A 144179-nucleotide genomic window follows, 5' to 3' on the forward strand; every position below is an offset into this window, starting at 1 on the left:
TTTGACAAGGTTTCAAACTTGTGTCTGAGTACACGTATATTTTTTCTTTCAAATTCTAAGATGCTATGTAGTTGTGTTGAACACTATTTTGTTATCTTACAAATTTTTGTCTATTGTCACTATATATGAAATTTCAAAATAGTTATATTTATGTTTTTTAGAATGAAATATTAGATTCAAAGAAGACGAAGAAGTGAGAGAAAAATATCCTGAAGAAACGAAAGATGTTCAACTTTTCTTTTATTTATTTGAGTAAGATGAGGAGAAATAAATAATATTGTTATTTATCATGGCATCCTTAACCATATAAGTTAATACACTTAAAAAGGATAATAATATATTTTCAATTTTATTCAACAAATATCATTCCATCTCTATTTTCTTCTCTCAAAATTTATTTGGAAGAAAAATGTTAGATGACATCCTCCCCTTTCTTTTTCTTTTTCATTAACAAAGCTTCTGTCAGAACCTTTCCAAATTTTTTTTTTTATTTTTTATTTACTCACAGTAATAAGTAGATTAAGGGCGACATTCCAACGCACACCTCCACGTTTACATTCAAGACACACATGGCATCTCATACACGTGTCACAACTTCGTTTACATTAAGGGCACACATAGCATTACATACACACGAGTTACATTGTGTATTTTAATCTTTATTTTCTTTTCACACTTTTCACAAAACTATATATAGTCACATTAGTGAAAAAAAATCCTAATTTATAAATAATACCTTGAAGTATATTTTGTGCATGATACTTTTTGAATTATCACATTTTATTATATAATGTCTTAATGTCTAAACTATTTTTCATTAAATGATTACCTTTATTATTGAATTTTATTTAATCTATTTTTCTTATTAGAATAAATTATGAAAAAAAAAAATCATACTAATTTGATAACATATTCTCCATTAAATTTGTTTATATTTACTTTTAATTTTTTAGTTTAAATACAAATTTTAAGTAGAAAATTTTAAAATAATTTAAGTAATTTCTTAAATTTTAAAGAATATATTGTATTTCTTTTCCTAGTCGGGACTCACACACACTGTGTTGTATTAAAATGAAGGTATTTTTTATTTTAGTAATTTATTAATTTTTCATGAATATATTGTATGAAAAATAAAGTATTTTTTAACGAAAAAAAGTTTAAACTAGAATATTAAGTTTTATTATATATAGTTAAATTTTAATAATAAGTTAATCATTTAGAGAATGGTAGTTACAAATATTATTATTTTTTTCATTCTTATGATAAGTTGACACTAATAATAAAATTAAGGTAAATGGTATATATAATATTTAAATAAATAAATAATAAAAATAATTTAATAAGAAATGACAAATTTTAATGAGAAAGGGTAAAATAGTATTTTGTGATGAATTTATCCTTAATTGCATTAAATGAATAGTTTGGGTGAGCAATTTATAATTCAAAGGGATTATTTACAGAAGAGCAATAATCCAAAGGAGTGTTTTTTTTTTTATATTTTATTTATTTATTTTTTCTTTACCCTAGTATTTATTTTACAATTTTTTTTTGCACTCTATTAACGACTAAATTTTTTCACTTTATTTTATTTTTAGGGTAAAGCACCCTCAAATCCCTCAGATTTACAACTTTCATACTCTAATTAAATTATCAAGTGAGCCTATATATGACAAGTTTCGCTAATTTGAGAAGAGGCACAATCCACTTGTGTGGCGATGATTAAGTAGACACTGCATGGTGTGCATATGATATAAGTGAAAAGTTAGATTATTGAGACAAACAAAGAATTATATAATAATGAGATTTGTAGGTATTTGACAACAGAAAGTGGTACATGGATATACAGAAAGTGGTATTTATATACCTAAAAATAGTGTCTCTGTAAAAGTAAAAGTAAACAGTTTTTTTTCATATATTTATTTATTTTTTAAGTTATGAAACTTTAACTCTATTAAATAATAAATATACGTCATTAACACTATTTATATATAATAATCCCATATATATAAATATGTGTGTGGAGAGCATACAAGTAGAGAGTTTCATTTGTAACTATCATGGTAAAAGTAATCAGCGAGTGTGGTTTCCAAGCTGGGTACTGGAGGTTGTAGAGATGGTTAGGCATTATGTTTCTAAGTAACTTGCGTTTGTGTTTTACCACGTTGCTGTTTGTTTCTTCTTGCTTTGTGTTTTACTTGTTTGTTTCTTGTTTGCTTAATTTGACGACGAAAAAAAATAAAAACCTTCACCAGCATTATGTATTTTATTTTATCTTTTTATTTCCATCCACAGTCTGGCATTTGAGAATTTTCGGATATATTACAACTCAAATTCTTAATTTGTTTGGTAAGTTTCGCGTCTAGTTGTAGGCCAACTCAAATTCTTAATGGACATGGTAAGCCCGCACATCTTGAATGTTTCACTAAAGTTAGCGCCAAAACTTCTAAAGTTAGCGCCAAAAATTGTGTTTTGTGAAAATATTTCTACCTAGTTTTTAATCAACACTCTTATTCCAGATTCGAGACACGATTTTGGATAATACCAAACTCACAACCTTATGAGATTCTTATTGCAAACTCCTCCCGCACAGTCGGACTTCTCAAAATCTTTAATGCACGTATCAAATATTTTTCTAAAATGACATAGTTGGTACACTCCTCGGCAGCTGCCCAAGTAATGTGCTTGTAAAATATTAGTACTTTAGGAATATTATCTATTGACATAATCAGCAACCCGAGCCGGTAGACCCGTGTTTGAGTCTCTATTCTGTTTTTTTTTTTTTTTTTGTTGTCAATAAGAAAATCAATTAACAAAATGAAACCAGAAAGAAAAACATCAGTCTTTTTCACCCAAACCAGCACAAAATTACTTGAAAAATATTATTTTCATTTTGAAACAATTTTATTATTTCTCTCAAATTTCATGCAACATAAAAAATATAGATCAGCATGATTCAAAAATATATTTTTGATATGTATGGCAACATAGATCAAGATTAATTATACAAAAATTTCTTAACATAAAGGTCAAAATAATCACCATGATTCAAAAATATGTCTTCATCGAACATAGATCAAGATCAATTCTACAGAATTTTCTTAACTTGTGGCCCAAAATATTTTGCAATATAAATATTAATTTGATAACAAATAATTAGATTTGAAATGCATAAATTTATTTCGAAACCCAAATTTATTACCTTTGCTTATCCAAACTATAAAAAATTCCAAATTTACACATAAAATAAATTGTAACAATACTGAAGTCTAGAGAGATACTTTATAATCTTCCCCCAATGTGTGAGTCCTCGTGAGTCATAACACAAATAGTACGGCCATTTAAACCTATTATGTAAGTTTGCAAATTTAGTTTTTGTTCAATGGGACAGAAGGAAGAGGTGAGGAAAGAAAATAAAAAGGAAGGAATAAATTTTCTTTGTTTGACAGAGATAATACTAAGAAAAAAAGGATGATAGGAGAGATATGTCATTTATTTTTTTTTACAAAATTTTATCCTTCCAAAAGTAGACCAATGAGAGGAGGAAGAAAAGTGGACTCTTATAGAATTTTTAAATTAAATACTTTCTTAAATTACACAAGTTTTAAATTATAATATTATCCTCTATAAATTATAATATTATAGATATTATTAGACATAACAGTAAAAACAATTTAAAATTTTATGTTTCCTTCTCTCATAACTAATATTTTTATCTAACGGAACAAAAAGAAACAAAAGATACAATCTCTTGCCAAATCTCTACCGGGATCCATCTCCTCCATCCAAATTTTTTTTCCCCCAAGAGTGTCTCTCATCCTTCATCTGCACAATATGGATTCGGCTTGGAAAATTGCCTTATAATTATTTAAAGAAAAAAAGAAAAAAAAACGAAAAGAAAAGTCGGCTACTTAAACCGTATATCAAAAAGAAAAATACAGTTTCACATACGGTCCCTTGTGTTTTTGTTTTTGTTATTTTTTGTGTTCTCACTTTCGTTAATAAATACGGAAAGGGGCAAAGAACGGAAAAATGAGAAATGAACACGAAGGTTTCGTCTTGCAGACCAAGAACAACTAAGAACGATATATAGAGAGAACATACATAATATACCATATACACATACACACACATATATATAGAGAGAGTTTATCAGAGAGATTCGTCTCCGGTTATTCTTTCTCACGGTGTTCATCGATCTGCGTGCTTCTTCGAGTCCATCTCTTACGTTGTTCGATCCGAAAGCTCTCAAGATTCGCTTGTCGATCCATCGACTCAGCTCTTTGGTTTCGTCGTAAGTTATCTTCCATCTCTTTCTCGTTGGATTCATGCACTAGGGTTTCAATTTCAACGCCTTTTTCTTTTATGATTTTTTCAATTCAAGGTTTAGAGCTTATGCGTGCGTGTTTGTTTTTGAAACCCTACATTGTTAAGGTGACGAATTAGTGTATAATTGGTTTCTTCTTATGTGTTTTTGGTTCATATTAGCGCGTCGGGCTGCTGTGAAGATTGATAGCGCTGAAGGAATTGCAGTATGAGCATCGATAGCCCCGGTGAAGGGGAGAATTAGGGTTCGCTTGGTTTTTCGGGCACTGATTGGACTTCCATGGGCGATGGCGGCATTGCATGTGTGTCTTTACAGCCTATTATGGAACGCTTTTCGATTTCCGAGACTTTTTGCGGAGGCAACAATGGTAAGTTCACTTCTAAGGCGCTCAAGTTTGCAGAGCGAAAGATGAAGATGAAGGTGAAAAGAGAGGAGCTTGTGAAGAAAACAGAGTTAGGAAAGAGCGAATTGGGTTCTGAAAGAGGGAAAAATAGTAGTAGAAAAGTTGACAATGGTGAAGTATTTGTAGATAAGGAGCAGAAAGAGGAAGTAGAAGAAGGTGAATTGGGTTCATTGAAGTGGCCAAAAGGGGAGGTGGAGAATGGGGAGTTCATTCCTGAAAAGCCACAAAAATTCAAAATTAAGAGCGAAATTGAGAAGGGAGAATTTGTAGTTGAGAACTGGAGGAAAGGGGAAGTAGAGAAGGGGGAATTTCTTCATGGGAAGTGGCGAAAAGGGGATGTAGATAGAGGGGACTTCAGTTCTGGGAGGTCTCGGGGTGATGATGTTCCAGAGAAGTTTAGAAGACGGGAGCCAGAAAGGGAGGAAATTGGCTCGTGGAGAGGCTCCAAAGATGACGTGGAGAAAGGAGAGTTTATTCCAGAAAGATGGCATAAAAGTGAAATGGTGAAGGATGAGTATAGGTACGCAAAGATGCGCCGTGATGATTCAGCTAAGGACAAGGGTTGGAAATGTGATCGCGAGTGGACACCGCCTTCTGCGAAATATTCAGCTGAAAAAGAATTGAATAGAAGCGGGAGTCAGCATGTGAAAAGGTCTTCCAGGTGGGAAACTGGCCAAGAGAGAAACCCAAGGATAAGTTCAAAAATTGTAGAAGAAGAAGGTTCCCTGAAGATTGAACACAGCAATGGTAGAAATCATGGGAGAGAATACTCATCTGGAAACCGATTGAAGCGGCATTGTAATGACTCGGATAGCAGTGAGTGGAAACACCATGGAGAGTACAGTGATTATACAAGCATAAAAAGCATTAGGATTTCTGATGGGGGCAATCGTTCTGCATGCGCAGAGCAGTATTCACGATGTTCTGTTGAGAGGTCATATAAAAATTCTTCTTCATCCAGGAATATTTCCTCTGACAAGTACTCTTCTAGGCATTATGAATCTTCTTCCTCTTCCAGAATAGTTTATGACAAGCATGGTAGGAGCCCACGCCATCCTGAACGGTCCCCACGTGACCGGGCCCGCTATCTTGATTACCGGGATCGTAGTCCAATCGGCCGTGAAAGGTCACCATATGAACGGGCTCATCACTATGATCGTAGAAACCGGAGCCCTAGTAATTCAGGACGGTCCCCACAAGATCGAGTACGATACCTTGATCGTAGGGAGCGGACTCCAAACTTATTGGACCGGTCCCCACATGATCGGAGTAGGCCCAATAATTACCGGGAAGCAAGTCGAAGAACTGGAGCAAGCGAAATGCGATACTCTCATTATGCGAATAAAGGAAAAGAAGAGAAGCTCAATCAGAAGGATCCTTTTGGAAGAGATTCACATTTCTCAGCTAAAGAATCTCAGGATAGAAGTAATTTGCATAATGATGACGGTTCCACTGAGAAAACTGCCAACCCGCTGTCTCAAGAGCAAGAGCAGACTCAGAGTCCAAGTGTGACTTGTAAAGAATCTCCTCAGGTTAATGGAACTATTGAAGAGCTTCCTTCTATGGAAGAAGACATGGATATATGTGACACACCGCCACATGTCCCAATTGTGGCAGATACAACAACTGGGAAATGGTTCTACCTTGATCATTTTGGTGTGGAACGTGGGCCTTCCAAATTGTGTGACCTTAAGAAACTTGTGGAAGAAGGCTTTATTGTGTCTGATCATTTGATTAAACACTTAGACAGTGACAGGTGGGTAGCTGTTGAAAATGCGGTTTCCCCTATGGTGGCAATGAATTTTCCGTCCATTGCATCAGACATTGTTACTCAGCTCGTAAACCCTCCTGAGGCCCCTGGTAATGTATTGGCAGATGTTGGAGATGCTGTGCAGTCTTGTAATCAGCTAGCTGATGACACACCAGCCAGTTTGCCGGAGGCAATGTTCTGCCCTGATGACAGTTTAGTTGCATCAGAGAATTTAGAAGATCTCCATATTGATGAAAGAGTTGGAGCATTTTTGGAGGGTGTCACTGTTGTTCCTGGCAGGGAACTAGAGACAGTAGGGGGTAACTATTTGTTCTTTTAGCTTTCTTCTGCTTTTCCTTAAATTTTGTGTATTGTTCAATTAGTTCATTAGATGTTCCTCATCTTTTAGTAGATAGCTTATTATGTTTTTCCTGCCTCTTGAATTCGATTGTTCTGCAGAAGTTCTGCGTATGACGTTTGAGCATGAAGAGTGGGAGAGATGGGGAAACTTCGAAGGTAGTCTTTTTCTTTTCTTTTCTTCAATTTTTTTTTTTCCTTTATTTTTTAAGCTTCTTTGTGGTAACATCTCTCTTTGAAGGAGGTGCCACATATTGGTGACCTGGCACTATTTTGCTTTTAGCATACAATTTATGTGATATTATCAGCACAAAATGAAAGAAGAACCAATATAGCATCAAGCACACACACAAAAGATATAATGACATCTTGTTTTTGACAACCCTGCTGTTAACATAATTAATTTCGAAATTATAAACCTTATATCATAGAATATGAAATCCGATTAAAACATTTTATTACTGTTCAGCATTGTTGAACTTATTCTTATAGATTTACAGTTAAATCTTTATTTATTTATTTTTGTTATAAGTTTATGTATAAGATATGTCCTGACGCATGCATGTTATTATACCTCATGACAAAGAATTTATTTTGGATGCACCAGATTTCACTTGGCATCGATCTTGCACTGGGGAACAGTATGACCAAGGAACAGTTGAGGGCTTGCTGAGGTGCACTGAACTTGCCTTAAAAGAAGTTACAGAATCAAGGTCAAGCGCAGCTTTTGACAAGGAAAATGCTTTTGCATGTGACGACACCGGCGACTGGTTCTCTGGCCGACTGTCATGCAAGGGTGGGGATTGGAAGAGAAATGATGAAGCTGCCCAAGATAGATCCTGGAAAAAGAAATTTGTCCTCAATGATGGATACCCACTGTGTCAGATGCCAAAGTCTGGTTATGAGGACCCTCGGTGGCCTAGAAAAGATGAACTGTATTATCCTTCTCAGAGTAGAAGGCTTGATCTTCCACCTTGGGCCTTTTCCTTGCCAGACGAGTGGAATGATTGTAATGGTGTCAGCAGATTGAGTCAAACTAAACCTATTGTGGTAAGGGGAGTGAGAGGAACCATGCTCCCAGTGGTCAGGATAAATTCGTGTGTTGTCAAGGACCATGGATCATTTGTCTCTGAATCCCGCACGAAAATCAGAGGAAAAGAAAGATATTCTTCAAGGTCCACTCGGGCACACTCTGCAACTGGTGATGTGAAGAGATCATTGGAAGAAGGCGTTTCTCGTCCTAATGTCATTCAGGACCAAGACTCACAAGGCTCTTGGAACAGTATCACATCTATTGGTGCCCCAAAAGACCGTCTTTGCACAGCAGGTGACTTACAATTACACTTGGGTGACTGGTATTACCTTGATGGTGCTGGGCATGAACGAGGGCCTGCGTCATTTTCAGAGCTGCAAGTTTTGGTAGATCAAGGAATCATCCAGAAGAATAGCAGTGCTTTCAGAAAAATTGATAAAGTTTGGGTTCCGGTTACCTCTGCAGCAGAGGCTTCAGAGACTGCTCACAGTATCAAACACGAGACAAATGCAACATCCAGTGATAGTTCTGGAGCTTCTCTTTTAAATTCACAGAGTGCTGTGTTTAATAGAAGCAGCAAAGCTTTTATTTCATTCCATAGCTTGCATCCACAGTTCGTTGGTTATACTCGAGGGAAGCTTCATGAGTTGGTCATGAAATCATATAAGAGCCGGGAGTTCGCAGCAGCTATAAATGAGGTCTTAGATCCATGGATTACTGCTAAACAGCCAAAAAAGGAGATGGAAAAACACCTGTATAACCCAGCTGTTGGTAATAAATTCCAAAAATCAGGTATGTGTAAATCCTATGGAATTTGCAGAGGACTGATTTTGTGTTAAGCAACTAAAGTATAATTTTTCAGGATGATTTATTAGAGATTCCTTCCACCATTCTTGAAATTATGTGTGTTTATCATATTGCCCCCCTGATGTATCACTAAATACCCTTAACTGACCAAGTAAAATCAACTGAGGCCATAATGTTACAAGTTTTTAACAGCAAACCAATATGATGGATTTGTCCGTGTACTGGAAAAGAGAAAAGGTGTAAAACATAAAATAATGAAAAGACAGGAAAGTTAAAGTAAAATAGTTTCATATGAATTTATTATTTAAGAAAAGGTTGATGTCTACTTTGGACGTTTCAGTTTATAGATCATAACAATGTGTATTGTTTCACCCATAGCCCAAAATCCCCTGGGGGTGGGGGAAGTCTATGATGATGACATTCTGACTGGGTGATCGCACCCATCTAATATATATACATTTATTCATCTTAATCTTTAGGACATTTTGATCAACAAAAAGGGCATTATGATGTCACCATTACATTTTTAAATTGCAAATCGACGCCAACAGTGCCTTTTGACCTCAGATTCAATATGCTGGAGAAGGGTAGTCCGTGTCCCCATTAGCGGATCACCGTTCGAGATTCCCATTGACAAAAAATTAGTATGGTGTGGTTGTATGAAAGAAAGTATACTTCAAAGGGTTTTGTGAATGTATAAACCAACCCCCCCTCCTCCTCTCTTCTTATAACTTCTTAGCTCTAGTTTGAGAACCTTGCAGTGCAGTTCCTGCAAGTCATAATTGTGCATCAATTATTGCATGATTCATCTGGTTGTGAGGGTTTCTCCTGTTTGGAGCCTCTTTTTTTTTTTTTTTTTTTTTTTTTCTTAGATGGTACTCACACACACACATGCCTCCACTGAGGCTTGAACCCCTGACCTCCCTTTGGAAAGTAGGGGCTTGGTACCGCTAGGCCACTGGCCTGTTGGTAGAGCCTTGTTATGTTTAGATCCCAGTTTCCTTATTTTTACTTTTTGCATGGTACTCATCTGAGTTCTTATTTGTGTAAATACTAAAATCACAAGTGATGAATTGTGAATCGACACAGATCAATTTCGTGCTGGCAAAAGAGCAAGGTTGCTGGTTGATGGAAGTGAAGAAGAGTACGAAATGGAGGAAGAAATACCAACTGTTCATAAGGTTGAATGCACGTTTGATGATTTGCTTGGTAATGCTACTTTTAATGAAGAAGAAAATGCCGGTTCTGAAATTGAGACGGGGAGCTGGGGTCTACTCAATGGTTGTGTGCTGGCACGAGTCTTCCATATCCTTAGTGCTGATGTGAAATCTCTTGTTATTGCTGCTTTAACTTGTAAGCACTGGAGATCTGTTGTCAAATTCTACAAGGACATCTCCAGACAGGTTGACTTGTCAGCAGTTACCACTTATTGCACCGATTTCACAATCCGTGATATCATGGTAGATTTTCCTGTCTTGGTGGTGAGGGTAACATACAGAAAGTTTTTATTCTTTTCAGGTTTAATGTATATTTTTTTGCTTGCAGAGTGGTTACAACAAAGAAAAGATTACTTCCTTTGTTCTACTTGGTTGCACCAATGTTAGTTCCAGCATTCTTGAAGAAATTCTCCACTCGTTCACTTGCTTATCATACATAGATATCAGAGGTTGCAACCAATTCGAGGAGTTGGTAAATAGATTTCCAAATATTAATTGGATCAAGTCCCGGGGTTCACATTCAAAAATAAAGAGTCTTAAACACATAAATGAGAAAAGTTCATCAGTCTTTAGAACTCATAACGGTCTGGATTCTCCAATGGAAGATTCCAGTGGACTGAGAGATTATTTTGAAAGTTTGGACAGGAGAGACTCGGTAAACCAGTTCTTCCGCCAGAACTTGTACAAGCGTTCAAAACTTTTTGATGCCAGAAGGTCCTCGTCCATCTTTTCTAGGGGTGCCCATTTGAGGCGTTTGGCCATCAAGAAATCCGAAAATGGCTATAAGAGGGTGAAGGAATTTCTTGCTTTGAGTCTGAAGGACATCATGAAGGAGAATACCTTTGATTTCTTTGTGCCCAAGGTAGTACCATGATTTGTTTCATTTGATACGTCTTATGGTATAGTCTCCTTAGAGCTGATATTCTTGTTTTCTTCTTGTTGATCAGGTTGCCGAAATTGAGGATAGGATGAAGAATGGTTATTATGCTGGCCACGGCTTGAGTTCCGTCAAGGACGATATAAGTCGAATGTGCAGGGATGCAATAAAGTATGCTTTTCTGCCCTTTCTACTTTTGTTTTCTTTTTATGGCTGTGTCTGGGGATATGGCTAGTAATTTTATGAATGACACCAAATGTTTGAAGTATGAAATTTATAGAGCTTTCAATGAGAAGGGATAAACCCTACACTAGTTTCTGATTAAGTTGTGATCTGAGTGCCCTTCGTGACATATTCCAATGATGAACTTAAAGTTGTTAGCAAATTCATTTTAGATTTACTATGTATAAACACCCAGGTTTGAGAATTCTGTAGGGTTCTCATACCTCAGCCTCTTGTGTATGTTTGTGTGTTATTGGATTGTGGACTACTCAATTGAATGGTTTCTTGTTATTTTTTGTGCAAAGTTTAAAAACATTGATTTCTCCACAACGGATGTTTCATGTTACCTTAACTCTTTTTATTTAACTAAACCCTGTAATATGTGGTAGTCAATATTGATTGTCTGTTTCCTTCCCCCACTATATACTGTGGTCCTTATTTCTTAATATCGTGCACGTGATGATGTCTTGCACCTTTTGTGAATGCAGAGTGAAAAATCGTGCTGACGCTAGAGACATGAATCGCATTATTACATTATTTATCCAGCTTGCCACGCGTCTGGAGGGGAGTTCTAAGCCTTCTCATGAGACATATGAGACAATGAAGACTTGGAAAGACGATTCATCTGCAGGATTCTTCTCAGCTACCTCAAAATATAAGAAAATCAATAAAGTGACTGAAAGGAAACACATGTATAGGAGTAATGGAACCTCCTTCGTTAATGGTGGTTCTGATTATGGAGAGTATGCATCTGATCGAGAAATTAAAAGGCGATTATCCAGGCTGAATAAAAAAAGTATGGATTCAGGAAGTGAGACGTCAGATGACCTAGACCGGTCGTCTGAAGAAACAAGGACTGATAGTGAGAGTACTGTCTCAGATACAGAAAGTGACTCTGATTTCCGCTCAGAAGGTGGAACTGGTGTATCAAGAGGAGATGCATACTTCACAGCAGATGATGGGTTTGATTCTCTGACAGATGACCGTGAATGGGGTGCTCGAATGACAAAATCTAGCCTTGTTCCTCCTGTAACTAGGAAATATGAAGTCATTGATCAGTATGTTATTGTAGCAGATGAGGAGGAAGTGCAAAGGAAGATGCAAGTGTCATTACCTGAGGATTATGATGAGAAGCTAAATTCTCAGAAAAGCGGCACTGAGGAGTCTGACATGGAAATTCCAGAAGTTAAGGACTATAAACCTCGAAAACAGCTTGGAGATGAGGTGGTAGAACAAGAAGTTTACGGAATAGATCCGTACACTCATAATCTTTTACTCGATTCCATGCCTGAGGATTGGCCTCTAGTGGATAAGCATTTGTTTATTGAAGATGTCCTCCTCCGTACTTTGAATAAGCATGTCAGGCACTTCACAGGCACTGGAAACACTCCTATGATGCATCTTTTGAAGCCTGTTATAGAAGAAATCCTGGAAACTGCGGAGGAAGACCACGAAACACGAACTGTACAACTATGCCTATGTATCCTGAAGGCAATTGATAGTCGTCCCGAGGACAATTATGTTGCTTATAGAAAGGTATGCGCACACTATTGTTTAATTTTATTAACTTAATACATTATTCTTTCTTTATTTTTTACTTTGACAATTTTGATTCTAATCTTTTTATTTTTATGCGAAATCGTATTGGGATGCGTTCATCAGGGACTTGGTGTTGTTTGCAACAAAGAAGGTGGTTTTGGCGAAGAGGATTTTGTTGTAGAGTTTCTGGGAGAGGTATGGACGCGATAACTTGTCATGGGAATTACTCTTGCTCCAAGTTTTATTTTCTTGATTAGTGTGCCTTCTTAATTTTTTTCTGCAAAGTTATTTAATTTTTGTTGCATAACTAAATGTCTTGCTATTTTGACCTTGATAACATGAGCATGACATTCTTTAGAAATAGCACATATGTCAGCGTAACCCAGAAAATGAAATATTGTAGTAGTTTTTACTAACAAATCGGGAATTTTATGATGTTTGACTTTTATTCATTATTTGGGTATTTAATTATATATAAAATTGTGTATACTTTATTTACATGTGTGTGTGCGCGCTTTTATGCATCTTTGGTGGAGCTTGATCCATGGTATTCTGTGGTGTTATGCAACGAGGATCTATATCTTTGGTCAAGCTTGGTTTGATATGTTTGATAGAAAAAGAAATTATTTTTTTGGAGCAATCAGGGAATGCATGGTAATGGTGTGTATTTGGTGGAGCTTGATCCTTAGTATCTTGTAGTGTTATGCAATGAGGACCTATAGCTTTGGTCAAACTTGTTTTGTTATGTTTGATAGAAAGAAAAAAAATTATAAAGTTTTTGGAGTAATCAGGGAATGCACGGTGATATTAAAACATATACTGATATTACTAAGCAACACCAACTTTTGTCCTATCAAGAATAGTGTCAGGAGATGTTTTGACCTAGAATATATCTTCTCTAAGAACTTTCCACTTTGCAATAGAAAAAAGAATTTTGACAGAGAGAAGGGGGAAAAAAAAAGGAAACCTGGGGAGAAGTTTGGCATAATTGAGGAATTACTCCCTCTAGTTTGCCTTTAATGTTTCCTATGTCAGTATCATTTCCAAACTTGGTAAGTCTTCTTGGATGTGGAGTTCTTGTCCATCATTTTTTTGTGTTAAGATTTTCAGTTTCTTCTGGATACATTTATTTGTTGTCACTGAAAGGTGATTTTGCCGTCTCCTGCTGCCTGCTTAAATTGGTTGTAACTTTTTCTATGTGACAATGAGCACTTTATTAATATCATGCATGTAGTTTGGGAATTCTATGCCTTTTTTTATTTGAAGCTAGTCTAACTGAAATTTTCATATATTTAACCTTACCATGAACAAGAGATTAAGTTATGGCAATTTAATTCAATCTGTGATGAAATCATTTTCATCTTTTATATCATATTTTTATTAAAAAATCTAGATTGGATTGCATCAACTTATCGTGCTGCTGGTCTGCTTGCTTTAGAGGAGAATTATCTTTTATGATGCTGTAACTTCTCTTGAAGTTGTTTTTTTTCCTCCTCTTCTGATTACTACAGGTTTATCCTGCCTGGAAATGGTTTGAGAAACAAGATGGGATTCGTTCCATGCAAAAAAACAATAAAGATCCTGCACCGGAGTTCTACAACATATATCTTGAGAGGCCAAAGGTGCCCTTTGCTCAAACTAAGTTTATATCATATGGTTGTGATGTCCATTTGTTTCTCCTTAATTCTTAAACATTTTCACCTGATCATGTGGTTGTCCGGCAGGGTGATGCTGATGGGTATGATTTGGTGGTTGTTGATGCAATGCACAAGGCAAACTATGCAAGTCGAATTTGTCACTCATGTCGACCTAATTGTGAAGCAAAGTAAGTTTTTTACTTCTCGTAATTATTTATACTGGTGTTTTTTTTATTTTTTTTTATTTTTTCCCTGTGAGGAAGCAATTGATGTGTGTTTCTCCATGAATATATATAGAAATTGGTTGTTACAGACATTAGAAAGTTTTCTTAAGAGAGTTCAAATATAGTCTTGAGAATAAAATATTCCACTTGGCATATCATCGGACTTCATTTATGTATTTATTTTTGTTCAACCAAACTTGAATTTATGATTTTCATTGCTTTATATGTTGATATTGTTAAATGAAATTAATCCATCTCCTTTTTAAGTATGATTCTAAAACTATCATGTCAGGATAATCTAAATGGTAGAAATTTTGATCTTCTTAAGGTTCCAATTCTGGTTCGTGTTGATTTCAGTTATGTGGCTTCAGGCTTTTGAGTTCTGATTTGAAATACTATGGAAAAGAAAAGAAAAATTAAGTGTGCAATATCTAAGATAATATTTTCCTTGTTGATTTAACTCTTGTTTATAGTTTGAATCGTTTTGATGGGAATGACTAGAGAATATGCATAACTGAATTGAGGATGCTAAGATGAGCTAGTGGCACCAGTAGTAGTGAATATCAAGTGATGCTTCATAATAAGTTGGAGGTGGCACCAAATAAATACGAGTTACCTATAGGAAGACGAACTATTGTATCGGTCAGAGTAATTTCAATTGAGCTGAAGGTGTCAAAATGACTGAAGGATGGCTAAAAGAACATTGTGTCTGATCAAAGTATTATTTCCAGGGATTTAACAGATGTGGCTTTAATAGAGCTAAATGTCAGGGAAGTATTCATGTACGATTAATACTTGGGGAATAAAATGTAATACTAAAAAGATTTCTCATCTTATGTAACAGATTTTGTTGAAGTCATTGAAAATGAATCTCTCTCCATGAGATAATTGTTGTTTGATTGAGTTACATCATCAGCTTCTGCTTAGTTGCAGTTATTTTTGTAGCAACACATTTTTGTCATGCTAATACCGTATTTCCCCACCTTTCATGAAAGCAGAGTTACTGCTGTTGATGGCAAGTACCAGATTGGAATCTATACTGTGCGCCCGATTGGATATGGTGAAGAGGTTACCTTTGATTATAATTCCGTTACGGAGGTGCGCATCTTCAGCCTGTCAAGCCTCCTTTATGACTTAGGAAAATTTATTAATCTTTAATAGTTATTATTAATATAATAATTAGTCTTGATGTTGATGTCTCCCAACTATGCTGCAGAGTAAGGAAGAATACGAAGCTTCTGTTTGTTTGTGTGGCAGCCAAGTTTGCCGTGGGAGCTATTTGAATCTGACTGGTGAAGGTGCTTTCCAGAAGGTACAGACTGGAATGCAATTTTTGTTTATCTTTTTAAAAATCCAATGAAAAAAATTGAACCAGTTTCTCAGCTGCTGATACCTACACTGTGCCCCCATCCATTCCTCTCCAATCTTAACACCCCCCTCACCCCCAACCCAAAAAGGAGGAAGAAAGGACTCTGAAAGTTTTGGGCTGTCTAGGAAGTTTGGGCCTGACATGCCTGGTATATCAGCCCCGCCTGATTAGTATTCTGCCTGGTCTGATAATAAAATTTTAATGTTTTTTTGGTGGGGTCATTACATCAAAAGGCAATTGATTTTGAATTGTCTTTCTTTTCCTTGAATTTCAAGTCACTACATTATATGTTACCTGGACTATATTGTCTTCTAGGTACTGAAGGATCGCCATGGGATACTGGATCGACATCACTTGATGCTAGAGGCTTGTGAATTGAATTCAGTTTTGGAAGAAGATTATATTGATTTGGGCAAGGCTGGTCTTGGACGTTGTTTGCTAGGGGGGTTACCTGATTGGCTAATTGCGTACTCTGCGCGTCTGGTATGTTTCTTTGCTGTGTTCACACTTCACTTATGGGATTAAACTTTTTAGGATTGTTTCCTGACTTGAATTTGGATGAAGGTGAGGTTCATCAATTTTGAAAGAACTAAACTTCCTGAGGAGATTTTAAAGCATAATTTGGAAGAAAAGAGAAAATTCTTTGCAGATATATGCCTGGAGGTTGAGAAAAGTGATGCTGAGGTCCAGGTGAATATTGTTGACTGCAACCTAGCCCTTCTCACTCTCTCTCTCTCTCTCTCTCTCACACACACACACACACACACACACACAGCATGTTGTGTCAGCATGGGCTTATTTGTGTAGGTATGGTTGCAGTTACATTTCGGGTACTCAATGCTTTTTCTTTTTTCATGAGACAGGCTGAGGGTGTCTACAACCAAAGACTTCAGAATTTGGCTCTTACCCTTGACAAGGTAGCTACGGATCTTGTTTTGTGAAGGAATTTTTTATCTGTCATTTATTTTCTTAAGGAAGTGTTTATGCTACTTTATAATATCCTCAATCTCAATGTGGCTTAACTAAGCATAATAAAGGTGCATGCAACACAATTTATCTAGGATGAGGCTTTCTGTAGAAATTCCCTGAATCAGAAAGTTCCTTACCAAGGTAGAATAAATTTAGAGGATTTGGGATGACTCGAGTCTGCATTCTAATACAAAGATTTTTTATTTATTTTTGCACAATATGATATTGTTGTGAAGTATTGGTACTCAGGTTCCTGACTTCTACCATAAGAGAACAGCAGTATTTGTTGCTCAATATTACTGACTTTTGAATGCTTTTTACAGGTAAGATATGTTATGAGATGTGTGTTTGGTGACCCAAAGAAAGCTCCACCTCCATTGGAGAGGCTTAGTCCTGAAGCAGCAGTCTCCTTTCTCTGGAAAGGAGAGGGATCGCTTGTTGAGGACCTTCTTCAGTGCATGGCTCCTCATATGGAAGATAGCATGCTAAACGACCTCAAGTCCAAGATTCATGCTCATGATCCATCTGGTTCTGATGATATCCTAAAAAAGCTTCGGGAATCTTTAATATGGTCAGTATCATTGAACCCTCTTGTTCATTAGCTGCATGTCAACCAGGTAGAACATGCTATTATGACACAAATTGTTCTTTCTTGTTTCAGGTTGAGAGATGAGGTCCGGAATCTTCAGTGTACATATAAGAGTCGGCATGATGCCGCTGCTGACTTGATTCACATTTATGCTCACACAAAGTGCTTCTATAGAGTGCGGGTGAGTTACTGTTCTCATTCTAACTTACTAAAATTAAGAGGAAATCAGTTGTGAGGTTGTGTTACCCTTATTTTGCGTTAATTTTATTTTTTACATTCAGGAATACGAGAGGGTAACTTCATCACCTGTCTACATCAGTCCACTCGACCTGGGCCCCAAGTATACCGATAATATGGGGTCAGGTTTCCAGGAGTATTGCAAGACATATGGTGAAAATTATTGTCTAGGGCAGCTGATTTATTGGCATAACCAGGCAAATGCTGAGCCGGATTGTAGCCTATCTAGAGCAAGCAGGGGTTGCTTGTCATTGCCCGATATTGGTTCCTTCTATGCCAAGGTCCAAAAACCATCACGGCAGCGTGTTTATGGGCCTAGGACTGTGAAATTTATGCTGGCAAGAATGGTAAGCCCCCCACCCCCTCCCGCGGCACTTTCTAATTGCTTTATTATTTATTTATTCTTTGGGAATTACACTATCAAACTTCATCCTCATCTTACTCCAACTCAAGGTTATCATTTGTAGGCAAGTATCCTTTGGGCATCAAACTTTGCTCTTCTTTAGGAGAAGTTGCGCCTCTATTATTTGTCGAGTTTGAGCATATAGATGATTTCCTCTTCCAAATCCCCTGTTTTGTTCTGTTTACATTTTGTTCTCTCCTGTATAGATATTAGATCCAATGATTCACTTATGTTATTACACGTTAAATTGTACTACAGAAAAGCATAGTGACTTTGATTTCATGACTAGCTTATTATGGTTCAAATAAAAACCTTTTGGGTAAAAATATGTCTTCTCAACTCTCCCAAACCTTACCAAAGGGGCTCTAGCCAATGGTATAACCTCCCCATCCTCAAAGAGGTGGAGAGGGGTTCGAGCCTGGACGTGGCAAAAGTGTGTGTACTTACCTGACCCCTCCCCGAAAAAAACTCTCCCAAACCTTGTATCATAGATATCTTCCTGAATATAGCACACAGGCTCCCTGTAAATGAGATCTTGGATGAGGGTAGGTGGTTGTATTAAAATTGCTTAATATGAACGCAAACTATTTATCATTTTATCTGAACTGAAGAGTCCCCCAAGAAACCCAGCCCATGTAGTAAACGAACAGCCTGAACCCGACTTGCCAGTGATTATATTGATTATTGCAAATTATTTATGAAATCAGAATGCACTTGAAGTAATTGGTGTGACAAACAGTGACATTTTTGTTTAAGGATTGTAAGGGGGGTGAACTTTTTTTGTTCAAATAAGAGATTTTGCTGTTTAAAGTGTCAAGAGAGCTTGTATGGCAGATTTTCTAATTTTTGCACTGTGGAAAAGTTGTTATAGGACGACAATGAAGGCATTAGCAACTGTTTGGTGAGTTTAGGGTTCATTCCATGCTGTTAACTGGAAAATGAAATTGACGGTCTTAGGGTACCTCTGGTGATAGCACATGATCAGATCTCATCAGTACTTAACCACCATTACCTTGTTCTTTCATAATTATCTTGTTGATTGCTTGTATATTTAATCATTGGTTTGCGTATTTGGTATGACATACTTTGCTCCACTCTGTTATTTCATCAGGAGAAGCAGCCCCAGAGACCCTGGCCCAAGGACCGGATATGGTCATTCAAGAGTTCTCCAAAAGTTTTTGGCAGTCCAATGCTAGATGCCGTTTTGCGTGATTCTCCACTGGACAAAGAATTGGTACATTGGTTGAAGCACAGACCTTCTATTTTTCAGGCCATGTGGGATCGGTGAAATTTCTAAAGTTCAGGCTTAGGCTTCTTTAGGCTTCAAGGAAGCAGCTGGGGAATTATTAGCCAACCTGTAATTGTCTCGGAATGATCTCTCAAGTTTAGGTTTAGCTGCCCTCATTTGATGTGGGAGCTTGTGATCATTTCGAAGCAACATTCTTTATGCTGCTTTTCTTCATTCTTGTGTACAGTTTTTGGGTCCTAAATTTTGTAATTTGTAATTCATTATTCGCAGTGGGTCATTGTTCATTTTGGTCTTTCATTTTAAGTTAAAAGGTGGAAGGGGGAAATATATATATATATATATATATATATATATATATATATATATATATATATATATTTGTAGGCATTCGACCCTTTCTTTCTGTTTCCACAATTCTGTTGCATCCTCTTTTTTTTTTTTTTTTCTGTTATTATTATTATTTTTTAATTATCTGCTGTGGGATTCCAAGGAACAACACAATGGTGTGACCCCGCGCCCCGCCCGGCCCGGCCGATTTCTGAATGTCTTTTTTAGTCTTAGGTTTAACTGTCATCCTTTACTATTCAGTCATGTTTACATTCTATGTATTATGTTTTAGTTTTATTAATTCTTAGCCCTTTTGCTTTTAGTCTTTCTCCATATTTTTTATTATGTTAAGATTTCTTTTAAAAATATGTAACAAAATTGAACACTTCTCTTATGCCATGCTTGGTAAGAAGGAAAGCAGTGGGGTGAATTAAATTGTTAATTTTTTCTATTCTTATTCATCCAACCCAACAAAAAAGAGAGACTTATAATCAGAGTCATTCTTTCTTCTCTCCTTTCTATTCAAATTTAGGGTGTCTGTATAGGATTCTTGCTGGATAGGCAGATAAGACCCGATTTAATATTACAGTTGGGACATGTCGGCAGGGTACGGTTTGCGGGAATGGAATTTGCTGTATTGATCAATTTTTTTTTTTATTTTTTTTCATAATTTATTGATTAATTAGAAAAACAATATAAAATTTAAGGAAAAAAAAAAAATATCTATCTCTAAATTCCAAATTAATGATATGGATAAAATGGCAAAAAAATATAAGTATTATATATAAGTATGATATATAATAATATATATATGTATATATTATATTATTAACCTTGACGTATTCAAACTGTACTTGTATCTTATTAATTTTTTTTAAAATTTTTTTGAACTTGTCCGTTTTGTGTTACAAACATCTTTTATTATATATATATATATATATATATATTTATTTATTTATTTGATCTGAATGATATATTTTGTTGTTATTTCATCTAATATTATCGTAATCAGATATGAACTTGTCACTAATTTTTGATGTAATCGTACCTTTATAAAAGAATTTACTAATTTGTTCACTTGACATGATGTCTAGCCAGTAGACCACTTGGCATATCCTGAATAAGATTTTTAAAATGAGTGTGACTTGTTTTCTTTAAGAAGGTCATCAAATTATGCCATGGAATTCTATCATATGCTTTCCTTGGTATATATGGCTATCATAATAGATCTATCTGCCATAAATATTAACTGATTATATATTATGGTTTCTTTAATCTTTCTTACAGTATCTTTTTCTATAGTTTCATTGCGTGGCTTATTATTTTAATTTTATAAATTGGCAGTGCTTCTTCTCCCAACTTCTATATGAAAAAAAATAAAAATTGTTGGTTGGTCAAGTAATCGTTAAAAAATTTAAGTTAGTGATCAATTATTTGAACTCTTTTTTTTGGACTTCACATGTCCAAAATATAGTCTACCAAACACTTACGTTTCTTTTGACATGATAGAAGAAGGGTGGAGGAAGATATGAATGAAATAATAAAATTTATTTCGTTTGGAGAGAGAATGTAAGGACAGCAGAGAAAAGATGATGGATTGAACAGAAAACACTAAAGGAAAAAAGATAAGAATATTATAAAAACATTTAGACTATAAAACTTTTCTTATAATTAGTTATATCTAAACAAACAAAATAAAAGATTATTTCATTTTGTTGTTTTTTACTCAACCAGACAAAAAGAGAGAACGGTATAATATCTTTTTTTAAAATGTCCTATTCATTGATTGTTCTGTTTCTTCAATTTTCATCATTCCTACTAAACAGAGCTTTAATGTAGTGGAAAATTTAAGAAAATATTGAAAGAGTGAAGGAATATTAATTATAATGAAGTAGTTACGTGTTGGAGCTTTGCTCATGTGAATGGTTAGTAGATGCGTGACACTTTTTTTATAACAGCGAGGGTATTATATAAGTACATGGATTGAAATGTGATTGGTTTTTTTGAGACCTAAATTCTTGAACGGATAAGATATATATTGAATTGAATCCGATCTAAAATTAACTGGTTGGAGTATGAAAACGTTGGTGACAGTAAATTTATTTCAAGTTCTTAAGAAAAGTCAAAAAAGAAGGTCCTTTATTTCCTCCACCGATTCATCTTTTGTCCTAAATAGATACCCTACTTAGCTGGTTTATACCCTTCTTTCCTCTTTCCTTCTTACTTACCCCCATTAAAGGAATCCAAACAGTAGCAAAAAGGAGATAAAAGGAGACACTAAAGCAAAAATAAAGTAAGCACTGTTATTCACAAAAGAAACTTTTCTTTACCACATCTAATCACATCTACATCTTTTATTAATACATAAATACTCTCTACTCTTTATATTTATGTTCCTTTTGTTCACTATCACATTCTCCTCCCCATCTCATCTGAATATTATCACACACACACACACACACACACACACACACACACAATATATAGTACTCCAAAACCCATTAAAATTTCTTTCTCCTTCTTGAGAGGCTTCTTCAAGATCTTAATTGATCTGTATATTCTCAAAAATGGGAAGAGTGATTGGTGTTGGTGTGTGTCTTTTGATCGTGGCCATGGACATAGCAGCAGGGATTATGGGCATCAAAGCTGAAGCTGCTCAAAACCAGGTGTTTGTTTGTGTGTGTGTGTGTGTGTGTTTAATTGATCTCCTACTTAAATGGAGAAACTTCACATGAACACATGGTTTTAATTTCTTTTGTAACATTTTTTTTTTTTTTTGGTTTAATGGACAGGAAAAGCACTTAAGGCTATGGTTGTTTGAATGTAAAGAGCCAAGCCACAAAGCCTTCATGCTAGGGTTAGTTGCAGCCGCTCTTCTTGGTCTGGCACACATTCTTGCCAATTTGCTTGGTGGCTGCAACATTTGTACTCAAGATGACCTTCAAAAAGCATCCCCAAACAGGCAACTATCAGTGGCATGCCTCATTTTTACATGGTATGAACAGTCTCTCTCTCTCTTAAACTGAGTCAATTCGGAAATGAACTTGACTCGATAATTATATATAATTTAAAAAAATATATATAGGACAATGCTTTTTAGATTTAATAATCTATTTTAATTAAAGTTCGACCTTCTTTAATTTTCACTATAGGATTTTTGTAACGGGTAGATCCTTATCCATTTATTCAAAAACTCAAACTGTTAGATAGTATTGTATACATATTTATTTATCCCCAATTATTTTTTTATTCTAATCTGATGTGAAATAAATGACCCTTGTTATAATTTCTTCCACCCGAATTTACGCAACGCTCTCGTTACAGTTGTATCACCCTGCCAATTCGGAGTGAAGATTCGGTCACCTTCTGGGCCGGACGCTTGGCGTGACACCGAATCATGGGCTAAATTTGATTATAATACCAACTATAACGAATATGCATTTACCTATTTATTCAAAAATTTAAATATTAAATAATATTATATATCTATTTATTTATATTCAATCATTTTTTTATTTGAATCTTCAGCTATGAATGACCCTTATTACAATTCTCCATTACACTACCATCTGCGGATCGTCATCCTTTACACTAATATCTTCGATATCCTAAATATCTGATAGAATTCTACATATGTCTATTGACATGAGTTGTGATTGATCAGGATTATATTGGCCGGTGGATTGGGCATGCTGGTGATTGGAACCCTTTCAAACAACAAGTCAAGGACATCATGTGGTTTCACACACCATCATTTTCTGTCAATTGGAGGGATATTGTGCTTTGTCCATGCCCTGTTTTCTGTTGCTTATTACGTTTGTGCCACTGCCTCTCAGTGAAGCTGCGCGGCAAAGCATGAAAGTCGTCGTCATCTTTAATTTGCTTTACTCACCGCCCATCACTTTCAAGCACGATGACTTTTGTTGCATACTTTGTATCCAATAGTCAAATGACTGAATCACCCTAGACAATGTGTGGCCTCGTGTAGGAGATATTGCAAATATTTCTTCTTAAAGTTCGGTAATTATATTAGTGCTAATCATACACGTTTTTGCATCATTTATGATTGATTCATTTGTCTGTAATGGGTGGTGACAATTAGTGAGGCAAATAATATTTTTTGTCACGCAAATTGATGTACCGACATCCTCACATTAATTAAGTAACACGCATTCCAAACCGTCAGTGCTATGTTTAATGACAAGTTTATTATATATTTTGTGGGAGACTTATACTATTCGTTTGAATACACCGAAAAGAAAAGAAAAGAAAAGAAAGAATTAGGGGAGAGAAAAAAAAAAAAATAATTATAATTTATATTCATATTTAGATAAATAGAAAAGAAAATATAATATTCTTATTTGGATAAAACACACGAGAGAAAAAAAAAAACAAAACAGAGAGAAATAAAAAAAGAATAATAATCAAGTTACTGTATTATCCTTTTGTATCTAATTTAAATAAAATAGCTTATTTTCAAAACTTGAATTACTTGTAATTTGGAAAGCTTGAATTACTCTTTTGAATTACTTGTATTATATAAAATCCATATAATTTATTGGCCTTTCATTCCGAAAGTGTTCATTTCAACTTCAAACTGAACGAATTTTGTGTGTTCAAATATTAACAACTCAGTCTGTAAATGACGGTGAGCTTCATCTTGCAATTTCTCCATATAATGTAGGGTTTGTTTTTATAATTCATTATTAATTTTGTTGTATGGTCGGCTATAAATGTTTACATTCGCATTCATCTTAGGAGTCTTTATCCTCAAAAACACATTCTTATGTAAGACATGCTGAACCTGTGCTTTTGAAAATTGTGGTAATATTTATATTCCACTTGGTTATTACCATTTTAGTTAACATTCGGAATTTGATATATAGGCCAACAGCCTACTACTAAAAGCTTTTGCATAATCATTTGGGTGAAAGATTTTATATGCTGAATTTGAGAGGGTAGCACATGCTAGGAAAATCTGTTGTTAGTTTTGGCACTTAATAAACCTCTTTTGTAGTGAGAGGTAATTAACAAGATTATAGTTTCCATTGCTAAATATGCTTTGGAACTTTCAGAAACCATATGTAATCTTATAGAAATCAGAGGCAATTTGCACCCAGATTATGACAAATATAGAATACTTACTATGGAATGATTAAAAGTCAATAATATCTATTTAAATTCAAAGAATATACTCAACACAACCAAAGCAATTAGTAACATTAGAGATTTCTTGAGGTCTATACGCCAATAGTTTGGGTAATAGATGTCATCTACTAACAGTTTAGTAGTAGATGGAAACAATTTTGAACTCTCTCTTACAAAAGCAGCAAATTTTATTTTTCTTCTTGCTTTTTTTGTTTGTTTTGCTTTTGCTTATGTTTATGTTTTTCTGCAGAGACACACAGTGAGAGAGAGAGAGATCAACAAACCAAGTGGTGGTAAGAATGAGTCATGGTTAAAACCTTGATTTCTGGTAAGCCAAAGAAGCGACCGACGCGAGAGAAGAGAAATCGGAGAAGCGAACAACGCGAGAGGAGGAGTATAGAAGCGACGAATCTGATTTGCCCTAATATTGTTGACCTAGGACTTGAATGTAATATAAATTTTGTGTATAGAATTTTGAAGGCTAATTTTGTCTTTAATGAAAAATTTACTTAAGTTGTTTCCTTTCGCTTCAAATCTTGTCAAAATGGGAGGGATTTAGTTGGAGGGATTTGGAGGGATAGGCTATCCCTCCAAATCCTTTCTTTTTTGTTCTATTCTCTTCATCCAAACACACTTACCCTATCCTTACCCTTTTTTTTTTTTTTCAAATCCCTCAATCCAAACGAAGCCATAGTGAAAAGTTTACTAAGGCCTTCAAGACGAACCAACAAATTGTATCATTTGTAATATGATTTATTATTGTTTGTGAGGGAATTTTTTTTTTTTTTTTCTTTTATTATTGATAAGAAATTCACACAATTATTTTGTTTCCTAATAAATTTGAACTCTCACTGTCTACTTTTTATATACAACTAGAACACAAAATCATTAGTTACAGTATTTGTGAGAATTCTAATCTAAACATCTAGAATAATAACATTGAAGCCTATACTTCGCATATGTTAGTCATAATAAATCACAAATGTCTAATATTAGTTAGTATGAAAAATTATTTTGATATTATCAGATGAGATGTCTAGGTTAGATTATATAGGTTGATTTGATGATTAGGTTAGATGAGATTATTACGTTTGTGCCACTAAGTGAAGCTCCTGCTAAGCATGAAAATCATCATCTTTAATTTGCTTTCCTCACCCCAAACACTTTCAAGCACGATGACTTTAGTTGCAAACTTTTTGTAACCACTGGTCAAATGTCTGAATCACCCTCGACAATGTATGGCCTTGTGCAGGAGATATTACAAATATTTCTTCTTAAGTTCAGTAATTATATTAGTGCTAATCATACGCCTTTTTGCATCATTTGTGATTGATCCATTTGACTGTAATGGGTGGTGACAATTAGTGAGGCAAACAATATTTTTTGTCACGCAAATTGATGTACCGACATCCCCACATTGGTAACACGCATTCCAAACCGTATGTGCTATGTTTAATGACAAGTTTATTATATATTTTGTGTGAGACTTATAGTGAAAAGATTATTGTGGCCCGTTTGGAAAGTGTTGTATTTTAGTCTAAAATAAAACAAGTATTTTGTAATATAGTATTCTGAAATGAAAACAAAACATGCTTGGTGATGAAGATTTGTGATGAGAATTTTGGAACAGAAACATGGTAGAATATGTTTGACAAGGTATTTCGTTTAAAGAAATATAAAAACAAAATATGTTTGGCAGAGTGAAAGTGTAACCAAAATCAATGAAACAAAAATATGAAATATATATGTTTGGTAAAGAGTGTTTTTAAATAATGTTTTCGTCAATACATTATTTATAACTTTATTAAATATAAAGTAAAATTTAATTATTGTATAATTTTAGTATACAATTGATATAACTTTTAATATATATATTGTTAAAAGTTTATCTTAGTTTATTATAAAAACCAATAAAATATATTCTAAATTATAAAACCTATGAATGCTGCATATTGTTTTGACAGTTGTCGAACACATTGTTTCAATATTGAACTGAAATAAACTTTCAACATATTACACATTACATAAGTTTGAAGGTATTACAGACATGAGTTTTATAAATATTACATTATTTGTCAACAGGTATAAAAAAAGTTCATGAAGTAAAATTGAAATAATATATTACATCATTTATCAACAGTCATAATAACCAACAACAACAACATGGGTAATAACATAAATAATATAGTTATAGTATGACAACAACAATAATCATAGATAACGTAGTTTTGCCGATTTTGTTGAGCTTGCATAATAATAACTACATCTTCCAACAATTGCTCCACATGACTACCCACTTGCAGACGTTGGTGGATGTCATCCAACCATATAAATGCACGAGCATGTGACTAAAATATCAAAGACTTGTATATTATTATAATGTCCCTGTGACAATAAGATGTACATATAAAAAATTATTAATGCAAAGAAAATTATATACCCCCAAGCTGGACATCTATAGAATGAATGTCCATAATTCTTTGAAGTTTCAGCCGTATAAAGATTCATTCGACCCCTTCCACATGCACAAGGTGGCCCGTCACCCTATATCTCATACATGATTGCATATACAAGTTATTACATTTATCCAAATCATAAAAAAAGTGCAAAATATAGTTACCACAACTTATTATATTTATCGAAATCGTAAAAAAGAGTTAAAATAAAGTAGTTAGTATAGTTATCCAAATCCTAACAAATAGTTAAAATAAAGTAGTTATTACAGTTATACAAATAGTAACAAATAATTATAATAAAGTAGTTATTACAGTTTGGACTAAATGCAATTTCAAGGGTGCTGAATTGTATTCCATATATTATTAGCAATATGATCACGTAAAATATCCATTGGTCATGAGCGAGACTGCGACACATTAGCCTGAACATCATCATTATCATTTTATATTTCATCTATCATCGCCTCCATAGTTGCATCATCAAATATTGCATCTACATGCGTCTCCTTTCTTATAAAGTTGTGAAGTGTGCAACAGGTTAAAACAATAGCAACCTGAGGTTCAAACTTATATGGGGCATTTGCTTCAAGATGGGGAATCTCATCTTAAGCATCCCAAAACAACGTTCAATGATATTTCGCAAAACGAGTGCCTGTGATTGTATATTTCCTCTTTACCTTGGGGTCGCCAAGAAGCTCTACAATACTCTTAGAAGTGGTACTGTTGACTCCTGAAGGGAGCCAAGAAACTCGGTTGATTAGCATACTCGGAGTCCACCAAATAATATTTTCCTACCTTTTTAAAAACTTTAAACAATTGTACCATGCTATTTAGTGTGAGACTCATAGTGAAAAACTTACTAAGGCCTTCAAGACCAACCAAAAAATTGTATCATTTGTAATATGATTGATTATTATTTGTGAGGAAAATTTTTATTTTTATTTTGTTATTGATAAGAAATTTACACACTTTTTTTTTCTTTTAAGAAATTTGAACTCTCATTATCCACTTTAAGAAGTAGAAAAAAATCACTAAAACACAAAACCATTAGTTACAGTATTTGTGAGAATTCGAATTTAAAATATCTAAAATAATAACATCGAAGCTTATATTTCGCATATGTTAGCCATAATTAATCACAAATGTCTAATATTAGTTAGTATGAATATTGTGTGATAAATTATTTTGATATTATCAGATGAGATATATAGGTTAGATTAGATAGGTTGATTTGATGATTTCCGAAAAAAAGACATTGAAGGCTTGAAAGTGCCCAACCCATCCCTAAAATGGGTGGTGAAAGATGATCAATGGCTTAATAATTTTTGACTAGTGTTATAATTGGAGTCTTGTTCTACATTAAATTTGAATAGGGTGGCAATTAGTTATACCCGAATTGAGTATTCGTACTTTTTAATAACTTAAACTTTTAGATTCGACGGCAAAATACATGATTCATTACAATTGGTTCACGATTTGAACAAGCCATCTATGTAGAGTCTTAGACAAGGCGGAGGCATAGTTCAATTTAAGGGATAATATATATATATTGCAGAACAATATACTAAATCAATTAGTAATATAAGAAATATAAATACTTGACTAATACAAGAACTAAAATATTGTTTAGTAAAAGAAAATTATAATAGATAATTTTACAAATTAAAAATTTTAGGGGGGCATTATATAATTTTTTTTTTTTTTTTAAATGTAAAAATAAAATAAAAAATTACCATATTTTATACTATGTGGGAATGCCAGCCCTGGGCACACATTGGCTCCGCCCTAATTGTAGAGTCTTCTACACATTTATGTGAATATTAGTGAACTTGTAGAAAGTTTATAAATTAAAGAATATTTTAGGAAAGGAAAGAGTTATGTAGTGATGGTATACATCTAAATAGTTAGATTAAAAGTCTTTGAAATTAATTTTTAGCCATTAATTGTAATATATTCTAGCTGTCTATTAGGAGAGCTCATGTCTATATAATCTTATTGACTATGGATATAGAAGTGAGAGTGAAGCCATGTACCAAATCACAAGAAATTTTGACTACCATCAAATTAATTGTTAAGTTGTGGTTAAAGAAGAACCAAATCAAAATGCATAATATGTACATATGCACATGATTCAAACATACAACTAAACCATAACAAATTGCATCTCTGCAACAAATCATTCCTCGGATAACAGTAATGAATGATAGTGTGAGATTGAGATTGTTTTCTTGCTGTATTTGTTGTTTTATTTTTTGTTTTTGTTTTGTTGGCCTGGGTATGCCCCCTTGGGCCTTTGTATACTGTACAGTTTTTTTCCATCTTTCTCGCCCAAGAAAAAAAAAAATTGTATTTCTGTTAAAGTAAAACTAACAGAGTATTCACTATAATCATTAAGCAAACACAATATTACCTAAGAATCGAATTATTGTAACCAAAACTGTGCACTTCCACAAAACCAAAAGCTGTCTATAATTCACCAAATATGCACAATCCATTAATTTGCTAACAACCTCAACCAAAATCCTATCTTTATAAGACTTCATTTCAGCCAACACTATTTTAATCTGTTCCGTAATCAACTCAACACATTTTAGGTATAATTCGATTTCATCAACCTGCAAATTGCTCCACTTCTCCTCCTGACAATGAAGAATACAACCCGTTTCCATACTGCAGTGACTCATTCAATCTCGGATACATCAACAAAAAATCGCCTTTGTCGAATTTTACAGTGCAAGTTCATGTTTTTCTTCTTTCACCAAACTCAAGGAGTTATTAATTGTACTGCTCTTTGTTGATTTCCTATTGAAACTTTTAGCATTGTCATCCAACCCTTTATTAGCTACACCACCCCCTTATCGTCTTTACCAGATTCTTGCATTTCTCTGCATTGGTCCCGTACTTATTCTTCAACCTTTTGATCTTATCTGTCAATTGGTTCTTCCAAACATCAACATGAAGAGACTTACCCATATCACTATATAGGTCAACCCCTTTCCTCCATTTGTACTCAACCATTCCCTTCAATATTGAAAATTCATCATCCTCACTACTCCACAACCTACTAAAAAGAGATTTCCTCTCTTCCATACCACCATTCTTCTTACTGCATGTAGCCATCCAGGTTTTGCAACTGAAGGTCGTGATCTCTTTCATCGAATGGGAGATCATAGGATCGAACCTAAAGCTTGAACACTACGGCTGCTGGATTGATCTGCTTGGCCGAGCAGGACAATTGCATCAAGCTCAAACTGCTGATAACTGCTGGGGGTTATGCTATTATGTCGAATATCCATGCCGATGTGGGAATGTGGGAGGATGTGCTGAGGATACGAAAATTGATGAGAAAAAAATATTGGAGGAAACTGGAATAAGTGTGATTGAGGTAGATGGAAGCATTGAGGAATTCATTAGTGGTAAAGACGCTCATAATGAAGATAAATGCTCATAATGAAGGTAAATGTTTGCAGAGTAGGCTTTCAGAAGGATGAATGAGTCAATGGGTTAATTGAGTATTTATCATCAATTGATTTTATCCAGATTTCCAGAGCCACAATATATATATATATATATATATATATATATATATATATATATTTGGGACGTCCTGGAATGGAGAAGCATATGACCCTCGCAGAGATGAAAGTTCTGAACTTGGTCGGTCCCCTAAGGTCGACATCTACTGGTTCCTATTTAATTGCATGACACGCTGAAGATGAATCTTCAGTATTTTTTCAGGGTAAATAAGCTTTAGTAGAGAAAAGATTATAACAGGGCAAACAAGCTAGAAATCAGCAACCAACAAACAAGAAGTAACTTAACAAGCCAACAAGCAACAAAACAACCAGTAGCACCAAACAAGGAGCAAGACCTGGCAGCAACAACCACATCCACTGAAGCCAAACAGCATTACAGAATGCAACTAAAAGTAATTCAAAGCCATATTCAAAGTAGTAGAACATCTCATCAGAAGCTCCGCCAGCGGTGAACAGCAGAATGGGGGAAAACTCACTTATTCGGCAAATGAGCCACAACCGGGAGAAATGAGGGGCAGCCATCAAACAAACAGCTTAACTGAATATGGAGTCTGGTAAATTCCAATTTTGCTGAAGATGAAAGTTAACAGCAGAATGAGGCAAATTTCCAATAGAGGATACTCTATGCCTGATGGCACTGGAAATCTTAGAGATGGCTGAATTAACATCCAAGCAATCATAGACTGAAGAGGATAGAATGGGTTTTGAAAGGTTAGTTTCAAGAGATTTTCCTTTGAAAGAAGATGAAGCCCAACTGATTATAGGAAGCCAAATGTAGCTGAGAAATCTGCATCCCAAATTTAAAAAGGAGAGTAATCCAGATTCTAAAGGAGAAAGGACAACTGAAAAAGAGGTGCATGATTTTCCAAGGGAGTACTACAAAGTAAGCATCTCATAGAAGATATAGCACCATATCCCAGAAGCTTATCTTGACTGCCAAGCTTTGAAATAATGGCTAGGCATAATATGAAACTAACCAGGGAACATTATTGGAAAACCAAAGAAGAAGAGCCCAACTAACCTTAGGCTGAGGAGAATTCAGGAAAACTCCAATGATCACCTCTAAGAATGTCCTTCGCCTTTGCATTTCTGGATAAACCTGAGTCATGAGTTATTCTATCCCCTAAAAAATAGATTGAATTGAACCAAAGGGAAGCTATGAATCAAACCATAAGAAAGTCTGACCACCAACCCGATGAATGCAAGACCTGAAAGTACTCCTAATTTGCAAGATATTCTTCCATATCCATAAGCAGTCCTGAGGAGGTATGATATCCCAAACACTTCTTCCTTTTGGAAGAAATCTTTAGAATTGAGTCATGACGGAGAACTTGTGTGATGTATACAGCTTCATACTAGAAGCAGGACGTTCATCTCGGGTGGAAGAATCAGAGCCCTCACATGCATAGGTTATTCTGAGCAGTATTTGTGATTGCACCATGTTCATCTGTCATGAAGGGTTGTGCATTTCATCACGAAGAGGATAAAAAGTTCATGAATTTTTCTGTGTCTTCATATATTCTATTGCAAAGAATTTGAGAAATCAAAGGAACTGCTTTCTTTATTATTATTATTTTTTCCTATAGGAACTGCTTTCTTTATTTACCACTATAGATTGAAGGGATTGACTTACTGTTGTCCATTAAATGACCATGCATGTTTCAAATGCAAACATCTCTTTCATATGTCCTAACCCAGTCCTAACCCAAGGAAGAAAATTATAAAACATGACAGCCCCTTCATGAAAGGTCCCAACTTTAGTTAACCATCCTATACAATGCTCCCTGATTCTGGTACTATTTCCATTTTCAAAATTTATAGTTCTTCAAAGTCTAGATTATAGTATCTTTGAAGACTGAATGTCTTGCATCAATTACAATGAGAAGTCGATTCCCACAAAGTGTTCATACGAAATTGCAAGATATATGCATCACATGCTAATGCAATCAGTTTATGAAAGAGGAAAAAATACCCTTGAGTGGTTAGTCACTTTGCCCTGGTGCCTCATGAATCCTCAGGTCTAAGGTTCAACTCTCCTCGAGTGCAAACAATTCCTTGGGGCCATGCCCGCGGGTGAAAGATCGAGCTTTACTGACCCATGTGGAGGGGGCGCTTTGCATGGTGTCCTGGGGCTTAGTCAGGGCAAATCCCCGGATACCCTAGTTCCGAAAAAAAATGAGAGAACGCTAGATCAAAGGTAGAGAATAGCTTAAACACCTACAACTCAATCCCAAAAGAAAGGGAGAGGTAGAAAGTTGCAATAGCAGCCTCAATAATTGATAATGCCAAAAAACTGCTCAATACAACTTGGAACAACCCTTTTATAAGTCACAAGGATGCCCTAGCAAAGATTTAATCCTAGCCCTTCAAATAAATATAATTTAAGAGCTGTTATTCTGTCACAAAACAGCCTTTAAATGGTCACATGACTCACTAAATAGAAGCAGAATGACAAAAATATCCCAACTAGAGCTTAAGGCAAACATTAAACTGGACACAGATTTACGACTTTACTAAATGAAAACAATGCTGCCCCTATTAATGCAATTTCAGTCCTAGGATAGTCAAACAGTTTGAAGAGAGTCCTCTTCCACTTGCTATGCTTTGCTACAAGATTTCAGGCATGAAAGAAGGTTATACAAGGTGCCAATAGTACTTCTCAAAGTGTCAAAACAATCATCACTTCACTTGAGACAATTTGAGGCAACTATTATGTCAAAACAGAGTAGCTTCATAAAAGGCAACTGTATATCCAGGCTTAAGTACTAATTTCCTCATTCTAAGCACCCAATCTAGAGAACATAGTACTTTAAAGTCACACCAGATCTTATATCAAGGCAGCCAAGAATCAGACACATGGAAGTTTAAAGTCCCACCACACAACAGCATACATATATTGACACAACTATGTATTAAGGGTGACAAGGTGTTTCAACTTTTAAGGTCCTACTGGCTACAACTAAGGCACCAGGATAAATTCCATATACCAAAACAACATGGCAACAAGGAGATTGTTTGTATAAGCAAATTGACAGTTCTATGTATCAAGCCAACTAAGTATCAAGGTAACATTGTAGTCTAAGTCCTACTAGGCAATATGGTAAGGCAACACAGTAATTTCCAAATATTGAGGCTAACATCAATTAAGGATATGCAGTTAGAACCAACAAGCAATTACAGAGCAATGTGGCAGGTAAAAATGCCAAGCCTTTTCACAATATTAGCTTTGCTTGTAAGTATGGCTAGTGGTAAAATACTAGACAAAATAAGGTTTAAGGACGAGTATTGAGTTCAATAAAAGCAAGGGCAAAAGAAGTTGTTCATGATAATTTCAATTCTTGAGTATTACATACGAATTCAACTATGAAACAAATTTGCACAAAAGATTTGGAAATAAAATAAAATTGTCTCACAATATAAGCTTTTAGTTAAAGTTCATACTAGAGATTTCCACATAATCAACCAAAAATCTAGTCATCACGAATTGAAACATAATTATTTGTATGGGCTAAAAACAGAAAGGAGAAAATATAAAAAAGAGAGAGAAAAAAAACCAGAAATATATTTATGTTAAATAAACCGAGACAACATAGTATCAATAAAAAGCAAAAACTGATGTATCCAAAACCTAAGAATAAAATTATTCTAACCAAAATTGTTAAACAATACTACTGATGTCCTTTCCACCAAACCCGAAATTTTAACTATACTTCACCAAATATACACAACCCATTAAACTGCTAATAATTTCAACCAAAACCTTATCACTTGGAAGACTTCATCTCAGCCAACACTAGCTTAGTCTGTTCCCGAACCAACTCAACATGTTTTAGGTATAATTCGATTTCATCAACCTGCAAATTGTTCCACTTCTCCTCCAGCTTCTCTGCCTTGGCACTCCCAATCAAACTTATTCTTTCCTTCAAAAAGTTCCTCCCAGACTCCAACAATGAAGGGTACAACCCGTTTTCGGACTGCAGTGATTCATTCAATCTCGGATACATCTTCGAGAAATCCTCTTGACTAGCCTTTATTCCACTATTTAGTGTATCAAATTCATGTTTTTCTTCTTTCGCCAAACTCAAGGAATGATGATTAATTGTACTGCTCTTTTTTGCAGTCCTTTTGGAACTTTTAGCGTTGTCATCAATCCCTTTACCAGCTACAGCACCCCATATCTTCTTTGAGAGCTCGAATGACTTGTGATCATGGGACTTGGAGAAAACCGGATTCTCGCCTTTCTCTGCATTGGTCATGTACTTCTTCTTCATCCTTTTGATCTTATCTGTCAATTGACTCTTTGAAACTTCGACATGAAGAGACTCTTTGATAAATTCATGAAAGTCACCCATATTAGTATATTGGTCAACCTTGTATTCCAACATTCCTTTCAAGATTGCAATTTCATCATTCTCGCTCCACAACCTACTAAAAAGAGACTTCCTCTCTCCATTATCTTCATCCCCATTCGAAACCCTCTTCTTTTTCGCCCGCGAATCCATCCCATCTTGTCCCGTCTGTGCAGGGCGTTTCGCAGCAGGCTTTGGGGCTGATTTGTTGGAGATGGGCTTGATAGTGAAATCGGAAGCGGTGGGAGAGGGTTGGGTTTTCTCGGAATCATCGGATTCCGAATCAAACCCTCCTTCATCAGTTGTGGTTGGATTGGGTTTTTGAAGGGAGGGTCTCTTGTCAAGAGGCGGTGGGACCGGAGGAGTCTCTTCCCCTTCTTCTTCATCCTCTTCAGATTCAGATTCTTCTTCTTCCTCCTCTTCGCGGTTTCGATCTTCTTGTTGCTCTGCTTCGTTGTCCCTCCTGTATTCATATTCATCTTCTTCTTCAGAAGAAGATAAATCAGAGGGATGGGTCGGAGCCATATGTCAAATCTAGAGAGAGAGATATCGAATACCCTAGAGAAAGACAGAGATCGAAGATGGCAGGTTTGTGGAGTGATAGAATGGTAAGTTGCAGTCTATATAAAGAAGGGTTTGGGGGAAGAGAGAGATATTCGATGTTGTGATTGTTCCCTGGTCAAATAGGTTTAGAATAACTCTGTAGCGTTACCTTTTTAGTTTCTACATTGTCACGAAAAGTGCACGTGATAGCCATAATATTTCGGTTGCCGACTTTATTTTTTTAAAAATTACTATCACGTCCTATAAATTTTATGTCTAATTTTGTAAGAGTATATATATATATAATTTTGATTTTATGTCTTAGAGTATATCTAATTTAATAAGGATATAAATGAAAGATTTAGTGATTCTAAAAAAAATTATGACTTAATTTTTCAATTAAAATTGTAAGACTGAGTGATAATTCCCCACCCCCCCTCCCTCCCTCTTTTTTTTTCTATTTTTAATTTTCTTTTGATGTGTGATAAAAAATATTTGATTTGTATTTAACGAATTAAGCTTTGTAGTCATAATCTCTTTTATTTGACGTCGGTTAGCCCTGTATTTGGTGGAGTGGCATTCATAAATTGAAATTAAAAAAAATTTAGTTAAAATTTAAAATTATTTTTATTTTACAAATAACACTAGAGTCTTTTTCTATTTTAAGAGAAGATGAGATATCATTAAACCACAAACATTGATCATTCATGCGATTAAATTTCAAACACACAAATTAATCTTGATTCCTTGAGCTACGTCAGCAATTTGCCATTGATAAACGTGAACAATTACCACCTAACTGGAATTCATTGTAAGTTCTTCAACACGGTTTCTTGTGACTTATTAAAAAATATAATAATGAAATAGTTGCTGACTGGTGACTCCTTCTCTCACTTCCATTTACTCTTTTCTTATTTATTTATTATTTATTTTTGAGTAGAAAAGAACAGGTTGGGTAGTAAGGACACAAAGAAGTAAATGCATTTTAAGCCAATTTCCCCAAATGTTGGAATGTAATAACAAGGTCATCCCCACCACTAGTTTCGGTCCCTCCTTGAAGGCAAATTTCATGAAATGGTCTAATAAATACCTCATAAATAGGAACTGTAGTACCTGGAGAAATCTTTTTTTTTTTTTTTTTTCTCTGGAGAAATCTTAAAAAGCATGACCGAGAGTGATTTTCTGAGAGTTAATTTCGAGTTGAATTTTGTTCAACATCTTATTTTCCTCCTCTTTTTTTCTGGGGAGACAAAGGTTATAAGTGACAGAAATTTTATGTTCAAATAATGATCAGCTTCACTATCTTAGATTTCACGGATCAATACATTATAAAAAACTAAAGTATTGAGGAAACATATTACCCTTATCATTTCATGAAAGAGTTCCATGATACAGAAAGGACCTTTTTTTCTCTCTATAATTGTAATACACAACTATGGACTAACACATTTGGATCCACAGAGTGCTGGTGAAGAGGCCCTGCAATGATAATTGGACTTCAGTTTCAGATGAATGCTTGTACACATTCCTGCGTCAATGTTTTATTTCTTCTTTGTCCCTCCAAGCTTCTGCACGCCTGCTTCAATGCTTTCTTTGTTCTTTGCCTCTCCAATAGAGCTTCTGCACCCCTGCTTCAACGTTTTCATTGTTCTTTGTCCCTAGATAGAGCTTCTGCACTCCTGCTTCAGTGTCTTCTTTGTTCTTTGTCCCCTCCAATAGAGCTTCTGCCTTCTTTTCCGGAAACCAGTAAATTTCATACACTACACAAGTTATTTACAGAAGATCAATACTGAACTTCAAAGCTTGATTTGTTGTGGCAGGACCTCCAAGTTTTCATAAACACCTGAACAAGTGTCGGAGCCAAGAAAAAGAAAATGAGAATACTCACAGTAATATATTTGTACATGATAATAATTCTCAATCCTGAGCTAAACATCTTAATTTCTGCATATCAGTTTAGAGCAATTTCCTAGGAAAAATGACTTGTGGCTAGTCACTGATGTCCTTTATTTGATTTATGCAATGCAAATAAAATAGTGTTCTCCTCTATCGACCTCCAAAAATGACAATTTAAAATTTATGTCCAAAATTATTACTCACACCGTCCCAAAAATTAGAATTGTAATGGTAATGGAAACCCCTCCCCAACAAAGCCTATCCCTATCTTGGGAACCATTGTACATTTTTAAACATCTATACACTTGCTTACCTTACCAAAAAAAAAAGTGCTTGACATTGCAGGAAGTTACTAAGGTGGTCTTGAATAGAACTGATATAGCAGTTCATCATATAAATAATTGCTAAGAAGATACGAGGGTTCGCAGCCTATAGTGTGCATTTGTGGGTGTGTGTTGAGTGTTTACCTAACAACAACAACAAAGAAAAAAAAATAAAAAAAAATAAAAAATACTAATGTGTTCTCCCCAACTCCTACTTTATGAGATGCAAAATAAGCCTGCTATTGAACTGGTCTCCATACCCCTCAAATTCACCAGTTCACAACTCCTCCCTTCCCCATTGGGAACATAATCCATACACTAATAGCCTAGTAAGTTTCAGCTAGGAGTCAAATTTCCTTGAAATTGCTTGGAAGCACACCTAAAGTGTTTGCATAACTCCAGAAAAATACTATCCCTAATCACTTGGAAAGGGGAAAAAATAGAAAAAGAAAAAGAAGGAAATATACTTTCAAACCATAAAATATTACTATACCGTTTCTAAGAGAAAGCTACGGAGAGAATCTCTCAAAATCCATCCTTGAATTATTCCTGATTGATGGAAATAGTCGTTCACGAACATTTATTCGAGATGGCTGACGGGATTCTTGAGAAGGTGATACTGTTGAAGCTTCTTTCCTAGAAGTCCTCGTTGACTTAGTTTCTGAGTTTCTCACCTCTTTGCATGCCTTATCCAACATGATCAAGAAATCTCGGACAATCACAAATAAACGCAGGCCTTCATCCTTCCCTGCATCCCCATGGAAGTAGTCTGCTGTGCTCTTCACCAAAGCCATTATCCTCTTTTCTTCCTCTTGCAGCCATGTGATATCAACATTTGCATGTTGCACAAAACCAGCTAGTGTATCATGGAACTCACTCTCTTCCTCTATACTTTCCATCTCAGTGTTAAGGAACTCTTTAGCTTTTGATAGTGACTGGCTAAGTTTGGATATTGTTGCTGGTAGGGTATCACCATCTATGAGTGCTGCCTTTTTTACATGTCTAAGTACATTGCCTAATCCTGAAACCACCTGAAGACCAAGGCTTCTATAATATTCATCTGTTTCTTGTGTAGAATCCTCAATAAGGTCTTCCTTTTTTGTGCTGGACGTTCTCTGGCTCTCTCTTGCTGTACGTGCAGCTCGTACACCTTCTGACCGAAGGATTTCCTCAACAACAAAGTGCAGGAGAGTGGTCTTTCCATCAGTTCCTTTCACATCAGACAGTTTCAAGAGTGTGTCGAGCTTGAATGCCTGTGCGCCTCCACGGAAGGTACCATCATTCATGCGGTTGCCAGTTTTGAGAACTGCTTCTAAAAGTTTCAAAAACAGTCTGCTGCTTCTGAGCTCCTTGCAAGCTACCTGTAATTAGGATAGGGCATGAGTAAATGACAAGAACCAAACGTCTGGTGTTCGTTTAAGTAATAATAACTATCAGATGCTAAAGGTGCATTCATCCGTTCTTGTGACTTCAAAGCCATATCACCCTTGAGGGTGCCATCAGAGTCTCCAAACTTTTGCTTGGCAAATCACATATATAGTTTACTTAACAAGGAGTAACATATTTCACAAAAAGAAATATTTCATGTTTTTTAAACTTAATCAAACAATCAACATGACTGTCTGTGGTACAGAAACGTGATCTCGATGCCAATGGTAACATTAATAAGTAGAGAAACAGACACATAAAGAACAACAACAAAAAATAACTTAAATGTTCTGCGACATTACAAACTGTGTCCAGTTAGACATTGAAGTCATTACACAAATTTCAATAGTGAATTACATTTATAGATTGGATAAGTTACCTCTAAAGTTGCAAATGACTCCTTAATGGAAGAGACTTCCTCCTGAAGATAACTCATGAACAATATTGACTCCAGCCGTTTGAAGGCAAAAGGGATTTTAGCAATAATTTTAAGGAACCTTTCAGCAGGGCCAAGTTGTGAAAGCTTCCCACTGAATGACCTAAGCTTTAGTTCTTCTTCTGTTGTTGGTGCCATCTTCAATAAAGTTTGAACAAGCTCTGCAGGAAGCTCGTTACCTGAAAATTAAGAAAGAGGTCAATCCACTTAAACCTAAGAAATAAGATGCACAAAAAGTCCAAAAATTATGTTTTTATGACCACAGGGATGTGGTAGTAGCTGCATATTATATTTTAGTTTATATTTTGTAAGAATATTATGTCACCTTAAAGTAATTATATACAACAAAAACCTAAACGCAGCAGTAAGAAGAGGAAGACTAATTTTGTAAAGAGCGTAAGAGAGGGTGACTGAAATTAACATGGGATGAAGTTATTAAAATTGATTGTAAAAATAATATTTTAGGGGAGATGACTTGTAATAGAAAAGAATAGAAAAGAGAATTCATGTAACCGACCCCTTTCATATGGCATCAAGGCAAGGACAATAATGATGAATGTACTCATTTAGCCTTGCCACTGTAATATTATTTCAAATGATTCTGATCACTCCAAATAATCAATTCAAATAGGCAAATGATCAAGTATCAAATTAGGAATTCACAAAGCAAGTACGGAAACATAAATAAGAGAGTTAAATCGATCATTTCTTTTTTTTTAGAAAGACACAGAATGGAGGTTGTCTGACCTAAAGCTAGATATCAATAATTAATATCAAGACTTGAATTGATGAAGGCACATAACATTGATCGACAAATTTGAACCTCCAATGGAGCAAACGCATTGGATGTATATTTATTTTTTTCACTGGGATAACAAATTTTGTAACTATCACGTTTAAAAAGGTAAAAAAAGAAAACAACGATCTAGACTTGACAAAAAAAAAAAAAAAATCAAGTTACTAAACTAATCATCACCACCAATACATGCTATTTTTAGAGAGAGTCCTACTCTAAGTCAACATCTATATTGAATGCATGTGTGCTTGTGCATATTCCTAGAGATGTTGTTTTCTATATGAAAGTTTACCTGGACATCTGATTTTATGAGGAAGACCAAGATAATTATTAGTTCTTATTTATTACTCACAGTATAGTAAATTGTGCTACAGGCAACATTGCATATCATTGACAACAAGGAAGGTTCTTTGTGAGTTTAGATTTGATGGGGAGCTCAATTGAATTGGCTAAGTCTCATTAAACTGCCGCAATCCCCCTTCTCCCAGAGAGTGTAGAAAAAAAAAAAAAAGGGACTAAAAAGAAAAAAGACAGATGGTGGCTTCATACTAACAGAACCCCAAACCACATCAAATCAGAATTCTTCTTTCATGCTCAAAAGAACTAGTTTCTTTCTACATGTTAATCACATAAAAATTTTCATCGTTGATGTCCCATATTATCTCAGAGACAGGTTGATTTCACATATTAACTCGGGGAGAGAGAAAGAGAGGGAGTCACCATTCTTGAGGGCATCACAGACTTCTTCTGTTGTCACGTGCAATGATTTTAGAAGAATCGCTAAATTTTGTGACTTCTTAGCATCAATAATCTGAACATACTGGGTGGAATTTTCAGAGGATGAAAAATCCTTCCTGAGCTCATGTCTGTTTTTACTCGCGGGAGGAGTGTAACAAAATAGACTTTCAATCCTCTCCTCATTGAACCTGCAATTTCAAAATAAAAATTCAGCAATTTTCTTGACAGATTGAGGTAATTATTTGTTCTTTGTAACATCAAAGTAAATGATGTGAAAAATATTAAAGCCTTACTGGAATGACCCAGTTCTGAGTTCGTGCCAAACCATTGAATGATTAGGGCTTGCAAGAACCTTGTCCCAGAAGAATGGCTTCAACTTTGTTTTTGGAGTGACAGATTCAGTGGATAGGTCATTTCCCTCCGCTGAAGAAGAATGTCCATGATGATGTGGTACAAGAGGTGAAAGTTTGGTCGGATTACCAGATTTTGATGGAAGAGGCGGAGGCTGAACAACTTTTTTTGGAGGCGGCGGAGGTCTAGGAGCAGGAGGTTTAGGTGGAGGAGGAGGAGGAGGTCCAGGGGGTGGAGGAGCTGTTCTTCCAGGTGGAAGGGGTAATGGTGCTTCGGTATCTTCAGATGCAACAGTGGTTTCCTGGGATGATTGGGTGTTGACCAGTGAGGAATCAGGGATAACAGCCACAGTAGCAGAATTGTTAGCAAAGGACATAGTCTTAAAAATTCTATTACTTGCATTTCCTACATTTTGATACTTTTGTGGAGAACCTGAAAGACACAATTTAAACTAGTCACCATAAGTACTAAATTAAAGTTTACAATACAGCACTTAATCCTCATAATAAATACCAGCAGAGTGGAGGAGAGGTTTCTCATCTCTTTGTCCGTCTATGGGAGCTATCTTGTTTTCGTTACCCTTACATAAGCAAAATAAGAGCAGAGCGGTAAGGGAAAGTATAGCCACAACTACTGAAGCTATAGTAACAATAATATACTTCCGGATGGTGCTTTTATACTCTGAATGTGGAATTGGACTACCAAGTGGTCCTGGTGGAGGATTTTCATCAGCCAAAGGTGGAGGAAGGAGGGGTGGATTTGGAGTGCGGGCCGGGGGCCACGAATTTCTGGGAAAAGATGATGCTGGAGCAGGGCTTACTGCTTTGCTATCACGTGACCTACTTATCAGGTGCCTTCTGGGAACATTAGGCCAACCAAAAGGCAATGGTAGGCACTCAATGAACCAAGTCTTAGTGCCAACCTCTTTGCCAGAAGCATGAAATGGAAAATTGTTCTTTCTTAAGCAATCAAAAATATTTTGTTTCACTTGGGGAGGCAGATCGGTAATAGCCTGTGGGAGCGAGGGGTCAAAATCTTCAAAGGCTTCCATATTGTCCTTCAATTCTTTCTTGTAATGAATCCACACCTGCTCAGCCTGAATACAAGATATTTCAGAATATTAGGAAACAATTATTCAATTTATAAACTTATATTGTATTTAATGCTACAAATTCAAGATAACAAATAATATTTATTCAGTTTTTTCTCAACTAAACAGAAATCACATTTTCTCCTCTCTGACTTGCTTCTGGATCTTCATGAGAAATTTTGAGTGTTCTCAGGACAACCTAACAAGGTAATTTGAACAATAAAATTTGAAAGAGGTGAATCATTATTTTTACCCATAATAGTTTACAAGGGAAGTGCATGCCAATAAATCTAGTGATACTGCTATAATTATTATTACTATTTACAAATTGGCAAACAACAATATATAATTCGTAGTTGGTACTCATTCCTTAGTGGTTTAAGTATCGTGTGTAGTGTGTCTAAAATCATCGATAATTGTTGGGTTGGACCTCCTTCGCTAATAAGCCATGTTGAATTCCTTAGTGATTTAACTATTGTGTGTAGTGTTTCTAAAATCATCAATAATGGTTGGATCGGACCTCCTTTGCTAATAAGCCATGTTGCATGTGCTTCTACATGGTTAAAACCCCAAGTTCAAGAAGTTGGTTAATGAACACTGGACTCTTGCAAGTTCAAAGGTACACAGTAAATGATTGAAGCTTTTGAAGCCTCAATGGCAAATTAGAAGCACAAGTGCCCCTAGTATGCTTGTTCTCAGGCAATAGCAGTGAAGGAATTTTGATTGAATTACCTGCATAGAACAAAGTTTAGTTTTTCATGAAAGAAAGCTACTAGTTCTTCCATTTCATTATAGACTCTTTTTCTTCTTTAAATAATACTATTATCTTTTTCTATGAAAAATTATATATTATTCCGTGCCTTTAAATTCTAATGATGACAATCTCCAAATACTGCAACAACAGCAGAACACAATCAGTCATAAATATGCCACCTTATAGAACAGCCAGCTGATCTTCCAAACTTGCATATATGCATGAAGGTGCTTTATGCATTAGTCTCCAACACATCCTCATTCCTCGTCAACCGGCATATCTCACCATTTTGCTAACTCAGTAATTCATTGGCAATGCCTTTGGAAACTATTACAATTACCCACAAGTTGTGCATTCCTTGAAGACCTAATTGTCCATGAAATTAATTTTAAAATTTAGAAAGGAACATTGACCAAAGTGTAAATACAAATTGTAATATACCCAATTCATCATTTATATCAATTATAACTACTAAACACAAAAGATTCAGAAAAGTAGACATCAAGCAAAGGTTTGTTTACATATCTAAGATTCAAGCAACCATTCATATTGCTTTAGGAAAACGTAATAATATCTTAAATTCTGATAAACAAACAACAAAACACACACACACATATGCGTTTAGAATGAGAAAATAAAGTGAAAATGATCGTACTTTTTCTTGGTTCATGTCTCTGATATTCCAAGTGATACCATTGCCAAGAAGTTTGCCTTCCAAATTCCGAGCCGCCATTGCGCAAAGAAAAACAACGAACAAAACAACAGACCGGACTCCTCCGGTGTCCATTGATTGTGTTTTTCTTTTGCATTCCCAGAAAATCCCTCTCATCCCATTGTATAACACATACGAATTACACCTATATATATATAGATATTGTATATTGAATTGCTCTCCGCGCCTAGCTCTCAGCCTCAGCGTGAAATGCCACGCAAAACCCAGAAAGCCTTGTGCCCTATTTCAACTTTTACGCAAAATTCACAGCAATTAATTGCTCAAACAGAGCTCTGATCAAATCTGTAATGCGACAATTGTCTGTATCAAATTTGATCTTTTTGTTCCGAAAATTTTAAACCCTTTTCAGGTTTCTTCTTAGATTTTCTGTTGGGATTTTTTGTTGGTTGGAATATCTCAAGTTTTTCGGGGAGCACAGAGAGAAATAGAGAGAGAGAAGTGACACGAAAGAGGTCGTGCACAGAACAACGAAGAGAGAGGCAATGAAAATTGGTGTTAGAGCCCCGTCTAATTTTGGTATTTCAGCGTTAGTGCCTCATGCTCTTGACTGTTTTTTTTTTTTTTTTTTTTTTTTTTTTTTTTTTTTTGCAATTTTCATGCGGAGTAGTCTTATTTTTCTTCACACAAAGCATCACTCATTTCCTTGTACCGATGGCAAAATAGGCCCACCCGCGGATATAAGGTGCGTCAAGAATATAACCTACTAAGAAATAAATATTAAAAAAAATAAAATATTATGTTCCTAAGCCTAAGTTATATGTAATATAATCTTATAGTAATAATAGATAATCTCGATCGATAATTGGTGATATTATAAATAATTTAATTTTAAATATAAAAATTATAAATTATTTTTATATTTTGAATTATTTGGCTTTTTGAAGTTCCTTAAGTTATTGGATCCGAATTTGTAACATTCTCTTTCACCCGAACCCGTGTAGCACTCTTGTCGTTACGGTTGAGTCACCCTGCCTACTCGGGGTGAAGATTCAGACGCCCTTCGGGCCGCGGGTGCTTGGCGGACACTATATCAAGAACTGGGTCTTGACTCTGATGCCAACTGTAACGGGTAGGTGCATGTCCATTTACCAAAAAACTTAAGTTATCGGGTAATGTTGCATACCCACCCATTTATACACATTTGAATTTTCATCCAGATCCGATGCGAAACAAGTCCCACTTATAACACTTATCCACTTTAATAAAATTTTCGAATAGAAATTAGTTAGCTTGAGTTAGCCCCACCCAAGACCTACCCTTACCCATTATATTTGAAATTTTAGTTTTGGAGTTTTTGATGAGTTTTATTTTGAAAATATGCATATGAGGTTCGGGATGAAAATGTTACTTGTCCTATTTACAACACTCGGTATGAAAAAATAAAAAATATTACTTTCATTTTGTACTTTATGATACATGGTCTATAAAATTACTCCTCTTGTTAGAAGAATGTTAAGTTGTTAACTCTCATTTAGTTAATTTGGTATAATTATGTAAATTATAGAATAATTTTTAATTTGTTTATATTTTTAAATACAAATTTTAAAAATTTGAGTGAAAAAAAAAGCCTTTAAGTTGGTGCTAAAATTATTTGTTAAACAATTTTGACAAAAGACAAGATAGGAAAACTTAAGTGAAAGCGGGGAAGGAGAAGGGGTCGGCCCCAAACTTCCTAATTGCCATCCCTCTCATTTATTTTTGTTAGCATGATAAAATTTGCACATAATGAATGAGTTTATACCGTTATATATAACAAAAAAATATTCAAGTAATAAATTACGCCTAACTAAAATCCTTAAAAAGAAAATGATTGTCTAACCAAAGAGGTTGGACAAAAGTATGTGACTTGATGATATTAAAATGTCAAACACTAACTTTAAAAAGTCACTGGTTCTTCTTGACGTGTAGGTGAATGAATTTCATATTGGTTAGTGAAGAAAAAAATATGGGATTTTTAAGGGATAAGGTCACATTGCCTAATAGGTTAATCTTTTGAATTCAATACTCCTATCCCAATAATTGATATTAGAGTCAGGTTCAAAGAGTCGCATATGGACTCAAGATCCCCTATCCAACACAAAGAAGGGAAGGTTGGTGACGTTATATCCACCGAGGAGAGCCTCATTCAAGGTCTCGGTAATATTCTATCCCTCGAAGAGTGCCTTGTTCAATGGAAATTGTTGAAAAATGAACCACTCCCATATCGATTAGTGAAGAAATAAATCCGAGACTTATACTGAGTAAGGATCACTCTATCTAATATGTTAAGGGCCTGTTTCGTGTTTGTTTTACCATGTTGTGTCTTGTTCTGAAAATGCTACGGTACCACTATTTTGGCCCAAACACATGTTTGGCATGGCCTGTAGTGTTTTCAACAGTGCAAGAACATTTTAGAAGAATGCCCCAAAAGTTGAAACAAAATTTTCATGTTCTGCCTTGCTCCCAAAATTTGGCCAGCCCACTAATAACTGTAGCGGGTGGAACAACAACCCAAACTTGTTCCATTTTGAGAAAAGGTATAAAGTAAATTGCAAAACATTTCTAGGGTTCAAGCAAGGCGATTCAGAGGCGATTCACAGTGTTGTACTTGTCACAAAAGTGGGGTTGAAATCGACACCATTGAAATAGATTTGAAGCTTTTCGAGAGTCGTCTTCTTCTCACCGGTGAGTTCCTCTGCTTCTTCTTCATCAGAATTCGTTGTGCTCTGTCTAAAGTTGATATTGTTGTTTGAAGATCGGGCTTCAAATTGACCAGTGTGTATGCAGATCTGAAGAGAAACTCCCTCTGTCTCACCTCTGCGTTTTCCGGCGAACCCAAGCTTCGCCGCTGCTCTCTGTACTCTCAGATTGTCTTATCTCTGTCCATAATCTCCCCAACCTCTCTCTATTTCCTCATTTCTCTCATCTCGGTGTGTCTTCTTTTGATACTGATTCTGAATTCAATTATATAATGTACATAATTCTTTAACTCTGCATTTTTACAGTCGTTTTGGTTTTTCGAAGAATGAGAGGAAAGAAGAGAGAGTCATAAAAATCTCTTACAATATATTTTACACTCATTTTGGTTTCGATAATATACTTTAACTTCACAAATTTAAAACCATTTATCAGATTGAATTGGGAAATATCTGAATTCAATTGGCAAAAGTTGATAAAGAACCCTAATAAATTTGTCTAAGATGGGTAATCCTTTCTTTCCCTCGCAAATATTTCTTACAGCATCAATAGTATAAGAAAAAATTAATCAAATTTGATCTACTGAGACATATACAAAAGTTCATCCCTATGTATAATATCTCCAAAATGGAGTCCAAAGATCAACATCCCTAGTCTATGGCACCGAATGTATACAATTTTTTCTCACATCACCCGTCTTTCTTTTCTCCATGAACTTAGTACACCTTGTTTAAAGAGGGATATAATGGAGGAACTTTGGACGTAAGTTCATTGATGAAGGGGCTTCATTTTATAAAATCAAATGAAACTAGCGCGACCTGGTTTCTGATTCTTCATATATCACAATTGAGTGCTTACCTATAAAATGGAGTCTTGGTGATCAAAGGAAGTTAGGTTGACATAAAAAGGGAATGACCGACACTAGTTCTGTTCAGAATCATCTTGTACTCTTTTTCTTTGAATAATATGGTAATAATGAACTAAGATTCATTATATATCATTTATCTTAAACATTTTCTTCAACTTTTCCCAGAGCATCAGCAACACTCTAAATGAAAAATTGTAATGAACCCTCCTATGTGATGAGAAATTATATTTGCAGTTTCTATTTCCAATTAATTTGTTGTTGGTTTTATGTTTGGCTGAAGGTTTTTACCTTATGCAACAATCAATACTTAAAATGATATTGTAACTTTCATCTCTCTCATCTCGGTAGGTTTTTACCTATGCAACTTTCTTCAACTTAAAATTTTTATTTAATTTTTTTTTTGCCCTTTTTGGTAGATAATTCTACAAATTACTGGACTTGTCCTATTATGAGTCAATTTCGTTCATATTCATAGCATAGGTTAGATCTTGGTTAGATCTGTAGTTTTTAGTATACCTTTTCTCTTTTAAGGTGAAAAGACGAGGGTTTAAGTCAGGGTTTCAGAATTCTAGGCAAGTGATAGTTAACTATTCTGCATTTAAGTTAGGAATTTAATCCCTGTCTGTCATGCTAAGTCAAAATAATAATAATAATAAAATGCGCACACTTGTAATATTACTTGGATCCATCCCATTAAAGCCAATCACAAAACAAAAATAAAAGGTCCCAGGTGGTTATTAGGATAATAATTGAGTGATATTTGCTATTGGAATGGGAGCAGTCCCAGAAAATCACCCTTTTAACTCATTCTTATTAAAACTATGTAATTAGATGGATATCAATGATAACAATATGGTGGGAGAAGAAATAGAGGACCTTACAGACAATACCGATGATGAAAAACTAGTATGGGATGATTCTTAGCTCGAAGCTTTCATCATCTGTATGGAGGAAGAAGTGAGGGCTGGTAATCGGAATAACACAACTTTTACTCCAATTGGTTGGAAGAATATACTAAAAGGCATGACGGTCCATACAGGGAAGAAGTATGTACCGAAACAACTTAAGAGCAAATTCAACCACATGAGAGTAGACTACAAAGCCTTTGTGAGTTTGTTAGTAGAAACAGACGTGGGATACAATGCTGAGACGGGCATGGTTATAGTTGAAAAAGAAAGATGGACTAGATTGATCAAGGTTAGTTATTCAACTAAATGTATGTTGATTTTACAAAAAAGTACTCTTAACTTAATATTAATAGTAATTTAATAATTTGTAGGTGAATGCCCATTATGGTAAGTATCGAAAGAAGCCATGCAATCATTTTGACAAACTCACCACCATATTTGGAGGCACACACACTACAGGTGCACATATCCATACTTCTTACAATCCACCCATTATCAACCAAGCCCCCGCACACCATGCAGGCATACATACCTCATTTGACCTTAATGATTATTTTGCTAAGTTAGGCGGTCATGAGTTCAGTCCTTCTTCTGAACCTCGTGGTAAGAAATCAAAGAGAGAGAGAGAGTTTTGCCTCCACAATGAGCGATGTCATGCATGAAATGAGAGCGACTTATAGAGAGAAAACAGATCGAATTGAAAGGGCCATAATGGCTTCTTCATCATCTAATATGAAAACAGTCCATGAAGAATGTCAGGTTGAAGTCAATTCTCCGGACAAAACAAAAGGTGATTTTAAGTTATGTTGTTATATTTTGAATAAGTTGAAGGGCGTTGATATGAAACAATATGCTAAGGTCACCTAGATGTTATGTAATGATGAAGTTTGGAGGGATTTATTTCTTAATGACCTTCTTTGATGATAAGAGGGTTGGTTGGATCAATGGAATTTATTTGGTATGTTGCTTTTATTATGACTTTGGATGACTGTACTATTAAGTATACTTTATTTGGTGTGTCGCTTTGATTTCTTATTTGGTTTTGTTATGACTTTGGTTGATTGTAATATTAAGTACACTCGTATTTACGTTATTTGGTTTGATTGTAATGACAATATAATTATTTGGATTGCTTTGATTTTATTTGTTGTCTTGCTTTTATTTATTTTCTAGTATTTCGCTTAAGATGATTGTAATTTATCTCGTTTATTAAATTTTGTATTATACAGATGGATATTAGGACAATAATTGATTTGTATGATGATAGTGATGAGGATAATAATTGTGTTATCATAATGGCATGTATGTTGGAATATTATATGAAATATTATGATAAACAACCTTGTAGATTTTCTTTTAACCGGGAAAGCATATATAATGGAGATCTTGCAGGGGCACGGAAGTAGATGTTTTGAAAATTTCAGGATGTTCACCCCTGTTTTTTTGAAGTTGTGTGGGGAGCTTAAGTCATTAGGGTTGAAAGACTTTACAGGTATAAGTGTTTATGAACAAGTTGGCATATTCTTGCTTATAACTCATAATGAAATGAATCGTGTGGTCGCAGAAAGATTTCAACACTACCTATACAATTTCAAAATACTTCAATGCGGTTTTACAAAAAGTCTGTGATTTAGGGAAACAGATTATTGTTCCCCTATATTTTAGCCAAGTTCCTAACCCAATTAAGAAGTCAAAAAAGTACCACCTTTTTTAAGCATTGCGTAAGGGCAATTGATGGAACTCATGTCCATGCGAGCGTGCCTGTGGATCAGCAAATACCATTTTGTGGTTGGAAGGGGGATACCACACAAAATGTAATGGCTGTTTGTGATTTTGATATGATGTTCACGTATATCATAGTATGATGGTAGAGGTCTACTAATGATTCTAAGATATTGAACGAGACCATTAATAATGAGGATTTGCATTTCCCAATGCCTCCAGACAGTAAATGTCATATTTGCTATAATTTTACAACACTAATTTAAAATATCATGGTAAAAAAAACGTGCCTTATAGTTTGTAAAATGACAGGGAAATATTATTTGGTGGACTCCGGGTATGCCAATTAACCAGGTTTCTTGGCTCCCTACAGAAGCCAACGGTACCACTTTTGAGAGTATCGTAGAGCTTCTCGGCAACCCCAAGGTAGAGAAGAAATAATCACAAGCACTCGTCATTGCGAAATATAATTGAGCGTTGTTTTGGGATACTTAAGATGAGATTCCCCATCTTGAAGCAAATGCCCCCATATAAGTTTGAAGCTCAAGTTACTATTATTTTAGCTTGCTGCACACTTCATAACTTTATAAGAAAGGAGGCGCATGTAGATCCAATATTTAATGATGTAACTTTAGAGGCGATGATAGATGAAATTTTTGGAAATGATGAAGTTGATGTTCAGCCTAATGTGTCGCAGTCTCGCTCGCGACCAATGGATATTTTACGCGATCATATTGCTGATACTATATGGAACGCAAGTCATCACCCTTTAAATAGGATTTACATGTTTATCATGTTTAGATAACTGTAAGAACTACTTTATACTTAGTTCCATTTATTAGTATTTGGATAACTGTAATAACTACTTTATTTTAACTATTTGTTAGGATGTGGATAACTGTACTAACTACTTTATTTTAACATTAATTTACGATTTCGATAAATGTAAAAGTTGTGGTAACTATTGATTCTTTTTTCTTTTTTTTTTTTCTTTTTTTTTTTTTTTTTAACTTTTTTCGATTAGTTTAATAACTTGTATATGCAGTCATGTATAAGATACAGGGTGACGGGCCACCTTGTGCATGTGGAAGGGGTCGAATGAATTTTTATACGGCTGAAATTTCAAAGAATTATGGACATTCATTCTATATATGTCCAGTTTGGGAGGTATGCAATTTTCTTTGCATTAATAATTTTTTTTAACTATATCTTAGTGTCACAGGTGCATTCTAATAATATACAAGTCTTTGTTTTGATTTAGTCACATGATCGTGCATTTATATGGTTGGATGACATGCACCAACGTCTGCAAGTGAGTGGTCATGTGGAGGAAAGTTGGAGAATGTAGTTGCTATTATGCACGCTCAACAAAATCGGCAAAACTACATATGGTTGCTATTATAGTTATTGTTGTTGTTTTACTATAATTATATTCTTTATGTTATTGGTCATGTTGTTGTTATTGATTATTGTGGTTATTGATAAATTATGTAATATATTAGTTTAATTTTATTTCATAACTTTTATTGTGCCTGTTCACAGGTGCTGTAATATTTTTGAAACTCATGTATGTAATACTTTAACTTCATAAAATGTATAATATGTTGAAACTTTATTTCAGTTCCATATTGAAACAATATAATCCACAACTGTCAAAACAATATACAGCACTAATAGGTTTTACAATTTAGAATTTATTTTATTGGTTTTTATAATAACATAAGATAAACTTTTAACTATATATATATATATATTAAAAGTTATATCAATTGTGTATTAAAATTATACAACAATTAATTTTTACTTTATATTTAATAAAGTTATATAAAATATAATGATAAAAACATTATTTACCAAACAACCCAACCTATATATATATATATTTTTTTTAGTGATTTTGGTTACACTTTCACTCTGCTAAGCATGCTTTGTTCTCATATTTTTTGGAACAAAATATCTTACCAAACATGTTTTACCATGTTTTTGTTCCGAAATTCTCACCGCAAATTTTCGTTACCAAACATATTTTATTCTCATTTCAGAACACTACACTACAAAATACTTGTTCTGTTTTAGGCTAAAGCATTACATTACACCACATAATCTTCCCAAATGGGCCTAAGCTTTTGAGTTGGATAACCAGCCCAACACTTCATTTGTATGTGACTTGATGAAATTTCTTTTTCTTTCATGGAAAAAGTTGAAGAATTTAAAATTCCATCCTGGAGTTTTGGGCTAAAAAAAAAAAACTTTGATTAGTAGGCTTGAGATTGGGAAACAATAGAACTTTAGTTATAAGAAAGATAAATTGCATCAACATGGGGATGTAGCTCAGATGGTAGAGCGCTCGCTTAGCATGCGAGAGGTACGGGGATCGATACCCCGCATCTCCACAAGCTCACCTTTTTTGTTAATGTATTCTCTTTGTTTCCTGGGAATCAGGCATTCATTTTCATATATGCGATTATTGTTTTACCCGCCACTTTCTAAACTTCTCTCCCACCATCGAAATTTCTACAATCAGTTTTGAGTCTCCACTTCATGAATGGCACTCACATTGCCAACTTTCTCAAACAACACAACACAAGCCATCTCAAGCAACTCCAGATTCTCCTTCCTACTCACCAATACACCACCACCACCACCACCACCAACCATTTCACAGAGAATGTTCCCAATCTACCACTCACTTCCCTACAATGTGGAACCATGTTGCAGTCACTCACCAACTCCAAATCCTTCAGAAAAGGTCAACAATTGCATGCCCACATCATCTCTTGTGGCACTCTTCAAAACAACACCTATCTCGAAAGCAAGCTCGCCGCCTTCTACGCGAATTGCGGTCGTATGACTGAAGCCCAGGTAATTTTTGATCGGATTGTGTTGAAAAATTCGTTCTTGTGGAATTTCATGATCAGAGGCTATGCTTGTAATGATTTTTCTGCGCAATCCCTTGTTTTGTATCGTGAAATGCTTAGTTTTGGCCAAAAGCCTGATAATTTTACGTACCCATTTGTTCTTAAGGCTTGTGGTTTTTTATGTCTTGTTGAAATTGGAAGGTTAGTTCATAGCGAGTTGATTGTTTGGGGGTTGGAGTCCGATATTTATGTGGGTAATTCTCTTCTTGCTATGTATTCGAAGTTTGGGGATATGGGAATTGTGAGGAGAGTGTTTGATAGAATGCCCGAGAGAGATTTGACTTCGTGGAACACGATGATGATGGGTTATGTGAAGAATGGTGACCCAAGGGAGGCTTTGTTAACTTTTGAAATGATGGGAAAAGCTGGATTACTTGCAGATTGCGCCACTTTGCTTGGTGTCCTATCTGCTTGTGCTGACTTAGCAGATTTGAAACAAGGCAAAGCAATCCACGGTTATGTTCTACGTAATATTTCTGTACACGGTAATAATTTTCTGATCAACTCTTTAATTGAAATGTACTGCAAGTGTAGTTCAGTTTTAGCTGCAAGACGAGTTTTTGAGGACTCGAGATTGAAAGATACTGTCTCGTGGAATTCCTTGATTTTGGGTTATGCAAGGAATGGAGATGCTTTTGAAAGCATGAGACTTTTCTGTCGAATGGTTTTGGACGGTGTGTGGCATGATCAAGTAACTCTTGTGGCTGTCCTTGGGGCTTGTGATCAGATCACAGCCTTGCAATTTGGCATGTCCGTGCACTCATATGTAGTTAAGACAGGGTTTTGTGCAAATGCTATGGCTGGAACTGCCCTCATAGACATGTATTCTAAATGCGGAAGTTTAGCTTGTTCAGGTCGTGTTTTTGATGAGATGCCTAACAAAACTTTGGTTTCTTGGAGTTCTATGATTGCCGGATGTGGGTTTCACGGAAAGGCAAGGGAGGCTCTATCTGTTTTCCACGAAATGAAAGCGAACAATATTATACCAGATGAGGGTGTTTTCACCTCCGTTTTGTCAGCTTGTAGTCATGCAGGATTAGTTAATGAGGGTAAAGAAATTTTCTCTAGCATGACAACCGAATACAATGTTAAGCCTGCACTTGCTAACTATTCCTGTTTGGTAGATCTTCTTGGCCGAGCAGGGCGTTTAGATGAAGCATATGAGTTCATACGAAAGATGGACGTTAAACCCACCAGTGATATCTGGGCTGCCCTCCTTTCCGCTTGTAGGCTCCATCGAAATGTTGAGCTGGCTGAGTTTTGTGCCCAAAAAGTGTTTGAAATGAACCCTAAAGCAGTGGGCAGCTACATTTGCCTGTCCAATGTGTATGCCGCGGAGAAAAGATGGGATGATGTAGAAAGAGTGAGAGCCTTGGTAAGAAGGAAGAGACTGAAGAAACCACCTGGCTGCAGCTTTGTCGAGTTTGATAGGATGGTTCACAAGTTCTTGGTTGGAGACAAGTCACACCCGCAAATGGCAGAGATATATGCCAAGTTAGAAGACTTGTGTCAACAACTCAAGGAAGCTGGATATGAGCCTGATACAAGTTCAGTGTTTTATGATGTTGAAGAAGAAGTGAAACAGAAGATGCTTTGGGATCATAGTGAAAGACTGGCCATTGCATTTGCTCTGATTAACACTGGTCCAGGGACCATAATTAGGATTATGAAGAACCTTCGAATATGCGGAGATTGTCACACAGTAACGAAACTCATTTCCAAGCTCACTTGTCGAGAGATTATTATGAGGGATATTCATAGATTTCACCACTTTAAAGATGGATTTTGTTCTTGTGGTGATTATTGGTGATTGAATCTTTAAGCAAAATGTAATTGCACATTTTGAGCAAGTAGTGGGAAATGTAGCAGATTCAAAAGATGTATCTGAATTTGTTCAAACAAATCGCAGAAGAAGTTGAAGAACAATTTATTTGAATATCGACTCTGTTACTGTTCAAACTCTAATGATTTTGTGTTAAACAATACTGGTCTAATATTTTTGCAGTAGGACGAAATTTGTGTGGACAATGTGAGACATGGCTTGTGCATTTTATGTTCAAATTAAAAATAAAAAAAGATCATAAAATCATGACTACCAAGATACACTTGGTCACTTGAACGACTTGAAAGAAACAAGTGGTACCAAATTATTGTCCCACAAATTATTTATTTCTTTTCCTTATGCTACAAATTATTGACCATTGGTCTCCTATTTAGTGAAAAAAAGAAAAACTTCACTTGTTTTGCTTGGTGTGTCACATTTATAACCCTAATACTATGCGACTAGGATGGAAAGAATTGTACCGGTTGTGGTGCACGCACAAATTTGAGAATAACAATTAGTAACAATGTTAGAATTAGGTCTTGAACTAAATTTGAGTAATCCTTTATTAAATAGAATGGCGTATCTCAATTGAATCTGCATTTCTAGTCCTAGTAAGAATGGTTTAGATAATACTCTATCCGTTCCAAAATAAGTGTCATGTTTTCCTTTTTGATCTGTCCCAAAATAAGTGTCCACTTTCTTTTTTTAAGCAATATATTTCACATCTTTCCATATATGTCCTTTGAGTTTTAAATTTTAAATTTGAATATTCAAAACTTAAAAGGACAATTTAGTAACTTTTTAGGGAGACAATGCATGCCTCACATGTCCACTTAAAAATTATTACTATCCAAACATGATACTTAAATTGGGATAGGTGAAGTATTTACCAACAAAAAAAAAAAGAAAAAAAAAAATGGTCATATTCGTAATAAATGGAATATGAAGGGTATAGAATATAGTGTGAGGAGAGGACCAAACCTCCACACTGCCAGCTCCGTCCCAATGGTGACATGGCAGACGTACCTGTCAGGTTCAATTCCCCATCTATTCCTTTGACAGCTCAACAGTCATGTAGTCAACACATCCCTCTATTTATTTACTCTTTTATTCTATAAATTTCAATTAATTACATACCTCGGACAATTTATAGTGGTTAGTATTCTTATTTTTCATTATTTTATTTTAGCAAAGTAGTATTATACTTTATAATAATTCTCATGTGTTAATAGGAATATATTGGACGAGAGATGGAATGAAGAGAAGAAAGACTGAATGGGGTACCTTACCAAAGGAAATGCAATCTTTTCATATCTTTTGTTTTATTGAATGAAAGAGAAGAAAAAAGATTGACAATTTATAATTGATTCAATAAAGAAAAAAAATTAAATGGAATGAAAAGAAGAATAAATTGATTAGACATCCTCATAGAAGAATAAATAATTTTTAACATTATACTCAATGCTATTTACAGTATTATAATTTATAAAAGACATTATTATAATTTAAATTTTTTTTATAATAACCTTACTTGATAAAAATTTGTGAACCAGATTCATTCTATTATGGCCTTTTCATTGTCTTCTCTACCTAACAACTTTGTTCTAGTCTTCCCATCCTTCCTCAACCCCCCTTTTTCTTCCTACTTGCAACAAAATATTAGTGGTAATAATAATAAATCATATAGATTGACCCCACTAACTAGAAATTATGACAATGATAATGATAGTAATATTGAATGATAATTTTTTTTTACTCTCAAATATTTATATTTTAAAACTTTGTTTCAAGTCTTCTAGAGATTAATTGAATTCTTGTACTTTGTAATATGAATTTAGGATTTAGTGTAATTCCCGACTTCATAAATAACTCCCAATGCAAAATTCCTTACATTATTTTTTATTTTCATTTTTTCTCATTCAAATTCCTGTTATTTCAAATTTATTAAAAGAAATACTGTAAACCCAAACCAATAATATACCTGAAATAACTCAAAACTGTAATTGCAAGAAAATTGAAGGGTAATTATTGACGAGTTTACCCCTCTCCCTCTACTGCAAACCTTATTTGGTGAAACTTTTTCCCAACCTTTTCATTACCTAAACCGACCGAAGACCCAAATGCAGACTCAGTCTTCTTCGTCCTCTCCAACCCAAAAACCATGAAAAAAAGAAGACGACAACGACCAACGCCAAAACAAAACAGACCCATCTCAGAACCTCCATTTCTGACCCTAATTTGTAACTGAAACCAGAAGAAAAAATGTGTTATGTGGGCAAAGCAACCAAGATCTTCATCTTCATAGTCACAGCACTGGTGGTCACCGGCCTCGTCTTGGGATTTGGGGTTTTCCGGCACGACATTCAGAAGACCCACAATTGCTCCGGCGATTCGTGCCACCAGAACCCAGATGTGTTCCCCAACCCTAGTCCTGACCCTGCTGCCTGGAATCTCACCAGTCCGGTACCAAACCCCAATCCTGGCCCACCTCCGCCTAGCCCGGACCCTAGCTCCACCTCCAATCAACCTCCACCTCCACCTAGCCCAAATCCTCCTAGTTCGACGAGTAATCTACCTCCACCTCCTTCTCCGCCTCCGCCTCCTCCTCCGCCTCCGGCGGTTCCAGAGGCTTATCCGCCGACGTTGAGTCCTCCGAGCCCGGTGGTGGGTACTCCAGGTCCAGTGCATTCTTAGCTTGCTGCAATTTTCGGTTGATGATGCATCGTCTTGATTTGTTATTATCATCATTATTTTTTATTTTATTTTTTTTTTTGCTCCATTGACTCTGTATAGAAAATCAGATGTTGCTGTTCAAGGTTTTTAAAGGCAGTTTTCTTTTTCTTTTTTCTTTTTTTTTTTAAATTCCCGAATTTATCCCTGAAGATAAGGGATCTTAGTAGACGTCGATGTTGTTATTCTCGATGTCTCACTTAATTACGGGTAGTAATTTGACCGTAGGGATGGAATAATTGGACATAATCCCTTAATACAATTAGTTTTAATTTTGTAGGGTATAGATTAATTTGATTACTAGTTTAAATTCGACATGGATGGAAAATGTAAGGGGATAATTGTGGACACCAGTAAGAATGCTGTCATCTACTCATGTTATACATATATATATATATATATGTGTGTGTGTGTGTGTTTGCAGATAGTAATAAAGTCGACTTCGAAAAATGTGACTAATAAAGTAGAACAGAGATATTATTGTTGAAAATTCTAATGTGTTGAATCACACAATTTAAGTATTGAGTTGTTGAAAATTTTAATGTGTTGTAGTCCGATATAATTGCATTGATTGCATACACTATCCTAGAGCAGACAATTTGTTACCCCCATACACAAGTAGAATGGGACGGAAGTAGTATATTTAGTAAACATGACCGAGTTACGTCAAGGAATTCATTTAGAGCTACAAATTGAGTAATTTTAGGGGGTTTATTTCTTGTGGGTTGTTTGGCTTATTTGGAGATAGGCAGCGTCAACAACTTGGTTGGTGAATCACAAACGCAGACAGCCCCACCTCACCTCACCCCTACAGCACTTTGACAGTTAAAATTCAACCTCCTTTTACATTGTTGGACCTACCAACCTTTAGCCATACCTTGGTAGGAATATGATACTCCCTCCATTTCAAATTAAGCGTTACTTTTGATAACTGCAACTCACATGTTTCTGTCCCAAATTAAGAGTCGCTTTTAGTAACTGAGAGTGTCGCTTTTGGTAACTGCGACTCACATGTTTTCGTCACTTAATAACTGCGACTCACATGAGTCGCTTTTAGTAACTGAGAGTGTCGTTTTTGGTAACTGCGACTCACATGTTTTCGTCCCAAATTAAGTGTAGCTTTTGGTAATTTGGGACGGAGGGATTATGATATGATACGATATCATTTTTAGAGATTTGAACATTAATTCTCATGCTATGTTTTGTGACACCCAAACAACGCCTTACAAACCAATTTGATGCTTCCAACATAACATCAGCTTCATCACTATTGCTGGGACTCACCGGTAAGGCCACTGCTATCCTATAGCAGTATTATTTATTTCAGTAGCTTAAAAGGCAAAAAAACCTAAAGGGTAAGATATTTTTTTGGGAATTTTGTTTCTGTAAAGAAACTAGAATTCGTCGCATATAGCTAATATAGTTAGTGATAGTGGAGGAAAGGATAGGAGGACTGAACCTGGGATCTATAGTGTGGGACTCTAAAGGCGTGACCCTTTGACTCTAAAAGTTTGACAGTTATGGGAAAGATGTGTTTGGCATTTTGAATAAAGTGAAGCCTCTTGGGTCCAGATATATGACAGGTTGAGAATCCAATGTAATTCATCTTCCATTTTTCCTTGGACGAGGAAAGTGGCTTACTGATTACCAGATCTAAAAAACACTCATTTTACCCAAAGTTTCTGTTTCTCCAGCTATGACCTATATAAATGGGGGCTGGTGGTACACCATGGGACCTGCAATTATTACTCCCTATTATTTTCTGGCAAACACTTCCGAATATTTGCTACACTAATTATTTATTTTATTTTTAACGTTCAAGTAAACACACCACTATATATATTTTTGGCCCACTCACCACTGTATATATTTTTGGCCCACTGAAGGGAACACACAAGTTACACAACCGGGCAGTAATCTAGTTAGTGTGAAGTTCATTACCAACAAGTATGTAATTACCAATTTCAAAAGAAGGTTCATACTTTATCCTACGGTTCCTACCCTTAAAAAAAAAAAAAAAAAATGGGAGAATACCCAAAACAGAAAAATGATGGAACGTGTTATTTGCAATTTTAATTAAAAAAATATATTTTTGGCCCACTAAGAGCGGAACAGACAACCGTGCAGTAATAATCTAGTCAGTATGAAGTTCTTACTAGTGAGTATGTCATTACCAATTTCAAAAGAAGGTTCATAACTTCATATTACCCTTAAAAGAAAAAAAGGTGCATACTCAAAACAGAAAGATGATGGAATCTTTTATGAGCAACTTCAAGATCACATTTATTGGGGTGTGTGTTTTTTTTCATCCATTTATTTGTGGCTCAGAATGGAATTTCAAGTATTTATTCTTTGATATGAAATTTAAGGTGGGAATGACCATTTTTTTGGAACATCTTAATCTTTAAAATGGTCATTTTATTTTCAAGTAAAACTTTAAAAAGAAAAAAAAAAAAATCAAATATCTAAAATACTAGATCCATGTGAATTACTATTCGATTCGATTTGGGTTGGGTTAGACTGGAGTTTTTAACCGGGGTCAAGCGGATGTCGCGATCCATTCGATCCAAAAGTCACCACTTAGACGGGTGATTATTATTTCATTCTGATGTAGAACTGATTGCCGAAACCTTTATGGTTCGTTTGAACCGCCAATGAACCAAATGAGCATGCTGACAGATTTTCTGGACTGATCTGAAGGGTCTGTTTTTTACCCAATTGGAGAGGTTTTTTTTTTACTAGAAACTGGTCAATGAGCAAGACACACCGCTACAATATGACTTACGGCGTATTTCGGTAAAATACCATTGTTTCTGTCCTACAAGAAGCCTGGTGAATATTTCAGAATTTTTGTTCGTTGTCTAAACGAATTCTGATTAAGGTTTAGTATTGCAGTTAGTTTTCATACAAATTAGAGTTTTCTTTCATTATAAATAGGACAATACTTGCCTACTTACCGGTAGGTAGAAAGTTCATACTTACTTTGATGTGGCGCAAAATTAGTGGAACATGTGTCCCTACAATATAAAATAATAAAAATTAAAAGATTTGAGAGGTTATTCAGATTAAACCTAATATGATCCAAATTTAACTCTCTCTTCCCCTCTCTCTTACGCAACTTCAATAAAATAATATTATAAGATTCAAACAAAGCGGTGGATGATTAATAGAATGAAGAACAATAAATGTAATGATATATAGATATTTATTTTCAAAAAAGAAGATAAGAAATAAGTAATAACAATCTATCCTACAATCAACAAATCATGTGAATTGGATTTTATAAAATTGGGTGTACTTTAGATTAAAACAATTGATAAATATATATGTAAGGATTGCACATTAAACCATGAAAGATAAAAGTAAAAACTTTCGGTATTAGCAGATTAGGGTTTTAACAGAATAATTTGAGAGAGAGAGAGAGGGAGAGAGTTAAATTAGGATTTGATTTACATCCTTTTGGGTTGATTTGGTAAGCATTCAATTTTTTAATTTTTATTATTTTCTATTTTATAGACACTTGTCACATTATTTTTGCGTCACATCATAGGTAAACATGAACTATTTACTCGCCGGTGAGTAAACAAGTATTGTCCAAATAAATATATGTAAATGCAGACAGCATAATCATTCATTCAATTATTCAATATAATATAAAATTTTCTCTTAACTTATATCTTGTTTTGTAAATTGAAAACTTCATACTTTGTAAATTCAAAGTAACCCGTTTCTTTTTAACAAATTACCGCTTCCTCTTATGTCACATGAGAATGATAATTTTTTTCTTTTCCCATTTCATTTCATTCATGTATACCAAATTAAGCCTAAATACTCAAAAGAGGGTCCTAGCCGTAGCCAAAAGAGTGCCTTAATGGCCAGGGATGGAGCTAGAATTTTTGTTCAGGGGGCACATTGTACACTAAATAAATATAAATTAATATTTATGGAGTATAGAAATAAGTGGATAAATATAGATAAAGATTGATATTTTTGGAATGAGGTAAATTAATAAATTACATATATAGAATATAATTAAACAATTTAAGAAAAAAAAATTTAAAGAAACATATAGAGTATATAAGGGAAGGAAAAATTTGAGGGGGGCACTTTTACATATTTTCAAAAAATATATACTTATTATAGGAAAATATATATATATAATAAGAAAGGGAAAAAATCCAAGAGGGGCACGTGCCCCCCTTGTTCCTATACTAGTTCCGTCCCTATTAATGGCTAAGGCATTATTTGTGTCAATCAAACAGTTTCTTAACATTTCTAATATCAATATTGTGGGAATTTTTTTTGAATTTGTACTCTTTTTTTTTTTTTTTTTGGGCCCAAAAAGTCATTTTTGCAGTGTTTGTGTCGTTCAACGTACCTTAACTATTCTTATTCTTAATTAGTACAGACAAAAAAACAAAAAAATAAATAATAATAAATGCAAAAAACAGTTTTTGGACCATGGTTTGGGTTAAACACGCCCTTAAGACCGTTGCCCAATTTGAATTAGAATAGTGATTTAGGACCGAATTTGACAATTACTAAATTTCATTTATGTAAAAAAAAAAAAAAAAAAAAAAAAAACGAGTCCTATTATATTACGTCATCACAATGATATCGTATAGAAGAACCCAGAGCCACACTCACATCCTTAAAATCGTTATTCTTTGAATTAAGTGGATTGATAATAAGAAAAAGTGGGGCCCGTATTGTCAAGTCCATGGTCGCTATCTGGATCATCATAATTCGCGGTCCCGCGAGTCAAAAAAATAGATAACGACGGTGATTTTATAATAACGCAAATAACCAACCTGTCAAATTCATTACAATTGAACCATATAATGATGTTATAATGACGTCAATAACCAACGGGCTCCAACGTGGCCAAATTTATTATAACCTGACCAATATATAGAAAATAAATAAATAAAAAATAAGGCAAATTGTATAAAAACTCTTTGTACTTTTAATTTGGGATAAATTACACTGACCTCCTTTGAGGTTCAGTAAAGTTACACTGACCTTCTCTCTTGTTTGACAAATTACACTGACCGCCCTTCAAGTTTAAATCTTCATAACAGAGAGTACCTCTCCATTAACTGCCGTTAAAGGTCAATACCCAGTCAATGTTAGTAATTTCTGATGTAAGTTTAAAGTTACTAGAGTACCTTTTTAGTTATTATGAAGACAAATTTGACCTTAATTACTTACTGAAGTAAAATTACTTAAAAACCCTCCATGATTGCCATTACATTGGAGCCTTTTGGGCCCTCTGTAATTTACTAGAATCCATTGGAGACACTGGTACAAACTCTCTCCACTCAACCTTTCAAAAAGAAAAACCTCACTCCACTAAGTAATTTTCATTAGATGATTCTTATACTTCACTTTACATAATAAGCAATTTTATTTTATTGTATTTTATTTTATTTTTTAAACTCACCTTTGAGTTACTTCATTCTTCATGTATTCCTTATTATGTAGAGTGGAGTATAAGAATCATCCAATAGCAACGCGATGGGAAAATAAATTTTCTAAGTGTCTTGGTTTTGGACTTCGTTTGTAACCAAATGCAATTGAATTAATTATAAATGGAAGGTGGAGATGATCTACTACAACCAAACCTCCAATTATAAATAATCCAATTGATTATTTGGTGTGTTTGAGTTTTAGCACCAAATATGGGTTTCTGCCATACCCATTTGCTCTCTTTCTTACCCTATCAAACCCAAATATAAATACACCAAGTCAAACAAATATATCATCTCTCTCTCTCCTCTTAAATTGTTTCTCATCAAACAAATATATTTAAGTGTGTGTGTGTATATATATATATATATATATCTCCTTCCAAATTGTTTCTCTTTGACATATGGATAATTTTGTCTTTTCAATGTTCATCCTTTCATAAATAAAATACAATAAATATAATAAGGACATATATGTAATTTTACTTGAACAATTAACACCATCCACTTGACAGCTATAACAAGGGAGGTTGGTGTAATTTGACAAATAAGAGGGGAGGTCAGTGTATATTGACGAAACCTCAGGGGAGGTCAGTGTAATTTTCGCTTTAATTTTTGATAAGAAATCCCACTAAAGAAAAAGTTGACATCCTCCAAGTATTTAATTTATTACAAAGTGATGTTATAATGATGCAAATAATTTTTTATACAAATTAAAAATATGATAGGCGTATATTTATGGACTTATTGTTGTCAAATACACTCCATATCAAGATAAAGTACCTACAACCATTTAACTAAAAATATCTAATGGCAAGTAGGGTCAAACTATGCATTCAAGTGAATTTTTGTTTTCGGACAAGAGATTTTAAAACATTGATTTTGGAGTTTGTTACTAACTAGAAATGAATATTGGACAATAAATATTTAAAGCAATATTAGAATGAGAAATTTCAAGTATATAAATTGAGAGAAAGATACTGATGAGTAATAAAACAACAATGCATTGAGAAAATTATAACTAGAAATAACAAGGAAAACTCTAAGAATCTATTATATCATTCTATCTCTTTCCTTCTCTACACCTTTTGAATGCTCTAGAGTCGGCTATTTATAGCCAAAATTATGTATCCACAATTGTTGCCTTCTGGTCAATATTAACTTCTCTGACTTCTTTCTTCCTTCACGTCACCTTGCTACACCTTACTCTGACCACTTACCACTGATCACTTCTATATCAACCCATTATGTATCAACTTCAACTTTTCTTCCTACCTTTGTTGAATTTTCAATTCTTTATTTTATTTTCTTCTTTCTCTCTTCTCATTTCTCTTCTTCACGTGTACATCATTTCATTTCTCTTGCTGACTTTTGTTTTTCTTTTATTCTTTCTCTCTCCTCATTTCTCTTTTTCTTCTTCTTTAATGATGATATGGCAGGTGATAACGTGGCAAGTGATTGACCATGTAGCAAAAATATAACACCATTTTGTTGCACCTTGGATTTGAATTTGAAACCTCTTGAATGATAATTTACACAACACACCAACTTTCCTACAATGCTCCTTGTGTATATTTTTTTGTTATGTGATACTCCCGGATTTCCGGATGCGGGTTGGCCAGGCCCACGCCCGACTACTCGAGAATATCAAACAAATTAGCAATAAACGAACACAGAATACAATTAAGGAAACAAGAATAAATAAAAATTTGCTGAAAAGAAACTAGAATGATAAACCAAATACTGAAACCTCATAATAAAATTAAATTAATAAAGAATTATTCTGATACAACCAAATTCTCCATTTCTAATACAACTCGGGAATCCCTCTGGTGGACCCTTAATAAAAATCATCACTGAGAAATGAACCACCGAAAAAGAATCCAATGCTAAACCATACAGGAACCGCCTACGTCGTCGGAAGAATGAGAAGACGTCTCTGCTCAGCACGAACAAGCTCTAAGACCTAGAACCGTCCGTTACCTAAAAAATAATAGTGGGTCAGGCCCACGAACAAGTTCTATCCTAACTACAATCCAAACAGAGACCCGATACGCAGATACATCCTAGATGTCTCAACCATATCTATATAGTCCGTAAATAGATATATACATATAACCACACAACAGGACTCTCACTAGACTATGCTGAGGGTCTCAACCTGAATAGAAGGCAACATGCAAAAACGCACCTGAGTGGGCATGACTACCTAAGCCTAACAGGGTATACCTCAACCAATATAGCTAGCTATGCATCCTACTGCATATACGCTCCCTAACCGTCGACTATGAGACTCAAGCTCAGATTGCGGTACCATAAGAATATATATAAAGTCCGATCCTATCCAACCATAAGAAATCCAGCTAGTCATTCAGCTTGTTCAGCCGCACAGACTAACATACATTAAGTGTATATACAACCCATCCAAATACAATGTTGAGCCGGTCAACTATTCGTCGCCAAAACACAACATATAATTAGGATTTAAATATTTTAATTAAATCCCCATCCTTCCTATTAACAGAAAATATAAACAACCATCCAATATGTCGTTCAACTATTTTAGTTGACAGGACATGAAACCATGTAGGATTTAACTGTTTTAGTTAATCCATTCCGTATGTATGAATGGGTTGGAATTAGCGTTTTGATCTAATCCGTCCCTTCGTATGTCACCGTCCCATACCGGTACATACCATGCATATGATTCGTGTAATATTCTCATTTAAGAATATCTAACCCTAATCCAATCCATACATACAACAACCATAGATGATATTTTAATCATCTAACACATAACAACGTAATTATGCGTTGGCAAATCAACCATGCCATTGTAAATATTTTTATTTATCTATTGGCAATTCAACCATGCCTCCATAAGTATATTTATTTATACATTGGCAATTCAACCATGCCTCCGTGTATGTATATTTATACATTGGCAATTCAACCATGCCTCCACAGGTATATTTATTCATACATTTAATTAACAATTCATCCATACTTTCCATATATGTATTCTATTCATACAAATATTTAGGTAATATATTTAATCATTTGACAATTCATCCATGCCCACACTTTAACCATGAATTAACTTTAAAATTAACAATACGCTAAATCATACATAGCCATCACATGCATATTATACGCATATCATTAATTTAACAACCAGCCTATTAAGATATGCCAAATAAGAATGATAATATTAATCATCTTAAATGATTTTTATATATATATACCTACACATATGTTATTTAATGTATATGTGTGTTTAACACCTTCTTTAATAATCCTTGATTATTTAAAATCAATATACATACATACATACATATATATATATATATATATATATTCATAATTATATATATATATATATATATATATATATATATATATATACACTTCCTTCCATAATAAATTATTAATTTATTATATTTACACAAATTAGTGCAACTAAATATGTCAGAAATAGTTTCCTTTAAATACTCCATATTGGTTTAAATAGTTTTCCGACACTTTCTCACTAAAACATAAATATCTCCTAGTAGGATGGGAATCTGATAATGAAATTGGTACCATTGGAAAGAAGACGAAAAATCCTTGAATTTGAGCTCAAGAATGACCCAATTTCGATTTAAAATGACTAAGTTATGACCGTTTTAATTTCTAGTGTTGAATTAGGCCAACATAGTTACCTACGCGCGCCCACGTGCTTACTATGCACTTGCACGCGCTGGATTCAAGCCTCCTTGTGTGCTGGTATTGGCTAAGCTCTTTCAGCTACCGTGAGCTCACCACACTGAATCCATCACTTCCTTTATGCCGCATCCAATGGTCATAAATGAGTGCGCAAATGAACACGCTCACACTAGATTATTTTCTATTAACTATAATAGATCTAAGGTCCAGATCAGCGAGTGCACCATCTTCTCATGGTCTGCAATACACCAAATAATCCCATAGTTGACCAGACCACTTCTATGGTCCAGATACACATGCGCACCAAAGTTTTATGCGCCGCGATGCACCATATCAATTCACATAAGTTTAATTAATCAAATGGCCCTAATTGGCGTATACACCCTATTATCCTACACCGCGCCGCACTGGATCAATTCTTTATTGTGCCGCCGCTCCCAGTTACCTAGTATATATATATATATATATATATATATATATATATATAATTATTTTCCTAACAAATAATAGGCAAATAAATCCTAATAAATTCCTAAAAATATCAGAAAAATTCCAGAAAATTACAGAACAATTCTAGAAAATAAAGAAACCATAATTAACTCTCTTGGGTCACAAATCCACCTATAGATTGATTTTAAAATATACATAACACCTATATATATCAATTAAAATCCAATAATCTAAAAATCAAATATAATAGTTTATACTTTTTAATTATTCCGATCTAACCATAATTTTTAAACAAATAAATTTAATTAAAGCCTTGATACTCAAGGTGAAATCCTTATGAGTTCTAAGAGGAAAGTTAGAGAAAACTCGCCTGAAGGTTTCGAAACGAAACCGACGCTTTAAGCTTTAATTATCTCTTCCAATTCCGACATCCTCCTTTTCAGATCCGACCTCTTCCTTGTCAGCCCTTCTTCTTCCTCTCTCTCTGTCTGTTGTTTTTTATTTTTCTAACGTGTAAAACTTTTAACCCTAAACCCTTATGTGCATTTTTATACACCTTAAATTCCAAATCCTATTCCAACTAGTATTATGAGTTAAAATAATAACCTTTAAATAATTTATATCTATAAACATATATATATATAAATATATATTCCTTCCATAATTAACCCATTAGTTAATTAAATCATATACACATATATATATCAATAAATATATATTTATATATATATCTTTCCATAACAATTATTAATTAATTATATATATATATATATATATATATATATAATTGATACAAAAGTGATTATTTAAATAATTAAATAACCACGGACCTTCATTAATTAACCCAATAAGGTTTCATACAAGCCCAAGACCACATCTTTTGGTCCAACTTTCCTTAAGCCCAATCCAATTAATTTAAATAAATAAGATAATTAATTAAATACAGAAATTAAAATAACTAATTACATGAAGCACATAAACAACAAGAATTTACAACTAAGTCATATAATACCAATAAAATCAACACACCAATAATTCAATCAATAATCAACCACACAAACAATCAATCATCATACATAATCACGAAATATAACTTAATTAAAATAAGATAATTAATCTAGCACTCAATAAAATAAAATAAATCATTGAAAAATAAAATAAAATAATTAATCCTAATTAATAAATCTTTTAAAATTATCGGGGTATTACAATTCGTAAATGATGCAACAATATAAGCAGTACATCAAATAAAGTCCACATTATCCATATAGTTGATAAACACATAATTTAAACAAGTTATCAACTACAAATCCAGAATCCATCCATGTAATCAAACAAGGCAAAGTTTACTAATTCGTCAAGTTAAATTCCAGCATTCATCCCTGTAATTAACAGAAAATATATATTTAATTCTTCAATTAATTCCAGGCCAACATCCAATTAGATTGACAGAACCTAAGTACTAGTTCAGCAATTTAAGTCCAAACCCTAATCCAAGTAATTGCAGTGAAATGCTTAATGTTACCGCAATTAAGATTACAAGCTTAAGTCCATGCATTCCAGAAAAGTATTTAGTATTTCAACAATTAACATCCAGGATATGCCTAGATCAAACTTGTTAATTAAATGATCCTAGCATGGCACCCCAACAAGATTTATAAATATATACATATTCCGTTAAATTGCTAAACTAAAAAAAATAATTAAACTTCTTTCATTCGTTAACAACCTACACTGCTGTATACCTTCCCACGCTTAAACCCCTGAGTATAAAGACCTTAATTTATTAAACATGGCTCTAGTATAGCATAATATAATGCTTGGAATCCATGTTCCAACTCTTTTTAATTTCCAGACGCAGTTTACACAATTAAGTCCTTTCGGTCCGCTAAGTCCGTAAACTGCTTGCGTCTTGCCTTATATTTTCCTACGGTTTAAAACCTTAGCATATAAATAAATTAATACATCCTAGGGCTTTAATATTTCTTGAATTAATATATAAATCCATTTCCCTAACCCAAACACAGCTCAGAAAAACCACCATCGAACCAAACAACACACAAACAGCCCAGAACACAAATAGGATCACAGAGCCTTCTCCAAATAAATGGAGCAGGCTCTAACCTGCCTAGAGCTGCCTCTTTTAGAGGTAGATCCTGCTCTACTTCCTCTAGAGCAGGCTCTACTCATGGGGGAGCCGTCTCCTCCCTCCGTGGAGCCGTCTCTTTCCCCTTCTGCTAGCTTCAGTCCGTTCCTGCTTTATTTCAGTCCGTCTTCTTCACCTCTGGTCTATTCCTAACACTTTTTTGGTCTTTAAAACTCATCGTAGGAGTTTAATTAACACCCAGTAGCATCCCATCAGTTTGCTATAACAGTATGAATTAAAACAACAACAAAAACAACGATCGTCTTAACACGCTTTTACGATCAAACACTAAATACAATCTTGCAACTACAGTTCCATTCCAACCTCTCTGCTCCTCTTCAAAACTGAACCTAAGGTCTTATAAAATCCCATTAACATCCCCATGCCTTGTTCATAATAGTTCAATTCAATTACAGTGTTTAAAACCTTAACCAATTAAACATGCTTCCACTCCAAACTGCAAACCAGAGGTACCAGAACTTTAACAAAATAATTCCACACATATAGACATCTGATTTAGCATATAACAAACATGTATAATTTAATTATTGATTAATTAAAACCCTAGAGACAGTCTAAGGATGCACATAACACAGGCAACGGGAGAAAGAAAGGAAAGAACTTACCTTTACAGTTTTGTATTCAAAACTCTGTTGCTGTCGTTCTAAGTTTTTCCGGTGATCCCATTCACTGTTAAATCTCCTATTGCTCCATCTTCCCTTCTCCTACGTCCGTCCTGTAAGCCACGGCCAAACCCTCACCAAAGTAGCTCTGTTTGTTTCTCACGACCCCTCTCAATTCCTCTCTGTTGTTCTCTCAATACTCTGAACGTAAATAAGGTCTGTGATTGCTAAAACCCTAAGGTGACATACTGCTCTATATATATATAGACTTAATTGAAACCCTATTCCCTGTAGGATTAAAAACAGAGCCCTAATCTAAATACTAGTCGGCCCATAAACAGAGCCTACGTTTAAAATCTATGTCGGCTACACTTAGGTGACGTCTAAAAACTCACTTAACTTAATTACAATAATTTAAACCCAATAATGAAATTTACGCAACCAATACCGATAATCACCAATAAATCCATTCAGTCAAATAATAATATCATTAACGCAAATAATTCAAATAATTACAAATAGGTCCAACAATTCAAATAATAAAATAAAAATCCAATTAATTTAAATATCACAATTACCAATTAAACCAAGGAAAAATAAAACAACTAACAAATCAATTTAATGTATAACTATTTAAATTCACCCAACACTTAATTTAATTCAGAAAAGCCTAACCACATAAATACCAAAAACAAATAAAATAAATAATGAAAACAGTAAAAGGAATATTAAAATTCCAATTATAACCCTTTTAAAACTAGGGGTCTTACATGTTATAAATAAATATAATCTTCTTTTTGCAGCCAATTATTCACTTATTTTTCATTTTTGTTTATTTTTTTCTCATTCATGCATTAACACTTACAAAACACAAAACAAGCATATAAGAAATTATAAAGAACATAAAACTCTAATTAAAAACTTATTTTGATGCATGAAATAATAGGTTTTGTGTACTTATCAAACTACCCCCAAACAAGCTTTTGTTAGTCCTCTAACAAAGAAAGGCAAAAATAGATAAGTTTATAAAAAATATTACTTTTATTAAAAAAAAGATGTGCCACTTTCGCAGGCTGCTTTCAATTGCATTTACCATATGCAATAAGGCCTTAAACCACTAGGTTACCCCTAGTGGACGAGTTATAGCCTCGTGAGGGTTCCAGTGAAGGTACCCATAAACTTCCAAAGAATTTTCCTGCATATCTACAAAATGAAAAGTTTCAGAGATGAAAATATCAAGTTCTTTATGTACAACGAGCTACTAAGGTATTATAAAAACAAATATTTGAAGAAAGTTCGTCCATAAACAACATAGAAGTAGAGAGTGTATGTGTATGTGTGCGCGCGCGAAGTCGACAAAAATTCATTTTCAAATCTAAGTGATGAAATTTCCAAGTCTTTAAAAAACTATGTTTTGACTTCAAATCTCACGGTAAATACCTCTCTAAAAGGACATCTCTCAAAAATTTGGCTAACTATATCTCTCAAATATATGTGAGTAGGTTCTCTGTTTCCAAAGTAAAATCAAGCTCACATACTTATTATTTGAAGGACCGATACATATAATAGAAGAGTCTCATGATAGGAATGTTGATCACTTTTGAGAGAATGTCGAGTTACCCACAATAACGCCTTTTCATTTACTATGCGCTATCATACCTTTTCTAAAAAACATTATTAAGCTCAATTTGTACATAAATGTTTCTGAGAATGAAGGGTCTTCAAAATACTTGAAAGGGACACTTTACTCTTCTTCTTCTTCTTTTTCATTTTTTTTTTTTTTTGAAGAGGATATGAATGACTTATTAATCCATTTTTCTTTTACACACAGTAATCCCTAACATTTCTAAGAAAAATAACAAGATTATAAAGGTAATGAAGGTATGATAGTACATAGTAAACTAGATGACTTATGTTTCTCTTAACTCGATATGATTTCATTCTCAATGATCTACCAAGATAAAGGATTATGAGACTAACAACAATTTTTACTGCGCTATCTAAGAAATTTGAGCCATATTATGACTCAGAGTTAGCGTAAAACTCTCAAAAAAGATGAAAGGCACGAAAGCTCACATGGTTTTAAGTCTCCAGTAATAGATTTTTAGATTCTTGGGAGATTATTCACTTCTTTCTTTCAAGCTGCAACTTTGTGCAAAAATATCTCTACTTCTAAATTCCCATAGTGCAATGTCTATTATTATATCACCTTAGTAACAAGCTCAATCTTAATCTAAAATAATGATATCTCTTCACTTTCACAAAGTAGCGAACTAGGAATTTTTTTTTTTTTTTTTTTTTCAAAAGAATTTTCAAAAGAGGTACATGTTTTGATAAATCTGTCTTACCTCCAAACAAAATAAAACATTGTCCCTAGTGTTTGAAAAATAGATTACTGAAAAGTGGTGAATGAAATGGATAATGTACCGCTGGAAATAAAAAGAAAAATTGGAACGAATTACCTCAATTGATTTGGTGCTTCTGAAGTACAATCCCTGTAGATAGTCATTGCAAAAGAGAGACCAAGTCCTATTTTGAAATTATGATAGATTGTACCACCAAACAAAATAAAAGCATAGCTAAAGAAATAGAAACAAGGAACTGGGTTGCCTTCCAGATGCGCTAAGTTTAACGTCTTCAGCCAGACGCAAGGGGGGCAGTACCCCTGGAGAGATCAATCCGAATAGACAGGATCGATGAGGAGAATTTCCTCAATTTCATGAGACTCGAGCTTAAGGAAAGGCTTTAGGCGATGAGCATTAACTTTAAACAATTCCCCAGTTGTGTGGTCTTGTACCTCAATTGGGGGACTTATATCTCAATTGCACCATGACTTACCACATGTTTGACAAAGCCAGACCAACGTGACCGTAACTTCCAGGGAAACAATTGAAGACATGAGTTATACAATAACCTTTTGTCCGGGGGAGAAATCCTTTCGAAGAATGTGCTTGTCATGTTCCAACTTTGTTTTAGCTTTATACATTTTGGAACTCTCATAAGCATCATTTCAAATTTCTTCCAATTCATCAAGCTGGAGTTTCTTGATGAGTGCTCAAATGTGACATATTTTAGCACCTAAGCGAGGCTATTTTAGCCCATTCATATATCTTTATTTTTCAATTTTTGTACTTATTTGTGTTTTTGTCTATTTTAGGTCAATAAAGTTCAATGGGATAAAAATGATCTATTACAGTCTTTTTGGAGTCAAGCAAAAGTTTAGAGAAGATTTCAGAAAAATCCGGAAAAAGGTAAAAAATGCAGAATTTTGCCACCAGTGGGTTTGGATCGATCGAGAATTTTTCGAAACTTTTCTTCGATTGATCGAAAATGTGCTGGCAGCAAGCTATTTTATTCCCGCGCACCCGAACTCCACCTACCACATAGTTGCGAGATTAGATATTTTAAGGGCTTATTTTCTGACTTATTCACTACTCCAAGGACTTTGTATTTAAAGGGAATTGAACCATTTTGTAATCTATCTAAAAATCTTTTGTCTTCAATTTTATTTCATTGTAATTTTATTTTCTCTCTCTAGAAAAGTTAGAGATTAGGGTTAGAAGAAAAGAGAAGAGTGGATGCTCCAAGAATACATCTCAAGATCTACACACACACTCTCTCTCTAGAATTCAACAAAGAAGAAGAGGAAGAAGTTGAAGCCATGTTTGGGGATTGCTCTCGAAGGTTCCAAAATCACACCTACCTCCTCCATGATTGGCTAGACTTCTCCTTGGGGCTTTGATGAGCCCCAAGTTTGTTATCTAAACCTCTATCTCTTTCATATTTTTTGGGGAATTTATCTTGTGATTAATGTTATAGTCTTATGAATAAAATGAATCTTGGTTTATTTCTATGATTTTTATGATTTAATTCTTCCTTTTAATTCTCTAGTTTATTTACATGTCTATGTGTGATTAAATTGGAAATTATATCTCACATGATTCATATGGTTTAATTCTTCCTATTGATTCTCTTTGTGATTACATGTTGTCTTATGTGTGATTATTTGGGAATTGATCTCTACACTAGTTTCTCTATGTTGGTTGCATGTCTATGTGTGATTAATTAAGGATCTAGTGATAGCTATGCATGGTATTCATTGAATGGGTTTGTCAATTAATTTGATGGATTATTCTTATGCTTGATGGGTTGTTCTACAATTTAATTCATACTCGTAGGTAGGTAGACAACCTTTACTTGATTTGATATTCCATTTCTTATTATTACAAATTCTATGATTCTCTAGATTGATAGGTGCTACAATTGTGACTAGTTTGATAGGTCCTGCTTAGAATTGATGGGTTGTTCTACACTTAGTTTAATTGTTGGTTAGGTAGGCAAATCATTATTGAATTTGATGGTCCATTCTTAATATTGCAATTGGTAGTCGCATTTTATTCATAAAAAGGTTTTCCCCAAATTAGTTGAAAGTGTGTAGTTTGGTGAACAAGCTTGGTGGCAATTTCAATGAACCCCAAGACCTCATTTCTTATCTCTTAAATCCCTAACTCAACTTAGTTTATTTTAATTACATTTTAATTTCTTTGCATCTTAGTTTAATCAACCAATCTCTCTCTTTGCAATCAACTGGTATATTAGAGTCGAAATTAAATTCGAACACGTATAATCCCTGCGGACAATCCCTACTCGCTATACTTCATTAGTTATAGTAGTGGTTTTATAAATGTAAATTTGACTTTTAAAGGCTTCCTCAACCACAATCATATTTTGACCTTGCGAAACAACCTCTTGCATTACAAAGTCGGTTTTCTAAACACTTAGAAGAGGGGCATCGTCAAAATTTAGCGCCATTGCCGGAGATTAACTGTTTTATTGGAATTAGACTAGACAATAGTGTTTATTTGATTACTTCTATTTTTATTTTATCTTTCATTGTATATTCTTTTCTCATTCTTAATATTATTTGTTTAATTAGGTACTTGACTCCAAGGAAGACAAACTTTGGAACTTGAAGCAATCATTGGAGCTTAAAGCTAACATTAAAATTTGAAGTTGTTTAAGGACTATTGTGAACAATTTTTGGAACTCTTGTATTTGAATTGTGCACTTATTTGCATACTTGTGATAGCCCTTGTTGAGGCTAATTTCATTACTTTATTTTAAGTCCAAATATCGGCCTGTGTGGAGGCCAAATTTTTTTTTCTTGCATTTGGATTTTTAATGTGAATAGACCCATTGTTTGATCCAAGTTTGGGGGAAAATTACGTCACTTCACCTTATGCCCCTTCATCATATTTTAATCCTTATGAGATTGATTCCAATATTCAACATGCATCATTTTATCATAGACTTGATCACTTTTTTAATCCTTCTTATGACTTTTACCCCTCTACCATTTTATGAAGAACCACCTTCATCACCTTATTCACCCGATTTTTAAGAAAAAGTGTTAGCTCTACTTGATGGGCTTAATTCACAAACCCAACTTATTCTTTCACATTCTCAAATCTTAGCCAAGCTTGAAGCTCAAGTTGAGCAAATTGCAAGTACTCTTTCTCGTCAAGAGGAGGAGGAAGAGGCAAATGAAAAAATGGCAAGAACTTTAATTTATATAGATGAGGATGATGAGAGTGAAGAGGAAGAAGTAACAAGTGAGCATATTGAGGAATTAATGAGTCCACCAATGGCTAGTCCGATAGAGTACAACATGACTTATGAGGATTTTCCTTATTTTGATCATGATTTAATTCCGGCCTTTGATACTTTAGAGAGTGATGAGATGTTGACCACTATATAAAGAGGTAGAAGAGGAGGATGAAGAACTTGTTGAAGATAACTTTTCTTCTATTATCTCCAAAGACCCTCTTGAGACATGCCTTTTTGAAATGTATAAAAATTGTGGTTTTGACCTTGAAAGCTCCAAAAATGAAATAAACTCTCTAATGGACTCCTTAGCTAACTTGGAAGGTGAGGAGATGGTGATTTTTGAGGAAGAGAAAAGGGATGAAAATAGTGCAATTCTTATTAATCCAATTGAGTCTTTAAAAGACTTTGCCTTGCCAAGTGCAAGGCCATTCATCATTGATTTTATTTTCAAGACCGTGGATGAAAGGAAACAAATTGTATCTTTTATAATTTCTTTTCAAGTTATTCTTTTGGAGGATGTGTATATTATTGTAAGTGAGGCATTAAATGAAAGAATGGAAAAGAGGGTCAATAAGGATGTTTCATATTCGATTTTTGATTCGTTCGATTAGTGAGTCGACCCAACGTCTTGCTGAAAACGTTAAACACTAGCATTCGTAGAGTTTCATAACTCTATTACTCTCCTATTTATTTTTATTTTTCACTTCTTGCGGTGTTTAGATATGTTCCATTGAGCTTCATTGATTATTCATGCATTTTGGGGCCTTGGAAAATTTATGCCATTGAAATTTTTTCGAAATTCAGCAATTTGTGCTCAGGCTATTCAATTGATCGAATACTTTCTCGATCGATCAACGCTTATTCCGATCGATCGAAAATGGTCTCAATCGATCGAAAATAATTTCGATCGATCGGAATTGCGTCAGAAATTTTTGATCCCAGGGCAATAATGTTAATGTTTTTGATCGATCATGGCCCAGCTCGATCGATTGAAGTAAATTTCGATCGATAGACCACTGTTTTTTTTTTTTTTTTTTTTTTTTTTTTTTTAAAATTTGCATTTTCATTCTTTACTTGTTTATTTGTTTTATTTTTTTTGTGTGTGTATATACTTGTTATGTCTAAATTTTTTTTTTTTTTTTTTTTTTTTTTTTTTTTTTTTTTTATAAAAAAAAAGAGTTTATTTTTCATTTTTCTTTATTTTGTTCTTGCATCCTTTCTTACTTTTTGTTTTTCATTTATTACATTGTACATATTCTTCAATTGCATTTTACTTTCTTTCTTTTTCTTTTTGTATTTTATTCATGCATTTTATTCTTTGATTTTCTTGCATTTTGTATATACCTGCTTTCATTAAACGAAAAATATAAAAAAATTCACCATTGTGCCCTTATGTATAGTCATGCTACTTTCATATTTTCTATTGGGCTTGATCTCTCATCTTGTGCTATATTGCTTTAGATTGCTTGATTTACTTATCTTATCCTATTTGATATTTGATGTGAGTTTGCTAGTGTTGTTATTCAAGTAGGTTGTTGATTCCAAGTTTTGGGGTGCACTCTTTCCTAATGGATCACTACCGGGCTTCATGTCTTTTCCACCATGGTATATTCTTTTCATCTTTTCCATTGTTCTTATTGCACATTGAGGACAATGTGCGGTTTAAGTTTGGGGGTAGGCTGACTTTGTTGCATTCTACTTAAGTTTGAGACTTAATTGCATAATTGAGATTTGGGATCCATTTGAGCTATGATTTTTATCTTTTGAGAACCATGATACTTATAATTTAAAAATTGCTTGACTTGAGAGTCCAATACTCATTGTATGCTTTATGGATGCCATTTAGGAGTAAATTTTTCAAAAGATTGATATCTTGATTGCATTTGTGGTCCACATCATCCTGATTTTGTGATTGTTTTGAGATTCACTCTAGAGTTCTACATTAGCACAGGGGCACAATAACATTTATTTGTGGGGTATATGCTTTGTTGATTATTGATTTAGTTATATCACAATTGAGCTAGTAGTGTAATGAAAGCTTTCATCTTGACAAAAGTGGATTACAATCCCTTTTCATTGAGTAGCCGAGATTCTAGCTTCATCAAGCACTGAATTTCTCGCGCCAAAAGGTGGAGGGTCCAAACTTTAGGTTAATAATTGAAAAAAAAAAAATGTTGCAAAAGCAAATCAAAAAGTGAAGACTTCTCCAAAAAGGTGAGAAGTGGGAAATGATTAGATGGAGGTTGTTTTGATTTGCAGCCTAGTTGATTTGAGCTTGTAAGTCCTTAGGGGTGTTTAAACACCTAGTGCCCTAAAGCCGTCCGGTTTGGGAGTCATTGGCCGAACGCTCGACCTCATGGATTGCTAGAAAGCTTAATAGATCAACACATTGCACTATGCTTCCATCTTTGATCCTTAGGATTAGAAATAAATAAATAAATAAATAAAATAAATAAATAAAATTTCAAGTGGAAAGAATAAGTGCACCTAGATGAATAAAGCTTTAATAAAAGGTTCATTATTTGTTTTGATGATCAGTACTAGATTTGTGTGCTAGTTTGAGACCGGATGTGATCATTTCTTTAGTTAGCTTAAGTAACAACATATTTGATGCTGGTTTACCTAAAAAGGATTCTAGAGTTGTTTTGATTTGCATGATCATTATCTTGATGTGTGGAGGACCATACTTATTTGCTTGGTGTTGAGATTTTGGGAGATTGCTTCGAAATGGTTGAAAAATTGCATACTTGAGATAGTTTTATCCCAATTCTTATTTTGTATATTGGTTTCTCTTTAGTGAAAAAGAGCTCAATGTTTGTGGGTATCATCTCTATAAACCCTCACGAGACTTCACTCGTCCATTAGGGGTAACCTAGGCGTTTAAAAGGCTTGTTGCATGCGCTAAATGCAATCATGTTCCCTACGAAAGTGGCGCTATATTTTTATTGTTTTCTAGTTCATAGTTACGTAGTTGTTTATTTCTTTCTTTTCCTTGTACTTCATTACTAGGGACTAGTAATATCTAAGTTTAGGGGTGTGATGAGTGCTTAAATGTGACGCATTTTAGCACCTAAGTGAGGGTATTTTAGTCCATTCATCTATCTTTACTTTCTTGTTTTAGTACTTATTTGTGTTTTTGTCTATTTTAGGTTAATAAGGTCCAAACGGCGAAAAATGATCTATTATAGCCTTTTTGGAGTTAAGCAAAAGTTCTAAGAAGATTTTAGAAAAATTCAGGAAAAGGTAAAAAATGCAGAATTTCGCCACCAATGGATTTGGATCGATAGAGAATTTTTCGATCGATCGAAGTTTTTCTTCGATCGATCGAAAATATGCTGGCAGCGAGCTGTTTTATTCCCGCGCGCCCGAACTCCACTTACCACATAGTTGCGGGATTAGATATTTTAAGGGCTTATTTTCTGACTTGTTCATTACTCCAAGGACCTTGTATTTAAAGGGAATTGAACCATTTTGTAATCTATCTAAAAATCTTTTATTTTCAATTTTATTTCATTGTAATTTTATTTTCTCTCTAGAAAAGTTAGAGATTGGGGTTAGAAGAAAAGAGAAGAGTGGAGGCTCTAAGAACACATCTCAAGATCAACACACTTTCTCTCTTTCTAGAATTTAACAAAGAAGAAGAGAAAGAAGATGGAGCCATGTTTGGAGATTGCTCTTGAGGGTTCCAAGATCACACCCACCTCCTCTATGATTGGCTAGACTTTTCCTTGGGGCTTTGATGAGCCCCAAGTTTGTTATCTAAACCTCTTTCTATTTCATACTTTTTAGGGAATTTATCTTATGATTAGTGTTATAGTCTTGTGAATAAAATGAATCATGGTTTATTTCCATGATTTCTATGATTTAATTATTCCTATTAATTCTCTAGTTTATTTACATGTCTATGTGTGATTAAATTGGGAATTATGTCTCACATGATTCATATGGTTTAATTATTCCTATTGATTCTCTTTGTGATTACGTGTTGTCTTATGTATGATTATTTGGGAATTGATCTCTACACTAATTTTTCTATGTTGGTTGCATGTCTATGTATGATTAATTAAGGATCTAGTGATGGCTATGCATGATATTCATTGAATGGGTTTGTCAATTAATTTGATGGATTATTCTTATGTTTGATGGGTTGTTCTACAATTTAATTCATGCTTGTAGGTAGGTAGACAATCTTTACTTGATTTGATATTCTATGACTTATTATTACAAATTTTATGATTCTCTAGATTGATGTGTGCTACAATTGTGACTAGTTTGATGGATCATGTTTAGAATTAATGGGTTGTTCTACACTTAGTTTAATTATTGGTTAGGTAGGCAAATCATTATTGAATTTGATGGTTCATGCTTAATATTACAATTGGTAGTCACATTTTATTCATAAGAAGGCTTTCCCCAAATTAGTTGAAAGTGTGTGGTTTGGTAAACAAGCTTGGTGACAATTTCAATGGACCCCAAAACCTTACTTCTCATCTCTTAAATTCCTAACTCAACTTAGTTTATTTTAATAACATTTTAATTTCCTTGCATCTTAGTTTAATCAACGAATCTCTCTCTTTGTAATCAATTGGTACATTAGAGTTGAAATTAAATTCTAACATGTATAATCCCTGCGGACGATCCCTACTCGCTATACTTCATTAGTTGTAGTAGTGGTTTATAAATGTAAATTTGACTTTTAAAGGCTTCCTAAATCACAATCATATTTTGACCTTGCGAAGCGACCTCTCGCATTACAAAGTTCGCTTTCTTAGTCACTTAGAGGAAGATGCAAGACTCGTCATTTCCTATGTTCACCGGCTTTATCAGAATCGAAATTCATGGCCTTAATGGCCCAATAAGCACGATGTTCCAGCTCTATAGGCAAATAACAGGCTTTGCCAAAAACCATATGGTATGGGGACATTCCTATAGGGGTCTTATAAGCAATCCGGTATGCCTACAAAACATCCTGAAGCTGGAGGGTCCAATCTTTTCTTGTAGGATTAACTGTTTTTTCCAGTATTTGCTTGATTTCCCTATTGGATACCTCAGCTTGACTATTGGTTTATGGGTGATATGACAGGGCCACTTTGTGAGTGATACCATATTTGGACAATAAACTTCCAAAAACTTTAGTGCAAAAATATGAACCATTATCACTTATAATGGCTCGAGGTCTACCGAACCTAGGTAAAATTAAGTTTTTGAAAAAATGCACCATAACTCGATGGTCGGCTGTCTTGGTGGCTAAGGCTTCTACCTATTTGGACACATAATCAACAATTAGAAGGATGTAAAGACATTTATATGAAGAAGGAAAGGATCCCATACAATCAATACCCCAAACATCAAAATTTTCAACAACTAAAATGGGCTGTTGGGGCCATTCATTACGCTTGGTAATCTTACCTAACAATTGGCATCTAGGACAAGCCAAACAATAGGTGTGGGTGTCCTTAAAAGGGTGGCCAATAAAATCCTGACTGCAAGATTTTTGCAGCGGTTCTGTTAGAGCTAAAGTGGCCACCGCAGTCCTAATCATGATAGAAAGAAATGATAGATTCTTGGTCTTCCTCAGGGACACACCTACGGATGATTTAATCTGGACAATATTTGAACAAGTAAGGGTCATCCCAAAAATATTCCTTAACCTTAGCTAGGAATTTGTCTTTATCTTGTTTGGACCAAGTTGAAGGAAGTTGACCCGTCACAATGTAATTGACAATATCAGCATACCATTGGGCATGAGTTATTGTAAATAATTATTAATCTGGAAAAGCATCCGAAATTGGAATGAATTCACTAATGGACTTAAAAACAAGACCGGACAAATGATCGACAACTACATTCTCTGAGCCTTTCTTATCACGAATCTTAAGGTCAAACTCTTGAAGAAGTAAGATCCAACGAATCAACCGAGGTTTGGCATCCGCTTTGGAGAGAAGATGTCTTAATGCAGCATGATCGGTATTGATGATGACCTTAGAACCGATCAAATATGAACGAAATTTGTCAAAGGAAAACACGACTGTTAACAACTCTTTCTCCGTAGTGGAGTAGTTGATTTGGGCATCATTCAAGGTTTTGCTAGCATAATAGATGACATGTCGTGCTTTCTCAACCTTTTGACCTAAGACAGTTCCTACTGCATAATCCGACGCATCACATATGATTTCAAAGGGTAAGTTCCAATCTAGCGAACGGATGATGGGTGCAATGGTGAAAGCTGACTTTAATTGTTCAAAAGCAGAGTGACAGGCATCAGTAAACTCAGAGGGTATATCTTTCTCTAACAGATGGGTGTGAGGTTTTACTATCTTGCTGAAATCTTTAATGAAACGACGGTAAAAACCAGTATGACCTAAGAAAGCTCTAATATCCCGAACAGTTTTAGGAATGGGTAAACTCGAGCTAAGGTCAACTTTAGATTCATCTACCTTAATTCTTGCAGCAGAGATATTATGACCGAGGACAATTCCTTTTTAACCATGAAATGACACTTTTCCTAGTTAAAAACCAAGTTAGTGTCACGATAATGCTGAAGAACAAGAGTTAGATGGTAAAGGCATTGCTCAAATGATGAACCAAAGATAGAAGTCATCCATGAAGATTTCAAGAAAGTTTTCAACTATGTCACTGAAAATACTCATCATACATCGCTGAAATGTAGCAAGTGTATTGTATAAACCAAAAGGCATGCGACGATAAGCAAATGTGCCAAATGGACAGGTGAAAGTGGTCTTATCTTGGTCATCAACGTAAATAGGGATTTGATTATACCCAGAGTAACCATCTAAGAAGCAATAGAAGGATTGAGCAGCTAATCTTTCTAACATTTGATCAATGAAAGGCAGAGGGAAATGATCCTTTCGAGTGTCAGTATGGAGCTTTCGATAATCAATGCAAACTCGCCATCCAGTTTGGACACGAGTAGGAACCAATTCATTATGGCTATTGGATACGATGGTGATGTCTGATTTTTTAGGGACAACATGAATGAGGCTTACCTACTGACTATTAGAAATGGGATAGATGATACCGGCATCAAGAAGTTTGATAACTTCAGCACGAATAACTTCCTTTAAATTAGGGTTAAGTCTCATTTGGGGTTGCCTATAGGTTTTTGCATCATTATCTAAATGAATACAATGTTGAACCACTAAAGGACTAATTGTGGTACCCCTCAATTCTAGAGCCACGTGTGATTAAGTCCGAGTACAGATCCGAGGGATACCAAACAAATAAGTATATAAATAAACATTGAGTATAAAAGAAATAAAGATAAACAAGTTGAAAGAAATCAAATATAATCTTTAAAATTAAATAATCTAATATTTCCAAAACCTCCAAATATTATTACAACTCGGGAATCCATCTAGTGAACTCCTAATAATAACCCAACTGGAAATAAAATAACTAAACTGAAAGAAAATCCAAACACTAAAATAGAAAGAATAGTCCTACGTAGTCGGAAGAGTAAGTGACTGTCTCTACTCGGCACGAACAAGCTCTAAGACTGGAATTGTCGAACACCTAAAAAATAATAGTGGGTCAGGCCCACGAACAAGTTCTATTCTACTATAATCCAAATAGAGACCCGCTACACATATACATCCTAGACAACTCAACAATAGCTAAATAGTCCATAAATATATAAATACACACTAAGGACGCTCACTAGACTATAGGTCTGTATTAACCTGAATAGAAGGTAATATGCAAATCGCACATAAAGTAGGCATGTGTACCTAGACCTACCAGGGCACCCAGATGTATATCCAGTTATCCATTATAGGCAACATACGCACCCTAACCATGATCCTGAGACTCAAGCTCATATCATGGCGCTATAATTATATATATATAAAATCCGTATAAGCCTAATACACAAATGTCATCCATCTGATACAGTGGCCTGATGTAGATAAGTATGGCTTAACTCAATGATTAATCCATTCCTTTATATATCCAAGTAGGTAGGACTTAACTTTTTATTAGCTAATCCATCCCTAAGATGTTACCCTCCCATACTGGTGCATCACATCCATACAGTCCAATAATTGATGAAATATATAATAAATTAAACATCAATTAATCCAGAGTAAGCATAATAAAATCTGTAAAATAATATGATCATATTATACTGCTGAGACATGATTAAAAATTGTATAATCATACATAGAAAATTGCTAGAGTAAAAGTAAGTAATTTAAATCATCCATATCCAATAACAACATGCAAATTTGTTTAAAACTTTATATAGTTCAAATTTCTAGCATTATAGAGTTTATTATGCACTCTGAGATTTTAACTTGTCCTTAGAAATTATTTAAATCCCCCATAGAAATTCCTGATTAAATCTGAAATCTGAAATCCCAAACACAGTGGCCAAAAACTCATAAAAAAAAAAAAAAAAAAGATTCAGGAAGGGAGCCGCTTCCTTCCATCATGGAGCCGGCTCCCTTTGTAAGGGAGCCGCCTCCCTTCAACCCAGAGCTGGTTCCTTCCTAAGGGGAGCCGCCTCTCCTCAATGGGAGCCGTCTCCCTCCAAGAGGGAGCCGGTTCTCTCCCTGCTATGCATCATCTTCTTCCTCTTCGGCGACTTCCAATCCTTCCGTTCTTCTTTGTTAAGGTCCTTAATGGTCCTAACCAAGTCCCAGATTATCCCAAAAAATTATCCAAATCCATTATGCATTATTAACACCAATTAAAATAAGTATTCATGTAAGAAAAATTTAAGATCAAGCAAATATAATTTCATTAACATACACATTGTTTTAATCTGATTCAACATGCATAAAAGATCAATTTAAAATCTAATTACTCCTGGAATTATTTTAAGCATGTAAAGAACACGAAGCTTAAGGGAGAGAGTTAGAAGAAAACTTGTCTTAGGTTTTAGTTTGAAACCTTAAACCATTTTCTCTAATTAAACCGGTGTGATACCCTTCGATTCTAGAGTCACGGGTGATCAAGTCCGAGTACAAATTCGAAGGATACCAAACAATTAAGTATATAAACAAGCATTAGATTACAAAAGAAAAACTAAGAATAAATAAATAGCAGAAAAGAAACTGAATAATAAATCCTTAGCTTAATAAATAATTAATCCTCCAAATGAAAAATCCAAAACCTTTAATATCATTACAACTCGGGAATCCATCTAGTGGACCCCTAATGATAAACCCAACTGAAACAACTGAATTTAAACATAATTCGAAACTGAAACATAAAGAGAATCCTACGTAGAACCGGAAGAGTGACGTGGACTGTCTCTACTCAGCACGAATAAGCTCTATGTTAGAAACTGATGAACATCTGAAAAATAATAATAGTGGGTCAGGCCCACGAACAAGTTCTTTCTACGACAACCCAAACAGAGACCTGAGAAACTATATATCTATAGCTAACCCATACAATAACTATACAGTCCATAATACATATACACACTAAAGGAACCTCATTAGACTATAGGGTTGCTTCAACCTGAATAGTAGGCAACATGCAAAACGCATATATAATGGGTATGAGTACCTAGACCTATCAGGGAACACAACCACACTATATCTAGCTACACATCCCTGGCAATATACGTACCCTATCCACTGATCTTGAGACTCAAGCTCATATCATGGCATATGTCTATATATATATATATCTAATCTAAAGTAATCTAATATGTATCATCCAACTTGTTTAGTTGACCTGACACGAATATAAGTAGGACTTAACATTTTAGTTAATCCATTCCCTTATAAAATAGGTAGGACTTAACCGATAAGTTAATCCATCCCTAGATTGCCACAATCTCATACTGGTACACTACATCCACACAATCCAATAGTTGATGTAATAATTAAAGAAGTACATCATATAATCCAGAATAAACATAATAATATAATATCATGTTATCACAAAATATGAATGACTTATAATTTATTTAAGCTTCCTATATCACATATCCTACACACACTGAATCTTAAACATGCTGATATTTTATTATACAATCAAGTAAGCATTCTCCATATACAATTTATGCTACACCTTTAATCTTAATTGTTAGAACAAACTAAAGATTAAATCCATTCATTCCTCAAAGAAATCAAATAGCATGTATTGTTATACTTAAGTTTGTTTAGAATTTATTTAAACTCATATTTAGTTCTTATTTGATGTTTATGACCCCTCCAAATCAATTAAAAATTTATTCAATGCTGTTTACGAAACTTCCCCAAGTAGGGCTCGAGCTTTTATCCCAATTGCTCGAGCATCCTGTTTCAGGCTCGAGCATCCTGTTTCAGGCTCAAGCTTTTCACCTAATTGCTCGAGCTTTTTCTTTCAAGCTCGAGCTTTTCATCCAATTACTCGAGCTTTTCCTTTCAAGCTCGAACTTTTCATCCAATTGCTCGAGCTTTTCCTTTCAGGCTCGAGCTTTTCATCCAAGGCTTAAACTTTACCCCCAAGGCTCGAGCACTGTAACAGCAGTTCGAGCACTGTTATGCGAATCAACCCAGAATTCTACTGTGAACTTATTTTTTATTGTTTAAGGATTCTAAGGCATGTTTCTAGGTTCAATCAATACTTAGATATGAAAATACATCATTTAAAACATGTAACAATTCATAAAGTAATTAAATCAAATCTCTGAATTTATTAATTCACATAGCAAGAACAACCATAAAATATAATTTATAAAACCTATGTTCTAAACTAATTAAATTATAAATTCCAATTTTAATTGTTTTTTACATAACCTTAAGATTATACTAGAGATGTATATTTCACATATTAAAGGAGAAGTGTAGAACAAGAACTTGCCTTTAGGGATTTGATAAAAACCCTAGTCTCCTTCTTCTTTTTCCTCTTCCTTCTTCCTCCTTCTTTTTCTCTCTCTCTCTAAAAAAATACGTGATATAATTCTAGTCCCCTTTTTCCAACCCTATAGTTATATATTTATAGGCTAAATAAATAACACTACTCCTTTTCCCAATCCACCTCAAATTAATAAAGAAAATAATAAAAATAAAATACTAAAAAGACAACTAAAATATATATTACGTATAATCTATATATACTCTTTTTATATAAATAAAATAAATACATCAGATTATCACTAAGACTTTTCTTATATATATATATATATGTATATTTATATATATATATACACATACACTATCCATGGCCCATTAAACCCCTTATCTAAATAGTCCATGGAATCTAATTGGTTGACCCATAACTACTATCCATAACCATTAAAATGAAATGAAATAAAATAAAATAACCATTTAAAACATTTAATTCCTAACCCTTAATTACAAGAAAACACCTAACGTTTAAGTAAACAAATAAGCATCTAACACATAATTCAACTAAATAAGTATTTCAAATAAACACATAATCAACTAAACAAGTATTTCAATTAAACACATAATTAATTAATTCATATAAACAATTAAACAAATAGACAAAAAAAAAAAAAATTCAAATAAAGAATTAAAAACACAATTAAAATAATTAATAAAATACCGAGACTATCATTTTAAAATTAGGGGTATTACAACCGGTGACTCCTTAATAGCTGTTAAACACCTCTGCGGCTCCTGGTTCAACCCACAAGCAGACTTTTTTGATTCGACCTTCAATCTATGGCCAAACCCTAACTTGTTCTCTCAGTTTTTCTCTCAAACCTTTCTGTATACGTGAATAGGGTTTTTAACCCTTGGCAGACATATAATGATATATTTATAGGCAATCTTTAATTTAACCTAATTCTAATTACCTAAGGAAAATGAAAAGAAATATCAAATAAATACATATTATATATATCGGCACCCTAATCAAACGTAATATCATATATATATATATATATAAACCATTATAATTATATAATATATAGTATATACTGAATATCACTATTAATGTAACTATTAATTATAATTAATAATTAACATAAACTTATATACATATATACCCATATATATATGTACCATTATCCATGGGTAGTAACTGTACCAATTTAAATCTCATATCCAAGTAGTCCATGAGACCCAAACGGTTGGTCTATTACTACTGTCCAAGTCCATACTTAAAATAAAAATTTAAAATAAAATAAAATAAACATTTAAATGATTTAGTTCCTAACAATTAAGCTATATAAAATACACTTAAGCAGATACAAATAATTCAATTAAAGCATGCAAATTCAAATAAGCCACCAAATTACATTTAACCACTTAATTAAATTAAGCATATAATCAAATTATCAATTAATCAATTAAATAAATTAAAAATGCAAATAAAAGAATTAAAAATATACCGAGACTATTATTTTAAAATTAGGGGTATTACACTAATGCCGCAAATATCATCAATGGGCCACCCTATGGTTGCACGATTCTCCCTAAGAACCTTAAGATGTTAGGTTTCCTAATTGGTAATCAAGTCTGAAGCAATTACCACGGGAAAAGTGTTGTACTCACCTAAGTGAGAGTATTTTAAAGTCTCATGTAGAGGCTTTAGTTCAACCTTGGGTGGTTTCTTCTTAGTTTCGAGAGCAGTGGTAACTGGAACAGATAATGGTTCAAACCTAATCTTTGGTGGTTCAAAGATTGGAATGGAATCGAGTAAAGCATTGACCTCATCAATATAACTATCCGCATCAAACTCATCACAAAAATGTGCTAGACACTGTTGGAGTGGATCCTCAGGGTAAGAGTTCTCAAAGGTGTGAGCGGCTAATGACTCAATGGGACAAATTTCTTCAATGGAACCTGAGTCAGGGGGTTGCTTCATCAAATTAAACACATTGACTTCCAATTTCATGTTCCCAAAGGTTAAAGTCATACTACTATTTCGACAATTGATAACAGCATTAGCGGTAGCTAAGAATAGTCGACCTAAGATGATAGGAATTTGGGTACCTTGGGTAGGTTGAGTATCTAAAATAATGAAATCAACTGGGTAATAGAAATCAGCTATTTTCACTATCACATCTTCAATTATACCCCTTGGAATTTTGACAGAACGATCAGCTAATTGGATCCTAACATCAGTTTTCTTCAAATTATTCAGGCCTAGCTCCAAATAAACTGAATATGGTAACAAATTTACACTAGTACCGAGATCTAACAAAGCATGGTCAGCGAAAGTTTCTCCAATCCTACAAATGACAGTTGGACTCCCTGGGTCTGTATGCTTAACCACGGCTTTATTTTGTAGCAAAGAAGAACAATTTTGGGTTATGAAAGCTTCTTTTGGGATGTTGGTTTTTCTTTTGACTAAATCTTTGATGAACTTTGCATAAGTAGGAACTTGTTTAATAGCAGTGAGAAATGGAATATTGATTTGAAGATTTTAAAAAATATATAAGATCTCACTGTATTGTGACTCCTTCTTATTGTTGACTAGCTGAGAAGGAAGTAGTGCAGGGGGAACATAAGACTGAAGATGGATTAGATCAGATTGGGAACCTTGGTCCTTTTTGGTGTTGGGTGGGTCTGATGCACTAGACTTGGATGGTGTACTTATAGCTTGGGTGGGTAGCTCAACTTGATTATTGACTTTCTTCCCTGACCGAAGGGTTACGATGGAGTTCACTTGATTATTTGATTGGTCAGTGGGAGGAGAAGTTCCAATGTGATTCACTTCTTTGCCTCTTGGATTAATTTCAGGTTGGCTAGGCAAGGTACCCTTTTATCTTTCAGACAGTGCAAAAGTGAGTTGAGTCAACTGACTTTGGATAGATTGTTGAAATTAAAGTTGACTCTGAGTTAAGAAGTCAAAGTGATTCTCTAACTTTTGAATTCTTTGATCTGATTGCTTGTTAGATTGATCAAGATTAAGGGCAAACATTTTCAGAGTGTCTTCATAATTGGTAGCACGGTGGTGTTGTGGGATAGGAGCAACATAATTGCCCATTGGATCAATTGCAAATTCTCTATTTTGATTGAACTGATTGTTCAGAGGAAAATATCTTGGAGGGACAAGAGGACCTTGAGGTTGTGCTGGCCTATTGGGATTACCTTGGAAACCGGGAGGACCACCTAAGTTTTATGGAGGCAAATTTTGTCGCCACGAAAAATTCGGTTGGTTTCTTGTACCGGGATGATAAGTCCGACTAAAGGAATTTGCCGTCGGTTTCTTATAGGTACTATAGGCACAAACTTGTGCATCTAAAGGTTCAGATGTACAATAAATCGGACAAGCCTTAGTGGGATGAGATGAACTTGAAAAGACATTGCATTTTGCAGGTGTTGACATGAGAGCAAAGGCATCAAAATTTTTAGTCAAATCTTTGACTCCTTTCGCTAGACTTTGCATCACTAATTTGAATTTAGGTTCGGGTTTGATCTCAAAAGGATTGAAGTTCTTTTGGAGGGATCATTCTTAGAGAATTCGTTATCACAAGGGTTCCAGTTCCAACTTTGGGCATTCTCAGTAAGTTCTTCTTAGAAAGCATAAGCTTCTTCGGGAGTTTGGGATTTGAACTTTCCTTGGTGCATTGACTTAATCATGGTTCGGTTAGTAATAGAAAGCCCTTTATAGAAAGAATAAACCAATTGTGCTTTCTCAAAGCCATGATGTGGGCATTTGAGAAGCAAATCATGAAAACGCTCCCAAGTTTGATGGAATTGTTCTTCATTTTTCCCTTTGAAAGTGCTTATGGTATCTTTCATTAACTCTGTCTTTTGCATTGGATAAAACTTGTTCATGAATTTTTTAACAAGTTCATCCCATGTTCTAATGGAGTTTGGAGGAAGAGAGTTAAACCATAAGGAAGCTTTATCATCTAAGGACAGGGGAAACAGACGCAATTTGACACCCTCGTCATCTAAATGCTGATTTTTGAAAGTACTGCAAATGGTTAAGAACTTCCCCAAATGGACATAAGGTTGTTCACTTTTAAATCCATGGAATTTAGGCAACATATTGATGATATGAGCTCTAATATCAAATTGAGGCCCGACTGGAGGAAGAACAATATAATTGGGTGGATTGGCTGTGATAGGGGCAAAATAGTTATTCAAAGTTCTAGGAGCAGGTGGGACAACCGGTTGTGCTGGTGGAACAAGTGGTGGAACTGGTGGTGTAAGTGGTGGATCCATTGGAGAATAATTGGATTTGTAAGAAAGTGAGGATGCTTTCTCTAAAGCAAAGATTGAAGGATCACTGGAACACCGGATTAATCGTTTGTTAACTCTTAACCAGTTGGGCATACAAAACGGACACCAAATAGCACACGATTTTTTTTTTATTAGGGAAAGCACTTGAGAATTAGATCCTAAAAATGGGCTAGACACTGGAGTGCACACACAAAACACACAAATATTTTTGGCTTTTTAATCTTGTGCTTAAATTAAAGGATGATGATTTTTTTCTAAAGTAATTAAAACACCTATGAAAAAGCTCCTACTCTCTTCTAGAATAATTAGAGGCTTACCAATTAAGGCCTGCTAACAAGACAACCAGGGAAGTTTCCAGGAAGTGTGGGGAGGACGAGGCCTGCTTAATGACGGTATGCCCACACCCTTAGACATTGTCGAGTTGGAAGGTACTCACTGGAGTGACCAAAAATTAATTCTGTCCAAGAGGATCCTATGAGCTATGTGAAAAACCCTATGGCCAACGTCTACTTGATTTTGAATTAAATTAAATTTGGCTCTGGTTTGACTAATGCAAGAATTTAATGATTTGTGAGCCACGAAAAACGGGAGATGAATTCCCAACCGTATCTTGTTTGGGTTTTCCCCTTAAGTGTCTTATACAAATGCTAATTAAAATATGCACAAATAAGACAATTAATAAATTAAAAATAAAAAGGGAGTGAGTGTGTGAGATTTTTTTTAAGATAAAGAAATACAAAAATAAAATAAAATAGAAGAAAGTGTGAACCTAAGGTTACGTCAAAGTTATTCTATCCTAAAATTCACATGCAAAAGTTAATCACTTAAAAAAAAACTAAGTTTTCCTAGTCTAAAAAAATAAAATAAAACCGCTAACGGGAGATTCGCGGTATAAAAATTTGAGGTACTTATTTGGAAGATAAAGCTATCGTTTGCCCTTTTTTCCACCTACGCACGCTCCAATAAGAATATCTAAGCTTTGAATGTCCCAAAATGAGTCCCCAATTTGAATCAACAATTTTTTTTTAGAACTGGTTTACCACATAACTACTTTGTGGAACTGGTTTAGATTCTTGTTTAGGCCTGAATTAGGACAGTGCTACACTTGTAGCCAAACAGAGGGATTTGGGCCTTGATATATAATATATATAAGATATATTATACATATATACCATATATGTCTCTGAAGTCTAGCAAACCCAGAAGAGGCAAGTGCTGCAGCCACGGGGCGGCGAGGAACAGTCGGCAGTGCACCGGCCAGAGGGATGATGGCGGTTGTGGATGGCTCGGATGGTGGAAAGATGCCGAAGGCTTGATGGCAGTGATAAGGAACTGTGGCGGTGAGCTCGGCTTGGATGGCTCGGATGGTGGACAAAGGTGTGCTCGGCTGGAGCTTGCGAGTAAGGTGGAGCTCGGCTGTTTCGGCTTCGAATGGCGGCAGTGCTCCGAAGGTGGCGACTGTGATGGACGGTGTTTTGTGCAGCGGCGGTGACGGCTATGGGATGGCTGGTGGTGGAGAGATGGGAACGGGTTGGGTTGCGGAGGCCCAGATTGAGCCAATCGGTGATGAGTTCGGCAGTAATAGAGCGATGGCTGACGAACAACATGGTTCTCCGGTCTGATGAATTACTGGTGGAGACGATGGCGACGACGAGGTCGGCAGTGAGCTCCGGGCTTGGCTAATGGCTGGTTCGGTGATGGAGGATCCGTGGTTGTGGGAGGCTCGGCTGACTTGTGACAAAGCGGTGGTGATGGATCCGGCGAGCAAGGGCAGTGGGCTTGCGGTTGGCTTGACTGTAAATGGGTTTTTTTTTTTTTGATACTGTATAACAAAAGTTATGCTTATATATATATATATATATATATAAGACACCAGCACAAAACAGTGAGCAAAAAGTTTTTTTTTTTTTTTTTTAATTGAAAAATAGAGTAACAAAAGAACCTTAGCAAACAGTGAGCAAGGCTTACTCTTCCAGTGTAGGATCAAAACGAAATACATAAAATAAAATAAACTGACCCAAAAATACCAAATAGAAAATAGATACATAATTGAAGAAAGATGGGTCCAAAATTAAAAACTCAACTTTGAAGCAGCAACAACGCCATTTGATAGGCGTGTATTTATGGACTTGTCGTTGTCAAATATACTCCATATCAAGATAAAGTACTTACAACCATTTAATTAAAAATGTCTAATGGCAAGTAGGGTCGAAGCACACATTCAAGTGAATTTTTGTTTTCGGATAAGAGATTTTTAAAACATTGATTTTGGAGTTTGTCACTAACTAGAAATGAATATTGGACAACAAATATTTAAAGCAATATTAGAATGAGAAAGTTCAAGTATATAAATTGAGAGCAAGAAACTGATAGAGTAATAAAATAACAATAAATTGAGAAGAAAATTACAACTAGAAACAACAAGGAAAACTTTAAGAATCTATTATATCATTCTATCTCTCTCCCTCTCTACACCTTTTGAATGCTCCAGAGTCTGCTATTTATAGCCAAAATTATGTATCCACAATTGTTGCCTTCTGATCAATATTAACTTCTCTGACTTTTTTCTTCCTTCACGCCACCTCGCTACACCTTACTCTGACCACCGACCACTTCTGTATTGACTTCACCTTTTCTTCCTACCTTTGTTGAATTTTCTTTTCTTCTTTCTCTCTCCTCATTTCTCTTCTTCACGTGCATATCATTTCATTTCTCTTGTTGACTTTTGTTTTTCTTTTCTTCTTTCTATCTCCTCATTTTTCTTTTTCTTCTTCTTTAATGATGATATGGACCATTTTGTTACACCTTGGATTTGAACTTGAAACCTCTTGAATGATAATTTACACAGCACACCACCTTTCCTACAATGCTCCATATGTACATATTTTTTTGGTTATAAATAAATATAATCTTCCTTTTGCAGTCAATTATTCACTTATTTTCCATTTTTGTTTCTTTTTTTCTCATTCATGCATTAACACCTATAAAACACAAAACAAACATATAAGAATATTTAAAGAATATAAAACTCTAATTAAAAGCTTATTTTGATGTATGAAATAATAGGTTTTGTATACTTATCAAAATATATTTTTATATTTAAATTTTTTGCCTTTTAATTTTTTTAAAAATAGAGATTTCAAGAATTTTTTTTAAAAATACACCCCATTAAAGTGAAGTTAAAATACAAAATACGAAAATACCACTTAATGTAAATTTAAGGAAATTTAGGTTGTCTTAAAATGATTTTCATTTTAATTTTTTTTTTTTAATTTTTTTTTTTAAATCCAAGGCATTTTCATTTTCTTATAGATACACCATTAAAAAAAAAATTCTTACAAATTTTAACATCACTATACCAAATGAGTTATTTGTATTAATTTATATATTAAGAGAAACTATTTTCTTAAATTTGTATTAAGAGACATTTGCATTATAATAACATCACTTTCTAACCTGTTGGATAATTAAAGGAATTTTAGGTCACCATAAATTTAAAATAGAGGAAATTTAATGCAATTTGCCCTAAAAAAAAAATACTTCAACTTCATCTAAACTTTAGTGGTGTAATAGGTTCTCGTTGCTTGAACGCTAGTTTGATACTAAATCCTGCAGTAAGTGTTGAATTGAAAAGGTCTGCCATACCTAAAATAGTGAAATATTACCCAAATAAGTGCAAACCATCCGTCCAATATCCCTACAATTATAGAAAGAATACTAATGTTCATCAATTTAAAATAAAAGGACTTGGATGCTTTTGGATGACATTTTCAGATTTTTTTTTTTTTTTTTTTTGAAGTTCCAATTGTTTTTCCCAACTTGCTTCTAAGATGCATTTTGGGTATATATATATTTACATGGACTTTTATAAGATTCGGTCGGACAAATTACACGTCAGTAAATATTTAAACTTTATTATTTTGACAATTTCTAAAACTTGGTCCTCGCTGGGCAAAAAGTGGCTTTGACAGTAAAAAGGTAATAATGTCTTTATATTATTGTAATATGTTATACTCCTATTGAATTTTATACAAGAGAAGTGTAAACTTGTTATTTTATAAATTATTATCAACAATTTTGTTGGAAAAAAAAAATACTTAGGGTGTTGTTGAGCACATAGGCCAAATTTTTCCATAAGTCAAAGTGAAAAACGTTGCACGATCTATTCGCGTGTAATTTGTCCCAATCTTAGAGGAGGCCGGTGTAATTAATCCTTCGAACTTTTTCAAAAGGTTCCGGTCTACTTTTTCTTACTAATACCTTTCATTATACTATGCATGGTTTTCGTATCGACTGATTCGTAATCCATTTTAAGGATTCGATATCATTACACACCTTCATGAACCGGTCGATTTAGTCAATTTCACCGATATTTGCCCGATCCGTTACATTGCGATCAATACCGTGATCGATATGGCGACTACAAACCATGATACCATGTTAGTACCCTCTATTTGTTCACTCTCTCTAAGATAAGTCATCGTGAGCAAGCAGAGGTTTATGTTCTTATAGAGATGAACAACAATATTTTTTATTCACGCTTAGTAGATATTATGTCATGGGTCATCGTGGGAACTTGGGAGACACACATATTTCTCTTTAAGGTGTTGTAGCAGTATCGGATACTTAGACACTTGTTGAATACATATATACGGGACACATGTTGAATATTGCTAAAAGTATTTTGTATTGAACATTTTTTCTTTGGTCGCATACGACAATGATACGTGTTGGACACTTTTTGAATACGGTGGGGCAATTTTATAATTTTTTTTGTTTAGAAAAATATAATTCAATTCAGTCTAAAATATATTACGGGTTAATTAGAAAAATAATATAAAATTTAAGGGGAAAAAAAATTGTAACTCTAAGCTATAAATTATTGATTTTTTTATGATTATATGGATAACATGATAAAAAATATATTATATATATAATAATATATATTATATTATTATTTTTGACGTAATCATATCTTTTTTTCTTTTTAGATTGGTCTTCCATACATGTGTCTGTATTATTTTATTGTTTTTAAATTTATTTGTACCTAAATATTGTTTCTAAAATAAAAAAAAATTATATTGTCATTTGACTATTATGTGGATGTTAAAATTAAGAATGTGGCATGTTACATAAGGGATGTAACATTCATACGTTATATTGATACAACAATTATGTAATATATTTAATTCAAGAATGCAATAAAATTACATCCAAATACAACCATATATAACAACTCTACTTCAAGAATGTAAAGCATTTGTATTACATCATAAAGTAATAATACTGTGTTTTTGATGTAATAAAAAAAAAAAAAATGAACAAAACGGAGAGGAATCAGGTGACAATAATTCTCGATTCAAATTATCTAATAGATCAAATCAATTCCAAATTCGATGGAGTTATTTTTATGAGTTCAATTAAATTTTGATTGAATTCCGAGTAAGTTTGATGCACTAGGGTAAACTCCGATTGACTAGAGAGTCAATCTAAATTGTGGTGAAATTTAAAAATAATAATCCAAATTCAAATTAAACAACAAAAAAACTAACTGAGTATGTCCAAAGACTAGATTCAGAATAATCCGTTGAAGTATAGTCATCATAGATATTAAATAACACATTAAATAGCATTATTGAAGTTCTCTACATCGCCCAAACGGGGATTGGAGCCCATTTACATGAGGCGTTTACTTTGGTGACGTTGTGCACTATGCGCTACACTCAATTCAATGTTGCCATCACTTTCACTCTTTCCCATCCAAGCAAAATTTCTTCTCTTTATTTCCTTTTCACCAAACGGACAACTCTACATTTCTATCAGCAAATCGTAGATTGCTGGGAATTAAATGGAAACTGATTCTGCGGTGGACTCTAATTGGCTATTGGACTTTGGCTTAATCGAAGGCATCTCCGCCGTTCCCGGCGGATGCTTCACCGAGCCTCCGCCGCCGGCCGGCACCGCCTTCAGCTGGCCCTGTCAACCTCTTCACGTCAACGGTTCCTTTAACGTAAGGTGCGTCGGTTTAGTTCCTGTTTTCTTCCCTTAATACTCCGTTTGGCTGCCGAGAAAATTTAAGGAATGATAAACAAAACGGAATACTGAATCATATGTTTCACAAAGTCACCTATACTAAGTCAACTACTTGCATTGGATTTATTTCCTTTTCATTTCCTGGACTATCTTTAGTAGTGCTACGTTTTTTTTTTTTTTTGAAGTCCTGTTTATTTTGTATTCTGTTTAGTTAAGTGATTAACCTCCTTTTAAGATTCAAAATTTGTACTTTATGGGCTGTTATTGGTTGTTGAATCTCTGTTGGGATTGATTAGTTCCGCTTAGATTGGAAGATCGAAAAAAAAATCCTCTCCAGTTATCCTCTCAGTGGATTGGTCCAATCCAGTGAGGGGGTAAAAAAGCTGACTTGGCATTAATTTGAGTTAAATTCATATTTATCAAACTTCTAATATATACATACAACTTTTGTATAAAACGCATCTGTTATTTAATGAATTTGACTTTCACTTCATGGACCCAGTTGATTGAAATTTGAACATCCCAAAAGAAAGAACCAAAATCCTATAAAAAGAAAAAAACTAGATGTAGAATAGAAAAATAACTACAGGAAAAACGATGCAGATTAGAAGAAACGATGCAGATTAGAAGAAGAACAATTAAAAAAGGAATTCTTATTCTGATCAAAAGTTGAATTTGTGAATCTTTATCTTTGATACGAATAATCCTTCAGCTTTTGATAAGATTTGGGGCCGAAGAAGAACAAATGATATACCAGTTAGACGGAAGAACAAAATAATAAAGAAATCTTACCAGAGTTAGAACTATTTCTTTCGAAAGGTAAAGTTGAATGGTATAATAATATACTCTATATAATATATTATATAAAGTATAACGTATTGATTGGTATTCGTACATGTGGCAAAATAAAGTGTAGTTGAGTAAATTTCTTTCTTCATTTGCGGACTTGGCGTTGACAAGAATATGTTAGGGAGGTGGCGTGAATTACCACCGTAGATGCTCTGGGGAGGATTTTTTTTCCTCAAAGAACATTGATAATGTAGAAGATAGATATTTCAGGAGATTCAAGCTAATTTCTATTTAGTAGGGTAACAGTTTGATGTAAAACTACTATTTTCTGTTAAATTTAGATTGGATCAAAGAACATTAAAATTACTTTTTCCTAACAATTCAAGAGCTAGAGTTCAAATTCATCTAAGCTTGCCTTTCTAATACATGAGTAATAGTTTTTAGATAGGTAGATATGAAACAACATTCCACCCATGGGTAAATTTTCAAAACAAACAATGCTTTTTGAAGTAAACTACCAGAAACATCTGTAATGGGCTAATATATAGTAAAGTAAAAGTTCTGGTTATGGACTTTCAATGTAAACTATTTCCAGCCTAACCTATATCTAAAGCATAATATAGTTCTGTACGGCCTGTATTCTAAGTGTTTTGCACATAGTGGATGCTATTAAACTCAAACCTGCACCCACAAGCTTGTCAACCCGAGCTTTTACCATTGCACCAAGATATGGCCCCTATGTGCCTCAAACGGCTTTCAATAGTAGGTAAATATGTGACTTTAGAACATCTTCTAAATGCACTTGACCAAGAAGTTGGAAGGAAGCCTCAACCTCATTGGCTAGAACTATAAGCATTATTATAAATAGTAGTTTTCCAATCTCTGTTTAGTACGGTAACAGTTTAATGTAGATTCAGTATACTGATTCTGTAGCTAGAGGTCATAGATATCTTTATATTTGACAATGCAGGACGGTTGTTTTTGAAGCAATCTTTGTGGAAATGATTGGAGAGACAAGCAAGGTTTGTTCATGTTAAGGAATTCTATTCTTCTTGATTTGAAGATTGATGAAAGTAAAGCAATTTCCTTAATAAATTATTAGAAGAGTTATGTACCGAAGAATAGTAATGTTCTGTTGCCCAAAAGATTCTGCTATCATAGAATTTGTTCCTTGGGGTGGCCTGTTTCATGCACAGGCTAGTTATAGTAATATTATTTTCTCTGCTTTTTTTGGGCTTCATCTTCACAACCAAGTTTTCTGTTTTCAGTGAGGAAATTGACTACTTATTTGGGGATTCAGAAGTCTTTAAGGAAGCTGGGCCACGGAAACGGTAATGATGTCTCATCTTCTCTTCTGTTAGTGCTGGTAAACAAGATTTTAGTGCTTGGACAATAGGTCTTGTCATTAAATTCCAATGAGGCATTATTATTTTAACTTGCACTTGTTGTATCTACCAATGTGTCCCTTGTTGTGTGTGCTGTTTGCATGTTTGTCTGCCACGAGGAATCTTTGGCATCTGTGGACTTTTTAAAGGCCATTACCAGAGCTCGTCCTGCTTGTGAAAGACAAGATGGACCTAGTCATTTTGCATAAACTGGCTGCTCTTAAACTTGAACCCTCATCTTCATACTTGTTAGCCTTTGTGCATTGAGGTTAATCTGAGGTCATGAAAACCAAATTAAGGAGGGCCCTGTTAACATGATTCCATAAATGTAACCACTGAGTCGCAGTACTGTCCTAGTAGCGATCAAGCAACAGTGTTACTGGACCAGAGTTGGTGTCTACAACTTGTGTCCCTCAATGCCTGAAGTATAAGATTTCCTAATTCTAGTTTGTTAGATTTGTTTTGTGACCTAGGTAACTTGGATGACTCAAGTGATTCAGGCTGTTTTTTGTCTATAAAAAGTAACAGTGATTGAGGATGGTTTTGCTTCCGCGTAATCAGCGTAGTAGACTCTCAAAAGTCAGAATTATTGATGGCGAGTCAAATTTTGAGACCTCAACAATGAAATCTAAGCTAATGAAACCTCTAACTTCCATTTATGATGCACAGAGTGAACATTTCAGTGTAGCATTTCCATTATGTAATGACTCATAAGATACAAGTGGAGTGTACTCCATGTATTTGAATGATACCTCCCTCTCTTCCACAATGATTTGGTTAATAATGAATGCAATTGCTTGTATAGGTTGAAGTCTGAATCACGTAGTGCATCTGGCTCCAAAGCATGTCGGGAGAAATTGCGAAGGGATAAACTGAATGAGAGGCATGCTATTGTTCTTCTTTCCTCATTCAGTGTTCTGTGTCTTTAATTCTCACATCTATTTTGGCATGATTTCAAGGTTCCTGGAATTGGGTTCTATCCTGGACCCTGGAAGGCCACCCAAAGCAGACAAGGTTGCTATTCTGAGTGATGCTGTTCGAATGGTGACTCAGCTACGGAGTGAAGCCCAGAAGTTAAGAAAGTCAAGTGAGGATTTGCAAGAGAAGATTAAAGAGTTGAAGGTGAGATTCAGAAGTGATCGTTTTAAAGCTTATCTTTCTTTATCTAAAGGATAAACTTCAGTTTAGAAATTGATGCTTTGTTAGCATCAGGATTTTGTTCTTCAGGGCTTGAATACCTGTCATGTTGTGTAAAGAAAATTAGTGAGATGTGTTCAATTCTCCATTATTGCAGGTGGAGAAGAATGAGCTCCGTGATGAGAAGCAAAAGCTAAAGGCAGACAAAGAGAAGCTGGAGCAGCACGTCAAAACCATGAGTGCAAAACCAGGTTTCCTCCCTCATCTCTCTGCAGTGCCAGCTGCATTTGCTACTCAAGGCCTAGCTGGTGGAAAGACGTTGATGCCTTTCATCGGTTACCCTGGTTTTGCAATGAGGCAATTCATGTCACCTGCTATGGTTGACACGTCGCAAGATCATGTGCTCCGTCCTCCAGTTGCTTAACTTGGCAGACTTAAATGTTTGGTTCACATTCTTTGTGCCAAAGAATTGATACACTTTTTTCTTTTTAGTCTTTAACTATGTTGACAACTATGTTGACGATGGTTTCCTTGAGTAGAAAAAGTTTGCTAAGGGTGATGGTTGATGTTTGGAAACTGGTGTGAATGTTTTCACTAATTGCATGTAACATAAAATAAGCAAATATATTGGTTGTGTTTGTTCATGATTGCGGGTTGATCCTCTCTGAATGAATAATGTTTGAATACTTGGCTACTAAGACAATTTTCTTTTAGAATTGGCAAGAGAAGCTGAAGTAGGTTTATAGACACCAGTCAGAAATGAAAATTGTCCCATTACATATCCCGATTTCATTGACTTGTGCTCAAACTCGTTGCTGAGTTTGGCCTGTCTGATCATCACTCAATCTATGGTCTGGTATGGTCATTGCTTCAGTTCTGAGGTTTTTATTTTTTTATTTTTATTTATGAAAAACCATGTGTAAAATACCTCTTTTTTTTTTGTTTCCTATAGCGTCAAAAACTTCCTTTGTGGATTGTATAATGTGATTGTTAGTGTTGTATGCTTGAAAGGACTTCATAAGAATTTTATACTGCTAATTGCTTGAGAAGGTAGATTACTAGATTGAAACTGGTGGTAGTGAAGACTTTGATGTGATTTTCTCGACTGTGTGTTTTATTATTGGATAAAATGAATGCTGTTAACGAGAATCTGTTTCTCAAACGCGCTGAACAGCGAGAACATGGAGAAGCATCAGAAGGAAAATCAGCTCACAGATAGTCGGAAACATAACAATTCTTGGAGAAATTTTGTTCAAATGCTTAAAGGGTCAGCAGCATCATCGTGACAAGACCCACTCCTGCTGTAAACCCTGTGAAGATATTGACTTTGCTTGCCAATGAGGGAGGTGGTGGCGGTGAAGGATCACTTAGAGGGGGAGAGCTTGCAGGAGATTCAGTGGAAGGAACATCAAGGGATGATTTAGGACTGCCAACAGGTACTTTGGATGCTGGAGGCAATGTGGGTGCAGAATGTGGCGAGTGTGCTGGTGGTGAGGCAGCTGGAGGAGTGGCCGGTGAAGCAGTTGGCGGAATTGATGATGGTGGAGGGCTTGCTGGAGAAGACGGTGGGGGTGCAGAAGCTGCAAGCGTGTCGATTTCAACCTTCATTCCTTGGCTACAATGCCCACTCGTTCCACAGATGAAGTATCTTTTCCCTGCAGAAGCCAGAGGGATGACTGTGTTGCCTCCCGTGTAACTCTGAACCGGGCTACTGCTCTGGCAGGAGTCATAGTTTGCCTTTGTAACTTCAACCACATCATGGTTTATGGTGTACACGAAAACTGCAAGTAAAGAGCAGGTAATATATCAATCTTTTTTCAACGTGTTATATTCATATCACAAGTTCTGTTTATATCAACAATTCTTTTCAGGGTCTAGTAACTTAGAGGCATTCTAGTACCAAGAAGACCAATTTAAAGCAAGTATAATTTCTCTGACTTTAACTTACTCAGATTATCTCCGATTGCAAATGATTGAGAGGATGCCCATGTTTGCAGGTCACTGCTTGTATCCCATCCACCGTTGGGAGCTCCGACCGTGTAATTGGCAGCCATGGCTTTGTTGAGCATGGCTATAACAGCCAAGCTCACTAGTGTTCTCAGAATTGACATTTTCGGCACGAAGTGGGAATGTGAGGAAGAAAGAGCTCCAAAATTAGGATGCACAAGTAAGTTTCAGAGAAGAGATTGCATTGGTTTTTTGGATTGAACAAGATTCCTATTTATATTCAAGAAGGGACTAAGAAAGAGTCCTTTTGGAATAAAGATAAAGTTTATGGTTTACTCACTCCATTTTATTTAAGTATCATGAAGAGATGCCAATGACAGGTATGTTTGTCAGAAATTCAACCTCCATTTTTTTTTTTTTAAATTTTTTTATCTACCTTAACCGTGTTTTGCCGTTTTAAGTTCGTACTTTCTGGTTTAATATTTTCCCAATTGTTCATTGATGTAGATTAATTTATGGTGTTGTGATCTTGACTTTGTTTTTCCATCCGAAGTTCACACTTTCTGGTATAATATTTCCCCAGTTGCTCATTGATGTAGATTAGTTTATGGATTGTGATCTTGACTTGGTTCAAATACAGGTTTAGTTTACGCGGTATTTCTAAGGTGAATATATATAAAACATCATGCTAAAGAAATGGAGTATAATAAATTTATTTTTGTGAATTTCAACTTAAAATGGTACAGTACATAATATTACATTGTGTACATTCTCAGAGCCTAGGGACCCGAGTTTTAATTGCAGCAAAGATGCTTCCATTTTCAAAGATTGGTTTTTGTTATTGATTAATATCACAGATAAACACTCTAAGAGGACAGAGATTCTTCAAATTGATACATTTATACGCGTAAATAAAGATATGTAGTCTTTGTTTTTAGATCTCTTGTGCCTTTTTACATAAAAAAAAAAAGTAAAATATTTTTAAGAAGTTGTTAGTGGGCATCCATGTGAGGACAAGAGGACATTTTCTTGAGAGGTTGACCTAACCCGTGCAATTAGCTAAGCCACCACTGCAACTTCTAAATGACAAATTAAATATCTTTGAAGCTGTCATCATGAGAATGGGCGCACGTTAACCTGATGTGTAAGTGTTACATGTGGATTGGATGTAACCAATAATGAATTATTTGGGTTGTTCACTTGTTCTACCATTATATATTATACATGTATTCACACATATATGATATATATACCCCCAACTAATTTGAAATCAACGGTCGGAAACCAAGCTGGCAAACCTCATCGCTACACCATAACCACTTGACCAGGTATGGTTGGTCGAGTCAAATATAATGGATGGTGCTAATTTACGAATTGCACTCTATTTTGATCAAATGGAGATACATTATAACAATAACTTGGTCCAAAATTTTAGAACTTGAGAAGTGCCACGAATGATCTTCGCAGTAACCGCAGGTGGGGTAACCAGTGGACATGTCATTCAAGCTAAAAAAAAAAAAAATTATATATATACATATATATATATACAGACACACTGTTATTTGTTCTAAAAATTAACCGATAATAAATCAAACCCACAAACTTTACGTGATTTGTCCAATAATTAAGATTATGTTCATGGATTGTAGGAATTTCACGAAAAACATACACAAAATACTATAGGCCATAGCCTAACTTTAGATGTGTTCTTGCGCAGCCATATACATGTTCCAAGTATTTGAACTCCACATGCCACAAACAAAAATTGCAACTAGAGTTTGAGCAAGCCTTTCCTGTGGCTATTGATGAATTGTAAAAAGACTAGAATTTTTGATAAACTAACCTTAATTCAGAGTATCGACACTTCATAAATCCCATGATTCTCTAATTTTATTGAATCATATTACTAACATCCCTGCTCATTTATGACATGAAACCTTGGGGTAGTGTATTTGTACTATCAACTACAGTACTGAAGTACACTGTACTTTCTATCAACCAATAGTACCACTGTACTAGTACTTCTATCAATCTCTAAAAAAAAAATGGGTATCAAATGAATTTAATGATGTTCTAAGCACGAAAATAAAAAGGAAAGACCTTGCTTAAAATGTAACTCTAAGAACAATTTAGAGAATAGAGAATAGTTTTTATTAAAAATCTGTTTAGCTAGGAAAACTACAACATAGTTTTCAAAGAACAAAAATTCATAAATTTGCTTGGTTGTACTTGCGGAAAATTATTTTCTGAACTAAGAAAATTGCACATAACTCTTTTACTTATTCATGTTTGTCAACTGCTAATGCAATAAAATTTGATCTCAAATCCATGTTTTTATAATCTCCAAATCCATGTTTGTCACAAACATGAATAAAAGGGTTAGCACATAATGTTGGTCTTTATGTTTGGACAAGCACCTGAAATTGAAAAAATATTGGGTAAATTGCCATTTTTGTTGATCAAAATTTGAGCAATACAGCATAGCTTTGGAAACCCATTCCATATGGATGCATGCTCACCCAAAAAAAAAAAAACTTTTGCACTAAGTCCATTTACAATAATTAACCCTTGAATCCTCTTTCCTAATTCTAAATACCCAGTTTGATCTCATATACTTGAACTTATCAAGTTTTAAGTTTGTCAATACCCATTCATTAAACTCAGTTTATGGCATTTTCATAGGGACCTAGATGAGTATATTCATGCAGAGGCATTCTATCAAACAATTGGCAGTCAACATGCAACACCGTTAGGTATTTGATTTATATATATATTAAACCAGCATGTTTCACTGATACAAGTTAAGAAAAAGATTTACAAAAGATCGAGACTAAACTGAAGAAGACATTTATTTGAACATGCACTAGAAAAAGGAATTCTTTATACAAAAAACCCTATTTATGCTAAAAAAAAAATTCGTGCACCAGAGCTTTACAATGCTCTGTGCTCTGCTCCCTACAGTGCTCTGTGTTGTAAACCAGAGATGAACTTCCGTCTTTTTTATTAAGTGGACAACAATACATGCTCTGTGTTTTCTCATTTTGAGAACTGAAACCCAAAACTCCAAGAACGACGTCTTGTAGTATTATAAAATAAGGATCGAATAGGAGTTTATGAGAATAAAGAGAAAAATAATGATAAGAAAAATAAGATAGCACACACACAAACGAGACAAGAATTTACGTGGTTCGACTATGCCTATGTTCACGGGGAGAAAACAGAACAATATTTCACTATGGAAATAAAGAAATACAAGGCAAAGTGGCTCACACCCAAAACCCAATTACACCCAAAATCTCTCACTTTCTAACTGATATTACAAACTCACTTTGATGATTTGGATGCTTCAAACTATGGAGGGCAAATGTTATTTATAGCCAAAATGGGACACCAAAATGAGGCTACTTGGTGACCACTCAAAAGACTTGTTGGGCACACATTCTTGGAAGCCAAGAATCTTAATGACATCATGGATGATGCAAGCCTCAAATTGAGTCGTATGTTCAACAAATCTCCAGCTTGACGAAAATTCAAATAAGCCACTATATCTCTGCCAAACAACTTGTCTTCTCCACAAAACAAATTAATTAAGAATTTTAATTAAGTTTGAGTCATCCTCAAACTTAATCCTCGGGCTCTCATTCTTCAACCCATGCATACCTTGTGCAGCCACAAGCATACCTTCAGTATTTGTGTCAAACACTAAATGCTTACTAAAAGCAACCTCAGAAATTCCAAGTTTGACATCTCTTTCAGCAACCTTCTCCAATCGCCCACAAGCCACTGGCTAGTAATGAAAATTCATTTTCTCACCATTGTAGAGAATATAACGTCCTTAACTTTTCCTCGCATCTCTATTGCGATCAACTACTTGTCTCCTACACATCTTAATGGCACTCGAATGGACTATCTCATTGCCACTAAGATGATTGCAAGTCAATATCACACCTGTCCTCATAGGTCTGTCTCCCTGTAAAGACTGTTACAATTTCGGTTGCCATCTGAAAATGGATTTCATTCTCCCACCACGTTGTGTAGTCCTCTCACAACCCTTTTGAGAACTAGAATCGTAACTCTTCTTTTGCCAAGACCTGAATGCAGATTTCTGCGAACTGTAAAAGATCCTGTAGTAGCTCCACCTGTTACTGTATTCCCCTGGAGAAGATATAAAATTTTCACCTTGGTGCCTGGCCTGTAGCACCATAAGAGAATCCATCACGATCATCATTGCTCCACCCTCTGTTACAACCTTGTAACCTTTTGGAGTCTAGCACACTTACTGAAATAAGATTCATCTTCAGATCCGGTACATGTCGCACATCTGACAATGTTCTCACCAACCCATTGTATGTCTTGATCTTGACTGTTCCAATTCCCAAAATTTTGAAATCTTTCCTGTCTGCCGTCAAAATCGAACCACATTTCACCTCTTTATAGGAAGAGAAAGAATCCCTACTGGAACACATATGAACGGAACAACCAGAATCAAGAATCTAACTGTCATTAAATGACATACCTGAACATAAGGTTGTCATGAGAACATAATCGTCACTTTCCGAATCACTCGTTATAGCAGTTGCCACAGAAGCTGCTTCTTGAACCTTCTTTTTGCCATTCCCATTCTTTGCCTTAGTTTGGGACAGTGCTCGATGATGCGCCCTATCTCGTGACAGTAGTAATATTCCATATTTTTATGAGATCTAGATTTGCCCCTACTACCAGAACCCTTTGTCCCACTTTTGCCTTTTACAAATAGACTCTCGGCCTGTTCATCTCCAATATTCCCAGACACCTTTTTCCTCAACTCCTGAAAGTTCAATAAGGATTTAATATCCTCTATACTAATAGTGTCTTTTTCATAGAGTAATGTGGTAACAAAATAGTCATAGGAAGGAGGCAAAAAATACAACAAAATAAGGGCTTGATCCTTGTCATCAATTTTAATATCAGTATTTTTCAAATCCATAATAATAGAATTGAAATTATCAATATACTCCTTAAGAGGCATACCTTCCTGTATACGAAGGGTGTAAAGTCTCTGTTTTAGGTAAAGTCTGTTTTTGTGCACGGACCGTACCGCTGCGCCAAATCTCTAGGCCCGTGACATGTAGTTCTCTAAAAATTTGGACTCTTGTATCTCAGTTTTTCAAAAACAGTTTTCCAAAAACAGATCTACGCAAAGGTAAATTCAGAAAACTGATTTTGTGTGACTCCCAAAATAGAAAACTATTCTGAGAGTTGCAAACCAAGCAATGCCAAAGCTTTTAAGAATTCTCCGTTTGACTGGTTATATGTGAATATTGCAATAAAAAAATGGGAAGTGAGGTCCGCTAACATAATACTCTACTCTAGTTGTACACCACCTGCTTTGCTTTCTACTTTACATAGATATTGTCTATCCAAACTTGCACCCTAGATGCCCTAAATTGGCATGAACTTCTGAGAGGAGATGGTAGCAACTCCATTTTCTGAATAAACTTTATGCCATCAACGTCTATACTTTGAATGTCATATATTTAGACCTCGCCTGTTTAGACGCTTATGACAGTCAAAGTCCAGTTAAAGGAACTCTTGATCATACCATCGATCAACTTATTCAAATGGTACTTGAAGAAGGGATATAATCTTCGCAAATGCATATCAGTTGAATTGAAAAATTAGGCTTAACAAGTAGTATTTTGTTCAATAAATTAGCTTCTTTATAATAAAAATAAAAATTCTCAAAAGTAATTTATTTGCTAAATGGAAGCGCTTTTGCTCAACTCACCGACACTTCAACTGATGCTCATTTTAACACCCCCAACGGCTTATTACACCGCCACTAGTATTTATTTAAAACCCCAGTTACTCAACAAGCTTTATTTGCATACATTAAACAAACACCCCCTTGTAATATACCATGTAAACACATACCAAATTTTTAGAAACAAACACAAATACACACATTAACACTTATAATATGGACTTAAGACACTATTAAAACTATCTAAACATTTACAAAAGGGTAAAGCTCATATCTGAAGCTACAACTGCCACCAAGCACCCTCCCTCCTTGTTTTCCATCGCAGCACCTCGGAAGTTCACTTATTGCACCGTCAAGGCACTTCTTGCAATCAATTTTAGAGAGGTCTTGAGTGCATCGAACCAACCCATACAATTTCTTTGATCCTTCGAGCTCTAGCTTTCCCGCAGCGTATAAAACTGGACTGCCAGAAGCTTTACTAGCTAAGGAGCTTAACAACTTCTTTGTTTTCTGATTAAATGTCTTGGGATCAGCTACCTTGTGTACGCTATACAAATAGGCTTTGTTTGTGTTGTCTATTTTTCCGAAGAAGACCACATTTGAGTACTTGAAGAGGCAATTATCGTACCAAATAATGGCTCCTTTCTTGCGTGGACAACGCTCACGGATCACTTTGGTTGCCTCAGTGACACAGGTTTTACAGTTTGATTTGGAGACATCGCCCCAGCATAGGGCTAGGCCATTGACGCGGTTTTGGCCTTGACCAACCCAGCCAAATCCAAATCCGGTTGGTGGAACTTTGGTGCGTACAAGATTTCGGAGCTCATTCAAGTTGGAATTATAGGGACTATTAGCAGTGTAGGTGTCCTGGCTAAAACAAAAATGGTAAAGAGGGTTTCCACAAAGGACAGTGTGGAGGAGGAGGAAGAAGGAAATCAAAAAGACAGGAGGAGGAAATGACTTGGAGAAATACATGTTGGATGGAAATGGAAAGATGGTTATTGTAGGTGTGTGTTTCTCTGCACGAATGATTTGGTTTATATAGTAAAAATCTCTTAAACATAGTAAAGCTCCAAAATTAATGGGGACTTTTAATGGTGGAAGTGTTGGGATTTATATGCCCTGGCATAGCAAATTCCTATCTGGATTATAGTGACATATATTCCTGACATATCTGAAATATTTATGATTTATATAATTGGTGAATTCAATGTATTATGTTTCGATTCACTATGAAATTGATAGTGTCCATGTAATTACAAGAAATATTTATATATATGTATGTGATGACAATCAATGCATGATATATAAATAGTAATTATAAATTGTTCATAGTCGGTAATTATGGATGGACTCATAATTAATTAAGACTTGAACTGGATCCGCGTTAGGTTGAGATATATTGCGAGAGCCGTCGTATGCAATTACTCCCTATCACCGTCATGGCATTTGACTCTTAAGCATGAGAAAAGTATAGACTCTTTTATTAATTAATAATTACTTTGATTTGTTCGGCGGATTCTTCGGGATCCTTAGACCGACACTTTGGGTAGTTATGTAATTAATAGTTAGAGGGTTATATTTTCAACATTTGCATCCTTGCTACTTGTATTTATTTTGTATTGATTATGGTTGATCACAAAGTAAATTCGAAAGCCTTCGTGTGTTTTTAGACAAAATGATTTATTATATATTTATTTATTTAAATTATTATTTTTGTCAAACAAATGTTTTATTGTGATCGAGCCAGAAATAATCAAAGGTACCAAAATAAATATATTAATTAAGTAGTCGGATTGATGGCTATATTTATCCGATAACTAATTATGCATAGAGGGGTCAAAGTGCAATATTGACTTAGAGGTTATTTCTTATTTAATTGGAGTTCAATTAATTTCTTTTAGTGGAGTAGAAATTAATTTATGAATTAATTGAATTGGGTCCATGGACCGGGCCAATTATTAATTCATTGTAACCAATAAAATAATAGGCCCAATGGATTCTCACTCATAACCCAACTTGATATTGGAATCATATTAGATTTGAGACATATGAATTAGAGATGGAGAAGGATTTGTTGTTTCCTTTTCTTTATTTTTATGTTGCCTATAAATATACATGGTCTATGTATATTTTAGGTGGTGATTTTTATGAGAAGGAAAAAGGAATATTTTTTCTCTCTCTAGAAAATTAGGGTTTATGTTCTCATCTAATGGAGGCTCCCACAAGCCTAGTTTTCCAAGGTAATTCATGGAGGCTTATGAGTGATTCCTAAAGGCAAAATAATTACCAAGAAGATGGAGATCCAAGGAGAAGGCATCTTGCTAAGGGATCTACAATAAGTGAAAACATTCACTTTAGAGGAAAGATTTAAAGGTTTACTCAGACCTTTTGATGTAAGTATTCAATCCATTAATTGAATGATACATCATGTTTTATTTTTGCATAAAACTTGTCTCTATGTAATGAATCAAGATTTATGAATTTAAATCCCTCGAAAAGTTTTTAAAACTTGCACGTTTCCCAACAGGAAGCCCCATCAAGGACGGTTCTAATGTTTACTTGCTGCCCCGAGAGGATATATATGATCATAATCTTGACAAATACGTTATCAATGGAATAGAAAATTAGGCTTAACAAAGTATTCTTTTGTTCAATATATGAACTTCTTTGTAATAAAATAAAAACTCTCAAAAGTTATTTAATTGCTAAAAGGAAGGTTTTTTTTTTTTTTTAAATGTTATTTTTATCAACTCACAGAAACTTCCTTTGATATTCATTTACCATTAACTCCACCCTATTTGATAACTCATGCAGCCTATTCAATGTTTAGAACTTAACACGATGAGCGATTTAAAAAAAAAAAAAAAAAAAAGCACGTGTGGTAAAGATACCATTTAAAACATAATAATTGTTTAAAAGAGGTCAAAAATTTCGTTTGTAGCCTATTGCAAAATATAGTTAGTTTTTATTTTTTATTTTTTAATAGGATACTATGGTGGTCTAATAAAATATGATTTGATCAAGTGTTTATGATTAATTTCTAGAATTTAAATTTTTATTTGTTTAACTTAATTTAACAATTTTGAGACATTCACTTTTAAAATTATGTTAATGAATACTATTTAAATAATATTCATTAATTAAGTTTGAATTAATATTTTCTATAATCAATTTTGACATTAATTAATATCCATTGTGAAATTTATTGCTTTAGCCATGCTTCTCTATATTATATATATATACACACACACATATAATCTCTTTTATTATAAGTAGGTGATCTTAATGGCAAAAAGGTGATACGTGCAGTAATCAGAATTCAACTTTTATATTTAACAAACAATCTTAATTAATTCTGCATTTAAAATTAGTATCAAACATGTTTTTAGATTAGTACACTTAAACTCAACATTTAAAATTTTAATATTTTCCGTACTTAATTTTTAGTTTTATCAAACATCACCAAATACTAATTTAAGTTTTACAAACCATTCAAATATTTAGTCACTCTCTTGTATGTATATTACATATACCAAATTTATAAAAACAAACGTAAACACACTTTAACATTAACAATGTGGAATTGACACTAGCTTCTATGAGTTATTCTCAACATTAACAAAAGGGTAAAGCTCATATCTGAAGTTACAACTGCCACCAATCACCCTCCCTCCTCGTTTTCCATCACAACATTTAGGCAGTTCACTTATTGCACCATCAAGGCACTTCTTACAATCAGTTTGAGAGAGATCTCTAGTGCACTGAACCAACCCATACAATTTCTTTGATCCTTTAAGCTCTTGCTCTCCTGTGGCAAATAAAACTGGACTACCATAAGCTTTACTAGCTAAGAGGCTTAGCAACCTCTTTGTTTTCTCATTAAATGGCTTGGGATCATCTACCTCCTCTACATTGTACAAATAGACCTTAAAACCGTTGTCGATATCTCCAAAGAACTCCACATTTGAGTACTTAAACATACAATTATCGTACCAAATAATGGCTCCTTTGTTGCGTGGACAGTGCTCGCGGATCACTTTGGTTGCATTGGTGACACAAGTTTTACAATCTGATTTGGAGACATCTCCCCGGCACAGGGCTAGGCCATTGACACGGTCTTGGCCTTTCCCGGTTGAGCCAAATCCGAATCCGGTTGGTGGAACTTTGGTGTGTAGGAGATTTATCAGGCCATTCAAGTTAGAACCATAAGAACTTTTGTCAGTGTAGTTGTCCTTGGTAGAACAAAAATGGTAAAGAGGGTCTGCACAATGGACAGTGTGGAGGAGGAGAAAGAAGGAAATTAAACAGAGAAGAGAAAATGGCTTAGAGAAATACATGATATTGGATGAGTATGAAAAATGGTTATTGCAGGTGTGTTTCTGTCCAGGAGAATTCATTTATATGGGAAAAATCTCTTAAACATGGCCAATATTGAATGGAAATGAGAGATGGTTGTTGTAGGTGTGTCTCTCTTCGGGAATGAATTCATTTATGTGGCAAAAATTTAAGCCTGGCCGAAATTGTCTCATTAGCATTGGCCAAGTATAGAATATAAAATGCTGACTTTAATTTCTTAGTGGAAGCCTCGTCACCCTCCTTATCAGTACAATTAAATAGTGGTCAATTCTATAACATTGTCACATTGCTGGAGAGAACGGCAAATTCTACATATATTGTTATATTATGTTTGTATTGAAAGAGCACTGCTATTGCGAGAGTGCTCTCACAATAAGTTTAAAAAATTCGTGCTTATAAATTACACAATTCTTATTTTTAAGGATTTGGAAGAATTAATTAAGAAAGAATCATTCGCAATTAAGGAAACAAATCAAGTTTTTTTTCTCTCTCTCCACATTCTCTCTTTCTTTCTCTTGGTTAATACCCTCAACCAATCTGTCTCTTTCACTCTCTTAGGCAACTCTCAGAGAATCTGTCTCTTTCTCTCTTATAGTTAACCTTTTATCTTTCGATCAAAGAGTCTCTCAATCCTTTCTGGTTGCTGACATACTAGCTTCTTAAGTTAGACTTCATCTATCATTCTATTTTTATTTATTTATTTATTTTTTATTTTTTTTTTGTTCGCATGTTTGAGTTTTGAATAACCTCATCACAAAAATTTTAGGAGTTGTTTAATTATATTTTGATATATATATATTCATGAAAAGAAAAAAACACGTAAAATTTTTGTGATAAGGTTATTCCAAAGGCCAAAAACGCGAACGAATGAAATAGTGTCACGAACATAATAGATGAAGTCTAACTTATGAGAACCTAGTATGTCAGCAGCGAGGGATGGAATGCAGGTAGAGAAACTCTTTGATTGAAAGGCAAAAAGTTAACCATAAGAGAGGGAGACAGATTCTTTGAGGATAACCAAGAGAGATAAAGAGACAGATTGGTTGATGGTCTTAACAAATAGAGAGAAAGAGAGCACGTGGAGAGAAGAGAAAGAAAAAAGCTTGATTTGTTTCCTTAATTGTGAATGATTATTTCTTAATTAATTCTCTCCCAAATTCCCAAAAATAGGAATTGGTAATGGTGAGCTTTTTAGACTTTTGCGAGAGTGCTCTTGCAATAACACTACTCGTATTAAAATATATATTATATATATTATACATATATGTTATATTCCTTTTCCCTTATTTCCTCCTTGATTTATTACTTGATTTATTCTTTTGTCTGCAACTTTATTCCCTATATATTGTGTATTAATATAATGTAAACACATCAAGAAATACAAGCAATAAGAAAAATGTAGCCTAAGTGACTCTTGATTCATGGATGTAGGCCTTAGTGCCGAACCATTTATATGCCATGTTCTTAATCTTTCTCTATTTTATCCTCCTATTTTCCATCTTATATTTCCGTATCATAAATTTAATATGGTATCAGAGCAACGATCCTAGATCGTTTGCACCAAAGTTTGCTTTGTCTTCTCTGCTCTGCCATTTTTTTTTTTTTTTCCTTTTCCTTTACTGATTACAAAGAGCAGTGAAGGAGAAGACCATGATCTGATCCCTTTCTGGTTCAGATCTCTCTTTGTTTTCTTTTTTTGATCAACTACGAGCTTCCAAGCGACGTCCTGCACCGTCATGCGTCGACGCTCCTACGAAGTTGATGTGACTCGTGCATCACTGCCCAAGGATCTGACTCGCGTTACACAGCCCACACGCTCCTACGAGTAGATCTCACTCGTGCTACATGCACCCATGCGCTCTTCCTTCACCGACGGTAGTCAACCCTTCGAAGCGGTGACTCACCATCGTTTCAGTTTCTGGTCAGAGAGAGGCTATTTGTGTTCTAGCCGTTATGAGGTGTGTTATATCCGGCCAAGTCCTTCGGTGCCACTCTTAACGTTTTTAAACACTTCGTTGCCGTCGTTACTATGCTCTGTTTGACGAATATCCGGTGTCGTCTCCGAATTTGCCTTTGGTTGCAAAGGCTTTTTTTGCTTTACTTACAGTCGTCGTCTGCGACACTTCTTATGCTGGTGACCTCATTCTTCCACCATAACGACTATTTTTTCCTTCCTTGGCTGGTTTCTACCACTTAAAAAATTTTGGGGCAGTGATTGCCTTATTTAACTAGGTTTGTTTTTGGTGGGGTTTCTTTTTGAGTTTGTGATTTGTTAAAAAAATAAAAATAAAAATAAAAAAGTGGAAAAGAGGAGTGATGGTTGTCTGATGAAAAAAAAAAAGAATTTTTGGATAGTCTGGAAAAATGGGTGATGGGCCAAAGTTATCGGCTAAGCATACTTTATACAGTATTATATTTCATATATGCATGTTTGTCTAAGCATGTGTGCCGCAGATCAACGTTACAAGACCTAATGCCTACGATGTTCATATGGCTCAATGTCTCTCATGCTCACACAACCCAAGAGAATATTGCACGCCTCTCCCACTCTTGATTTTAAAGAAAAGAAAATATTGTTATCATATTTTATTATTCAAACTCTCATTTTGTACCAAGCAGCAACCTATTTCGATATTGAGGGGGAGCATGTCCTGTTCTCCCTGCTATGTTAATGCCGGCATTACTGGCCAGATGTTTCTCGGCGTTGCCAGCACAGTTTATTCACCAGCGTTTCTAGCTCTGGTTCCATCGGAGTTTTCTGGCCTGTTGCTGATTACTGGCAGTTTACTGGCTTAGTTCCGGCTTTTTACCAGCTTTATTTCAGATCTTTTTCATTTCTCGGATGGATCACCGGGATGTCTTCCAGTGTTGTTCCGGCCCATTTCTTGGCTTTGTTCCAGCCATTTCTCGGCATTGTTCCGGCCTTTCGAATGCTTTTCGCTCCACCACCATTTTCAAGATTTCATCTCCAGCTCAAGTTGGCTTTGAGAAACCCATCTTGAGTCTGCAGAGAATATTAAAATATATATTACATATATGTATAATATATTATTATACATATATGTTATTTTCCTTTTCCCTTCTTTCTTTCTTGATTTACTCCTTAATTTATTCCTTGATTTATTCCTTTTGTCTGCAATTTTATTCCCTATATATTGTGTATCAATACAATGTAAACACATCAAGAAATACAAGTAATAAGATAAATGTACCCTCAGTAGCTCTTGATCCATGAATATATACCTTAGTGCCGAACCATGTATATGCTGTGTTCTTAATTTTTCTCTATTTCATATTCTTATTTTACATCTTATATTTTTGACATCATAAATTTATAGTTTGGGAGTACTTAATTGGTATTTTGGATTTAGAATTGGAGAAAGTTTAGTTCAAAATTGGACTATATTTTCTTCAATCTCTAATCCAATATGCTGATTTGGTGCTGCTAAACATAACATTAATATATTTTAGGCGAAGCATTTGTTTCTTTAAATTTCATATATTAAAAGAAGTCATAATTAATGACTATGTATTTTACTCCTTGTATCATTGAGGTAGAATGCTACAATTTATTTCGTCTGAAATACTCCATTGTTGAACATATGGCTCAATTTGAGGCTTGCATTACCCATGATGTCATCAAGATTCTTGGCCTCCAAGAATGTGTGCCCAACAAGTCTTTTGAGTCTTGGCCTCCAAGAATGTGTGCCCAACAAGTCTTTTGAGTGGTCACCAAGTAGCCTCATTTTGGTGTCCCATTTTGGCTATATATAGCCTTTGCCCTGTGATGTTTCCAATTTTCAGCATTTTCCTTTTTTTCTAGAATTCTGTTGATGCGAGGGTATTTTCGTCATTTCACGTTTTGCGCGCCGGACGCCGTGGGGTGTGCCGGGTGTGTCGATAAGTTGTTGGGGCATCTCATTGAGCTCGGCACTCTTTGAAATGCAAGGTTGTCATTTTTCCATTTTTTCCATTTTTTTTGGGCTGGACGGTCCCGTGTGGTACCCGCTACCGGTATTGTTGTGCACTGGGATTATGGTTGGGTCCGTTTACATTTTATGTATTTTATTTTATGTGACTTATGGGTCCGTTTACATTTTATGTATTTGTGTGGTGTAAATTAAAAACAAAAGAAAATGAGAAAAGAAAAGAAAAGTGGCGGGACCCGCCACTTACTCTTATGTAATGGTCTAGAGACCATTTTTAGCCTCAAATCTCTCTCACTCCCGTAGTTCTCTTTTTCCCTCTTTTCTTCTTGATTTTTCTTTTTCTTTTGAGTTCTAAACTTCAAATCAAGATTTCTCTCTCATTTCTTGGAGTTTTTAGAAGCCGTTTATGGCAAATCGAAGCCCACGATGAGGCCTTCGAATCTATACCAGCAATTTCAGTTTTGATGCTCCCTAGAAATTCCGAAAATCTTGACCCATTTTGAGAGTTTTGCACAATTTTGATGTAGGGGTTCCAAATCCTTATTTTTCTTGTTCCTTTGTGAATTATATCTCATAAATTATTGCAAAGCATGTTTGTTTTTGAATTAATTGTCTTGAAGATGATGTAAATGTTATATGTGAAGTTTATGATCATATGTGCTATTTGGATTGTAAAAAAAAAAAACATATTTATGTGTTAATCTTTTTATTTAATTGTTGATCTTATATGCCTATTATGTTATAAAACTTGCTAAAGTTGGTATGTGATGACATGTGAACTCTTCCTAGAATACTTGTAGAAAATGTTCAATTGTGTAGTATAAAATTCCTTATTTCCATGGCATTGTGAACATGAGACATACATGCATACTATGGGGCATGAAAAAGGAAAAAGTGTTTTGGAATGAAAAAGGGGAATTTTGGGGAAGAAGTTTCAATTATAGTGTTTTATGAAAACCCGGTCGCCGTGGAGTCACCAAAGGGCCGGTAGGTTAATGTAACCTAGAGGGAACTAGGGAGATTGCCCTAGCATGGTTGAGCTATCTGGGCCCCAAATGACGCTGCGGAGGTACCAACGGTTAGGGACAGTAGCTAATCCTTCTCTCGGCGCTGAGGAGGTACCAAAGGGGTTTACATTAACGGTTTGAAAAGTGATGGATTTGAATGTTGAAAATGGGAAGCAACATCGGCATGCATTGCATTACATTGCATCGTATTGTTTATGTTGAGATTGGATATGATGTTGTATTTTCCCGACATGGCATGATCCTGCTTCCCATTGTCCTATTCATTGTTTGGATTCACGAGGTCACAAGAGGTGTGTCTTAGGTGCCACCTACTAAGAACTTTGCTCACCCCATTATATTTAACATTTTTCAGGACATGACAAGGAATTAGCGGATGATAATCCACCACAGACTTAAGAGAACTTGGAGGCATTTTGAGAGCATTTTGTAAAGACTTGAACTTATTTTGTGCAGTACATGATATGCAATGTACCAATTTTATTTGGCATGTAAATTGTGTTATAACTTGAAGCTTAAAATTATCTTGATGTAAATTAAGACAATGGCAAAAACTATGTACAAACTCCATGTAATTGAATCAAATGATGTTGTAATAGGATCAAGGATTGGTATATTTGTCCATGATTATAGTATGTTACATTTTTTGAATGTTTGGGGACAAGTTTAGATCATTTTAAAGTCCCCATTTCAGTTCCTCCTTCATCTTCCAAGTGCAGCATTTCAGTTTCAGGAACAGGGTTCAAAGAAGCCATTTCGGTCGACCGAAATGGCACATCAGTCGACCGAACCAATTGCATGCTCTCGGGATCTTAGGTTTCGGCCGACCGAAACAGCACTTCGGTTGACTGAAGTAAGGGAGCTCATTTCAGCCGACCGAAGCTCCACTTCGGTCAACCGAAATGAAGCTGTTTGGCCATTCTTCATCCATTCTTCTGGTATCTATCATGTTGATCATTGAAATGTGTTTTGAGACTTCCTAAAGACACAGTTCAAGTGCAATGGTGATGTTTTGACCCTAGAAATGTTGAGTTGGACGTAGGTGACCTCGGGTTCGAGTAAGGACCCGGTTAATGGTTTGGACCCCCAGGTTCGGGTCGTTACATGCCCTCCATAGTTTGAAGCATCCAAGAGTAAGACAATATTCGGATCAAGAGAGTATATTGGTTTTGTGTGTGTGAGAAAATCCTTTTGTGTGTGCAATCTTCAAGTGACATTTGAAGCTTGTCTTTGGGTGGGTTTTTCCTCTTTGTGTAAACCATATACTATTTGGGGTATTTCTTGAGCGTTCGAGTGAGTCTTCTTTGTTAGTAAGTGAGTGGTGTGAGAAGAGAGATTATTGTGAGTAAGAACCAAAACGTTCTTCAGTTTGTAATCTTCTTCTTTATAATGATACGAATCATCATCGCCCGTGGACGTAACCCTATTTGTGAAGATGAACTACGTATAAATCCTTATCTCGTTTGTATGTGCGCTATTTTATTTTTTTGTCATTATTTTCTCTTATTCTCATAAACTCCTATTCGATCATTTTTCATAACATCCATTAAGGTGCAGACCGCCTTAAATTGAGCGACCTAATCCTTGTCTCATCCCGTCTAAACTTTACAAGATAAAAATAGTTCATTTTCAATTCTTCTAAGAGTAATGATAGAGAACCTGAAATAAAATACGCGAAATATCCCCGAATCCTATGTGGCTATGCCATGTCAATTTCTCATACCCTACGCAACTCTATCGTCTCTCTCCTCTTTTGCCGGCATGACCCAACACTTAAAATTCCGACAGTTTCTCTCTCTAAAACCTCTCTTTTTCTCTCTACCCTCCTCCCCTAATCTTATCTGCCTATGCCACATCAGACTCAAACTACCGTTTTATTTAGAGAAAAAAAATTTCAATTGAGATCAGTACAAATCAAATTCCACCTAATGTCTTCTTCTCATCAATTCAATCCAAACTCCTCCCAATTTCTTTTTCTCTTCGTCTCATCAGTACAATCCAAACTTTACCCAGATAATTCACTTTTTTTTACCACCGATGCTAATTAACAGAGTTCGAATTCTCTGTCTAATCCTTACCGGCATCGCCGGCTTCCTTCTCTCCGGCGGACCTTTACTAACAGAAAGTGAATATGAATCTCCTTGATACGAAACTGACAAACTCTTCGTTGTAGTGCTCAATAGCTTGTCGCTTCTGAAAACTTGCCGGCTTTGTACTACGTATTAGGCTGAAACGTGATTAGCCACCCCGAAGAAGACGAATTGGAAGACATGGCCGTGGATAAAGTTGTTGAAGTTGAAGAAGCAGAAAACATGTACATAGAGGAGAGTTCTATCGACTTAGGTCTCTAATTGCCAGCGATACCATTGTCGACCTTAGAAGGTAATAGAGGAGACCTTCTAGGGTTTGTACCAGTATCGGAGATCCTAAGGTTCAGTCAAACACACAGTACCCACCATTATAGTTCACAACATTCACATATTCGAAGACTCTAATTTTTGCCCAAAACCAAAATCCAAGATTGTTTTTGTCAGATTTAGAGAGATAAAGAGGAAGAAAAATTATGCTAGTCAAGTATGGATGTGGTGAGGGAGTGGAGGAGGGTAGAGAGAAAAAGAGAGGTTTTAGAGAGAGAAACTGCCAGAATTTTAAGTGTTGGGTCATGCTGGCGAAAGAGGAGAGAGACAGAGGAGTTGCTACGGAGGGTACGAGAAACTAACGTGGCATAGTCACGTAAGATTTGGAAATATTTCGCGTATTTTATTTCGAGTTCTCTATCATTATTCTTCTTCTAATTGTAAATAAGGAAACAGACTCTCCTCCATGCGTACATCATCTAATCCTTTCAAACTCTGTAATGACGGAAGTTGCATGCATTGACTTTGCCGTTTATTGTACTTGTGCTTGGATCAATACCGAATGCCTCGCCAAAATTGGTCGACTTATGAGCAACTTGGATGAATTATCAACCCATGAATATTCTGTTTTTGACATTGTTGTAGTGTCATTCTAATAGAAAGCGCGCGGATAGTCTACTTTCAGTGCAGACGGTGCAATCAACTTGAGCAGGGATGTCAAACAAAGCAGCTGGTTGACCCTAGAATGAGCTCAATAAATGAACTGACCCTTGAACCTTTTTATTGAATTAAGGCTAATTGGTAGGCCTGAGTTCAGATCATGATCACCTCATTACCTTACCGTACATGTTATCAAAACAATTATTGGAAATCAAGATGGTGCATGTATTCACAGATCCTGAGTGGAGTAGGAGTAATCTTCATTTTGACTGATCTAGCATATATGTATAGATATAAGCATGTATGTGTAACTATTAATTACTAATATAGATGCATATATTATGTATACAAGCATGTATCTAAACTATTTTGCTTAATCTTTGCCAATTGATGTAGTTGTTTGGACTGTCGTCTTTACCTGTTATATATTGGTTTTTTTTTAGTTAAAGACCTGTTATTTATTGTTATTAAGTGCTCATTTACAAAAATACGTATGTTGTTGTCAATATCTAGCTAGTGTCAAAAATTGACATGTATGTATTTTCCACACTTCCGGTTTGTCCGACATAGTAACTTTGACTTACTTCCTCATTGCACCTTCTAGATTTAAGTTGAAAAATAATTTTAGTTGAAAATTTGCTTCCAGCCTCATTCCTCACCTCGGCTAGAATTGGATCAAGCATCCAACCAAAATTGTGTCGACATATCAGTTTGGACTTCATGCATGGTCTAAAGCGACTAATAAGTTTCCGCAATCACTTCATGGTATAAAGGGACAAATAAGTTTCGATGATCAATTGACGGATTGAAATCGTTAACTATTCGCAGTTTATATAATTAATGTGACGTGTCACATTATTTAGGGAGAGATTTGATAATATTTATATATGTGAACACCTCCTAATTATGTATATACATTTTAAAAATGATGTGCACGAAATGTGTGCAAAACAGACAATATCTACGAGGTTAGACGGGGGTTAGACAGATTAATGTATGTAGAAGATTTGCTTCATTTTTTGGAATTTCCAAATAGCTATGAAAGTAAACCCTCTTAGTGTTGTTAATCATCCAACATTCCAACTAGTTCAATAAAGTTTTTTTTTTTTTTTAGTTAAAGAACTAGTTCAATAAAGTTGTGATTTCATTGCATATGATTCCAGAATAATTATCATTAACTATAGAAACATGCCATAGCTTTAAAGATAGGAATAACTTTAAGTTATATTATGCATGTCTTCATTAGATAGGGTTTAATTCCATAATATATATAGTTAATTAGTTGGGTTCTTTTTGGACACAAGTGCATTGCGCTTCCTCCCATTAAACAAGTGGATGACTCGGCATGTAAAATGAATCTGCACTACTTCAATTACCATGTGGGGAATTTTGCTTCGTTTTCGATTTGGAATGTGATATTTGAGAACACAGAAAATCGTCCTACTTTAGAGAGAGATGAATAGTAAAATTTTTAGTCAGATTTTTACTGTGAACATTGGTTTAACGCCGAATCACATAAATTATTATGGTGTAGATGTGTTTCTTGATTACATTGTTGATTCGGGAAATTTGTCGTAAGATACCTACTGGTGCATTTATTCAACAAATTTAATTGAAGGTTCGCCAAAACTTGCAACAAAAACAAAGAGGGTTTACATGATATATAATCCATAAATTGTCCCAAAATTGAGATACATAAATGTGTTCCTACATCACTTATTCATCTATAGTATTTCTGAACCCCAACCTTATAGGACTCTTAATATATAATTTCCTAGATATATGAATGCTTCAAGCATTGACAAAGGGATAAATCTCATACCGAAAGTTACAACTCCCACTAACAACCCTCCCTCCTTCCTTCCCATCACAACAACTTGGAAGTTCACTTATTGCACTATCAAGACACTTCTTACAATCAGTGCTTGAAAGATCCCTTGTGCACTGAACCAACCCATATAGTTTCTTGAAATCTCCGAGCTCTGACTCTCCGGTGGCATACAATTTTGGAGTAACATAAGCTTTCTCTGATAGCTGGCTCAACAATTTCTTTGTTTTTTGGTTAAATGACTCCGGATCGCTTACCTTATTCAAGTTCCACATGTAGAACCTGTTTTGATTGTCAATTTTGCCAAAGAAATTGGCGTTTGAGTATTTTAAAAGACAGTAATCGTACCATATGATAGCTCCTTTGTTGTATGGGCAGCGTTTGCGAATTTCGCTACCTGCCTCTGTAACACAAGATTTGCAGTCCGTGTTTGAAACATCGCCGCGACAAAGGGCAAGGCCGTTGGCCTTGTATTGGTATTGCCCAACAGAACCAACACCAAAACCAGTAGGAGGTGCTTTGAAATAGAGATCACCCAAGAGCTTGTTCAAGTTTGTTTTATAAGGACTATTAGTGGTAAAATTTTCGGAACTTGAACAAAAATGGAAGAGAGGGTCAGCTCCAAAGACAGTTTGGAGAAGGAAAGCAAAGGTTAGAACATACAAAGAGGAGGTCATGAATGTTTTTGAGGATGACATGTTTGGAAGGGTATGCAAGAGTTGATATGGTTTTCTATCCTTGCTCAGTGGCAGCATTTGTAGGCATTGGGGGGAGATAGAGAGAGAGAGAGAGAATGAGAGAGGAGGTGGGGTGATTGACTTTGTCCCTTTTGGAGGTTTTTATTTTTATTTTTAATCTTTTGCAAGCCAATTGAAGTTTTCAACTTTAGGCTGTATATAATATTAACATGTCTTTCTTGAAAAGTTCATTAATGGGTAAGGTGGAGGCGCACTTGATCAACCCTCACATGTGAGTGGAAGGGAGAATAATTTTATTTTTATTTTTATTTTTTTAAAAGGGTTTTGAATTGTAAGAGAAGAACACATTTTTTTTTACCAATGGACATTGGAGTCTAACTTAAATGATATAAGCTCTTTCTTTTAAAGGTCATGTTAAGTATTCAAGTGTGATAGACATAAAATATAATATGTGAGGATTTGCAGAAGTCATGTACCAGAGTAATAATAATAATTTTAGACAGGTACCGAAAAGAATTGGACAGTTCCAAACTTTGAATGTTCTTAAACATTGTCAAAAAAAATTCCAATTTTCCACTGATTCGATTATTAGTTTTCAACTCCTTAATTGATTTTGAAAATTATTATTATTATTTTCTTTTATAGATCGAAGTGCCAATGCTCATGATATTTGCAACTACTTGATATACATAATTGAGTTACCGCTATTTAATAATGATAATATGATCTTCACCACATAATGCATGCACTATATATCACATACTGAAACTATATGGCATTGCTCTATTTCCATTTATAAATTGATTTACTTTTTGAGCTTTGAATAAGCTAGGAGATGACAGAGAATTGTGAAGAATTTAAATACTCCTAATTACAGTTACATCCTTTCAAAACGGGCAATAAGGGTAAGTGTAAATATCTGAATTCAAATTTCAATGTCAATCTTAAAAATTAATTAAAATTGAAGTACATGTTAAAAAAAAAAAAAAAAAAAAAAGCTTAAGCGCAAAAAATTTTCTCGCTATATAAAAAATGCTTAAAAAACACCCTTATTAGAAAAAAGTGCATATAACTCCGTGTATTATTTATCTTTTGAGCAAATTACCTTTTGTTTAACAATAATGCTCCTATCAATTTTGTATATATTTAAAAAAGTTAATGGGTTTGTTTGGATGTACTTGAAGACCTATTCATGGAAATCTTTCTTCTTAATTTTTTTTTTTTTTTCTCTCTCTAAAATATCTCTATGTTGCGTTTAGCAATCTTACTAAGGAGACATCATTTTTTCTTTTTCTCTTTTTCTATATTTCATTTGGTTTGTCAAGTGAGATTCTAGAATTTGTACATTATTTTTAATTTTTAAAACTTCTTAGAATATTATTTATTTCAATATATATATAGAAACATAATCTTTCTTGCAAATATTCTTTTCTAATTCTAAAATTTCTAAATATTTTCCTTCCATTCCTAGAACTATCCTTCTATAAGAAAATATAATATCTCTCTCTAATTTTTCTTTTTTACTCTCTAAAAACAAAGCACCAGGAATCAACAAGTCCCAAGGAATTTCATAGTATCAACAGAGAGCACAACTCGAGATGTTGCTTGACCCACTCCAAAAAATCAGCAATCCTATTCCAATCTCTTCCAAAAGATCAAGAGAAAAATTAAGAACGAGTTACAAATTTTCAGTATAAATAGATAGAAATCATAAAAATTAAAATGGATACATGAAAAATAGAGAGAAAATTAGATTTAAAAAAATTACTTTTTGTATTCAGATGAGGCCATGTCAAAATAATATTAGGAAGTTAAGAAGTTTGGATCAATTTCCATGAATATTTTCATTGTGTGGATTTGTTTATTTTTTATCTGTTATTGTCTTAATCTTTTATAAATAGTTGGGTTTATTTATGGCTAGAATAAAAGATAAGGCTAGTGAAAGCCTGACATTCGAGGTATCTGCATATATATATATATATATATATATATATATATATATATATATAATTATGTAGAGTATTTTTATGTTATGGTTGGCAGAAAAGGAAAATCATTAAATCATATATGAATTTAAGGACAATTTTGACATTTTGCCTTTTGCTTCTTCTTTTTTTCTTTTTTTGTTAATGATAAAGTATGGTTAATTTAGTAATTTTATTGCCAAAATTATGATTTGTCCTTATTTACATAAATTGAAAAAGTTGAGAAATTATTCGAACAATAGAAAGATAATTGCCCATTTTGTATATTACGATGGATTTATTTTTGCACTTAATTTTAAAAATAAATAATAATAAAAAATAATATTCAAAGTGTGTCAAGCCTAATAGTCCAAATCACTTGTAACATTCATTTGCATTAAAGTATGTTCTTAGTATAACTCACTTTAATACATTTGATGATACCAATTAATGAGGTATATATCGACTTGACAAATACATATATGTAAATGCCGGTAAACATGCATGTTACAAGTGCTTTGAACTATTAGCAATTAGGGCTACATTTCTAGTTAAAGATTATTCCATACCACTGTTAATTCTCGAAGGTTGAGACATCATGAATTATATTCCATGAAGTGTAAAATGTTGAACACTAGTCGGAAGTATCGACAGTGATAGTAGGTAATTATGCACATGCATCTCCATATATTGAGGCCATTATAAATTTATAATCACCCATTTTGACTTGTTCTCCACTTTTAGATTAAAATACATATAAACTTTTCCTTTTACAACTATCTCTTATTTTATATCATTATATTAGTTTGGATGGTTTGACCCACTGATAAATTACCGAAAAAATATGTCAAGCTTTAGACCGTCTCTCATAGGCAGCTGCTAAAGTACGATTCTAGGAACAATTAACTAGCTTGGTCAGAGCACACCCGCAAATGAGCCTTTTATTGCAATTCCCCCCATCCCAACCACAACCAACGCCAAGAGTATTTGTGTCTAGGAATTGTGTCGTAGTTGTGTTTAACACCATGTCTAAAATTGAATCCAATATAAATACATACTTGAGAAGTATGAAATTTTTACGAATGTGCCATATTTGCGTTCAACATCGTGTTGATGGACTTCCTAACTATTTGTTAGGTTAAACAATGTATATTTGAATTATATTCAAGTTGAATATATCGTTTAAAAGGTGAGTTGTTTGTGAATTGGACATGAACAACTTAATTGGTTGAATTATGAACCCATGAATGTTCTAATTTTAACATGTATTGTTGCACTGTAAATCTTGAAGATGGCGGGATAGTTTACTTTGAGTGGAGATAGGTGCAATCAACTTAATCGAGTAGGGATGTCAAAGAAAGCAACTGGTTGACCTTTGAATGAGCTCAATAAATGAACCTTGTTATTAAGGCTAATCAATAAGCCTGTGCTCAGACAATGATCACCTCACTACCTTACTATATACACGCGCATGCTATCCATACAAAAATTGGACATTAAGATGTGAGTGGAGTATGAGCAATATAAATTTTGACTGAGCTGAACTATTTACTACATATATATATATATATATAATTGTACTATATATATATAATTGTAATATAAATTTTGACTGAGCTGAACTATTTACTACATATATATATATATATATATATAATTGTACTATATATATATAATTGTAATTATATATATATATATAATTGTAATTTTGTATGCATGTATATATATATATATATATATAGCTATTTGCTTGATCTTAATTTGCCAATTGATATAGTTTTTGGACTGTCATCTTTTGTATATAATATTGTTACGAAGTGCTCATTTACAAAAATAGGTATGGTGGTGTCAAAATTTAATGTCAAAAATTGACAAGTATATATTTTTCGAGTGCTCCGACACAGTGACTTTGACCTAACTTTATCATTGCACCTTCTAGAGTTAAACTGAAAATTTGCTTCCAGCGTCAATTCTCACTAAGATTAGAATTTCTGATGGTCTAAAGGAATAATTAACTTTCCACAATCAATTCTATATGAGTACTAAATTGTCATTAGGACTACTAGCTGTCTATATTGTCATCGAATCAAATCATTTATACTACTTCTTTAGCTCTCATTAGTAACACCGGGCCTACAGAAAATGTAGTCGACAAGTAATGTCCTTGCGTGAATGGAGAAATTATTAAATAATACTTAGCCACAAGTACTTGGTAGTCTAGTTTACCAAAAAAAAAAATGAGTACTGGGTAGTCTATTTTACGTAAATCTGTAAGAATAATAACATATTACAAAAAAATCTATATATTGGAGTACTAAATCTAAATGGTTGATAATCTAATAATTTCTGCTAAATATGGTGGCTAGACATATCAACGGAGGTCAATCTTCCAAGTTCTTAGTGATGAGTTGCTCCAAAATATCGCTTCTAAATATCCACCTCCCCCAATTCACAGCCACGCTCTTCCATTTAAGCAGCACCCTTTTTTCACTCATTTGTACATTTGTGATATTGTTTTACGCAAGTTCTTTGATAAACAACATGCAATCAAATTAGCCCGACTCAGTTTTGCTAATTTCACTGTAAACCGAACAAAATCCTGGTAAAGATATTGACCAAGTAGGTTGCAAATTGCCTCAATATTAAGATGGAAATTTCAGTTTGGTTACTTTGTAATGTAGCAGATTTGCTTCGTTTTCTGGGATTTTCAATAGTTATGAATGCAAACTCTCTTTGGGCATGTTTAGATGTATCAAATTAGAATTTTGTAATTGGAATTGCTGAAATTTGAGAAAATTTTGGTTTTTTTTTTTTTTTTTTCTCAAATTTCACCGATTTTAATTTCAATTCTAAAACTCCAATTCCATGCAACCAAAAACACTCTTAGTATTATTAATCATCCAACTAGTTCATCAATAAAGTTGTGGTTTCATTTCATAGCATTCCAGACAGCCTCATTAATTTTTATTATACTTAAGTATATATATAATAAAAAATTATATAGTGCCCCATCTGAAACTATCTTTTTAAAATAAAATAAAATAAAATAAGAGATAAAAAATTCTCTAAATTTATCTTTGTTTTCATTCCTACTCTACTTCTTCAATAATTTTTTTTTTTTTTTTTTTTTTCTTTTTTCTTCTTCTTTGTTTCCCTTTTTTCTTCACTCGTTTTTGTTATTGTAATTGAACAACTATAATGAGAATTTTCTTTAAAAAATCATACAAAGTAAGTACCACTTAAAATTTAATTCAAACATTGTACAACAAATTAGTTCCCAAAAATGTTTTTGTTTTGAAATAAGTCACAAAAATATATATATATATATATATATATATATATATATATATATATATTACTGTTTCTGCTTCATTTGATATAGAAAATGCAAAATAGAACTTGTTGTCAAAAGTTTGCTTGTTTTGTAACTCTAAAAACAATTTTATATTTTTAGAGAGCTAAAAATCAAAAAATTGTTTAAAAACTCTGCTTGGTTTGACCTTCTAAAAACTCGTTATAAAAACCATATTTTCAGAAAATAAAACCAAATAGAGTTTCTGTCACCAAACAAGTGGATGACTCGCTAAGCAAAATGAATGTGGAGTTGTTCGAATTCTGTACGAATGTGACCCAATTTTGATGGAAAAAGGTTTGATCCGCTTAAGGTTTGGAATGTGGTACGAGAGAATACTGAAAGCCACAAGTTATTGTGAAAATTATAGTCGACTCTTCATCATAGATTGTAAGTTGTAACACCTAATTACATAAATCTTTGTATTCTTTGTATTGTCCATGATTACTACTCTTATCGTGCTTTTTTTATTACGTCGCGGTAACAATGAGTGTGCTCCATCAGTCTGCACTACAATTGCCAAACAGGTGCATTTTATTCTACAAATTTAAGAGAAGGTGGCCAAAACATGCAACAAAAAAACAAAACACATGATATACAATCCACTGTCACAAAAGTGAGATACATAATTGTGTTCCTATATCACTTATTCATCTATAGTGGAGTATTATTTCTGAGTCCCCAACCCTAGCTAGAGAACTCTTAATATATAATTTCCTAGTTATATGAATGCTTCAAGCATTGACAAAGGGATAAATCTCATACCTAAAGTTACAACTCCCACCAACAACTCTCCCTCCTTCCTTCCCATCACAACAACTTGGAAGTTCACTTATTGCACCATCAAGACACTTCTTACAATCAGTGCTTGAAAGATCCCTTGTGCACTGAACCAACCCATATAGTTTCTTAGATTCTCCGAGCTCCGACTCTCCAGTGGCATACAATTTTGGAGTAAAATAAGCTCTCTCTGATAGCTGGCTCAACAACTTCTTTGTTTTTTGGTTAAATGACTCCGGATCGCTTACCTTATTCACGTTATAGAGATAGAACTTGTTCTGATTGTCAATTTTGCCAAAGAAGTCGGTGTTTGAGTACTTTAAAAGACAGTAATCATACCATATGATAGCTCCTTTGTTATATGGACAGCGTTTGCGAATTTCACTACCTGCCTCTGTAACACAAGATTTGCAGTCCGTGTTTGAAACATCGCCGCGACAAAGGGCAAGGCCGTTGGCCTCGTATTGGTATTGCCCAACAGAACCAACACCAAAACCAGTAGGAGGTGCTTTGAAATAGAGATCACCCAAGAGCTTGTTCAAGTTTGTTTCATAAGGACTATTAGTGGTAAAGTTTTCAGAACTTGAACAAAAATGGAAGAGAGGGTCAGCTCCAAAGACAGTTTGGAGAAGGAAAGCAAAGGATAGAACATACAAAGAGGAGGTCATGAATGTTTTTGAGGAAGACATGTTTGGAAGAGTTGATATGGTTTTCTATCCTTGCTCAGTTGCAGCATTTATATAGAGTAAACCCCCTAGGCGTTGGGTCAAGAGTGAGAGAGAGAGAAGAGGTGGAGTGATTGACTTTGTCTCTTTTTGGAGGTTTTTATTTTTATTTTTAATCTTTGTAAGCCAATTGAAGTTTTCAACTTTAGGCGCGCTGTATATAATATTAACATGTCTTTTTTGAAAAGTTCCATTAATGGGTAAGTTGGAGGCGCACTGGATCAACCCTCACATGTGAGTGGAAGGGAGAAGAATTTTATTTCACATGTGAGTGGAAGGGAGAAGAATTGTATTTTTATTTTTTAAAAGGGCCGGTTTTGAATTGTAAGAAAAGAATAAATATATTTTTGTCAATAAACTCTATCTTAAATCATATAAGTTCTCTTTTTTAAAGGTGATATTAAGTATTTAAGTTTGATAAACATAAAGTATAATATGTGAGGATTTTCAAAAGTCATAATTTTTTCAGAAGTCATAATTTTAGACAAGAACCAAAAAGAATTGGACAGTTCCAAACTTTAAGGCTATGTTTGGTACGGTGAGTTTAAAGGAAAATGATAACATTAGTTATGAAGGGAAGGGAATGATAATTTTAATCCCCTTATTTAGTTAATTAATGAAGGAAAAGCAAGGAAATGATAATAATCATGTTTGGAAAGAAGAAGGAAAACAAAGGAAAGAAAATTATTTTAATAAAATTACTAATATACCCTTTAATATTTTAAATTTACTATTATACCCTTTAATATTATATATATATATATATATATATATATATATATATATGTGAGCAATGCTTGGATCCTACCCTATCAGGACAAGTTTTGTCCTCCATCTTAATGTGGCCCTATGAAAACTTGACACATGTCTCTTTTTCAATATTGGATCAAATTAGCTACCCGGGTAAAAATCCATCAGACAAACCCATTTTTTCTTTCCTTCAGTTCTTCCTCTCTCTTCTTCGCTACTTACTTCTAAGGCCAAAAAGAGAAACATTGAAACCCAACACAACATCATGTCACTGCCGTCAAAGTATTTCCTTCATCGCGCATCGCTACCGGAAAATCGCAGTCATCCATTTTCGCTATTGTTCAGCGTCCAACACCAAACCTTTAATTGCAGGTGCCAAAAGCTCCAACTGCAGCAAAAGTACTAATTATGTAAACAATAATTGTAGTGACCCCAACTCCAAACCTCATGATTCCATCAATCCAAACATACCCAGAAATCCCACCAAAATTCATTCTCAATTTTTATAAAACAATTACAGAACCCATGAAAGTACAAATACGTATACATATACATATACAATATACATACATATATATATATATATATATACATATATATATATATATACACCCCAACACAGAGCTACAACTGGGTCTTTTTTTTTTTAACAATTTGTTTTTTTTTTCTTCCACAAATGGAAGAACTAGAGGAATTTGTCATTACTTCTCTGCCAATTTATAAATTGAGCCGAAATCCATGTGATATTCACTGTGCAGATCTGTAATTACTCTTCTTCATCATCATAATCATAATAAGGGCTTTGAACCCAAAAACATAAACCTAGGTTCCTAAAATGTTTCGTTGAAGCTGAATAGAGTCAAACCCAGTAAAACACCGGCGGAAGCAAGGTTGGCAGTGCACTGAATTTGCCTGCTACAACGAACGACGACGCCGAACAACGGCGAGCACGGTTGACAGCGATTTTCCGGTGGGGAAGTGCGATGAAGGAAATACTTTGACGGTAGTGACAAATTTGCGATTTTGGGGTGGAGGGTGGAGAGGCGGCACCACTTGTGGCGGAGGAGAGGGATGGTACATGGAGAGGACTCTGCGTGTTGGTTAGTGAGGATAAGCCAAAGCTTTAGCAAAAAAAAACTGTTTGTAACGGGTTGATCCAAATACTTTCATTTTTTAATATTATACAATATTTAAATTGGTGTCATGTTTTCATAGGGCCACATCAGGATGGAGGACAAAGCTTGTCCTAATAGGGCAGGATCCAAGCATTGCTCTATATATATTATCTCCTGCAAAGGCCCAAGGCTGATGGGCCACCAGAAAGGAAAGAAAATATTTTTAGGGCAAATCATTTCAGCCTCACCCCAATCGCCTCCATCTCTATTCTCGTTGTCAACTCTAAACCGCCTCCATCTCTATTCTCGTTGTCGACTCTGAACTTGCCCTCTCTCTCTCTCTCTCTGTGCAACTGCAAACTACACGAATCAGAAGTTCAAAACCCATATATTTAAGTTTATATATCTGTCTGCATGAATCAAAAGTTCAAAACCTATATCGGCATATCATTTCAGATTGTTCAAAAAATCAAAACCATATCTTTCAGTTTCATTGCCCACTGTTCGTCGCCGTTCGCAAGCTTCAGCCGCTGACCCTCTGTCTGTCAACTCTCAAGCTATATCAAGGTCTGTAATTCTTGTTTTGCAAACTAAATTCACCTGTAATCAAGGGCAGATTTGGCATCAGAAATCACATACCAAGCCTCTCCTTTCTTTTCCTTCCATTTCCTCCGATTTTTGGGAGGATTACAAATTTTACTGTTAAGCCTATTTCTATCCCTCCAAAACCCTCCATTCCCTTTCCTTTCCTTCCAACTTTCAGCCACAAACACGTTTTTTTATCTCCCTCCACAACCTTTCTTTTCTTTTCCTCCCATTTTCACTCTACCAAACTGAGCCTAAATGTTCTTATACATTGTCAAAAAAAAACTTCTAACTTTCCACTGATTCGATCGTCAATTTTCAACTTCTTAATTGATTTTGAAACAGCTGTGCCTCTAGAAGCAAATTAATTATTATTATTATTTTCTTTTATAGATTGGAGTGCCAATGCTCATGATATTAGCAACTAATTGGTATATACCGCTATTTAATAATGATAATATGATCTTCACCACATAATGCATCCACTATATATCACATACTGAAACTATATGGCATTGCTCTATTTCCATTTATAAATTGATTTACTTTTTGAGCTTTGAATAAGTTAGGAGATGACAGAGAATTGTGAAGAATTTATTAAATACTCCTAATTACAGTTGCATCCTTTCAAAACAGCTATTAGGATAAGTGTGGGTAAAGATCTGAGTTCAAATTTCAATGTCAATCTTAAAAATTAATTAAAATTGAAATACATGTAAAATAAAAAATAAAAATAAAAAAATAAAAAAAAAGGTAAAGTGCAAAAAACTCCATTAAAAAAAAAAACACCCTTATTAAAAAAAAAAAAAAAAAAAAAAAAAAGAAAAAAAAAGGTGCATATAACTCTCTGTATTATTTATCTTCGGAGCAAATTACCCCTATCGAATAAATCGGTTGAAAAATAGCAGTTGGTTATGTCATTTAAAAAAAATATATATATTCCAAAAGTACCATTTTGTGTAACAATAATGCTCCTATCAATTTTGTATATATTTAAAACAGTTAATGAGTTTGTTTAAATATACTTGAAGACCTATTCATGGAAACCTTTCTCCCTAATTTTTTTTCTCTATCTCTAAAATATCTCTATATTGCCTTTAGCAATCTGTTACCAATGAGACATCATTTTTATTTTATTTTATTTTTGATACTATATTTCATTTGGTTTGTCAAGTGAGATTCTGGAATCTGTACATCATTTTTAATTTTTAAAATTTCTTAGAATATTATTTATTTCAATATATATATATAAAAACATAATCTTTCTTGCAAATATTCTTTTCTAATTCTATAATTTCTATATATTTTCCTTACATTCTTAGAACTCTCCTTCTATAAGAAAATATAATTTCTATAATTTTATTTTTTTTTAGTCTTTCTAAAATTTCTCTGTCGTTGATAGTACCTCTCTCTAAATCAGAGCACCCGGAATCCGCAAGTCCCAAGAAATTTTATAGTATCAGCAAAGAGCACAACCCGAGAAAATGTTGCTTGACCCACTCTAAAAAATCAGCAGTCCAATTCCAATCTTTTCAAAAAGATCAAGAAAAAAATTAAGAATGAGTTACAAATTTTCAGTATAAGTAAACAGAAATCATAAAAAAAAAATAAAAAAATAAAAAAAAAATGATTCATGAAAAATAGAGAGAAAATTAGATTAAAAAAAATAAAAATAAAAATAAAAAATAAATTACTTCTTGTATTAAGAGGAGGCCACATCAAAGTAATATTAGAAAGTTAAGAAGTTTGAATCAATTCTATGAGAATTTTCATTTGTGTGGACTTGTTTATTTTTTATCTACACATTTTTACACTTACATATTTCTTCTTCAAATGTTAACTTTGTGCACGAAACATGCCTTACTAGTTAAGCAGTGTTGTCTCAGTCTTTTATAAATAGTTGGGTTTATTTATGACTATAGAATAAAAGATTAGGCTAGTGGGTGTGTGAATAAAATTGAGATTGAAGAGAGAGATATTGAAGAGAGAGACAATATGTATATATATATAATATTTATATATATGTATACAAAATTATGTAAGGTATTGTTATGTTATGGCTTGCAGAGAAGGAAATTAAATCATTAAAATATGAATTTAAGGATAATTTTGGCATTTTGCCTTTTGCTGCTTTTATTTATTTTTTATTTTTGCTAATGATAAAGTATGGTTAATTTAGTAGTTTTACTATCAAAATTAAGATTTGTCCTTATTTGCACAAATTGAAAAGTAGAGGAATTTTTTAAACAATAGGGAAGTAATTGCACATTTTGTATATTATGAGAAGATTTTTTACACTTAACCATATATAAAAATAAATAAATAAATAAAAGCAAAGGGTTGATTGAAAATAATTTTCAAAGTGTGTCAACTGTCAAGCTTAATAGTATGACCAAATCACTTGTAACATTCATTTGCATTAAAGCATGTTCTTAGTATAACTCACTTTAATACATTTGATGATACCAATAAATGAGGTCTGGACTTGACAAATACATATATGTTAATGCCCACTCGTGAGGGGTATTCCATGCAAGAATTTATGAACTTATCACCATTCCCGATAAACATGCATGGAACATTATTCAATACTACTGTTAATTCTCGAAGCTTGAGAATGCATGAATTCTATTCCATTGAGTGTAAAATGTTGAACATTATTAGCTAGCTGGAGGAAGTAGGCATGAATTCTATTCCATTGAGTGTAAAATGTTGAACATTATTAGCTAGCTGGAGGAAGTAGACAGTGATAGTAGGTAATTATGCACATGCATCTTCATATATTGTCGCCATTATAAATTTATAATCACCCATTTTGACTTGTTCTCCACTTCCAGATTACTTATAGATTAAAATACATATAAGGTATTCCTTTTACGACTATCTTTTCTTTTATATCATTATATTAGTTTGGAATGGTTTGACCTCATAAATTACCAAACAAATATGTCAAGCTTTAGAACATCTCTCATAGGCGCGCAATCAACTAGCTTGGTCAGAGCACAAGCCGCAAAGGAGTCTTTAATTGCAATTCCCCCCATCCCAACCACAACCAACACCAAGAGTACTTGTGTTCACGAATGTGTCATATTTGCGTTCGAAACCGTGTTTGAAATTGATCTCGGCATCAACATGTACGTGAGAAACATAGAAACTTCTACGAATGTGTTCAATATCTTGTTCAACATTGACAATTCATGGACATGCACAACTGTGAATCTAATGCTTATTGTACTGCAATGCGAGATGGACTTCCTATTTATTAGGCTAAACAATGTATATTTTGATTATATTCAAGTTGAATATATTGTTTGTGAATTTTGGACATAGCACTTATTTCTTTAAATTGCACGGATTAGAAGAAGACTAATTGGATGTTGTATCATGGATGTAGCTTCTTACAATTTATTTCAACTGAAATAGTTCATAAAAGTACAAACTGTCGTCGACCTAATTGGTGTCTTATTACCATCTAAACTTTACTAGATAAGGACGTTTATTTCCGATTGATGTAATTTTATGATAATATAGGTATTTTTCTTTAAAATTGTTGTTTCGTGATTATTTTATATATATATATATATATATATATATATATTTTTTTTTTTTTTTTTTTTTTTTTTTTTGAAAGGTGAGTTGTTTGTGAATTGGACATGAACAATTTAATTGGTTGAATTATCTACCCATGAATTAATATTCTAATTTTAACATATATTTTTGCACTGTAAATCGTGAAGATGGCGGGATAGTTTACTTTGAGTGCAGATAGATGCAATCAACTTAATCGAGTAGGGATGTCAAAGAAAGCAATTGGTTGACCTTTGAATGAGCTCAATAAATGAACCTTGTTATTACGGCTAATCAATAAGCCTGGGTTCAGATAATGATCACCTCACTACCTTACTATATATACGTGTTATCCATACAAAAATTGGACATTAAGTTGGTCTCATGGTGCATGTATTCACAGATTCTGAGCGGAGTAGGCCGGAGAAATATAAATTTTGACTGAGCTGATCTAAACTATTTACTATATATATCAATATCATTGTAATTATGTATGCATATCATGTATATATATAGCTATTTGCTTGATCTTAATTTGCCAATTGATATAGTTTTTGGACTGTCATCTTTTGTATATAATATTGTTACTAAGTGCTCATTTACAAAAATACGTATGTTGTTGTCAATATCTAGTGTCAAAAGTTGACATGTATGTATTTTCCCGCACTTGTCCAACATAGTGGTGATTTTGACCTGCTTCCTCACTGCACCTTCTAGATTTAAGTTGAAAATTTGCTTCCAGCCGCTCATTCCTCACCTAGGTTAGAATTGGATCAAGCACCCAACCAAAATTACTTCGTGGCCTAAAGTAGGGGTGGTAATTCGTACTCACGGTCGTAATTGTGTCGTAAATCTAAGAATGTTTTATTAAATAGATTAATCCGAATACGACTCATTTAATAATCGTATAAGAAACCCTCAACATGACCCGACCTATTTATTAAACGGGTTACACGTGTAACCTGTTTAATGACATAGTTAATAAAATGAAATATTATATTATTTAAATTATTAATAATACTCAATCAAACAATAAATATTAGAAACATATAAGTTTCAATCCAACCAAATTACTAAATAATTTTTAATTTACAAATGAATTAATTATTAGATACAAATTTAGATGGTTATTATGGATCTTAAATAGAAATTTGTTTATGACACGTATAGTTAAACGGATATAAATGAATTACACGGGTTGAATCCATTAATCCAAACACAACACGATTAACTAAACGGGTTAATCATGCCAACTCGTTTACGACCCAAATCCATTTAAGGTCAACACAAATCCGCTTAACTTGTGTCGTGTTCGAGTCGTATTAGCGGATCGTGTCAAACTTTGCCACACCTAGACTCTAAAGGGAAAGAGTTTCGATCATCAATTCTACACTAAGGCGAGGATATAACTGCTATTTTGACTATTCGCCAGTCATATAGTTAATGTGACGTCTCACATCGTCTAGGGAAGAGATTTGATAATACCAATATATGTGAACACCTTCTAATTATGTAGATGCGTTTTAAAAATTGTGAGTATAGAACCTGTACAAAGCAGACAATATCTACCCGAATTAAACGAATTAATACATGTAGAAGATTTACTTCCATTTTTTTTAGATTTCCATGTAGCTATGAATGTAAACCCTCTTAGTATTGTTAATCATCCCACTTTCCAACTAGTTCGATAAAGTTGTGATTTCATTGCATATGAATCCAGAAAAATTATTAATTATAGAAACATGTTTCAATTATATTATGCATGCCATCATTAGATAGGGTTTAATTCCATAATATATATATAGTTAGTTGGGTTCCTTTTGGACGCAAGTGCATTGCGCCTCCTCCCACTAAACAAGTGGATGACTCGGTAAGCAAAATGAATCTGCACTACTTCAATTACCATGTGGGGAATTTTGCTTCGTTTTCGATTTGGAATGTGGTATAAGAGAACATTGAAATTCTTCGCACTTTAAAGAAATATGAATAGTAAAAATTTTAGCTAGATTTTTATTGTGAACGTTGATTTTATGCCGAATCACGTAAATTATTATGGTGTAGATGTGTTTCTTGATTGCATTGTTGACTCAGGACGTTTGTAGTAAGATACCAACAGGTGCATTTATTCAACAAATTTAAATAAAGGTGGCCAAAACATGCAACAAAAACAAAGAGGGTTTACATGATATATAATTCATATATTGTCCCAAAATTGAGATACATAAATGTGTTCCTACATCATTTATTCATGTATAGTATTTCTGAAACCCAACCCTAGAGGACTCTTAATAATTTACTAGCTATATATATGAATGCTTCAAGCATTGACAAAGGGATAAATCTCATACCCAACGTTACAACTCCCACCAACAACCCTCCCTCCTTCCTTCCCATCACAGCAACTTGGAAGTTCACTTATTGCACTATCAAGACACTTCTTACAAATGTTAAACCATGAGAGTCCCAAAACCTCGCAGACCTTCTCACCCGGAATCTGCAGCCCAATCACCTCAAACCTCCCTTCTGGCCAACTACCATTCTTCTCCACCATCAAAAATCCTCTGCTCCCAAAAGCAAACCTCCCCCTAACCCCCCTGTTTCCATTCTTAAAAAACCAAAACCCACCAAACCAGTAGCTTCCCATCATATTCCCAAGCCATTTAAGATCCCAAAAATAGTTACCTTCCTGCCTCCAGCCCCTTTTAAAAACAGCTCTCAACCTAAATTCATTGATGACCATAACCACATCCTTGATGACATTGATCCTAAGAACACTCGAGCCTTAATAGAGGAAATTTATAGACTGCGGGTGGATCTCCAAGAATATAAAAGCAACTACAAGTACAAGTATCTTCTTGAGGAAGTGGAATGGCTTAGGGAAATTATTGGCATTAGTCTTGACAATCAAGCAAGGCTGAGAGCTAGGATTACTCACCTTAGTGATCAAATCATCAAGGCAAATCACCTTTCAACCATTTCACTGGAGTATCCTCATCAGTCACAGGAGGAAGCTACTAATCATGGGGAGTCAGAAACTTCAAAGGATCATCTTCATCAGCCTTCACCATCAATGGTTTCCTCCTCCACCTTCAGCTCTCACCGGAACGGCCACCCAAACCACATTGAGAGTTGTGCAAACCAAGGTGCTAATTTGAATTCAAAACAGTGTTGAGTCATCTCCGGTAACACTCCAAATCACTTTTCACCTACTGACCATCCTTTCACTCCCTCTTTTGGTAAGTCTTCTGACAAGAGTAGCCGGCCTACACAAACCTCTCTATCACCTACCCACAGATCAAAACCAACCACTCCTTCCTACATCGCTGAGTGCTCCCCCATCTCAGCTAAACATAACCATACCTCAATTCCTTGTACCAATGCATCCATTCAAAACCACTGCACCCATTGCCCTGATCAATTACCAACCAGCCCTACTCTTGTCAATCCTACCATACGATATGCTCATAATGATGCAGCTCCTACCTGGGCCTCTATAGTCAGGAATCAAAAAAGAACTCCCCTGCAGTTTATTAACCAAACTGAGACCATTGCCTCTGTCATTACCCCACCCCCAAAGATTGAGCAAGCGGGCATTCAACTCATGAAATCCAGTCTTCTAGGCTACTTTCTGCACAAACCTCTCCCATTTGGAATGGTTAGGGACGCATGCTCTGAGCTCTGGGCTGAAAAAGGGCTAATCAAAGTTACAAGCTCAGAGAAGGGAATTTTCGAATTTCATTTCTCCTTCCTTGATCAATGCAAGCTTGTTCTTGCAGAAGGACCATGGTTCTTATCCAACAAACCTATCATCTTGAATCTTTAGGAGCCAAACTTCAAAAAATCTCAGCACTCTTCATTACCACTTTGGATAAAGCTTTATGGTCTTCCACTTCAGTATTGGACAGGTCCTGGATTAAGCTACATTGCAAGCAGCATTGGTCAACCCCTCTTTGCTGATGAAATCACTGAACACAAGCATAAAACTAGGTATGTTAAAGTCTGCATCAATGCTAAGACTACTGATGATTTTCCATTCACACTTAAACTTCATATGAGCAGTGGGAAAGTTGAAAATATCATGGTCGAGTACATTAACTGCCCTTCAATATGTTTCTCATGTATGAAATTTGGCCATACTTCCAAAACCTGCTACTCTTCAAGCAAAGATCAAGCAAAGTCCACTGATGATTGGCAAGTCATACCTCCTAAGAAGTCAACCAAATCTCCTTCTCCCATAGCAAATACCACTTCCCACCTATCCAAATTACCAACTCACTCTGGAAAGAATGTCATTACCCATTACTTTAAACCCAATGAAAACTTCACCATTGATCTAAGCCCTTATAAACCTGCCAATTTAGATACCATGGACCCTCTCGTGACAGCCTCACAGGCTAGTCCCTCCTCCAAATTAAACTGTCAAATCTCATCTCACCACTCCCATCCAGTTGAACCTGAGAGTTCATTATCAGAGACGAAATCAACAACAAGTCTACCAGCAGTCCTTAACAAGATAAGGCCTAAGAATAGTAGCAGAGGAAAGGGGAAAAAGAAATTTCCACCCAAGAAACCTGTTGGAACTCAAAGAGGGAGCCTTCTTCCCAGTGGCAACTTCTTTAATACCATACAATGGTATCACTAGCTGTGTGGAATATTAGGGGTCTTAATGATCCCTTAAAACAAGTTGAAGTAAAAAAACTTCTTTCTGAGCATGGGGTAGATATAGCTGCCATCATAGAGACTAAAATACAGTCAGTTAACATTGATGCTGTGCACAAGGCTATTGCAAAGGATTGGAATCTAGCACACAATAACTAGCACTCCCATCTTGGCAGAATTTGGGTCCTGTGGAAACCTTTTTCTGTCCAGCTTCAGGTTCTTCATAGCACAAATCAAGCCATTCATTGTTTCATTACAATTCTGAGTTGTAGAACCACATTTTATGCATCCTTTATTTATGGGGCTAATGATGCTTCAAACAGACTGTTTATTTGGAAAGACATTGAAAGTCACTCATCTCTTCTTTCTTCCTCTCCATGGATTCTTGGTGAGGACTTTAATGTCATCAAGTCAGCTGCTGAGTGCTTTGGGGGTTCTAAGAAGACCACTAAAGCAATGCTGGATTTCAGGGACTGTCTCCACAATGCTAATCTTGAGGACCCTAATTTCTCAGAGGTCTTTCACTCTTGGACAAATAAGAGCTCAGGGGTGGCTATTATTTCCTAGAAACTAAATAGGGTGCTAATTAATGATTCTTTGAATCTAAATTTTCCCTTATCTCACTGCAATTTCCTACCTCCTTGCATCTCTGACCACTGTCCAATGATTATCAGTCTAGGAAATCCTAAGCCTGTAAGGAAAATCCCTTTTAGATTTTTTAATTGTTGGGTTGGTAATGATGAATTTTTGCCACTGGTTCATTCCATTTGGAGCAAGCAAGTTGTTGGATTTCCCATGTTTCAAGTAATCACCAAACTCAAAAGCCTTAAGCAGCCTCTCAAGAAGGCTTTCTCCAAAAATTTCGAAGCCTTGTAAATTGATGTCCAAACTGCTAAGGATCTTCTTTCAGCTTGTCAGCTTGCACTTGATACCAAACCTGATGACAATGACCTCAGAGCTCAAGAGATGCAGCTGACCTCAAATTACACAAAATTGTGCGCTGCTGAGGAGCAATTATATAGACAAAAGTCTAGAATTCAGTGGCTTAAATCTGGAGATTCTAATTCATCCTTCTTCTACAAGTCAGTTGCTGCAAGAAACAACAGGAACAAAATCTCATCTCTTCTTTCCTCCAATGGTTCTGTGCTGGACACTGAGTTTACTATCAAAGCTAAAATCATCAATCACTACACATTGGCTTTAGGATCAAATCCACACCCTTATCTAGGTATTGACCATCTTTCACCATTTTTGCAGCCTGTTTTACCATCGTACTTCCATTCATCTCTATGTTCTATTCCCTCTGATGATGAGATTAAACAATGCATGTTCTCAGTAAGTAGTGATAAGGCTCCAGGGCCTAATGGTTTCAATGCTTTCTTCTTCAAGAAAGCTTGGCCAATTATTGGGCAAGATGTTACTAGGGCTATTAAACAGTTCTTCATCAATGGTAAACTTCTCAAGAAGGTCAATACTTCTTACATTGCATTGGCTCCTAAAGTTTCCAACCCATCTAATCTCAGTGACTTCAGGCCCATTTCATGTTGTTCCACACTTTACAAATGTATCTCCACCTTGCTTGCAAACAAACTGAAACCTATTCTCCCTCACATTATTGGACTAGCACAGTTAGCTTTCATTCAAGGCAGAACCATTGATGATTCTATCCTACTTGCTCAAGAACTTCTCAATGGCTATCATAAGTCTGTATGTTCTCCTAGATGTGCCATCAAATTAGATATCAAGAAAGCCTTTGAGACAGTTTGTTGGGATTTTCTTTTTGACTCCTTAAAGCTTTTAGGTTTCCCTTCTATGTTCTTGGGCCGAATCAAAACTTGTTTTTCTTCAGCATCCTTTAGCATTTCAATTAATGGGGAACTTTGTGGTCATCTTAGTAGTGTCAAGGGTTTAAGGCAGGGTGATCCCCTCTCCCCCTTCCTTTTTCACTATAGTTATGCAGGGCCTCTCCTCAATTGTTATGAAATTCATTGCTGATAGGGCCTTCAAGTTTCATTGGAGATGCAAAGTTTTGGGGTTGTCTCACTTGATTTTTACAGATGATCTAATGTTGTTCTCTCATGCTAGTCTGCCATCTGTTCAAACACTTAAGGATGCCATGGACCTGTTCCACTCTCTCTCTGGTCTCCAAGTTAATCTAAGCAAGAGCCAGGTTTTTCTATCAGGAGTGAGTACTCAATTGGAATCAGACATCCTTGTTTTGCTAGGAATTGAGAAAGGACTTCTTCCTGTTAGGTACCTGGGGGTACCATTGATCACTAAAATGCTGAAATCAAATGATTGTAGATCTCTTATAGACAAGATCACTTTAAGAATTGCTAACTAGACTAGCAAACATCTTTCATTTGCTGGAAGGTTACAGCTCATTAGAGCAATCCTTTTCTCTACTCAAATGTATTGGAGCATCAAGTTTATTTTACCAATGAGTATTCTTCGTGAGCTTGAAAGCATATTTAGTGCCTTCTTGTGGTCTGGACCTGATCTAAAAAGGACTGTTGCCAAAGTTGCTTGGGAGAAGTGCTGCTTACCCAAAAAAGCTGGAGGTCTTGGTTTGCCAAACTTGCAAATTTGGAATGAATCTGCAGTTATGAAGCATTTTTGGAACATCCTATGTTCAAAGGATATGTTGTAGGTCAAATGGATTCACACTTACCTTCTTAAAAGCAGAAACATTTGGGAGGTTAAAGTGCCTGGACAATGTTCTTGGACTTGGAAGAGGCTGCTTGGGCTTAGGGATTCAATCAAGCCTCTTGTCAAGTTAGAAATTGGTGATGGAGCTTCATCTAATTTCTGGTTTGATAATGGTGTCAACACAGTCCTCTGCATCAACACATACTGCCTCAACAGATCAACTCAGCTGAATTTGATAGCATGACCAAAGTAAACACTTTCATTAGAAGCAACTCTTGGTCCTTCCCACAATCCATAACAATCCTATTGCCACAACTACTGGACACCTCATCACTGCCTAATCCTATGCCCCACTGCAGTGACAAATACATTTGGATTCCATCCAAGTCTAGCCAATTTTCCATAACAAAAACTTTGGACCACTACAACATACACCACCCTACTTTACCTTGGACTCACCTTGTATGGTTCAAGTCATCCATTCCTAAACACTCCTTTACCCTATGGGTTGCAATTCAGAAGAAGTTACTTACTCTTGATAGAAGGTGTACAGCTCACATTAATTCCACAATATGTATCTTGTGCAATGCTGAACCTGAATCTCATGATCACTTGTTTTTTAGTTGCTCATTTGTCCTGCCTCTATGGAAATTTTTACAAGCTCGATGTGGATTCTATATACAGCCTTCTTCCTGGAATCAGTTCATTGCTTAGGCATCCTTTCATTGGAAGGGAAATTCTGGTAACCACAGCAATACAGTCTCTAAATTGGCATTGGCTTCACTTGTCTATAACATCTGGATTGAGAGGAATATGAGGATCTTCAAAAGGAAGGTTCGCAGTGCAAACTCCTTGTTCCACATCACCTTAGAAGCAATTCGTTCCAAAATTCTCTCAACAACAATTTCTGACACTTGTAATGTTAGTAGAGTTGCGTCTAAATGGGATCTCCCAGAGTCAGTAATTCGTCCTCCAAAGAAGCTACCTGATCCTAGAAGTTGAGTGCTCAGTGCACTGTTGGAAATATTTTCCATGAGCTTACTGCAGTATTAAAGTGCTGATCACACTCATATTGTTTTTTATGTGTTTGTGTTGATCTCGGGCCTTTTCACTTAGGCTGAGATTGTTTAGCTTGGTTGTTCCTTTGTTAGCAATGGGCTAACTGTTGTACTGCATTGTAATTCCCATTTATTTATAATTTAACTTTACCTTTTGAAAAAAAAAATAATAAAAATAAATAAAGACACTTCTTACAATCAGTGCTT

The 144179-nt window shown here is 34.6% G+C and overlaps 12 protein-coding genes, 1 non-coding gene and 2 pseudogenes across 14 annotated transcripts; 7 read left to right on the top strand and 8 right to left on the bottom strand.

The window, feature by feature from the left end:
* Positions 1 to 4007: 4007 nt before the first annotated feature.
* LOC132307328 (histone-lysine N-methyltransferase ATXR3) lies at positions 4008 to 19490 on the top strand. The gene is made up of 20 exons (XM_059805051.1): positions 4008 to 4291; positions 4486 to 6797; positions 6937 to 6993; positions 7442 to 8659; positions 9764 to 10134; positions 10220 to 10753; positions 10839 to 10939; positions 11479 to 12526; positions 12653 to 12724; positions 14041 to 14151; positions 14254 to 14354; positions 15389 to 15488; positions 15607 to 15702; positions 16075 to 16242; positions 16324 to 16449; positions 16623 to 16676; positions 17052 to 17299; positions 17390 to 17498; positions 17599 to 17901; positions 19069 to 19490. Exons 2-20 carry the CDS (start codon positions 4604 to 4606, stop codon positions 19243 to 19245), a joined length of 7188 nt encoding a protein of 2395 aa, XP_059661034.1. The 5' UTR covers positions 4008 to 4291; positions 4486 to 4603; the 3' UTR covers positions 19246 to 19490.
* A 2425-nt stretch (positions 19491 to 21915) lies between these two features.
* On the top strand, positions 21916 to 23592 carry LOC132307329 (protein VASCULATURE COMPLEXITY AND CONNECTIVITY-like). Its single transcript, XM_059805052.1, has 3 exons — positions 21916 to 22199; positions 22326 to 22528; positions 23198 to 23592. Exons 1-3 carry the CDS (start codon positions 22101 to 22103, stop codon positions 23370 to 23372), a joined length of 477 nt encoding a protein of 158 aa, XP_059661035.1. The 5' UTR covers positions 21916 to 22100; the 3' UTR covers positions 23373 to 23592.
* A 10623-nt stretch (positions 23593 to 34215) lies between these two features.
* Positions 34216 to 35721, bottom strand: LOC132307331 (STOREKEEPER protein-like). Its single transcript, XM_059805054.1, has one exon. It carries the CDS (start codon positions 35545 to 35547, stop codon positions 34438 to 34440), a length of 1110 nt encoding a protein of 369 aa, XP_059661037.1. The 5' UTR covers positions 35548 to 35721; the 3' UTR covers positions 34216 to 34437.
* Positions 35722 to 36512: 791 nt separating this feature from the next.
* On the bottom strand, positions 36513 to 44817 carry LOC132307330 (formin-like protein 3). Its single transcript, XM_059805053.1, has 7 exons — positions 44033 to 44817; positions 42047 to 42629; positions 41476 to 41965; positions 41165 to 41370; positions 39592 to 39827; positions 38278 to 39145; positions 36513 to 37408 (listed from the first exon to the last, which is right to left on the bottom strand). The coding sequence occupies exons 1-6, from the start codon at positions 44204 to 44206 to the stop codon at positions 38294 to 38296; spliced, it is 2541 nt and encodes an 846-aa protein (XP_059661036.1). The 5' UTR covers positions 44207 to 44817; the 3' UTR covers positions 36513 to 37408; positions 38278 to 38293.
* Positions 44818 to 52604: 7787 nt separating this feature from the next.
* On the top strand, positions 52605 to 52677 carry TRNAA-AGC (transfer RNA alanine (anticodon AGC)). Its single transcript has one exon. It is a non-coding gene; the product is annotated as a tRNA-Ala (tRNA).
* A 57-nt stretch (positions 52678 to 52734) lies between these two features.
* LOC132307332 (putative pentatricopeptide repeat-containing protein At3g11460, mitochondrial) lies at positions 52735 to 55242 on the top strand. Its single transcript, XM_059805055.1, has one exon. The coding sequence runs from the start codon at positions 52826 to 52828 to the stop codon at positions 55010 to 55012; it is 2187 nt and encodes a 728-aa protein (XP_059661038.1). The 5' UTR covers positions 52735 to 52825; the 3' UTR covers positions 55013 to 55242.
* A 2047-nt stretch (positions 55243 to 57289) lies between these two features.
* LOC132309607 (sulfated surface glycoprotein 185) lies at positions 57290 to 57721 on the top strand. Its single transcript, XM_059807899.1, has one exon. The coding sequence runs from the start codon at positions 57290 to 57292 to the stop codon at positions 57719 to 57721; it is 432 nt and encodes a 143-aa protein (XP_059663882.1).
* A 32606-nt stretch (positions 57722 to 90327) lies between these two features.
* LOC132310831 (small nucleolar RNA R71) lies at positions 90328 to 90424 on the top strand (annotated as a pseudogene).
* Positions 90425 to 96594: 6170 nt separating this feature from the next.
* On the top strand, positions 96595 to 100866 carry LOC132307333 (transcription factor ILR3-like). The gene is made up of 5 exons (XM_059805056.1): positions 96595 to 96893; positions 98969 to 99031; positions 99891 to 99968; positions 100045 to 100207; positions 100380 to 100866. The coding sequence occupies exons 1-5, from the start codon at positions 96727 to 96729 to the stop codon at positions 100644 to 100646; spliced, it is 738 nt and encodes a 245-aa protein (XP_059661039.1). The 5' UTR covers positions 96595 to 96726; the 3' UTR covers positions 100647 to 100866.
* Positions 100867 to 101308: 442 nt separating this feature from the next.
* On the bottom strand, positions 101309 to 104096 carry LOC132307334 (uclacyanin 1-like). Of its 2 annotated transcripts, none has more exons than XM_059805058.1 (3): positions 104013 to 104096; positions 102171 to 102439; positions 101309 to 102003 (listed from the first exon to the last, which is right to left on the bottom strand). In XM_059805058.1, the coding sequence occupies exons 2-3, from the start codon at positions 102331 to 102333 to the stop codon at positions 101483 to 101485; spliced, it is 684 nt and encodes a 227-aa protein (XP_059661041.1). In that variant the 5' UTR covers positions 102334 to 102439; positions 104013 to 104096; the 3' UTR covers positions 101309 to 101482. The 2 variants fall into 2 exon arrangements, with proteins under 2 accessions (XP_059661041.1, XP_059661040.1); XM_059805057.1 differs by having other exon boundaries at positions 102171 to 103675; positions 104013 to 104095.
* A 2055-nt stretch (positions 104097 to 106151) lies between these two features.
* Positions 106152 to 108887, bottom strand: LOC132309609 (cysteine-rich repeat secretory protein 38-like). Its single transcript, XM_059807900.1, has 4 exons — positions 108168 to 108887; positions 106750 to 106976; positions 106450 to 106624; positions 106152 to 106361 (listed from the first exon to the last, which is right to left on the bottom strand). Exons 1-4 carry the CDS (start codon positions 108885 to 108887, stop codon positions 106152 to 106154), a joined length of 1332 nt encoding a protein of 443 aa, XP_059663883.1.
* A 2624-nt stretch (positions 108888 to 111511) lies between these two features.
* On the bottom strand, positions 111512 to 112252 carry LOC132309610 (cysteine-rich repeat secretory protein 38-like). The gene has a single exon (XM_059807901.1). It carries the CDS (start codon positions 112250 to 112252, stop codon positions 111512 to 111514), a length of 741 nt encoding a protein of 246 aa, XP_059663884.1.
* Positions 112253 to 121837: 9585 nt separating this feature from the next.
* On the bottom strand, positions 121838 to 123124 carry LOC132310299 (cysteine-rich repeat secretory protein 38-like). The gene has a single exon (XM_059808483.1). The coding sequence runs from the start codon at positions 122823 to 122825 to the stop codon at positions 122034 to 122036; it is 792 nt and encodes a 263-aa protein (XP_059664466.1). The 5' UTR covers positions 122826 to 123124; the 3' UTR covers positions 121838 to 122033.
* Positions 123125 to 128653: 5529 nt separating this feature from the next.
* Positions 128654 to 129986, bottom strand: LOC132310300 (cysteine-rich repeat secretory protein 38-like). The gene has a single exon (XM_059808484.1). It carries the CDS (start codon positions 129551 to 129553, stop codon positions 128819 to 128821), a length of 735 nt encoding a protein of 244 aa, XP_059664467.1. The 5' UTR covers positions 129554 to 129986; the 3' UTR covers positions 128654 to 128818.
* Positions 129987 to 137923: 7937 nt separating this feature from the next.
* LOC132310301 (cysteine-rich repeat secretory protein 38-like) overlaps positions 137924 to 144179 on the bottom strand; it is a 6846-nt pseudogene continuing 590 nt past the window's right edge.

The sequence above is a fragment of the Cornus florida genome, unplaced genomic scaffold, assembly GCF_030987335.1.
Source record: "Cornus florida cultivar Cherokee Brave unplaced genomic scaffold, ASM3098733v1 CherokeeBrave_3.0.0_Hap2_Chr05, whole genome shotgun sequence".
Lineage (NCBI taxonomy): Eukaryota > Viridiplantae > Streptophyta > Magnoliopsida > Cornales > Cornaceae > Cornus > Cornus florida.

Coding starts and splice junctions, on each gene's coding strand:
- LOC132307328 (XM_059805051.1), top strand. CDS start 4,604: ATGGGCGATGGCGGCATTGCATGTGTGTCTTTACAGCCTATTATGGAA. Junction 6,994..7,441: donor GAGATGGGGAAACTTCGAAG/GTAGTCTTTTTC, acceptor TGGATGCACCAG/ATTTCACTTGGCATCGATCT. Junction 12,725..14,040: donor TTGTAGAGTTTCTGGGAGAG/GTATGGACGCGA, acceptor TGATTACTACAG/GTTTATCCTGCCTGGAAATG.
- LOC132307329 (XM_059805052.1), top strand. CDS start 22,101: ATGGGAAGAGTGATTGGTGTTGGTGTGTGTCTTTTGATCGTGGCCATG. Junction 22,200..22,325: donor CTGAAGCTGCTCAAAACCAG/GTGTTTGTTTGT, acceptor TTTAATGGACAG/GAAAAGCACTTAAGGCTATG. Junction 22,529..23,197: donor GCATGCCTCATTTTTACATG/GTATGAACAGTC, acceptor GTGATTGATCAG/GATTATATTGGCCGGTGGAT.
- LOC132307331 (XM_059805054.1), bottom strand. CDS start 35,547: ATGGCTCCGACCCATCCCTCTGATTTATCTTCTTCTGAAGAAGAAGAT.
- LOC132307330 (XM_059805053.1), bottom strand. CDS start 44,206: ATGAGAGGGATTTTCTGGGAATGCAAAAGAAAAACACAATCAATGGAC. Junction 42,630..44,032: donor GAGACATGAACCAAGAAAAA/GTACGATCATTT, acceptor TCTTGTATTCAG/GCTGAGCAGGTGTGGATTCA. Junction 39,828..41,164: donor CTGTGATGCCCTCAAGAATG/GTGACTCCCTCT, acceptor CTTAATTTTCAG/GTAACGAGCTTCCTGCAGAG.
- LOC132307332 (XM_059805055.1), top strand. CDS start 52,826: ATGAATGGCACTCACATTGCCAACTTTCTCAAACAACACAACACAAGC.
- LOC132309607 (XM_059807899.1), top strand. CDS start 57,290: ATGTGTTATGTGGGCAAAGCAACCAAGATCTTCATCTTCATAGTCACA.
- LOC132307333 (XM_059805056.1), top strand. CDS start 96,727: ATGGAAACTGATTCTGCGGTGGACTCTAATTGGCTATTGGACTTTGGC. Junction 99,032..99,890: donor GAAGCTGGGCCACGGAAACG/GTAATGATGTCT, acceptor TTGCTTGTATAG/GTTGAAGTCTGAATCACGTA. Junction 99,969..100,044: donor AGGGATAAACTGAATGAGAG/GCATGCTATTGT, acceptor CATGATTTCAAG/GTTCCTGGAATTGGGTTCTA.
- LOC132307334 (XM_059805058.1), bottom strand. CDS start 102,333: ATGTCAATTCTGAGAACACTAGTGAGCTTGGCTGTTATAGCCATGCTC. Junction 102,004..102,170: donor TGCAATCGGAGATAATCTGA/GTAAGTTAAAGT, acceptor CTTTACTTGCAG/TTTTCGTGTACACCATAAAC.
- LOC132309609 (XM_059807900.1), bottom strand. CDS start 108,887: ATGTATTTCTCCAAGTCATTTCCTCCTCCTGTCTTTTTGATTTCCTTC. Junction 106,977..108,167: donor GATATGAGCTTTACCCTTTT/GTAAATGTTTAG, acceptor TTGAACTTTCAG/GAGTTGAGGAAAAAGGTGTC. Junction 106,625..106,749: donor TTCAAGAAGCAGCTTCTGTG/GCAACTGCTATA, acceptor TATGTGTTCCAG/TAGGGATTCTTTCTCTTCCT.
- LOC132309610 (XM_059807901.1), bottom strand. CDS start 112,252: ATGTATTTCTCTAAGCCATTTTCTCTTCTCTGTTTAATTTCCTTCTTT.
- LOC132310299 (XM_059808483.1), bottom strand. CDS start 122,825: ATGCTGCCACTGAGCAAGGATAGAAAACCATATCAACTCTTGCATACC.
- LOC132310300 (XM_059808484.1), bottom strand. CDS start 129,553: ATGTCTTCCTCAAAAACATTCATGACCTCCTCTTTGTATGTTCTATCC.